The following is a 139,645-nucleotide window of genomic DNA, read 5'->3' as shown; positions in this document are numbered from 1 at the left end:
ATCTTTCTTTGTCCGATGAAATTTCAATTCAACATTCGGTTCACTGTTGTGTAACTGAAAAGGAACATGGCTTCCAACAATTCCTTTTCTTTCTCAAGTGAATATAATCAAAAGCTACAAATATATGCAGAAAATTAAAGATCAATGACACCCAAATTTTTACGTGGAAAATCTCCATGATGTGAGGAGTAAAAACCACGGGACCGTAGTCCGATTAAAGTCTTTCACTATCACCAAAAATGGGAATACAAAGTCTTCTCTAGTGCAACCTAGAGGCATACAAACATCAGAAACTTCACAAATCCAACACCAACAATCTCAGCAAAAACAGGAACGAAATATCACAATATATGGAGAGAATAATCCCAAAAGACACAAAAATTGCAGTTTCGGGTTTACCCACAATTAACTGCCTTACAGTGCTTGGATTGCAATCTCCACTGTTCAGAATGTAGAGTTGTTTCTCATGAACACCATATCCAAAAATCAGAACGATCGGACGGCAAACAAGCTCCATATCAGGATTTGATGATATCCATCTGCATGCTTTACCACCACTCTCTGGATTTAAATCATTGCAAGACCAGGTTCCTGTCTATGTAGTAGATGCTGTTTGAGAAGTTCCCAGTAAACAGAGTGATGAAAATTTAATAAAATAAAGGGGTTGGCATTGCTAAAGTAACTCACCGAAAAATAAACATTCAATTTGACAGGGCACATCCTGTTGTCATATGGTATATATCTCCTTCAGAAGATACTTTGTGTTCATGAGATAACATGACATAATTTTAGAAGGAGATTAACAATTATCATGACAGAAGAATAATTTAATATTGGATTTTAAGCAAAACAGTTTTTGCTACTTTGGAAACATGATCTGAAATATATCTACAGAAATGCAGACATGAAATGGATTTCCACTTAAAAACAAAGGACTTGAAAGCTTCATTCTTTACAGGAAACTAATAAAACTTATAGAGCAAGTTTCATATATAACAGTTACTTCTCATAAAAGGAAGATTCAGGATCATTATTCATCAATATGTAGTACAGCATTGAAAATGAAGTACCTATGCAAAAGGATTCTGCCAAATAATCATTCATAGAACTCTTCATACTGGCAACCCTTGTTGATGATAGTTAGGCTGAAATTCTGGGCTGAGATGCTTAATTGGATAACACCTTAGTTGCATCCACAAAAGGCTGAACATATATAATCAATGAAAAACTAGAAAGAAGATGATAGAATCCAAAAAGATTAAAATATGTTTCTATTTCCAATGAGCAAAATGAAATTTCATTCAAAAATTTCTCTATTAGTGAATTAAAATAACAACTAGCTGCTTTAACTACTTCTCTTACCTGCTTGCAATTCTCCTATCTCATTCATGCTTTTGGACTCCATGGTCTGTTAGACTGTAACATTATGACCACAATTCTCATAAATAACAAAATATGTATGAATATCTAAAGCATAGGTATTCTTAAAACAAAATTGACTGTCCCTGACTATGAGCAAAACAATTGAAAGGTGAAATACCTAAACATGGTCAGGAAAGGAAATTAATAAAACCCACAAATAAAAATAACTTATTATTAATCGACGGTCAGGATTTTACCACGTCATTCGGTGTGTAATTTTCAGTAACTCTATCATTTTTCAAAATTAGCTAAAGCTACTACAGTCCTCGTCAGATCACCATGGGCGGAGCTATGAGTGGGATAATGAATCAACGGTCAGGATTGTGTCATGTCATTCGGTGCACATCCTTCGATAACTGTAGCATTACTCAGCTAATTTTATCGGAACAAAGGCGCTTACTCTTTAACTGGAAAGACTTGCTTCTTCATTCATGTATTGAATATCAAAACGACACCATTGAACTTATTATCACTGACGGACTTAAAATGAAGTCTATATTCCATTAATAACTTAAATAACTCTTAACGGCTTCGATGTCTTCTTCTGTTAATATAACCATTGGTTATTTTAACCAATATTAGAAAATATAGGCTGTGTTTTTGTTTTCTATATTTTCTTTTAGAATATTGAAAATAATTGAAAAATGTGAAAAACTAAAACTCAATTATCATGTTTGTTTGAAAATATATCTGAAAGAATAATACTATACTTACAAAGTCCTCATACAACGATATATATAAACATGATATGTCATACTATGATCGGAATAGTAAATTTGTAAAGTTAATTAATTAACTAAAGTCATATTCATTTTCTCAATCATGGTATGACACATCACTTTATACATATACCTTTATATGAGGACTTTGTAAGTGTAGTATTACTCTATCTGAAAATATGAGATATGAAAACATATTCGATATATTTGTCTAAATTTTTTTTTTTTTTTTTTTTAAGTTAGAGCGAGAGATAAAATAAATGGAAAAGATAAAAACAATAATATGCAGAAAGTAAAGGTAAAAGAAAAGTGAAAGAAAATTATAGGGCTATATTGTGATGTTTAGAATATGTTGGGTTACATTGTCATTGAGTATAATCTTTAGGGTATTTTGGATACCACTGAAAAAATTGTAAAAGCAGCCCGGCCTGGCATTTCTCTTCATTTGTTGAGTTTGGAAAGACCACGTGGAGTTTCTCACATGCAGCAGGTGCATGGACATCATTTAATACAAATACATTTTTTTAAGGAAACGAGACATAATAGGTGAAAACATAAAACTTACCTTAAATATATATTATACAAATCATAATCATAATCATAATAATGGACATAAGATTTACTTATCGCATCCAAATCACTTTAAAAATCGTTTTGTTTTTGTTTTTTATGCTTTTCTGTCATGTTCCATATTGATCTAGCATCAAAATATTGGCTTCCTTCAAGCCCTTGCATAGATTTCATCAAGAAATCTATCGTACTTCTCGTTGGTGCAAAATCCCGCATCTACATGTCATTCTCATGATCATGATGAGGAGTAGAAAAATACTGGGAAAACAAAGATTCAAAAATTACAAGTAAGCCTTTCAAGTCATTGCTGCCTACCACCAAACAGTCCATTAATAAACCTCCCTCCACCACTTCTATCTGCACTGTTTCCACCACTTCTCTTAATGCCTCCTGCATTTAACAAATAAACCCACCTATCTTTTAACCATCCAGTTAATCCATTACAAATTAAATAAAATATATATATATAAAAACAAAAGAAAAGGGAAAGGGGACTTACCGATTGACGAAACACGCCCAGCAGTCTAACAAAGAGCCGTTTCGAAACCTCCAGGATATCCCCATAATTTTGGCGAATCCAACTGGCCTTGTCCGGGTCCGAGTCAAATCTCATCTTCAGATCGTTCATATCTGAAACGGAACCGTATATCTCCCGGTAATCCAATTCTCTCACCTCGTAATTTTTGGCGTAGTGCCATCCCACTGACCAGGCGAACCTCAGGAAGCGGAACTCGAGCCCTGGCTCCAGCTTTTGAGCTATGAGTTTGGCCCGGTTCGCCCCAGATATGTCGCCGCGTTCGGCGCGTAGATTGGCGACGCGCGTGAAGAGCGAACGGGAGAGGAAGAGGAGGGAACGGTATTGGGAGATGGAGACGGAGATGGAGACAGAGTGGATGCGCTGTGGTGCGGTGGTGGTGAGGAGGATGAGAAGAAATAGGGTTTTGAAATATGGTGTCATCTTGTACATTGATTCCGTAAAATCAAAACAAGTAGTTCACTTACTTGGAAGAAGAAGTAGCAGCCAAAGGATTTGATGTTGCTGTTGTCGTCCAAACCGAACCAGTAAGTGAATTACAATTCAGTTGTTTTATATATGATCTAACCTTTGAGGCCATCTTATTCATATGGAAAAGAACCAGAGAAACTTACAACAGAAGTTAGCAAAAAGTGTAGCTGGTGCTGGACGGTAAAAGAGAAAAAGGAGATCAAACATGATCTCTTAATATCAAGTCCTTTTTTTTTTTTTTTTATTTGAAATAGCAGAATTCAAATTCCTCCCATAATCTTCAAATTGTGCAATTAGGCCATGATACGCCATTAAAAGGCTAACATGAGTGAGCAGCTCTCCGCCTTTAGCTAGTTGATGACAATGCTCTTTCCATCCACGATGATTCGCAGCATATCAGAGCATTTCTACCCACACCTCGCATATCACCTCCCATAGTGATGGCAATAGTCTAGGCCAGGATCGGGTACCCCTTGACACAGGCTCAAGCCCGATCTCATAACAAAGGCCCAAGCCCGATCTCATGGCCCGTCATGGGTATGATAGGTAAAGCCTAAGCCCGACCTGATAGGTTTTTTGTAACCTCAGGCTCGGCTCAAGTCTACCCATTTTTATAATGTGAATTTTTAAATATTAACAAATTTCAATTTTTTTTTATATTTTTAATTCTAAAAATAGTTTTTAAATATTTATTTATTTTTTAATACTCACCAAATGGGATGAGATTAAGGTTTGAGAAAAATGGGTATATATATGTAGGATAATCTTGTAATTAAATATATAATATAAAGATAATTTAGTAAAATTAATACTAAAATTGTCGGGCCGGGCCGGGCTTGAAGATATACCCAGGCCCGACCCGTACCTGAGGTTGAGCCTTAAAATCAGGTTCAAGCCCAAGCCCAAGCCCGTGAACACCGGATAAAGCCCGTCCTTTTCGGGTCGGGCTGGGTCAGGTACCCGAAAATATCAGGTCCATTGCCATCTCTTGCCTCCCATTTGTTATTGGCATTCCCAAAATTCCTCAAGTCCCAACCATTGCCCGATCGAACTGATCCAAGTTGCTTTCATCTTCCACAAATTGCAATTTATTAAAAAGATCAACACTTCAAAACTTCACTTTCTGTGTTTTCACGACATTCTCAGGCCGATCCATCAGCTCATCACATGCATCTCTAAATCTCTAATTTTTCAATCGCAGAAGCCAATGGCATTGATATTTTTTTCCACTCGAGGAATTTCCTCAAAACCAATCAAACCAACCTTCAACAAGCAAACAAAGTAGAATATCATACATTAGTAATAAAAATCCTTTCTTCTTCTCCCCAACGTAAAAGTCCTTTGAAGTTCCGAGGACGAAGATCCATAGAGAGCCTTTGGGCGTATCCACAAGAACCCTAGATTGTTTGTAAACAAGCTTCCCTCTCTTTCTGCATCGATTCATCAATATGAGAAAGTTTAGCTGAGATTTTATTTTTTAAACGTTAACAAATTATAAATTAATTCATGAGGTTTTGATGAACTCCACTGATTCTTAAAAGAGAGAGTATATATATATATATATGAATGTGTTTACAGGTCCAAGATATTTAATGCATTGATGCTGTAAATTAGTCCTTGAGCACTTCTCCGTGCTGAAGTCTTTGCCATCTCCAATATCCAACCTTCATTTTCACAATGTAATTAATATTAAAAAAAAAAAAAAATTAACTAGTTGACTCGGCATCAATCCTTCACCAAAGGAATCTTTCACTTGGTGAGAGCAATAATTTGGTTTGATAATAATCAACTAAGGGAGGAGCATAATGGATCCTCCACTTCAGAAAAAATTATGCAAGTTTTTTTCTTTAGTGTACTAGTCGACAAAAGCAGAGGTTAATAGGGACTCCACTATTGAAATTTTGCTTTTAACTTTTTTATTTTATTTTATTTTTAATCAACTCATGAATTTTAAACATAGATTTTTGATATATGGACTAAAAATCCCAGAAACTAATGGTTATGATACTTTATTCCAGAATTTTTTGCATTAATGGGAATTAATTAGAGGATTAATTTATAGTATCAAGGCAAAACTAGTCAACAAAGGCAGGATTAATTTATGAAAATTAACTAATTGATTTATATTATACTTGTACTAACTTTCGTATTAGAAGAAACTAATTAATATTATAAAAGAATGTGATTTCTTGTATGTAAACTTTGTTATATACATTATTGCTGGCATTTAAAAGGTTTTGCTAAAGCTATGTACTGATTATGTCTTTTATTATTTAATTTATTTAATAATATTAAATCACCTCAACTCTATATCTATTCTTCAAAATCATAAAAAAGGGTATATCACTTAGGACGAAATTTTTAATAATTTCTTGTAACTTATAGGCAATTTGGTGAATGCGAAATTGATTGGTAACAGGGAGCTCCTTGTGATGTGAAGTCAAATTACAAGAAAAATATCTCTATGTGTTAGCTTTTTCAAAAATAATTGAACGGTGATGATGCATTCATTTGTTGACTTCAACTGTTTTTTTCTTAAACTTTCTTTTGAATTGCTTTCCCAAATGCATCATACTTGTTTGGAATTTAGTTATTATGATCATTAAAGAAAATGACATAGTCAGCCCCTAGATTAAGTCGCTTGATAAACAACAACTATATATAAGAAAAGAAAATAAAGAAAACGGATAAAAGTAAATGAGGCACAACGATTTACGTGGTCCACCCATTTGGGCTACATCCACGGTAATAGTATGACAGAAATTTTTGGTTATAAAATCAAGAGAGTGAAATGATACAATCTCTCTGACAAAGTTATTTGAAAATCAATCTCTTACAAAGTTAAGCATATAATAATGTGAAAAAAAAAACTGTTGACTGAGATAAGTAGTAGAAGCTCGAGAGATTATTGTTTCAACTGAGAGATGAAATGTAACAAAGACAGTGATGGTATCATACACCTCAATCCATTTTCAGCATTGTCCACAAGGGATGATTAATTTGCTTAAGTGACACCAGATTCTTGGAATGTTCTTCCATAAGCAACCAATTTTTCTAAGAAACAAAGTTGGAACTCATGATTATTGAAAAATATTCAATGAAAAAGGATTCATAAAACTGTGTTACATATATATTCACTAAATTATCAAGCTTAAACATGACTTTAGATCTAAATGTGAGAAATAATATTAGAACTCAAGTCCAAGGGAGAGCCCAACCCAAAAGATCGGTCTGATAGGTGAAAGAGCCCCTAAGTTTAAGTACCACATTTGGTGGGTGTGAGATCCTAATGTGAGATCCTAACATTATACCTCCCTTTAAGAGCCGATGTCTATGGCCGCTTTCACTCTATCGACACTGACTTGACGGTAGCCCTTTCCCCCTTTAGGCGGCTTCACTCATCTATCAGTCATTCGATGCATATTGCACCTTAATCTAGCGTATAGATAGCCCTTTCTGTAGTCCAACTCTCAAGAAAAAGCATCAATGTTAGAACTCAAGCCCAAGAGAGAGCCCAACCCGAAAGACCGGTCTGATAGATGGAAGAGCCCCTAGGTTTAAGTACCACACTTGGTGGGTGTGAGATCTCGATGTGAGATCCTAATAAATAAAATCTCTTTAATTTTCATTATGAAACTACGAATTAGTTTTGATTATAGTAGAGGTGTCAAAATTATGTTCTTCACCTTAATTGAGACCCTGCAATGTTTCAAAACTAATGCAGAATTCAAATCCAACAACAAAACATAACAAATGCTTAAAACTGCAAAGATCAAATCGCCTGTTGTGGCCTGAGAATGGTCTGTTGCGGGCTACCATTCGTATCATGGTGCCTGATATTCAGCACTTCTTTGAGAAGATGTCTCCAGTACAGGATTTGTTGATTGCTGCAGCTTGAAAAGAAAAGAAAAGAAAAAAATTAGCATGAGATAACATTAAATTAACAAAAATGGAGTAAAAATGATCAAAAATCTCTTAAAAACAGGATGTAAGACCAGATTATGTTAAAAATCCAGCAGTAAGTGCAGAGGATGTTATAATTGATTTTTGAGTAACATTTTGACTTTATGGTGGTTTTCATTATTTATTCAAAAAGTTATTAAAATGTTGTCTATTCACAAGCATTAACACTAAATAATCTCATCCAAAATTTCTTCATCATAAAAATATCTTCCCTGTAATATAATATATAGAGAATAATTAGATTTAGACAGATTATTAAAATGTACGAAAACATAATTATCAAATTCTTGGTTTGTTTACATTTAAAAGACGTGATTTTATTCTAAAAATTTTAAAAAAAATGTAATAAAATAACTAAATAAAAAGGAAAGCAGAGGAAATTACCTGAGGGGTTAAGTTGATGGCATTCTTGGTTTGTTTTCCTCTTCAACGTTCTCATCTGATGAAAGTAGTTTGGTAAAGACTTTAATTTGAGGCAGAATTATCCCTGCTCTAGCTTTTGTCTTCGGACTAAAAAAAAAAAAGGGTAAGCTATCATCGCTAATGAAGGTAGCTAAAAAAAAGACCAATATAAATATGCAATGATGTTAAATTAGAAATTCAGAACTCAATTAATGGAATATTATTCAAAGTTTTGATTATACTGGAAATTTCATGAAGCATAATTAATTAAATTAAACTTAAAACTAAAAGCAAAACCTGTTGAGTATGCATTAATTCCACTACAAGGAGCTGGAGAGAATTGCTAAATTGAGAGATATAAAGAAACCTGGTTCTCTGGTAGAAAAGTAATACTAGCACAGAGAACAAGAGGTGGTATTAGCGACATAGTACCTGATTCAATAGTCTGCATTTATCCATAGATTCCTGCAACCTTCTCTCAGAAGGCAGCCAGTCTTCTGAAAAGATGGAGTTGAAAATGAATGATTATTTACATAAAACTTTGGTTCTTTACTAAAAATTATATATTTGTAAATTACAAACCTGAGAAAGACAATTCTTGAAACAGGACATTGCTTCATGCCCTAGAGCATCTGGTGTATTATCTTCATGCCAGTTGGTGGAAGAGTCAGAGTTTTATCAACAGCACCACGTCACTGAGTTCTTCATCTAGAAAAAGATATTGAACTTATTAGATTATGTATGCGAGCTTCTTTTCTTCATAGGAATATTATGCTTTGAAACTTTGAACCTGAGAAAAAGTATAGCTTCTCAATCAGTTCAGTTCCTTCAAGTCAATGAACATCTAGCACAGTATCTGATGAAGATTTGTAATATCTTCTTCTCCCCTCTCTGTAATCTCCCAATCCCACTCTTCAAAGGGAGCCAGTTGTTCAAAGAGACAGAGCTGGTTGCATCTTGATATTCTCTTTTGTATGCCAAGAACACTAATTCTGCTGAAAAATCAAATATCGTCTCCTGTAACATTATAACATGGTAAAATCGATAATTAGCAAAAATGATGGAAACATACAAAGTCAGGATACAAGATGATATAAGATGTGCCATGGCCAATTACCTTGCCCAAGCATTTCGTATGCATCAACATAAAAAAGAAAAAGTTCTTGCAAAAGCGGATATGGCAAATTGATGGAGCCTTATAAAATTGCAATGGTGCTTGATATTAAACATTTCATTCGCAAGATGTCATAAGTAGTCATGGCTGTTTCCTGCAGCTTGAACAGAAAAGAAATAAAAAATAATTTGTCAGTAATGATTTGTTACAAAATCACAAAACAAGATTATATAAGGATCCCTATGGCCACATTACCTAGTCCATTTCACATCCAACAATTGCTTAAATAAAACCATGGAAAGCTGATGCAGCCTTGTCAGTTTTAAATTTGCAATGGTGACTGATATTCAACATTTTTTTCACAAGATGTAGTGCATGATTGTCTGGTTGCTGTGGCCTGAAAAGAAAACAAAACAAAACTTTAGCATAAGATAACTTTAAATGAACAAACAAAGTCACCTTAACAAAAATGAATAAAGAATATCAAAATTCTCTTGAAAATAGGATGTAAGACCAGATATGAAGTTATAAATTCCACAGCAAGTGCACAGGATGTTGAAACTGATTTTTGCATAATATTTTTTACTTTTTGTTGCAAAATTATTTGTATCAAAATACACAAACAGATTCTGCAATCCAAATTTTGCATAAACCAGCTTTTAGAACCGTTAGAGACTTCTTTGAATTTAGCTTAATCATATTCTAAGACATAAACTGAATGAATGCATTATAGTAATAATATTATAATCTCCATTGAATCAAGATAAAATTTGTGTGGCACAACATGATTTGAAGTTTAACAAATTGATCCAGATAGAAGGGCAATTATTTTCTGTCTTATGCAAGTTCATGAATTCTGATTGTCTTTTTATATAAGCAGAAATTCCATATTCCTGGTTTCTATTATCTTTGAAAACCGATCCTTAATTACATGTTTTTGTATAATTGTTAATCAGAAACTTATTATTGATGAATTTAATCATTCATTTTGACTAAGCTAAGCCATCTTATTAAAGAGTAATAAAACAAATACTATCACCCAATGTTAATTATATACCTTCAGTGAACTTTCACAATCTGGTCACTTCTTGATATTCTCTCAGAACACTAAATCCCCAGGAAATAAAATATCTTCCCCTGCACTATTATAGAGTATGATTAGGTTTAGGAACATGATTTAAAAGTAGGAAAATGGTGCTTGATAATTAAGGGATTTAACATTAAAAGATGCAAGTTTATTCCAAAACAAAATAATAATAATAAATAAATAATAATTACATGATATAATGTAACAACTAATAAAAGATGGAAAAGAGAGTAAACTACCTGTGGGTTGATGGCACATGTTTGATGTTTGAGAGTTTGAAGTTGGTGTGGTGTCTTTGCACATATGCAGAATCAATGTTGAAGTTGATGATCTGAGACAACTTCATCAGCCTTTGGTGAAGATGATGATCAGCTATGGGTTCTCTGTTGTACGAGAAGAGGACATCCATCAATTTCTACCTTCAACGTTGTCATCTGACAAAGATGGTTTGGTAGAGACTTCAATTTGGGGCATACTAAAAGTTGCAAGGTCTTAAGAGATGGCATTACTATAATATCTTCTCCTCCTCTATTTGTAATCTCGAAATCCCACTCTTCCCATTTTTTCATCATCGTAAACGATAAAAATTTCAGTTTGGGAAAAGCAATTACCGATGAAGATGACAATGCGACTTCACTTTCTATTCCCAAAAACTCAATACCAACTCTTACTACATCATTCATATCCTCTATTTGAAGAATTTCAAGGGATGATAGCTTACCCAAAGGAGGCAGATGCTCACACTTTATACATTCCCCAAGAAGTAACTTTCTCAAATTGGTTAATGACATCATCCAATTAGGGAACATATTGTTGCCTCTGTAATCTCGTAGCCATAAACTCTCTAAATTTGGATGTGGTTGCAATGTTTCAAGAAGTTCTTCATGATCCTCATTCATCGTTTCGAAAAAGCCTAGACCCAACTCTCGTAAGTTTTTTTTATTGTTAAGCTCTATTCCCTTAACCTTATCCACACCTCTCAAATTTCCCAACCCTGTTATAGCAATTTTTCGAAGGTGTTTGAAGTTTTTCAGACATTCAACAGAACATGTTTTCCTATTAAAACGGTCTTTACTTATATAAAACTCCCCCAACGATAGTAGACCAGTTAATCGCTGCAAACTTTTTGGCATGTAAGTTATTTTAAAAACCCTCCAATTCAAAAAATGTCTCAAGTTGATCAAATTTCCTAACCCATGAGGTAGTTTTTTCAAATTCATACAGGCTGTGATATCTAAGGTTTGTAGATTACATAACTCACACAATGCTTCAGGCAATTCTTCTAAGTCAAAATTACACGACAAATTAAGATACCTCAAATGTATACATTTTCTTATTTCTATAGGAACTTCTTTAATTGAACAAAAACCCAAATTTAATGACCTTAGACAGGGAAATTTGGACAAAGCTATCTTAGGGTCATGGAAATAACTTTCAATCACAAGGGTACGCAGAAATGTACTTTTAGTATAAAAAGAACTAGGACATGAGAACTTATTTCCAATATTTTTTATCATTGAGTGTCGAACTTTACTGTAGGAAGATTCCAATTGGAACTCACCGGGACCAACAACCTCAATTGTGAAACATTCACTTTGGGAAAGAAATTTTGCAAAAGCATGCACTATATCATGCATCTTACAAGATTTTATATGGATATCATCATCATTCTGTTGAAAATCTTGAAAGAAAGAACGCATTGCTAAAGTTTCAAAACACTCTTCACCAACTAACTCTATTTCCTTATTTGGTTCTGATATTAAATAATCTTGAGCCATCCATAACTTGATCAACTCGTCTTTCATTATTTTATAATCCTTAGGAAAAATAGCACAATATGAGAAACACTTTTTCAATGTTGAGGGCAAGTCATAGTAGCTTAATAATAGAGGTGGAAAAATCCCTCGTTCTACCTCTTTTAGTTCCCAAATTTCACTATTTAAGATATTTTCCCAATCTTCAATTTTTATTTTGAAGCGTAAAAGACTTCCTAAAGTCTTCACAGCAAGAGGCAAGCCTTTACACTTTTGAACAATCTTTTTTCCAATTTCTTCAAACTCTTTATTAGCTTTTCCAGAAAATGCAAGTTGACAAAACAACGACCAACATTCCTCCTTGGGTAGTATCCCTAGTGAGATTATGTTGGTGGTTCCAATGAAATTTGCAACATTCTCCTTACGTGTGGTAACCAAAATTCTACTTTCTAAAGAGCCACACCTAAGAGAAAGTTTCAAGTTTTCCCAATTTTCGGGATTTTCTGTCCATACATCGTCTAGGACAAGAAGAAACTTCTTTCCTTCAATATGTCGACGTATGTTTTGCATTACAGTTTCTAGTTCAACTAATTGTGAGGCATTATTTGTAATGGACTCTAGGATTGCTTTGGCAACCCTAAGCTCATTGAAAGGCTCGGACACACACACCCATACTTTTTTATCAAAATGAGTATTCACCTCATTATTGTTAAAAGCTAATCGAGCAAGAGTTGTCTTGCCGATGCCTCCCATCCCTACTATAGAGATAATTGGAAGGACTTGTTGACTACTTTGACTCAACAACAGATCTATTATTCTATTCTTTTCATCGTCTCTTCCATAAACCTTTGTTACATCAATAGTAGAGGTGGTCATTTTCCGCTCTACTTCTTTGCTACCCTCAGTGATTGATCTAAAGTGGAACTTGTCTTTCTCTACAGCAATAACATCTAGTTTTCTATCTAGATCTTTTATCTTGACAGCAATGTCATAACGCAGAACAAATGGTCTACAACTGAGATAGTGNTTTGCTCAAGCTATGTACTGATTATGTCTTTTATTTATTTAATTTATTTAATAATATTAAATCACCTCAACTCTATATCTATTCTTCAAAATCATAAAAAAGGGTATATCACTTCGGATGAAATTTTTAATAATTTCTTGTAACTTATAGGCAATTTGGTGAATGCGAAATTGATTGGTAACAGGTAGCTCCTTGTGATGTGAAGTCAAATTACAAGAAAAATATCTCTATGTGTTAGCTTTTTCAAAAATAATTGAACGGCGATGATACATTCATTTGTTGACTTCAACTATTTTTTTCTTGAACTTTCTTTTGAATTGCTTTCCCAAATGCATCATACTTGTTTGGAATTGAATTATTATGATCATTAAAGGAAATGACATAGTCAGCCCCTAGATTAAGTCGCTTGATAAACAACAACTATGTATAAGCAAAGAAAATAAAGAAAACGGATAAAAGTAAATGAGGCACAACAATTTACGTGGTCCACCCATTTGGGCTACATCCACGGTAATAGTATGACATAAATTTTTGGTTATAAAATCAAGAGAGTAAAATGATACAATCTCTTTGACAAAGTTATTAGAAAATCAATCTCTTACAAAGTTAAAGCATATAATAATGTGAAAAAAAAACTGTTGACTGAGATAAGTGGTAGAAGCTCGAGAGATTATTGTTTCAACAGAGAGATGAAATGTAACAAAGACAGTGATGGTATCATACACCTCAATCCATTTTCAGCATTGTCCACAAGGGATGATTAATTTGCTTAAGTGACACAGATTCTTGGAATGTTCTTCCATAAGCAGCCAATTTTTCTAAGAAACAAAGTTGGAACTCATGATTATTGAAAAATATTCAATGAAAAAGGATTCATAAAACTGTGTTACATATATATTCACTAAATTATCAAGCTTAAACATGACTTTAGTTCTAAATGTGAGAAATAATGTTAGAACTCAAGTCCAAGGGAAAACCCAACCTAAAAGACCGGTCTGATAGGTGGAAGAGCCCCTAAGTTTAAGTACCACATTTGGTGGGTGTGAGATCCCAATGTGGGATCCTAACATTGTACCCCCCCTTTAAGAGCCGACGTACATGGCTGCTTTCACTCCATCGACATTGACCTGACGGTAGCCCTTTCCCCCTTTGGGCGGCTTCACTCACCTATCAGTCATTCGATGCATATTGCACCTTAATCTAGCATATAGATAGCCTTTTCTGTAGCCCAACTCTCAAGAAAAAGCATCAATGTTAGAACTCAAGCCCAAGAGAGAGCCCAACCCGAAAGACCGGTCTGATAGATGAAAGAGCCCCTAGGTTTAAGTATCACACTTGGTGGGTGTGAGATCCCGATGTGAGATCCTAACAAATAAAATCTCTTTAATTTTCATTATGAAACTACGAATTAGTTTTGATTATAGTAGAGGTGTCAAAATTATGTTCTTCACCTTAATTGAGACCCTGCAATGTTTCAAAACTAATGCAGAATTCAAATCCAACAACAAAACATAACAAATGCTTAAAACTGCAAAGATCAAATCGCCTGTTGTGCCCTGAGAATGGTCTGTTGCGGGCTACCATTCGTATCATGGTGCCTGATATTCAGCACTTCTTTGAGAAGATGTCTCCAGTGCAGGATTTGTTGATTGCTGCAGCTTGAAAAGAAAAGAAAAGAAAAAAATTAGCATGAGATAACATTAAATTAACAAAAATGGAGTAAAAATGATCAAAAATCTCTTAAAAACAGGATGTAAGACCAGATTATGTTAAAAATCCAGCAGTAAGTGCAGAGGATGTTATAATTGATTTTTGAGTAACAATTTGACTTTATGGTGGTTTTCATTATTTATTCAAAAAGTTATTAAAATGTTGCTATTCACAAGCATTAACACTAAATAATCTCATCCAAATTTCTTCATCATAAAATATCTTCCCTGTAATATATATATGAGAATAATTAGATTTAGACAGATGATTAAAATGTACGAAAACATAATTATCAAATTCTGTGTTTTTTACATTTAAAAGACGTGATTTTATTCTAAATTTTAAAAAAAATGTATAAAAATAACTAAATAAAAAGGAAAGCAGAGGAATTACCTGGAGGGGTTAAGTTGATGGCATTCTTGGTTTGTTTTCCTCTTCAACGTTCTCATCTGATGAAAGTAGTTTGGTAAAGACTTTAATTTGAGCAGAGATTATCCCTGCTCTAGCTTTTGTCTTCGGACTAAAAAAAAAAAAGGGTAAGCTATCATCGCTAATGGGTAGCTAAAAAAAAGACCAATATATATGCAATGATGTTAATTAGAAATTCAGAACTCAATTAATGGAATATTATTCAAAGTTTTGATTATACTGGAAATTTCATGAAGCATAATATAATTAAACTTAAAACTAAAAGCAAAACCTGTTGAGTATGCTTAATTCCACTCAAGGAGCTGGAGAGAATTGCTAAATTGAGAGATATAAAGAAACCTGGTTCTCTGGTAGAAAAGTAATCTAGCACAGAGAACAAGGGTGGTATTAGCGACATAGTACCTGATTCATAGTTGGCATTTATCCATAGATTCCTGCAACCTTCTCTCAGAGGCAGCCAGTCTTCTGAAAAGATGGAGTTGAAAATGAATGATTATTTACATAAAAATTTGGTTCTTTACTAAAAATTATATATTTGTAAATTACAACCTGAGAAAGACAATTCTTGAAACAGGACATTGCTCATGCCCTAGAGCATCTGGTGTATTATTTCATGCCAGTTGGTGGAAGAGTCAGAGTTTTATCAACAGCACCACGTCACTGAGTTCTTCATCTAGAAAAAGATATTGAACTTATTAGTTATGTATGCGAGCTTCTTTTCTTCATAGGAATATTATGCTTTGAAACTTTGAACCTGAGAAAAATATATCTTCTCAATCAGTTCAGTTCTTCAAGTCAATGAACATCTAGCACAGTATCTGATGAAGATTGTAATATCTTCTCTCCCCTCTCTGTAATCTCCCATCCCACTCTTCAAAGGGAGCCAGTTGTTCAAAGGACAGAGCTGGTTGCATCTTGATATTCTCTTTGTATGCCAGAGAACACTAATTCTGCTGAAAATCAAATATCGTCTCCTGTAACATTATAACATGGTAAAATCGATATTAGCAAAAATGATGGAAACATACAAAGTCAGGATACAATGATATAGATGTGCCATGGCCAATTACCTTGCCCAGCATTTCGTATGCATCAACATAAAAAAGAAAAGTTATTGCAAAAGCAGATATGGCAAATTGATGGGCCTTATAAAATTGCAATGGTCTTGATATTAACATTTCATTCGCAAGATGTCATAAGTAGTCATGGCTGTTTCCTGCAGCTTGAACAGAAAAGAAATAATAATTTGTCAGTAATGATTGTTACAAATCACAAAACAAGATTATATAAGGATCCCTATGGCCACATTACCTATCCATTTCACATCCAACATTGCTTAAATAAAACCATAAAACTGATGCAGCCTTGTCAGTTTTAATTTGCAATGGTGACTGATATTCAACATTTTTTTCACAAGATGTAGTGCATGATTGTCTGGTTGCTGTGGCTAAAAGAAAACAAAACAAAACTTTGCATAAGAAACTTTAAATGAACAACAAGTCACCTTAACAAAATGAATAAAGAATATCAAAATTCTCTTAAATAGGATGAGACCAGATATGAAGTTATAAATTCCACAGCAGTGCACAGATGTTGAAACTGATTTTTGCATAATATTTTTACTTTTTGTTGCAAAATTATTTGTATCAAAATACACAAACAGATTCTGCAATCCAAATTTTGCATAAACCAGCTTTTAGAACCGTTAGAGACTTCTTTGAATTTAGCTTAATCATATTCTGAGACATAACTGAATGATGCATTATAGTAATAATATTATAATCTCCATTGAATCAAGATAAAATTGTGTGGCACAACATGATTTGAAGTTTAACAAATTGATCAGATAGAAGGGCAATTATTTTCTGTCTTATGCAAGTTCCTGAATTCTGATTGTCTCATTATGTAAGCAGCAATTCCATATTCCTGGTTTCATTATCTTTGAAAACCATCCTAATTCATGTTTTTGTATAATTGTTACTCAGAAACTTATTATTGATGAATTTATCATTCATTTAACTAACTAAGCCATCTTATTAAAGAGTAATAAAAATACTATCACCCAATGTTAATTATATACCTTCAGTGAACTTTCACAATCTGGTCACTTCTTGATATTCTCTCAACACTAAATCCCCAGGAAATAAAATATCTTCCCCTGCACTATTATAGAGTATGATTAGTTTAGGAACATGATTTAAAATAGGAAAATGGTGCTTGATAATTAAGGGATTTAACATTAAAGATGCAAGTTTATTCCAAAACAAAATAATAATAATATAAATAATAATTACATGATATAATGTAACAACTAATAAAAATGAAAAGAGAGTAAACTACCTGTGGTTGATGGCACATGTTTGATGTTTGAGATTTGAAGTTGGGGTGGTGTCTTTGCACATATGCAGAATCAATGTTGAAGTTGATGATCTGAGACAACTTCATCAGTCTTTGGTGAAGATGATGATCAGCTATGGGTTCTCTGTTGTACGAGAAGAGGACTCCATCAATTTCTACCTTCAACTTGTCATCTGACAAAGATGGTTTGGTAGAGACTTCAATTTGGGGCATATAGAATGCAAGGTCTTAAGAGATGGCATTACTATAATATCTTCTCCTCCCTATTTGTAATCTCGAAATCCCACTCTTCCCATTTTTTCATCATCTAAACGATAAAAATTTCAGTTTGGGAAAAGCAATTACCGATGAAGATGACAATGCGACTTCACTTTCTATTCCCAAAAACTCATAACCAACTCTTACTACATCATTCATATCCTCTATTTGAAGAATTTCAAGGGATGATAGCTTACCCAAAGGAGCAGATGCTCACACTTTATACATTCCCCAAGAAGTAACTTTCTCAAATTGGTTAATGACTCATCCAATTAGGGAACATATTGTTGCCTCTGTAATCTCTAGCCTAAACTCTCATTGGATGTGTTGCATGTTTCAAGAAGTTCTTCATGATCCTCATTCATCGTTCCGAAAAAGCCTAGACCCAACTCTCGTAAGTTTTTTTTATTGTTAGCTCTATTCCCTTAACCTTATCCACCCCTCTCAAATTTCCCAACCCTGTATAGCAATTTTTCGAAGGTGTTTGAAGTTTTCAGACATCACTGAACATGTTTTCCTATTAAACGGTCTTTACTTAATAAAACTCCCCCAGTGATAGTAGACCAGTTAATCGCTGCAAACTTTTTGGCATGTAAGTTATTTTAAAAACCCTCCAATTCAAAATGTCTCAAGTTGATCAAATTTCCTAACCCATGAGGTAGTTTTTTCAAATTCATACAGGCTGTGATATCTAAGGTTTGTAGATTACATAACTCCACACTGCTTCAGGCAATTCTTCTAAGTCAAAATTACATGACAAATTAAGATACCTCAATGTATACATTTTCTTATTGCTATAGGAACTTCTTTAATTGAACAAAAACCCAAATTTAATGACCTTAGACAGGGAAATTTGGACAAAGCTATCTTAGGGTCATGGAAATAACTTTCAATCACAAGGGTACGCAGAAATGTACTTTTAGTATAAAAGAACTAGGACATGAGAACTTATTTCCAATGTTTTTTATCATCGGTGTCGAACTTTACTATAGGAAGATTCCAATTGGAACTCACCGGGACCAACAACCTCAATTGTGAAACATTCACTTTGGGAAAGAAATTTTGCAAAAGCTGCACATATCATGCATCTTACAAGATTTTATATGGATATCATCATTCTGTTGAAAATCTTGAAAGAAAGAACGCATTGCTAAAGTTTCAAAATACTCTTCACCAACAACTCTATTTCCTTATTTGGTTCTGATATTAAATAATCTTGAGCATCCATAACTTGATCAACTCGTCTTTCATTATTTTTAATCCTTAGGAAAAATAGCACATATGAGAAACACTTTTTCAATGTTGAGGGCAAGTCATAGTGCTTAATATAGAGTGGAAAAATCCCTCGTTCACCTCTTTTAGTTCCCAAATTTCACTATTTAAGATATTTTCCCAATCTTCAATTTTTATTTTGAAGCGTAAAAGACTTCCTAAAGTCTTCACAGCAAGAGGCAAGCCTTTACACTTTTGAACAATCTTTTTTCCAATTTCTTCAACTCTTTACTAGCTTTTCCAGAAAATCAAGTTGAACAAACAACGACCAACATTCCTCCTTGGGTAGTATCCCTAGTGAGATTATGTTGGTGGTTCCATGAAATTTGCAACATTCTCCTTACGTTGGTCACCAAAATTCTACTTTCTACAGAGCCACACCTAAGAGAAAGTTTCAAGTTTTCCCAATTTTCGGGATTTTCTCGCATAACTCGTCTAGGACAAGAAGAAACTCTTTCCTTCAATGTGTCGACGTATGTTTTGCATTACAGTTTCTAGTTCAACTAATTGTGGGCATTATTGTAATGGACTCTAGGATTGCTTTGGCAACCCTAAGCTCATTGAAAGGCTCGGACACACACACCCATACTTTTTTATCAAAATGAGTATTCACCTCATTATTGTTAAAAGCTAATCGAGCAAGAGTTGTCTTGCCGATGCCTCCCATCCCTACATAGAGATAATTGGAGACTTGTTGACTACTTTGACTCAACAACAGATCTATTATTCTATTCTTTTCATCGTCTCTTCCATAAACCTTTGTTACATCAATAGTAGAGGTGGTCATTTTCCGCTCTACTTCTTTGCTACCCTCAGTGATTGATCTAAAGAACTTTATTTCTCTACAGCAATAACATCTAGTTTTCTATCTAGATCTTTTATCTTGACAGCAATGTCATAACGCAGAACAAATGGTCTACAACTGAGATAATGAAGAATGATGGAACAACCTTTTTCAAAGGCTTAGAAGCATGTTGAGCTTTCTAATTTGTATTTTTTGAAGCTTTGTGTTCCACTCATCTAACAGATCGTCTATGTCATAGGACAAGTCTTTGAGCTTGTCTAACCAAACTCTAACATCATTCTTCTTCAGTTGTTGGTCCTCAGCATCAGCGAGCCAGCTTGAATGGCCAGGAAATTGCTCTGAAGCTTCTCAACTTCTGGTTCAGCTCCTGAAATCAGCCTTACCCTTCTTCAGCCTGCTGACGATGATTGAAGCTAGTTGTTTCAAGACAATGGAAACAAGCGCTTCGCCATATTGAATTATGGTAAGTTATCAAAAGATTGGAAAATAAAATATTTTGATTGCTTATGGTGCATATGTAATAATCTGGAACGTCCATTCAGTCATTTTATAGTGCAAGGAAAGAACGAAGGAATAATTTTGAGTTGATAGCTCAAGCCAAAGTTTTGCTTTGATAGGACGTAAGGTATAGGTGGTGTCCAAGCAATTCCTTCAAAATCTCCAAAGATAACTAATAATCAGGAATACTTCGATTGATTTATGTTGGGAGAAGATCTTTAATCAAAGAATAAGTTTTACTTCTTTTGCACCTTTACGGTTTTAGCATTACATAACTTGATATGGAAGTAATCAGAAAAGTTTGCAGTTTAAGCTAAACAAATTAAATTAGCCAGACCTGTAAAAGCTAATAGCCAAAAGCTCCGCAGAATTCCTATTTTGAGACACTGAAAGGATTTGCGCTGGTGGTAAAATGAATAATTCTGTTTTGAATTAAATTTATTTATGATTATGATTCTTAAAAGTGCTCAACATTTCTGAAAGTTTGCTTGTTATTTATTTTGGAGTACACAAGGCCAATTGTCAACATTTTTCTCCAATCTTTTGCAGTTTCACTAATAGTAACATAAGTTGCAGATATATTTCAGGAGTGGCGATGATAAACTATAGTTTTTCCAGAGCAGAGCATGAAACAAGACAAAAAAATAACGTTATAGAAGATTAACTTTTTCTATTTGAAAAACAATAAACATATGCTTTGAAAGGATCTGTTGTAAATAAGTGATGAACTAATCAACCCCAAGAAAAAAGAATATAATCTTTTATTAACTATGAAGCCAATGAAAGATCCATTTAAAGTAAAGAGTTTGATTGATTTCTGTTGGGATAAGATCCCTTTTACTCAAAGAATAATTTTCCTTTACACTTTTAGCTTTACTCTTAACTTGAGATGGAACTAGCTTATGTTGGAAATTTTGCTGATAGAAGTTGACAAATTAAATTATGTGTATCTTTAAAGCAAAAGATCTGATAAATCCCATATTTTTCCTCTGTTCTGACACTGAAAAGATAATTATGGATTAAAATTATTAACCATGATTTACAAAAACAATGAAGGAACACTATGATTTACCCATTTGGGCTACATCCACGGCAATAGTATGACTGAAATTTTTCACTGTGGATCAAAAGAGTACAATGATACAATCTCTTCGATAATGGTATGAGAAAGGCATGTATTTATGGAGTTAAAATGTCTCTAAACTACTACTAGATGAATTGGATGATAACATGGGGTTTTCAGGTCATTCCTAATCTCTCACAGTCACAGCAACTTCTGCGCATTCCAGAAAGTAATGCTAATATGGAGAAAAAGAGATGATAAAATTGGCTCATTACCTGAGTTAATTTTCAGCATTATCCAAAGGCAGCCAGAAGTTGGTGACAAGAGATTCCGGGAAAGTCCTCTCAAAGGCAACCAATTGTTCAAAGAGACTGAGTTTGATGAACACTGAAAATGAATCACAGTTCATAGAACGAGTCCATTCAACCAAGTTTCGCATCATCAGATTTAAAAAAACTGTCAGATTATATACATAAACTTATGTCCTTCCCTGGGCTTAAGTTTTTTGGGCCTTTATGGAGCAGCTCTTTGATTTGGGTCAGCCTTGGACTCTCAGCTGGACCAAGTTGTGGGACTGGGCTTTGAATGACCGTGCTTTCCCTTCTCCTTGACCAAGGGGTACATGAAACTTCCTTTTTTTTTTTTTTTTTTTTCTTTTTTAGTTACCAGGGTGTTCAGGTTAGCTTACGTACACCTCGAGTAGTCTCCCAACCCTGAACAAAGCTTTCAAAACAGGACAAGTCCTACGATCCATAGCCAACAATATTAACAACAGTTCTTATGATTCGAACCTGAAACCACAGGAGAACAAACACCTTGGCTAGTTTGAAAGAATAACTTTTGTCCATCGGTTCATACAACAAGTGCAAGAAATTCCTTTTGGAATCAAAGTTTGAAAGAATGGATATATCAGAAATGTTACCTTCTTCATATGGCAAGTTGAGCTCATTGAAGGAAAAGAATCAAGAAAAATGTGATGAAAATTTATGGATCAAAGTTAAAGTTCAGCAGAGTGGCTTCTACAGAATTAAATGAAATATGATGATGAACTTACCGCTCGAATGATGAAAGCAATAGAGAATAACTGCTTGTCAGCAACTGACAAACTCGATATGTACTACCTTCTGTGCCTCCTTTCTGTGATGGATAAAAGCAATTTGCGCAATGGGCATGACTGCAATATCTTCATCTCCTATCTTTGTAATCTCGTAATTCTACTCTTCCAATTCGTTCATCCCCCAGAAGTAAAGAAATTTCAGTTTCGGAAATGCAATAATTGATGTAGATGATGGTGTGGCATCACTCTCTATTCCCAAAAACTCCCATTATTTCAAGAATTTCAAGGGATAATAACTTACTCAAAGGAGACAGATGCTTACAGTTCATACATTCCCAAAGACATAATTTTGTCAAATTGGTTAATGACATCATCCAACCAGGGAAAATAGTGTTGCCAGTGTAATTTTCTAGCATTATATAATATCTCTAAATTTGGATGTGGTCGCAATTCCTCAAGAAGTTGTTGATTTTGCTCCACATTCATCCTCCCCTTAAAGTCTACAACCAAATCATGCAAGTTTTCCTTATTGTTTAATTCTATTCTCTTAACCTCATCCACATCTCTCAAATTTCCCAATCCTTCTATAAAAATTTCTCGAAGGTGTTTGAAGTTTTTTAGACATTCAACGAAACATGCTTCGCTACCATAATGGCCTTCACTTGTAACAAATCTTTGTGATGTTAACAGACCAATTAATCTCTCCAAACTTTTTGGCATGTAACTTATACTATCAGTTGGCCGATTTAACAAATGTCTCAAGTTGATTAAGTTTCCAATCTCTTGTGGTAGTTCCTTGATATTTTCACACCAAGTGAATTCCAAGGTTTATAGATTATATAATCTACACAATGTCTTAGAAAATTCTTTTATTTTTCCATTGAAGGACAAACTAAGGTACCTCAAATGTATTAATTTTTTTAATATCTACAAGAATTTCTTTAATTGAGCAGTGAGTCAAAGATAATGACCTTAGACATGTAAATTGATCAACTAATTTGGACAAAACTATCTAAGGTCACCATAATTACAATCAATCACAAGGTTACGAAAAAAAGTACTTCTAGTGTACCTAGAGCTAGGAAATGAGGCCCCTCCTACAATGTTTATCTTTTAATGTCTAACTTTATCATAAGAAGATTCTAATTCGATTTCTCCTGTACCATCAACCTTTATTGTATAACATTCATTTCGGGTAAGAAATTGAGCAAAATCATGCACTATATCATGCATCTTGCAATAATGTGTATCATATTTTTTAAAATCTTTGAAGAAAGATTGCATTGCCAAAGTTTCAAAATACTCTTGACCAACTAACTCCATGTCCTTAACACTAAATAATCCACAAGTTCAATTCGGAGTTGGAAAATGTGAGGTTTTTATTTTTCTCGCAATCTATGCCACGATGTGATTTTTTGGAGCCGCGACGCAGAATTCTTCTACAACCCTAAAGTTTTATCATGCCACGGCGCAAAAAAACCATGTCGCGGCACCATCCAGAAATTTCACATTATTTCTTTTGCTTGACGATCCGATTTCTCTCTTTAGCACTTCCAAAGCCTTCAACCATTGTACGAGTATAAAGTCACCATTTTTCCACCTAAAAACTTGAAACTCACACACATACCCGTGATTCTTGAATATAAATAAATATATATATATATTTCGCCACTCATCAATGAGAGCTGATGTGATAGTGCCAACTCAACTGACACATTAGGGTTGTAAAAAAAGTTTGTGAGATTTGATTATAAGTATAGTATTACTCAATGACATCTTTTCATAAACACGTTATTAAATATATATTCTGCTATCATTTTTAAATAAAGAGTTCTCAATGTCATTAAAAAACATGGAATCAAGATTATTTATTTTTTATTTTTTTATTTTTTTATTTTTGTGTTTTTTTCTAAATTAAAGAAATTTGTACATATATCTTTTCAAACCTTAGGGGAATTTTTATTTAAAAAAAAAAAAAAAAAAAAAACTCCCGTTAAAGAACGGAAATAGTTGAGTGATTCTCATTAAGAAATAGTTGTCCTTAACAAAATAATCCACAAGTTACTGTATAGCTGTAGTTAACCAAATCAACTTGGTTGCAGGTTGCTTACTCCAACTGGAAACAGCCTTCTGATTACTTGAAAGGCAATTAGGATAATGATATTAATTAATTAATTAATTAATTAAAAAAACTTTTACTTCTGGAGGGCATCTTCCTCTTTCATGCCACTTACTTAGACAAGTGGGATTCTTTCTTTATGCCATTTTTTTATTATTAAACTGATCATTATTGGCTCTAAACATCCTTAGATTACTCTAAAATTGCATCCTAAAACAACAAGACATTGCTTTAATGACATTATTCCCTTGTTTTGAACCATAAAGTTTGATTCATTATGCAGTTCTGCTGCAATCAAAAGGCTGATGAGATTGAAACATTCTTTCAAGTCATGTGAATCCTGGAGGAGTTGACAAGATCTTGAAGCAAAGCATCAAACAAATCCGAATCAAGGCGAGATGGATCGAAAGCATCAAGCAAGAACAATTACAATTACAATCTCTTCCTCACTTGATCAAGCAATTAGTTCACTAGAAAAACTAGTTTATATTTGTTATGTCTAAAAAATCAGGCTGATGTCAGCTTGACAAGTGCTTAAAAGACAAAGTGTACTAGCTGTCAAACTCATATTGCCTCAAAGATATTTATATCAACCCTATCTCATTTTAAGAGATGGACGGATGAGAGCTCTCCATGTGTCAAGAAAACTTACAAAACACTTATTACATTGACCTTAAAGGTATATAAATAGGCACCACTCTTTATGAAAAATGGGAGGTTGGACATATGAGAGCTAGACATAAATTTGAGTTTTATTATCTTTCTCTATAAACAAAGTTTTCCTCCATATTTGTATGTCTTACGGGCAATATCATAGAAATAATCAGAAAATAGAAAAATAACAGTAGATGTATGATTCGCTTTAAGTATCCGAACTACTTTAAAAACCTCTCTTACCAATCTTTTATTTATATTTTCTTCAAACATATATAATCTCAACACCATATTCAAATCTCATGAATCTATTACGTGTAATTTCTAAGATTCTCTTAGTATTTTCCAGGTGCTTAGTCATTGGTACCAAAATCAAACATCAACAATATTACGGTTGGAGTAAACGTTATGTGATTCGGTATTGTAATAAAAGTCATAATGCTAGAAGACTATGAACAGGAGACAACCTGGAGTCTTTGTGTTAAAGACAAAATAGTTGGGTAGGCCAACAAATCAAACCCAACAAAGATTCTTGCAATGAAATATCTATCATCTGTCAATGGTCTGCCCTTTGTAAGACAGCTAATTTATGTTACTGAAAATGATAGAATTGGCACTAACTTTGCAGCCAAGATCAACAATGTGGGCAGTCACTAACTCATTATCTGTGAAGCAACATTCCTCCCACATTCATTTTAATAATCTTCTGTCACATGGCGTATGTATAAAATCTCTCATCTTATTTGGAAATACATACAATATAATATCCATCAAATCTCTCATCTTACTCTGTGAAATAAATAATGAAAAGCATATACTTAGATAGAACTTCCCTGTAATGTTTCTATTTACCATTAGACTTTGAAAAATAAATAAATGAATTACAAAATTCAACTCTGACTTGGGCCAAGATTTGACTTGCCTCTCTCCTTGATAGAATTCATCTTCTCAAGATGCAAACCAGCTCTGAATCTGGCAATGAAGTTATCAGCTTTAGTATCAACATCAGGACTTGGGCAAAACAATGGTGATGAGGTGGCAAAATCTGCAGCCTCTGGTGGACTAGAGGATTCCTCAGCATTAGCCTCATCAAAATCACTGTCATTGATGCTCTTTAGTCTCACAAAGTCCCCTTCCACCTCCTCAAACTTCCACACTGGCATGTTGAAGGGCGGAAGTGGTGGTGGTGGAGGAATTGAGCTCATCAACGGTGATTCAGTGCCACTGCTCACAGTCTCCTCCACATTGTTTTGACTCCTTATCTTGACTGGCAATGGAGGCTGGTGGGTTGTTAAAGGTGCATTTGTGGACACGTTTTGGGACAAAAGTTTTGGTTTTGAAGCTGAAGAAGAGTAAAGTTGAGTTTTTTGTGGGGGGGGAGGTGGTGGGGGAGGTGGGACTGAGTGGATTTTCTTGGTTTTTCTTTTCTTTGGAGAGAAAAGATTTTGGAAGAAATGTGGCGGCGGAGGCGGCGGCGGAGGAGGTGGAGGTGGCTGTGACGGTGGTGGTGGTAAAGGGTAGGATGATTCATAGTTGAAGAAAAAATCAAGATTCTCAACACTCTTTTGCCTTTGTTTCTTCTTCTTCTTGTTTCTTGTCAACGAAGTCAAGAACTCTTTAGTTGCACTTGTTGTACCTCTCTTTTTCTCATTCCTGCTCTCAATCTCCTCCACCTGCGGCGGCGGAGGCGGCGGCAGCCGTGGAGGTGGTGGCGGTGAAGAAGTACTACTTTTGATCCTACCCAAATCCTCATCAACCTTTCTTTTCCCTTTACCACTCCTTGCAACATCTTGATAAGTTGTTGCTCTTCTCCTCACCACTTTCCTCCCCACCACCATAGGCAATGGCGGAGCAGAAGGAGACGGCGGTGGAAGCGGCGGCGACTCCACCGGAGGCGGCTGCGTATACACAACTTCCTTTTGTGTTTCAACAACAAAAGGAGCAGTAGTAGTATCATCATCATCAACTCTCTTCACAACTTCTTCAACAACTTGCTCTTCTTTTTCTTCCTCTTCATCCTGAAACTTTTGTCGAGGCTTAAACTGATAAAAAGGCTGATCCTCCAAACTCGAAGAACGATAATTATACAAATGGGTATCATCATAAAACCGCCATGGATAATCACTTTCACTTCTCATCCATGAAGCCTCTTCAGCTCTGAGATCCGGGTAAGAACTAAAGCTCCTCAGCCTATTCAAACTGCCATTGTTATTACTATTACTGAACCATCCTCTACGTGGGGTGGTGCTTTCAAAGCTTGGTTTTTCAACATAAGAAGGAGAAGCACTTGGGGAAGAAGCGCTTCTGGGAGTTTCATTAGTCATGGTGTTTCGGCTGAGGAAGCCACAAACGATGGCGAAAAGCACCAGGACGAGATTGAGAGTATCCCAGCTTTTCTTCACCGAATGAGGTCTGAAGATTTGGGAGGTAAAGGAGAGGAAGGAGGGGATGACAATGAAGAGGAGAGCAGCTGCAATGACCAGCAGGATGATGAGGAGGACGCCGGAGTTGAGAAGGAGGGAGGAGGATCGGCGGCGGAGTCGGCTGGAGGTGTTGGAATTGAGCCAAAAGGGTGTTATGTCTTCTTCTTCTTCCATTCTTGGGAGTGTTTTGTGTTTTTGCTTTTGAGAGAAAGTGCTTTTTGAAAAACAACTTTTATATTTTTGCGCTTTGGTCTTGCTTTTGCTTGTGGGATTCCTACCTTTGGTACTACTTTGCTTAATATATATATATATAATATGATATAATATGATGGGAAAATGATGAACATGGTGAGTGATGGTGATGAATGATGAAATTGTGATGTGGGGTCATGATTTACTTTAAAAATTAAAAATTGAAATTAAAGTTTGAGGATATGAATCACATGTTGGCTGTCACCATAAGAATGACAGCTAGCTTAACAAAAAAGACAATGAATTTGCATGAAACATTAGTCAATTAGCCACACCTTTAATCTAGCTTTTTATTTTTCTTTTAACCTAAAGTATTACACCTCAAAAATGTGTCGTCTATCTATATGTATAGGATCCCTTAATAAAGAACAATAGGCATGTGCTAGTCTATGGGCAGGAGTGGACATAATAATAATACCAATATTGGCTGATTTGATTAATAGATGCAAAGGAGAATTTGGATTGCTATAGTTCATCAGTACATACTTGTATTCTTATATTAATAACATTATTTCGTGTGAATTCCTCGAATTATAAGATAGTTTGGATGGTGTTTAGTATTGTTTTTGTGTTTCTGTTTTCGGAAATGAAGATAAGAAGTTTGACTCCTTTTGTTAATGAGTAATACTACACCAACAACCATTTCTCACAAATTTTCTCTCACAACTCTAACATGACAGCTCGCAATTAGTTAGCTTGCAATTAATTAGTGGGACTCATGAGGAACCCATGTGGGACCTTGTTGTGAACTGACCAATTACGAACTGTCACGTCAGGATTGTGAAAGAAAGTTTGTGAGAAGGGGTTGTTGATGTAGTATTATTCTTTGTTAATAGTACAATACATCATTATTCTGAAAGAAGTATCCAAAAATGCAAGAAAGATTGCATTCTTATCGTTTTTGTGTAGTTATTGACATGAAGGAGATAAAATGAAGAAAACAACAAACAATGAGATATCTAACCTCTGGGTGGCTGAATAGAGACTCTTGAGTGTATTACTCAAAAAGTTATGAGTTTGATTCTCCTTAGTTGCTAATAGGAATGATCACTAGAAGATTACCTGGTCGTTAACTTAGGATTAGTTGAGATCCGAGCAAGTTAGCCCGGACACCTCCGATCACCAAAAAGAAAAAACAAACAATGAGTTATTTTCCTTGTTTTTTATTTTTTGTCTTGTATACAGACTAAGAAATTTATCTATTTTAGAATCTCGAAAACGGAACGTAATATCTCATATTCGCTCCATTGAGTGGATTTTAGGGAATTACGATCATCATATATTGTTCTACCTTTCTCATTTAATGAAGCTCGAATTTACATCCACCTTAGGATAGTGAAGTTCTCATTTCTCTAACTTGAACTTGGAATTCATCTTTTTACTTCAGATAAAACATTTACACTATTTTATCAATAATACTATAATATTTATCCAATCAAAGTAGATCATTATGTCGATTTGAATTGGTATTTCTATATTTTATTAACAAAACAAGCCGCTAGAATTATTTTACTCTATAGTTGGAAGCAACTACATATGTTGAGTTATTTTAATATTTATATTATGGGTCAATTTTTTCTTATTTTATATAAAATACCCAGATGAAATCTTGATATTTTATATCAAATAATATTAATGTTAATTAATCTTTCTCCAATAAATGAAAATTAAAATTTTAACACGTTTTAATTTTAAAATAAGATTTATTAATTAAAAAAAAATTGGTCAAAGTCATCCAATGCGCGTATGACAACTAGATCTTACTAAACCCACAAGTGTATGAATATTTGAAGTGTCGTATTGGGTCAAGTTTGTCATAAAAACGACACCGAAACAGTGGTTAATTGTTGACTTGTCTTTATCAAGAGAAAAGGACTTTTTTTTTTGGCTTTTGCTTTTGGTACAAGAAATTCAAGCCTCAAAGAGACTTTGAAATTGGACACACTTTTGGCTTTTAAAATGAAGTAATTGAGTTAGTTTTGTATTACTTGAAATTCATGCCAAGTTTTAACTACAATTTGGATATTAGATTTTCGGATAAGTCATCTAGATATTTGTGTTCACAACTTGTTTTCGAATATCTTTTACGTGTTAGTTTTGGAGAATCGTTGAATGACGTTAAAACTATTATAAACATGACAATATGTTGTAATTGTTGAACGAAATAGAGACAACAACAGGAACAAAATATAATAGTAAAACAAATCAAACAGTAAACAAAGAAAATAACACACGCGATTTACCCTGGTTCATCCAAAGTGGGTTACGTCCAGCTGAGTCAATATTATTACAATATGCCTCAACTCTCTCGTCTACAATGAATGAATTACCCTATGATCTGCTATCACATACATAACAAGAGAAAAGTATGATTATATACTAGGTTTAAGAGACTAAACCTAGTTTTACAAAGATTTCTATTTCTAAGTCTAACCCAATAAGGAATTAGTAACTTAAAAGAAATCTTATAGCGGGACCCTCGAGTGCGTCTCTATTACCCAGCTGAAGTAGTCGACAACTCTAACAATTGTGAGGTTGTATTTTATGTTATTAAAACGATTTTATGATGACATTTTAGAATTTAGCTTCAAATCTCTTCATCTTTTACATGATTGGTAAATGCAAAAAGTCCATTTAAGTGGGAGGGTCGTGATGGTGTATTGTTCCATCTCCCTCGAAGATTAGTCAAGAATTGACTCAAAAAGTTTGATTAAAAAAAAAAAAATCTTTTTGAATTTATATTCATTTATGGGTTTTATCTCGTGTTCTAATAGAAAATTAATGTTATAGAAAGTTATAATTTTAATTATATCGATGTATTAAAAAATAATATATTTTTTAAGTAATATATTCTTTTCATTAGTAGTTGGCCCAAAATTCAGAAGCCATTGAAACCTTGGAGTAGCTTCAGTTCAGAGCTTTCTTGTCACATAGAAATATGTTATACCAGACAAGGATTCCATGTTCTGTTCCCCACATAAGAATTCAATTTCCCAAGAAACATATCCATAAATTTCGAGCATCTCAATTTAGATCTTGTTTGACTTAGCTTACGAAAATTAATTTATAAATACTCAATGCTTATAAGTTATAACGTTTAAATTTTTAAGTAATTACGTACGAAAATTAATTTATAAATAGTCAATGCTTATAAGCTATAATCATTTGAAATTTAAGTAATACGTATTTGGTTAAAGTATTTATAAGTAACTATAAAGTAGTTGAAGCGTTTGGTAAAATATGATTTTTAAGTTAATTTATATTAAAATAACTAAAAAAGTATATATTATTTATTAAATAAAAAATATACGATGAAATTTTAAAATTAAATAGGGATAATGTGATATATACTTGATCAAACAGCTTATAAACAGGAAAAAAAAAAAAAAAAAAAAAGTACCTAACCTCCAACTTATTTTTTTGAGCGTATAAGCTCAACTATAAATCCAAAAAAGTATAAACAAACGTATCAGTTTAATTTTAAAGCTTATAAGTTAGTTTGACCAGCTTATAAGCTTAGACAAACACCCTTTACTCAACTCAGAAAGATTCTCGATCAAATGAGAGAATCATGTCATTAACTTGAAACTATCACATTAACCTATCATAAAAATTGCAATCTGTGTGACTGTTTATTTTTACTACATTTGTGTGGATTGTTAAGTGGTAGTTGTGGTGGTGGTAAGGGTTGAAGCGTAGAATTGGAGAGGTTTGCAGCTCAATATTGCTGATAAATTTGGTTAGGGTACAAGTCTTTGTTTTAAAACCTGGATCGAACCGACAGTTGGACCGGTCCGACCGAGACTCAACAGTCTTCAGTCCAATTCAGGTTCTAGAGGGGATTTTTGTAATATACTAATATTTAAGGGATTACTTTGTAATTTTTAAAAATAAAATCATTGCTTATAATACCGATCCAACCGGTTTTTTTAGGGTATTTTTGAAATAAATAAAAATTTTAGGGACTAATGTAATTTTTTTAAGGATATTTTGTAATATACTAATATTTAAGGGATTACTTTGTAATTTTTAAAAATAAAATCATTGCTTATAATACCGATCCAACCAGTTGAATCGATTGACCCACCCAATCACCTTACTGGGTCTCATAACGGTCGGGTTTTAAAACATTGGTACAAGTACAACTTCATTACGAGCGAATTTTATAGAATACAGAATATTTCAAAGCAATATCGTCATCGTCTGAAACTTATTTAACAAGCTTTTACAAGTAACACGTTCTATGTTATGAAATTACGACGATTTGTATGCCAGTAACATAGCAGTTTCAAACAAGTCATAGAATGAGTATATGAGCCAAGAAAGTCATGGTGATAGACTTATATTTTTCATATGCATTGTCTACCATACAATCTTCCTACCAAGAGGTATCCCACAGTTGCAACATCGAAACTTTTTATAATACACAACATGTATATGTACAAGACTAAAAAGAGGAACCAAACACAACTTCTTCAGATTTTCACACAGCTGAAACCTACTAAAAGTAGAGCTCTTTCTTGAATCCATTATGGTTTTATAGGGAGTAAAGTTTTACCAGTTTCCAGCTTTGTTGCCAAGGAAGCAGCGAGGTGTGAGACGAGAGAGAGAGAGAGAGAGAGGGGTGTTGCCGGGAGGTTTATAATATAACTATTCCTATAATGATCACCACAACTATTGTACATATCAAAGCCTGCAACAATCAGGACAATTAGGATTGGAAGATATGGAGCTGTGTAATTGCAAAGAATATGTGCTATAGATTAAAGACATGAATTGAAGATCATCGAGTCACACTCTTATTTTAAAAGGAAGTTAAGGATTATATCTACATTCTGCTTTTGAAAGTACATCATTATGATATGTTAAAACCGAATATGACCGAAGAAATTATAGATCATAGTGGCCAGTTAGTGTAAGACTTACAGCTATTGCAGAAGCGGCAAGTCCTGATCGCTCCCTTGGGTCCTTATGATAATAGTTCCCAAAGTAAAGGATTGTCGCATAGTACCACATAAAAGGAAATACAAATCCAAGAAGAAGACTGCAAGAAGAACAAAAACGTATAAGAAAAAGTCAGAGAGATAAAAAAGTGGAGGAGGAAGAGGGGAAGGGGTAAGTAAACTTACGAAAACCATCCAATTCCACAACCAAAGCAAGGAAGGGGTTTGTCATAAATGTCCAACTGGCCGTCTTCTGCATCTCTGATAAGAAGATACTCACCTTTTTTCTGGTCCACTAAATCGGTTGAGGCCTCTGGATATAGTTCAAGACAATTTTTCAAAGTTCCCAATATAACAAATGAGTAATGCTACACTTACAAAGAAATTTTACAAAAATCTCCATACAAAGTGATGTGACAAAAAATGAATGGAATAGTGAATTTAATGAGTTTGACTTTTTATTTCTCTCTTCCATTTATTTTTTGCCAACTCACTTTGTATATAAATCTTTGTAAAATTTCTTTGTAAATATAGTATTATTGATAACAAATATAAGCAATAGGCATTCCCATTATCATCTACCAGTCACAACAAAGATCAATATTGAATCATTCTCAAGACAATAATCAGCCTTTGACCCATAAACCTTAAAAGCAGGATGCAAAATTCAGAGATCAGATACCAAAATCTTTCGAATTGTAGCATCTAAAACAAATTTGGGGCAAAATAAGTATAAGATGTAGTATCATCACTGGGCTAAAAGACCTTCAAGAGGTTATTTCACTCAATAAACCAATCCACGAAATCCACCACAACTTCCTAGTTATACTTATCCACTCAGCAACAGCTGATAAGGAGCCTGAGACCATGGACAAGTCAAACATCTCTAAATTCTACATGGCCACACAACAAATAAACATAACAGCTACTGACTCATGCAGCGTCAAGCTACTAAAAAGAACACTAGATATAAGATTTCCAAAAGCCTGAGGAAGAGTGAATTTTTTTTTTTTTTTTTTTAGCCTGAGGAAGAGTGAATTTTTTTTTTTTTTTTTGGGGTTTTTTTTTTTTTTTTTTTGGGGAAATCAGGGGCATAATTTAAAAACTAAAGAGAGCGTTTAAGACAAGATCCCAAACTGCAATAGAGAATTAAGGAGTAAAAAGAAGACAATTACTTTGATCCACTTCTCCCATTGCTAGTATGTCAATGTCCTCAGCTGTGCTCTCTGCTTTATGAGTGCCTGCACATCAAACACACATGCTGCTAAAAAATTTATAAATTTCGAGACAATGATGACGTTGCTGTAAAGATTACACACAAGAAATTACATGGGTAAATTTAAAGAAAATCTCAAGCCCAATCTGAACTCCATCTGGGGCAGTTTATAGCAAAATGCACGTAACATGGTACACTCAAAGTTTTCTCAATGGATGTGAATGAATACTTGTCGTATGGTACACATACCATCCTTATAATAGGAGCCATTCAGTGCCCATACATTAACATGGATTGAGCAACATTTTTCGACTCCCTAATAGGTATCATTTTCGATGAAAATGAACCTTATTTATGTTAAGAATTTCGAAACCCACAAAACCACAGAAAAGTAGCACAACTACGCATAGGATCATAAACACAGTCATCGAATACAAAATCAAATTTTCGTTTAACCATTAAGCATTGACCTATACAAGCTCCACAACCAATTCAATCAATCTCCAGTACCACTCCCTTCTATACCACTAAAACCAAAAAAAACCATTGGAAACGAAAACTATACCTAAACGCAACCGTGAATTAGAGATTAGGATTTAAGTTCAACTAAGACAATCATATTCAACTCCTTCAGAAACTACAATAGAAAAAAAAATCAGAAAAATTGAACCGACCCACTTCAAGATAAGCATCTATTAACATGTATATCCAAAAACAAGCAGGAATAGGAACAAAATCACATTCTTTTACATGTAAAGAGAGCAAAACCCTCCAAAATCATCACAATATTTACCAGAAAACTCAAAGCAAAGTTACGAAAGCCTTAAACTTTCAAGACACCCAGATCAAAGAATACAACTTTCGTCAAATTTTATGAACAAACAAGAGAAATAAACATAACCATCCAATAAAAACACAATAAAATCTCCAAGATTATACAAACTCCAACATATCCCATAAAAAATTACTCAAGAAAAGTTCATTTCTTTTAGCCTCAATACAAGAACAGAGAGAGAAGGAGTGAACTTGCCTGTAGAGAAATAGAGTTAGAGCAGCTTTCTGCTGCTCTTCTTCGTTCCTCTTCTCTCTGTCTGTTGGCTTGAAGGAAAACGAGGAGTCACCTTCCCACTACCAGCACATTTGTTTGTTTATTATTTTATGGCAAAAATAGTCATACTTGGAATGGTTGTTAAGAATGCTATTTAAAAAAATAAAAAATAAAAAAATAAAAATCTTGTGAATATTATCCAAATATTGAAATCAACAAATCTCATCAAAAACTTTTTGGAGAAAAAAGAAAAAGAAAAGGACAAGTTATCTTTATAATGCTCAATGAATGATACTTAGACCATGCTTGAAAGCATTCTTTTAATAAATTTAATCTCAATAAACCACATTATTTTATATCTCGACTCTCGACCTTTATTTGAATGTATTGATAGTTTCATTTATATACGTTTAATCTTAATATAAAACAATATCTTGTACGTATAAATTGTTGAGCTATATATGAATGACGCTCAACCTACATTTGAATTGCATGTATTCATTTATATAGTGGATAACAATATCATTTAATATATTCAACCATATGCAATTTAATACCGATAAAAATTATAATAAAGAATAAATTATACATCTAAAATCAATACCGTTCTATTATTCAATCGTTTATCGATAAAGATTATAATAAAGGATAATTTATCATCCAACCCAATATTTTAATAATTTGAATGATTTTACAAACATTATAGTGGGAAGTTTTTTTAAGAAACATTGTGGTCCATAGCATATTCTCCATAATCCCTATATTCCACTATTCACAATAAAGCACTCAACCTAATGGTCTTATCAGCCCAGCCCATAAAATAGCCCACATTCCGGCCCATGGCCCGGCCCATAACCCAAAGTAGGGTCTATTTTCTTTGCTATTTTCTCACAAACGCTTAATCAAAGAGTATGTTCTCTTGTGTTAGTTGTATGTCTCGACTCCTTACTTAAATTTGAACGTACTAATCAATAAATTGAACAAACAAATATCATTTAATATATTCAACCATTTAACGATAAAGATTGTAATAAAGAATAACTTATCGTCCAACCTGTTATTTATATTATTCAAATAACTTTACAAAGATTATTTAGAAAGTTTACATTTCTTTTTTCCTAATAATCATTGCTCCGTAGCATATTCTCCACTATACATCATATTACATTCACACTCAACCTAATGGTCTCATCAGCCCAGCCCAACCCATTCCGGCCCATAAATTGGCCCAAGTATGCCCAAGACTTGGCCCATGAACCGGCCCATAACCCGAATTGGAGTTATTTTCTCTGTTATTTTCTCACAAACCCCTAACCAGAGGAAGAGCGGGTTTTTGTGTTGGAGCAAGAAGCCTCTTTCTCTCTCTCTCACAAACTCAATTCTCAACATGAAGCCGAAGCCAGAGCAAGACCCTGTAACTCATCTAGAAGACGATGACGAACCAGCTACAACAGCCAAGAAGAAGAACAAGAAAAGAAAGAGAGACAAACCATCCAGCTTAACAACAATGGCGCAGGAGGCAGAGAGGGTCACCGCTAAAGTTGAGCTCATTCCTGACCAACCGAACAAAACCCCACCTCTAGTTGGCTATTTCCCATCTGGGTTCAACCCTCAGAGCGGGGACCAAGGAGAGGAGGAGACGACAACAAGGGTTAGAGTGTATAGAAACATGAATGAGAGGAAACACAAGACGGGGAGGTTGGAGTTGGTGGTGAGTCCTGCTGAGTCAAGTGTGGAGTTTGTGGGGACTAGCTATGCTGGTGAAGCTATGGCGCCACAGTTTTGTCAGTATGCTCTTGGGGTTCTTGATAAGGAAAGCCAGACTTTGAAGATAGTGCCTGTTGCTTCTAATAAGGTAAAAAAATTGAAACTTTGATATAAGTTGAAAATTTCATGGAAAAGGTTCAATTTTCATGTAAAATAATTGAGTTCTCTGTTAGCTTCTGTAGAATTCTTTAAGCTCTGAATTGGTTCTCTTTTTTTATGCCGTAAGTACTTAAAATTTGGTTAAAGTTTGAGACTTTGATTATCGAGCTGAATAAGAAGTGGAAGTTCTTCTGAAACTATATGGAAAAGGTTATAATTTTTAGTGAAATATTGAGTTCTTTATTGGCTGCTGTAAAGGTTAGAAAATTTGATATCTAGTAGGTGTTTGAAGTTCCTCTCCAGTTACATTCGAAAAAGATTAAAAGATTTTCTGTGAAATACGGAGTTGTCTATCAGATGGAGAGTTCTGCAACTTGAAATTTTAAGCTCTAAATTGATTTTTTTCTTGTGTGTTCGCTACAAATTTGTGTTAAGAGTAAATTCACATGCTTCCAAAATTATGTCCAAAAGGGGATAACAAGTTAGGATTGAGGAATGTAAGTAACGAAGGTTAAAACTTCAAGTCTTGTTTAACAATTTAGGATTGAGGAACGCAGATTCATAATTGGCTAATTACTAAGATTACTTTATGCATATATGCTAGTATTAAGTAACATCTAAGCATAAATTGACTAAAGCCATTCTATTACAGTGTTCTGACATGAAAGTTTTTTTTTTTTTTTTTGTTTTTGTCTTCTATTGTATATGCAAGCAATGGAGAGTTTGTATTGTTTGTTTGGTGTTTGGTTGATGATAAAATGTGAGAAATGAAAAGAAGCAATGTTCTTCATGTGTGAATACAATTGCACCTTTTGCCAGGTTAATGTACATAGGTTGCTATTTTTTTTTTTAGTAGCTTATTCATTGGGTGAGTGTGGTTTGTATTTTATCAATATCATTGACCTTTCTGTTCCAGTTAAAGATTTTGATCTAGATGTTGCTTTTAGATTGACGATATGTGTGTTATATAAATTATCAGTTTTTTTTCCCTTTCTCTATAGCTGTTACTGTGTAATTTACTGTGTTCTACTTATTAATGTGGCTCTGTTATGGTTGTAGATATTTAGATTGGAACCAAGAGTTGGAACGTCGGACATTGCTGAGAAGGAAGAGGCAAATGTTACCGAGGAACAGCAAGCTGATATGAAGGCTATGCTTCATACTCGTTATGGAACTAAGAAGTTTTTAAGAAAGGTATGCTTGCTCTTGTCTTTGAGTTTTTTGAAGTCAATTTATGGCTATACCAATACTCATATGGCTGCTAAGGTATTTGTTAAGCGTTTTGTTGAATCTATGGCCTAGAATTAAGACTGTGATGGAAGTTCTGACTTCTGAGAAGCTAAGCTTAAGTAGCTGCATAAGATAGAGCTCTTGTTGGGTTGAATGAGGTTGAGATTACTTGGAAGTGTGCTTATAACTCTAAAATTTTTATCTTATTGCAGTCCAAAAAACTTCATGATCTGCAGAAGGAAAATGATCTTGAATCTCAGAAGGATCTTGCGAAGAAAATTAAGTCGGTCAAGATTAACAAGGGGGCTCTTGAAAGTGCCATTGTTGATACTGTTCTTAATATCCCACCATATGACTCCTCTGCCACTATACCTGAGCTGGCTTATCCTCTAGATAAGATTATCCTAAAAGGAGAGTGGGATTTCCTATATGATATTTATGAGCTTTTGCAAGTCGGGCAAGAGGTGGAAAGCAGTGCTTATCCATCATTTGTTTGCAACAGAATACAGAAATTGCGAGAATTGGAGGTGAGGACATAATAAAGCATTAGCTCTCGTTTGCAAACATCTTGATAGAAATTTTATTTGTTATGACTATCTAGTAGTCTATTTAAGGTTTAATGATGAGTTACGTACATTTTTACGTGATACTCTTACAAAACCACAACACTGATGACTTGCTTGATTATCCAAGGATAAAATCTTGAGGAACTTACTGAGAATTAGAAAAAAAAGTTGAATGATTACTTGTACACTAGCATTTCCTGCAGTCTGCAGAAAGAGCTTGTACTCTGCAATTATAAGAACCAAATGCAGTCATGCGAACCGAATGTGACATAAAAACCATTTAAATTTTCAGGATAATGTAGGAAACACGAGTATCATAGCTTCCAGACTTCTCACCTAATTGCTGGCATTGTGATAATGTCTTTAGATTCCTTTCATCCATGTCACTGGTGTGCAATGGCAGAAAATTATGTTTTATATTGTGATTGGACCTTGACATTTTATCTTTCTGTCTTTGTACTATCAGAATTACTTACAGTTTTTGTTGTGCCTCTATTTATAGAAGGATGCGGAGAAACGGGTACGCGCATGTATTTTCTCATACATCACTCATCTGGTGAAGTTCAAAGATCAGCATTCCATGGATGCCTCAGCATCAGCAAAGAACCATAGAATTCCTAGTATTTTACGCCAGAAGTTCTTGTCAAGTTTTTCTAATCCGGAATCAAAGAGGTTACCTGAAGACAAAATCCATCTTCTTATTAGTTATGTCCTAGTGCTTACTCTCCATGCTGATAACTTCCAAACTAACCCGGCAGATATAGCCAAGGACCTAAGAATGAGTGAAGTCAGTTTGAGATATCATTATGAGAAGTTGGGTTGCAAGCTCAAGCGCGAGAAGAATGAATTGTTAGCCACCCTTTCCGTTCCTCTCCAATTCCCCAAGCCAAGGCGAAGGCGGTAGATTGATAGAAAAATGTGCACCGTTTGTTTCATAAATTTGTTTTACGGGAAGTGAGATGATTTGGGATTTTCTTTTTATGATGTCTCTTAAAGAGTAGAATTTTTATGTAGTTTTACACCCCAAAAGGGAAATGTCAATATCCCTTTTAAGTTTTGAAGTTTTCTCTGCTTTATGTACTTCCATTTTTATTTATTGAAGGCTTGAAGACACGGCCATGCTTTCATTGAATCAGTTTTGTGAGACTTGAAATCTAATGACAGGAAGATCTATACCATCACATATGACATTCCAATGCATGCATGTCCAGTAACAATTAGAATCACATCACCGATACAAACAACTTTCGATTCAGCAATCACCAATAGCATTAGTTATAAATTATAAAAAGTAATGTTAAATTCATAACTCAATCTCACTTACCCTTAGTGTGACAGTTCATAAATATAATTAGTCAATTTGTAAAATGAGTCTCGCATATTTGTATGAATCTCGCATGTCTATTTACAAGCTAACCAATAACGAATTATCACGTCGAAAATTGTGAGAAAAAATTATGAATCTAACATTATTAAATTGAGTAATGCTAAATTGAGTAATGCTAGGTCCACAGAGATAAGAGAAAATTCATTCATGATATGAAGACATTGATTTGTAGTAAAGGATACACAGATTTTCTTCATACATAACACCAGAGCCTGAAATTCATGAAGGTGAAAATGGATAAAATTGCCAAGTATCTTCTCTTAAGCAGGAGACCATAAAATTCTCTTAGTAATCAACTAACAACTGCAAAAGAGCTCAAATTTACATAAAGATAATAAGCAGCAGGCAATGGCATGGTGGCATACCAAGGTCACCAAAGTACTATGTCATTCAGATGATACACTTGCTACAGTACAGACTAGATTCTATTGTTGTACACACATTAAGCCCATGAGAAAAAGGAATGGACCAAACTATGTATTTCATTAGACGTACTATTTTCTAATATATAAGTATATAGACTTCAGCTAGATGATGACTTGTGAACGGTGAAACCTAATTCAAGATTTGCTCTTGAACTTCCTTTGAGCTTTCAGGTCCACCACAATCACAGAAACGTTGTCTTTGCTTCCCTTTTGAAGAGCAAGCATCGAAAGGTAATCCGCTGCTGCTTGTGCTGCAGGGTCAACTCCTTTGCCCCTTTCGGCAAGAGGCGGAACCCCATTTTTCTTGTGCCAGAACAGAATCCGCCTTCGAGCAACTTCACAAGCTTCCTCATTTGACAAAACATCCCACAACCCATCACTTGCTAGAATAAGGCATTCATCCTCTCTAGCTCGTGGTATACATATGACTTCCGGCTCTGGAATAATCCATGGTTTCAAGTATCGATCACCTATGAGATGAGAAACAAAAGTGAGTTAAATTCTAAGATTGATTAGAATTGCAACATAAGAATATTTTCAACATGTTTTAGTATTGGGTAAACCTACCGATGGACCTTGACATTGCAAGAACTCCAAAAACACGGTGTCCATTCCATTGTATGACCTTGCCTCCAGATGCTTCAATCCTTGCATACTCATCTTCTCTGTTTGGCTGCAAAAAATTCAAACAAATACAAGAATTGGTTTCAATGAGACACGGCACAGATTCTTAATAAAACAAAAACAAAAATGGAAGACCAAAAAATAAAAAATGCTTTACTTTATGATCTACTGATAAAGCCATGGATTCTTTGCCACGACATAGGACAGCTCTTGAATCACCACAGTTTGCAACTATGATATGGGATGAACAGACTAAGGCCACTACAGCTGTAGAGCCAACAGTTTCTGGGGCGACAGCTGCAAAACTGACATCAGAAGCATCTCCATCATCACATCCACCAGTATTTCCCCCAATCTCGTCATCAACTTTAAGAAAACAACTAGTGAAGGTCTTTTCCCATTGCACCTGCCGACTTTCCTTAGTACTTACATCAGCCAAATCATTCTTAACCATTTCAATCTCCTCAGCCAAGGCCAAATGGATTCGGTCATGACAATAGTTAGCAACCTGCATGAGATCCCTCCAAATCATGCCATCAAAAGAGGAAATTCCGGAATCATTCACCAAAGGGAACAACTATACAACTGGAAATTAAATAAGTACTGTTGTGTTTAATGTTATATCAAACCAAACAAATCTTAGTCCCACACACTCAATCAATTATAAAGTATAACTCACTAACTTTTTAATGTTCAAACAGTTAAGTAAAAACAAGCTAAAAGACTTGAGTTGCAAGTACAAACAATACATCTAAACCACACTAAGAAAAAGAAAGAAAAAGAAACAGAGTTGTCAACAGACATCTGGGAGGAAAGTTATACCTGAGAGCCCCCATGGCCATCATAAACCCCAAAAAAGTGACTGGTCAGGCCGTTCAAACTTTGGCTCACTCCATCACGATCGCCAATAAGCATTTTCATAGGAATTTTCATAAAGCAAGGGGCTGCAGCAACAGTATCCTCCATTTCTGGTCTTCTTCCACGAATAGACACAGAACCCCAAAGGGGAATACAATCCACCTCAAAAATACTCCTGCTAGCCTCTCTAGCAAGATTTTTCTTGGTAGGCAACTGAATAACCACTGCAGAGGACTTTAAACAATCATAACTTTTTGCATCTGGGTTCACGGGAGTAATAAGGACTTCAGCTGTGGGAACCTGTTCAACGCTTGAATCTCCCAAAATAATTGCCTTAGCAAGTACTCGACCATTATCAATTTCCATTGATTTTGGCAGGTTTATTTCAGAACCTGGGTCCAAAACGACCAAACCCTCATTGATAACACCATTTGGATCTTCCACGACTGATAAAATTTCATCTTCCTCACTTTCCTGAAGCCCTTCTGGTTCTGACGGTATTACTTTGGTAACTTCACAAATAGCATCACTACAACTTCCATTGGCACCAGAAACAGAATCTTCAGACACCAACTTATTAGAATCTGACAATAAGTTTGCAGCATCTTTTACAAGCTTCAGTCGTGTGATTTCCATGTGGGTAGCAAGTCCTGAGGTATCACTCATAGAACTACCAAAACTAAGCGTCAATGCAACAGCTGGAGACATCTCTTCCATCAATACCCTCACTTCTACTTAAAAACAATCACTACTAAATCTCCCCAATCTCACACGATCTACCAATTTTCATCTTCCTCATCGCCTTCCAGCCATGAATATGAAATAAAGCCAGCAGGTTCTAACACCAACTCTTCCCTCACAACAAACCTCATTGATTCACCAATCTCTTCTCAGCTCTACATAGACTAAGCACAAACTACACTAACAAGATCAAATTAAAGGTGCAAATGAGTTAAAATAAGTTAGGTGCAAAAGGGTCACCAGATCTAGTGTCAAATAATGGATCTAATCCTTCAATAATCTAAATTTCAAAACTTAACTAGCAGCTTGAGTTTCAGAAAGACAACACAAACTAATCAAATTCTTAAACTTTTTTTTGTTTTGTTTTTTTAGACTACTCAAATCGTATCCAAATCACCTACCCTTAAATAGAAAATCAAAATCAAAACTTTTTATCTGCAAACCCAAGAAGTTAAAGCTAAAGAAGCAATGAGAAGAACCTAGGAAAAAGCAAAACCACACCTACAAACAATCACAAGAAAAAACCTAAAAAGGTGAACCTTTTATCATATATAAAAACTTAAGTTGTCTTGCATCTAAGGCAACCCATCTCAACCTCTCTTGAAAGATGAGTCCTTTTCACCTTTTCTCTCCTTCTTTCAATAAATACACCAACCCCAGATGATCACCAACAAGAATAACAATTATCCATTACCAAACCAAAAGAAAAAAAAAAAAAAATCAAATTTTGACCATCTGGGTATGTTAAAATTACGATCTTGAACCCAAAAAACAACTAAAAATAAAAAAATGAAGGGGGAAAAAAAAAAGTCAACCAAAATTAGTTTCAAGGCACTTACCTGTTGAAACTGAAGAGACCATGAAGCTCTGAAAAAAAAAAAAAAAAGGTCCTAGTGAAGCCTCTCTAGCTAGATTTTTTTGTAGCTATTGGTTCCTTCCCCAGATTAGAGTTAGAGGCTTGTAGAGAGAGAATAGTTGTGGAAGTGCTTTTTAACCAAGCACTGCTTGAGGTGACACGTATACGTGTAATTATCTTACATCACTCATTGAGACAGAGAAATTTAATTGAATTTTCTTTAGAGAAAAAAAGAAAAAAAGAAAAATAAAGGACAAGCGCTCAGGTTAAGGATACTGTGGTGAGGTTTGGCTACATGAAGACAACTACCCATGGATTTTTCATGAGGCAAACTTTGAGGACAGACACGTGGCTTGAACTATGAAAAAGTCACACCACATCAATAATGGCTTTGTTTTGTACCCACATGCTCTACCAGTACTTGTAGCTTTTGTCTGGGGGTAAAAGTGCTTCTGCTTCACCACTGTCATCATCATCAGAGCGGTTAAAACTCTTTACATGGGTGAAATTATTGCATGAATATCTTCTTACAGGTAATGTTACTGTGTGTCTGTGTCTTCATGACTGGTGAGAAAGAATCCAAGATATGGACATAGATGTATGTGTATGTGTTTTGATGTTAGATACATTACCCATGTGATAGTTGTCATTGGTCCATTCATAAAATGGGTTATACCCATTTGTATGGATCTCATCTTCTCATTTGTGAGTTAACCAATGACGAACTATCACGACGAAAGTTGTGAGAAAAGGTTGTGAACTTAACATTATTATTCGGTCAAATTATTCGGTCATTTATATCGTATAAATGTATATGTATTTGATTAATCAGTTGATCATTTATAAGATTTTAAATATATGTTAGTGTGATAGATTTAGTTATTATATTACATGTTGAGAGGAGACCAATCATCCAACCATTTATATGATACAAATGTCTGTGTATCTGACCAATCATTTGATCACTTATAAGATTTTCGATACATATAATTGGTTGATCGATTATGGGTTACATGACATGACATGACATGAACCAATATACATAAGTGTTGATATAAGATGGTCTACCCTTGTCTTCTTAAAGGTAGTAGTACAGTTTATTTCAACGATGAGGGATGGGAAAGAACCGAAGATGTATGGTAATATATGATGTATTGACCAATTACAAGATATACGATGTCATGTAAGTGCATTCAACCATTTATAAGATTTATGACACATATTAGTGTTCGATCGATTATACGGTGTATGACATGTATTAGTATATATAAGTATTTATACTATAGGTTTAGTATAAACTAGAATATATATGTCATAGATGCATGTGTATTCGATTAATAACTAGATGTATGACACAAATGTATGTGCATCTGATCACTTATAAAATTTATGACATGGATGAGCATCCGATCAATTATAAGATATATGAATTGTATCAACATACATGTATCATTGTCTTTTGATTACAAGGGATAAGTAAAAAATGGATGATGTATGACGCAAATAGATGTTCATGACCAAGATGACACATATTACAATAAGTATAGATGTAATAGCTAGGTATTGTATGGAGAGGATAACGTTATCTCAATGTGAACTATTAAGATGATTCAAAGGTATACCTCTAACGATAAATTACCCTAAAATTAGAAATATACCCTCTTTTATTAGTCAATCTATATATATATTGAAATTTTATTAAACAAGTATAAAAGTCAAATTCTTATATATTTTATATACATATATTTTATAATTTTTATGTTCCTGTGTTGTCAATAATAGAAATATATATATATACTTTTTGTAATTTTGAATAGTGCCTAGGATATAATACAAAAACATGACACACTTTTATGCTTGAAGGTCAAAGAATAAATTATTAAAATTGGACCTTTTCAAGAATCTATTCTTGTAAATTTTTGTGGTGGATATTTATCCAAAATAAAATAAAATAAAATAAATAAAAAATGTTCATGGGCTGGGGAGAGCTTGAAGGCCCAAGAAGTGTAACATATTGGGCTTCTCTCTTGGTTCAAAATTGGGCCCAAAAGAAGACAGAGGGATCTTCCCTAATGAAGTAGGATATTGCCTTATCCTTCGGATCATGATCCAATGATTGATACGTCAAATGTTGGCTTTTTTTATTTTTATGAGAAAATGCTAAATAAAATCCACGATATTGTTCATTATAGTTATTTTTAAGTTATAAGACAACTCGCAACTAACAAATTCAACTTCTTTATAACAAATTCATTAACTTTAGTTAAAATAACATCACGTAACCGTTTAATAATATTACTTTGATATGTTTATGTTACACAACACAACATAAAACAAATTACAACTAAAAATTTAACTTCTTTATAGCGAATACGCTAACTTTAGTTAAAATAACACTACGTTACCCTCCAATAATGTTATTATATTATGTTTATATATGTTAAACGACACAACATAAAACAAACTCGTAACTAGCTCATTCAACTTCTTTATAGCGAACACACTAACCCTAGTTAAGATAACACTATGTTACTCTTCGGTCATGTTACTAGATATTATATCATGATTTGAGAAACGCGTCGTTGATAATTTTATTTTTATTTTTATTTTTATGAGAAATGAGTAAATAAAACCAACAAAATTATCCACTATTAGTTATTTTATGTTACTCGCAACCAACAAATATAACTCCTTTATGGTTTCAAAAAAACTTAAATTTCAATTCTAACCATCAACACTAAAGAAAGATTAATGGTTTACATTCTATCAGCTCAACTTCCTCAAGCCCTATAAGGAGAAAAGAGAGGAGAAGGGGTGTGAAGGAGCTGCATTGCTTGGTTTATCTTTGATTTGATATCACAGTAAATCATAGCAATAGGCCTGCCAAATTTAGTGATGTTCCTTCAACAAACTTGAAGACTAATAGGAGAGTGGTTAAGTTTAACGCTTCATCATTAATTCATATGAGACTTTAAGGTTCAAAGACAGGAGAGAATAATTTGGTATTATGACTTTGATAAACTCATTTACAGTAAACAGAAATAATGAGGTCACCCTCATTGTGATTGATAAAGAAAAGAACAGCCAGTGTGCAGTTAAATGGGCAATGGATAATCTTCTATACAAGGGAGATTCAATATGCATTTTTCTTTATGTTCAAAGTCATAACTTGAATAGCAGTAAGTATTTCTCCCTTTTGTTGCATCATTAGTGTAAAAAGAGGCTAATCAGTTCGATAATATTACTGGAAATAATCCCCAGCTTTACAGTATTATCCATGACCATTCTTCATTTTCCAATGTGTTTGATTTGTGTCATTTGAATCCTGCAGAGGATGTTGCTACTGCTGCTAAAGGAGGTCGCCCGCCAGACAATGATGAATTGGAGCATTTGTTCCTTCCCTATAGAGCGTTTTGTGCTCGAAAAGGGGTGAGTAATCAGCCGTTTGATTGGTATAATGTTGATGTTTCACTTGAACAAGTTGAATTGATTCTATCCCCAGCCTGCATATTTTTTCTTGTTTTCACCTTGGTTTAGTCCTCAAAGGCAAAGACTTATTGTTCATGTCTCTTGGAATTTCAGATTACGGCGAAGGAGGTGGTCCTCCATGACACTGATGCTTCAAATGCAGTAATTCATTATGCAACTAGCAACTTCGTTGACAATATTGTTGTTGGTTCTTCCAGCCGGCATGGTCTAATGAGGTCATTATCAATTTATCTGTGTTCCTCAATATTCAAAAGCACCTGCACAAATAGAAACATATTAGCCATGAGCACATTTTCAATGTTGTATCAAATTTCTGAATTTCCCAATATTGGCCATGAGCATAACATCTAGATACAAAATTGCATCTGCAACTTCAAGAAAAGGCAAGAAATCATGCTGTTTTGGCGGCATTGTTCTGTATAACTAGTAGACATAAATGCACTGCCAGCCAGAAATTTGAATCTCAAGAGTTCAGAGTTTACACATCTAACATATAGAATTTGTATCCACACAGGAAATTTAGATATCCGGATGTGGCATCCAGCTTACTCAAATCTGCTCCAGAAACTTGTACAGTATATGTTGTATCATCCAAAGGAAAAGCACAAACGACCAGATATCCAAGTCAGCCTCAGTCACCAGTCAATGACGACAAGAAGCATCAGCCACAGTCACCAAATGGTGATGGCACTATTTTGAAGAAACAATGTCATAGGGACCTTCGCTCTTACCTTGAATCTGATACTGCAACCCTTGTTGAGATAAACAGGTAACCTAGGAACAAAGAGCTTATTTATTTCCTGGGGGCTGATATAACAAACATTTCAATTGCCAAAACCTCAACCCTCTTCGTGTTTCCTCGGTTAATATTTATTTTTACCTGAAAGTTCATCCATTCTCTGCACTTAGATGTCCCTCATGTTTCTTTTTGACTCAATGTTGTGTGATCATGCAGAAGTGAGCTTAGCTGTGACAGTCTGACAACAGAAGTAACTGACGAAAACTCCACCAGCATTGAAACTGTGCAGACAACTGCACATGGAAAGTTCAGTTCAAATGTATCATCGATTCTCACAAGAGAAAGTCATATGCCAGATTCGTTCAATATGAAATCAGTCTCAGATAGAAGTGAGTTATCATTGTCACTTAGCTTTCAATCAGCAGACATATCCGAGAATTTAGATGATGCAGTTGCTTTTAAGAGTCCCGGAAAGTTTTTATCCCCTCAACCACCAGCAACCACTGTAAGTATAACATACGGAAATTCATAGGGGAATTGTAAATAATCAATACAGCTTTTATAGTAAGACAGTTATCCAAATCTATGTGCTCCTTGACACAAGTGACGTGACAGGAAAGCTTGGATGCCGAGATACAGAGGTTAAGGATGGAACTGAAGCAATCCATGGACATGTACAACACAGTTTGTAAGAAAGCTAGGGAAGCAAAAGGGAGGGTAAGACAGAACATAAATTTGACCAGATAAATGGTTATGAAGATTTTTTGTCTGGAACTTTTCCTACAATAAGTTCTTTGCAATTCAAACCTAGAAGTCTTCTTTATGTTACTAGGCAATAAAGCTTAAACAATTGCAGATAGAAGAAGCAAAAAAGTTAGAGAGAACCAGGCTTGTGGAAGTGGCTGCAGTGAAGCTTCAACAAATGAAGCTGGAGGAATCAAGAAAGTTAGAGGAAGCCAGACTTGCAGAACAGGCTACATTTGATATGGTCGAGATAGGGGAACAGAATAGCAGAGCCGCCAGGAAAGCAGTACAGACAACACAGTATCTAACAGACTTGAAGACTCAGAAAAGAAAGATAACAGAAATGAATGACATGTATGAAGCAGAAGAAAAGAGGAGAGCAAGGGAAGCATTGCCTCAGAAAAATATTCAGTATAAAAAATACACTATTGAACAGATTGAAACTGCAACAAATTACTTTTCACCGTCGCAGAAGATTGGTGAAGGGGCATATGGACCTGTTTATAGAGCCATAATTGATCACAAAGCTGTCGCCATAAAGGTCCTGAGACCAGACATATCACAGGGACTGAAACAATTCCAACAAGAGGTATTTTCTATTTCTTGTTATTGCAGAAAGTAGATGAGTTGAAGAATGAACTATAAACAGTAGATTTTACTAATACAGGCTACTTTGTTAGGCATGCCAAACTACTTAAACAATCTCCAATCTCGCAAGCCAACTACTCATAATAACCTGCCTTGATACCAGTTTCCTTGCCAAATATGTCACAGAAGAAATAACATAACAACTTGAAAAAAATCAAGGATCAAAGAAGTCACAAACATTGCATTTGTAATCATGTATTGTGTAATTGTCTCAGAACCTAATCTCTTTTTCTTTCTCTTGTACTCATAATGATTGTTTCATGTAGATTGAGGTTCTAGGCAGCATGACACATCCAAATATAATTATCCTCCTAGGTGCCTGCCATGAGTATGGTTGTCTTGTGTATGAGCATATGGAAAACGGAAGCTTAGAAGATCGGCTCTTCCAGAAAGGTGACACTCCCTCAATCCCATGGAGCACACGTTTCAATATAGCTGTTGAGATTGCCACTGGCCTTCTTTTCCTTCACCAAAACAAACCAGAACCCCTCGTTCATCGTGATCTCAAGCCTGCAAATATTCTTTTAGACCGAAACTATACAAGCAAGATATGTGATGTAGGCTTGGCTCGGCTAGTTCCACAATCTACAGCTGATAGTTTCACTCAATATTACATGACAGAAGCAGCTGGTACATTTTGTTACATAGATCCAGAGTATCAACAAACAGGAATGCTGGGTGTGAAATCAGATTTATATTCATTAGGTGTGATGCTGTTACAAATTATTACAGCAAAGCCTCCAATGGGTCTGACCCACCAGGTCGAGAAGGCCATTGAGAACAAAACAATCTCAAGGATCCTTGATCCGACAGTGAGTGATTGGCCTGTTGAGGGGGCATTATCTTTCGCCAAATTGGCTTTGCAGTGCTGTGAGCTGAGAAAAAGGGACAGACCAGATCTCGCCACAGTCGTGCTGCCAGAGCTGATCCGGCTAAGAGATCTTGAATTGGAAACTGAAGCCAGTTACGGTGACTTAACTGTTCCATCAAGTCCTATCTATTCTGTGCTTCCAGAAATAGCAAAAGCAAATCAGGTTAGTTGTTACTGAAATTAATGCCATAACTTGCAAATCTACACATATACTCATTTGAATCCTATTAAATTTTTTCAAAATAACAAAGGAGAACTGAACTGAAAATGTATAACAATAACCATTCTGAATCTTGACCCCAAATGAGCCAATCACAATAAAATTCTTCAATTTTTGCCCCAGTCCCACCTCTCTCTTTCGTTTCCTTTTTTTTTTTTTTTTTTGGGCAGTGCTATCAGAGAAGAAAACTGAGCCACAGGTTTTTGAAATTTTGCTCTAGATATGATCTTACTGTGGTAAGCATCTCTCGGTGGATAGTGATAGAGACTTAGATAGAGTTGATTAATCTTTTATTCCCTAAGTGATTCACCAAATGTTTTCTACTAGGTAGAGTAAATAAAACCAACTACATTATCCACTATTAGTCATTTTATGTTACACAGAACAACTGGCAACCAACAAATATAACTCCTTTATGGTTTCAAAAAAACTTAAATTTCAATTCTAACCATCAACACTAAAGAAAGATTAATGGTTTACATTCTATCAGCTCAACTTCCTCAAGCCCTATAAGGAGAAAAGAGAGGAGAAGGGGTGTGAAGGAGCTGCATTGCTTGGTTTATCTTTGATTTGATATCACAGTAAATCATAGCAATAGGCCTGCCAAATTTAGTGATGTTCCTTCAACAAACTTGAAGACTAATAGGAGAGTGGTTAAGTTTAACGCTTCATCATTAATTCATATGAGACTTTAAGGTTCAAAGACAGGAGAGAATAATTTGGTATTATGACTTTGATAAACTCATTTACAGTAAACAGAAATAATGAGGTCACCCTCATTGTGATTGATAAAGAAAAGAACAGCCAGTGTGCAGTTAAATGGGCAATGGATAATCTTCTATACAAGGGAGATTCAATATGCATTTTTCTTTATGTTCAAAGTCATAACTTGAATAGCAGTAAGTATTTCTCCCTTTTGTTGCATCATTAGTGTAAAAAGAGGCTAATCAGTTCGATAATATTACTGGAAATAATCCCCAGCTTTACAGTATTATCCATGACCATTCTTCATTTTCCAATGTGTTTGATTTGTGTCATTTGAATCCTGCAGAGGATGTTGCTACTGCTGCTAAAGGAGGTCGCCCGCCAGACAATGATGAATTGGAGCATTTGTTCCTTCCCTATAGAGCGTTTTGTGCTCGAAAAGGGGTGAGTAATCAGCCGTTTGATTGGTATAATGTTGATGTTTCACTTGAACAAGTTGAATTGATTCTATCCCCAGCCTGCATATTTTTTCTTGTTTTCACCTTGGTTTAGTCCTCAAAGGCAAAGACTTATTGTTCATGTCTCTTGGAATTTCAGATTACGGCGAAGGAGGTGGTCCTCCATGACACTGATGCTTCAAATGCAGTAATTCATTATGCAACTAGCAACTTCGTTGACAATATTGTTGTTGGTTCTTCCAGCCGGCATGGTCTAATGAGGTCATTATCAATTTATCTGTGTTCCTCAATATTCAAAAGCACCTGCACAAATAGAAACATATTAGCCATGAGCACATTTTCAATGTTGTATCAAATTTCTGAATTTCCCAATATTGGCCATGAGCATAACATCTAGATACAAAATTGCATCTGCAACTTCAAGAAAAGGCAAGAAATCATGCTGTTTTGGCGGCATTGTTCTGTATAACTAGTAGACATAAATGCACTGCCAGCCAGAAATTTGAATCTCAAGAGTTCAGAGTTTACACATCTAACATATAGAATTTGTATCCACACAGGAAATTTAGATATCCGGATGTGGCATCCAGCTTACTCAAATCTGCTCCAGAAACTTGTACAGTATATGTTGTATCATCCAAAGGAAAAGCACAAACAACCAGATATCCAAGTCAGCCTCAGTCACCAGTCAATGACGACAAGAAGCATCAGCCACAGTCACCAAATGGTGATGGCAATAATTTGAAGAAACAATGTCATAGGGACCTTCGCTCTTACCTTGAATCTGATACTGCAACCCCTGTTGAGATAAACAGGTAACCTAGGAACAAAGAGCTTATTTATTTCCAGGGGGCTGATATAACAAACATTTCAATTGCCAAAACCTCAACCCTCTTCATGTTTCCTCGGTTAATATTTATTTTTACCTGAAAGTTCATCCATTCTCTGCACTTAGATGTCCCTCATGTTTCTTTTTGACTCAATGTTGTGTGATCATGCAGAAGTGAGCTTAGCTGTGACAGTCTGACAACAGAAGTAACTGACGAAAACTCCACCAGCATTGAAACTGTGCAGACAACTGCACATGGAAAGTTCAGTTCAAATGTATCATCGATTCTCACAGGAGAAAGTCATATGCCAGATTCGTTCAATATGAAATCAGTCTCAGATAGAAGTGAGTTATCATTGTCACTTAGCTTTCAATCAGCAGACATATCCGAGAATTTAGATAATGCAATTGCTTTTAAGAGTCCCGGAAAGTTTTTATCCCCTCAACCACCAGCAACCACTGTAACCACTGTAAGTATAACATACGGAAATTCATAGGGGAATTGTAAATAATCAATACAGCTTTTATAGTAAGACAGTTATCCAAATCTATGTGCTCCTTGACACAAGTGACGTGACAGGAAAGCTTGGATGCCGAGATACAGAGGTTAAGGATGGAATTGAAGCAATCCATGGACATGTACAACACAGTTTGTAAGAAAGCTAGGGAAGCAAAAGGGAGGGTAAGACAGAACATAAATTTGACCAGATAAATGGTTATGAAGATTTTTTGTCTGGAACTTTTCCTACAATAAGTTCTTTGCAATTCAAACCTAGAAGTCTTCTTTATGTTACTAGGCAATAAAGCTTAAACAATTGCAGATAGAAGAAGCAAAAAAGTTAGAGAGAACCAGGCTTGTGGAAGTGGCTGCAGTGAAGCTTCAACAAATGAAGCTGGAGGAATCAAGAAAGTTAGAGGAAGCCAGACTTGCAGAACAGGCTACATTTGATATGGTCGAGATAGGGGAACAGAATAGCAGAGCCGCCAGGAAAGCAGTACAGACAACACAGTATCTAACAGACTTGAAGACTCAGAAAAGAAAGATAACAGAAATGAATGACATGTATGAAGCAGAAGAAAAGAGGAGAGCAAGGGAAGCATTGCCTCAGAAAAATATTCAGTATAAAAAATACACTATTGAACAGATTGAAACTGCAACAAATTACTTTTCACCGTCGCAGAAGATTGGTGAAGGGGCATATGGACCTGTTTATAGAGCCATAATTGATCACAAAGCTGTCGCCATAAAGGTCCTGAGACCAGACATATCACAGGGACTGAAACAATTCCAACAAGAGGTATTTTCTATTTCTTGTTATTGCAGAAAGTAGATGAGTTGAAGAATGAACTATAAACAGTAGATTTTACTAATACAGGCTACTTTGTTAGGCATGCCAAACTACTTAAACAATCTCCAATCTCGCAAGCCAACTACTCATAATAACCTGCCTTGATACCAGTTTCCTTGCCAAATATGTCACAGAAGAAATAACATAACAACTTGAAAAAAATCAAGGATCAAAGAAGTCACAAACATTGCATTTGTAATCATGTATTGTGTAATTGTCTCAGAACCTAATCTCTTTTTCTTTCTCTTGTACTCATAATGATTGTTTCATGTAGATTGAGGTTCTAGGCAGCATGACACATCCAAATATAATTATCCTCCTAGGTGCCTGCCATGAGTATGGTTGTCTTGTGTATGAGCATATGGAAAACGGAAGCTTAGAAGATCGGCTCTTCCAGAAAGGTGACACTCCCTCAATCCCATGGAGCACACGTTTCAATATAGCTGTTGAGATTGCCACTGGCCTTCTTTTCCTTCACCAAAACAAACCAGAACCCCTCGTTCATCGTGATCTCAAGCCTGCAAATATTCTTTTAGACCGAAACTATACAAGCAAGATATGTGATGTAGGCTTGGCTCGGCTAGTTCCACAATCTACAGCTGATAGTTTCACTCAATATTACATGACAGAAGCAGCTGGTACATTTTGTTACATAGATCCAGAGTATCAACAAACAGGAATGCTGGGTGTGAAATCAGATTTATATTCATTAGGTGTGATGCTGTTACAAATTATTACAGCAAAGCCTCCAATGGGTCTGACCCACCAGGTCGAGAAGGCCATTGAGAACAAAACAATCTCAAGGATCCTTGATCCGACAGTGAGTGATTGGCCTGTTGAGGGGGCATTATCTTTCGCCAAATTGGCTTTGCAGTGCTGTGAGCTGAGAAAAAGGGACAGACCAGATCTCGCCACAGTCGTGCTGCCAGAGCTGATCCGGCTAAGAGATCTTGAATTGGAAACTGAAGCCAGTTACGGTGACTTAACTGTTCCATCAAGTCCTATCTATTCTGTGCTTCCAGAAATAGCAAAAGCAAATCAGGTTAGTTGTTACTGAAATTAATGCCATAACTTGCAAATCTACACATATACTCATTTGAATCCTATTAAATTTTTTCAAAATAACAAAGGAGAACTGAACTGAAAATGTATAACAATAACCATTCTGAATCTTGACCCCAAATGAGCCAATCACAATAAAATTCTTCAATTTTTGCCCCAGTCCCACCTCTCTCTTTCGTTTCCTTTTTTTTTTTTTTTTTTGGGCAGTGCTATCAGAGAAGAAAACTGAGCCACAGGTTTTTGAAATTTTGCTCTAGATATGATCTTACTGTGGTAAGCATCTCTCGGTGGATAGTGATAGAGACTTAGATAGAGTTGATTAATCTTTTATTCCCTAAGTGATTCACCAAATGTTTTCTACTAGACCTTCCAAAATTCCTCAAAAATTTCCTGATGTATGCTCTTAATTATACGTATTAACATCAGGAAGGAATGAGAAACAATCCTAATGTGGAAATCGAAATTCAACGTAGATCAATAAGCGAAAGGGATGGAAACTGCTGAGATCCATGACCAGAATAATGGGATGCGGTACAGGTACCAGAAAAGCCAGAACTCTTCCACCTCATCAGAACCCAGTTGGAAACCAAGACAACCTGCAACCGCAAGGTTGTTGGACAATCATAAGTTGTTCACCTCATTCCTCGAATCAAATAGTAAAATTCAAGTCATTTTCATAAAGAAAATAATATTCTTACAGTGAGCACCCTGTTTGATGACCTGAACACATGATTGATATCCTGGACATTTTTCTGTTGAAGAAACTAGAAACAATATACGCTCATGTTCAAAGACCTTTAACTGATAGTAGATACCTGAAAGAGCTATTCTGAGCATGCAAATCGTGTTCTATGATGCAATTCATCCTTTCCAAGTGTACCATTGATTGTTCTTCATCCCTCTTTAGGTTGTTACGTATGGTTTGTGCACTGATTGGACCTTGCTATTATGTAAATTTTTGTTTGTAAAAGTCAGAATCTTGTATCAATGATCTGATATATTCAACCAGTTAAACAAACAGTTTACCCAAGTAACACTTAAAGAAGAGGATTATAATACTTTTAAATGCCCTTTTTTTTTTTTTTTTTTTTAATGCAATCATTCATGATGTGCAGTAACTTTTCATCAAGAACGAAAAAATTAAATGAACAAATAAACATGTGAACTTTAAGGAAGATGGAGAAATTTCAGAATTATTTACTAAATAATGATCCCCAATGTTTAATGCTAAGACAAGCTTAAGGTAGATACTGCTAATAGACAAGAGAGGATCCACCCTCAACAGACTGAATTCATATTAACACGATGGCAAGCAAAGCAAGATTGCAGAAAACATCAGAACTTGCATTTTATGTGACCTGGATAATAACAAGAACCTTGAATTTGATGATAATCAAATAAAAAACATATATGTTACAATTGTTAAGTAGTTTTAAGGTGTTCATGGATTGCAGCTTTCTTGAATATCCAATATGTTCCTATTCCCTTATAGATCAGTGATCAAAATATAGCTACCTATTGACAGATGCAGGTAAAAATAGAAGATTTTGGTATTCTCATAATTGAGCCAATCAATGCTGCTTGAAAATATAAGATACATTTGATATCAGTCATTCATACTACCTAAAGATATATTTTGCACTGGACAAAATATACAGCTTTTTTCCATGAATTTCTCAGGTTCTCAAATCTCAAGCATTTGTTTGCACTTGAGTTTGATTGTCGGAACTTGTTTGAATTTAACACTAGCGTAAGAGTCCTCTGCCCATGGTAGAAAATCAAATTTGAGAATAGCTAGGCCAATAATGTACCTATAAGTTTCACGTCCAAAAATAGGGAAGAAACAAATTTGCAGCGCATGAAGTGTTCATGTCTAACCCCAAAACAGATCTCTTGTATCTAAACCAGGAAAGCACAGTTCTTGAATTGGAGGATTACTGGATCAATTGACATACGAATCAGTACATCATCATCTAGCTTCTTAACAAAGAGCAGAATCTGGAGCATTGCTGTTGAACTTGTTAAATATGGCTCTTATCCAACGCCTGATAATAGAGTCAAATCAAAACAGAAGCAAATGGGAAGACAAAAGATAAAAATAACAGATAAAATGCTGGAAAGATCTCTTTTCCATAGCATAACCACTTCTTTATGGTTCCTAAACAGATTTGAAAGAGTTTCTGTACATAATCCTAAGAATGTTTTTTTGTGTGCATATCTTTTTACCGCTGTTTTATCATTCTATTCTTGTCTTGCTCTCACACTTTCCTTCTGCTTCTTCAATGAAGTTCATCAAATTAACAGAATTAAGGTAGAAAATCTATCAACTGTAAGTTCCAGGTAAGCATCAACCAAATAAATACGTCTTTTTGCCAAATTATTTGTTGTAACTCATGACCAGGCCATAGTTTATACACCATATTTGCAAATTGTTTTAATCTTCCATGTAGCGTGTGGATTTGAACAATTATAAGGGAACCCAAGTAAATCATAGAACTAGCATGATGGGCTTTTGAAAACTTAGAGCGCCATGCCCTCAGCTACTCTTTAGGAAAGACCATCCTGATTGCTAATCAAAAGCAAGCTTAGACATATCAACTCATGATTTAAGAGAAAAAGTTTATAAACAATTGCTTACAAATTGTGAACTCGACATACCGATCCATTGTTATATCCCGAGAACGATTCTTAATTTGTTTGCAGTATACACTGATATCTATGGTGTTGAAGCCAGCTTCAAGAAACAGGGTTGACAGGAAATCCTCAGAGAAGTAAAATGAGCACTGGAATATATATTGAATTATCAGAAACTATAAAATGAATGTTGTTTTTCAGAAATGAACAAATATTATAATATTATATTACACATGGCACACAGCATACTTACAGTACCATCACCTCGGACATAGAAATCGTCACCAATCATCTGATTTCTGTCTTGAAGCTTTACCTAATAAGTTGACCAGCATTTAACAAGTAAGGGTATAAACAATCACTTATAAACATGTACTGGCAAGAGAAAAGTTCAATTAAAAGATAAAAAAAATAANCAATAATGTACCTATAAGTTTCACGTCCAAAAATAGGGAAGAAACAAATTTGCAGCGCATGAAGTGTTCATGTCTAACCCCAAAACAGATCTCTTGTATCTAAACCAGGAAAGCACAGTTCTTGAATTGGAGGATTACTGGATCAATTGACATACGAATCATTACATCATCATCTAGCTTCTTAACTAAGAGCAGAATCTGGAGCATTGCTGTTGAACTTGTTAAATATGGCTCTTATCCAACGCCTGATAATAGAGTCAAATCAAAACAGAAGCAAATGGGAAGAAGAAAGATAAAAATAACAGATAAAATGCTGGAAAGATCTCTTTTCCATAGCATAACCACTTCTTTATGGTTCCTAAACAGATTTGAAAGAGTTTCTGTACATAATCCTAAGAATGTGTTTTTGTGTGCATATCTTTTTACCGCTGTTTTATCATTCTATTCTTGTCTTGCTCTCACACTTTCCTCCTGCTTCTTCAATGAAGTTCATCAAATTAACAGAATTAAGGTAGAAAATCTATCAACTGTAAGTTCCAGGTAAGCATCAACCAAATAAATACGTCTTTTTGCCAAATTATTTGTTGTAACTCATGACCAGGCCATAGTTTATACACCATATTTGCAAATTGTTTTAATCTTCCATGTAGCGTGTGGATTTGAACAATTATAAGGGAACCCAAGTAAATCATAGAACTAGCATGATGGGCTTTTGAAAACTTAGAGCGCCATGCCCTCAGCTACTCTTTAGGAAAGACCCTCCTGATTGCTAATCAAAAGAAAGCTTAGACATATCAACTCATGATTTAAGAGAAAAAGTTTATAAACAATTGCTTACAAATTGTGAACTCGACATACCGATCCATTGCTATATCCCGAGAACGATTCTTAATTTGTTTGCAGTATACACTGATATCTATGGTGTTGAAGCCAGCTTCAAGAAACAGGGTTGACAGGAAATCCTCAGAGAAGTAAAATGAGCACTGGAATATATATTGAATTATCAGAAACTATAAAATGAATGTTGTTTTTCAGAAATGAACAAATATTATAATATTATATTACACATGGCACACAGCATACTTACAGTACCATCACCTCGGACATAGAAATCGTCACCAATCATCTGATTTCTGTCTTGAAGCTTTACCTAATAAGTTGACCAGCATTTAACAAGTAAGGGTATAAACAATCACTTATAAACATGTACTGGCAAGAGAAAAGTTCAATTAAAAGATAAAAAAAATAAAATAAAATATTTATATAAGAAAAATCTAAATAAATAAAAACAGGTAAAGCATGAAAAGAGACTGATACAATTATAAACTCCTTTCTATTTGGGCTATGAATCACAATTGCCCGCTCATATACCATGGATTGTGGATTTCTTTTTTTTTTTTCTTTGTAAGAATCCAAATATGGAAAGGAAAATTTGCTCTGGTGAGAAATTTTTCTCATAGCAAATAAGCATACAAACCTTAATTGTTAAAAGCAAGAAAATGTTACTTAATAAAGGCAGGCAAGGAAGTACAGAAGGTGCTCAAGCACCAATGACAAGCACAAATAAGACCAATGGAGAATACTATTGAATAACAATTAAACAACTCACTTGAGCAAAATCTCCAACAGCATAATCTCGTAAGAGAACATAACCATTTGGCTACAAGTAGATAAAAGAAAGACATGTTATTTTGAGATAATAGATATAATGAAACTGTCTCAACCAATAACATGTTACATTTTAACATTTACCTTTAATACTGATTTAATATTCTGTAATATTAAAGACATCTTCTTGGGAGAAACTGCAGACAACATAAAAATCTGTTCAACATGTTAGATATTAACACAAAAGACAAATTAGAGCCACTATTTTCGAATAATTGCCAGCTCTTACCAAAGTAACAACATCAACTGAAGAAGGATTAATATTTTCAGATAGATTGTCATCTATTACATTGCAGACAAAGGCATTTACCCGATCTTGTCTGAACTCTGCATGTGACTGCATCCAGTAAAGTTGTGAAAGTTATGTATAATCATCATGCTCAGAGTTAAAACGGCATGGCTCTTCACGAAGTGTGATGATGCAAGTACGAAACACACACACCCGTGGATTGATTAGAAAACGAGCTTTATAAGCATCCAAATGAAACACAAAAATCCTCAAAAGTTGTATGAACCTAGATAGAGGGGTATATTAATGATTATTACAGTAATCATAGTCGATGCCACTGCTAAGTTTACTAAGCCTTCAAACTAACACAAGTGTACTTAGATGAGAGAATGCATCTTAAATATGTACAAGGCATAATTCATAATGCGAAATCTAAAAAACAAAATGTATATTCAGTATGCATTGTACACAAAGTGGTAAACCTTAACAAGCTCAATGGCTTGAGGTGAGATATCACAAGCATGAAAATAAAGCTTGGGATATGCAGTAACAAGAGGAAAGATTGTATTCCCAGCTCCACAACCAACCTGCCAGTATATAACATGTCAAAAAACCATTTTACACATATCTACACAAGTTTTACAACCGCTAAAAACGAAATGCCAACATGTTATTACATTTGAGCATACAATACTTTCAACAAACAGATATTGAGTCACGAAATATCAGTTATGTGACCATTTCAAATGTCAACATATAACCATATTTAGTTTAAGTTACAAGTAGATGGGTGATAATAACAATCACTAATTCACTTGGCTTCTTTAATGCTCTTATATTTACATTATCGCACACGTTAAGATCACAAAAATACAAAATTTTGATAACATTAATCATTAAAAGAATCTTATCTTTTTGCCTTCTTGATCATAAAATGCATTCATGTAATCATAAATTTTTTTACTTTAATTTCCTATCCTATCAAATAAAACATTAAACATTAGAAACTTTACCATAGAAGTCAATAATAATCTGTTGCGACACTCGAAAGAGTAACGATGAATGATGTGACAATAAAACAATAATAACAGGTTACATTTTAAGCTGTAAAGTTGAAAATGAATACCTCCAAAACAACCTTAGGTTCATCAGAGAAGTAATGGCCCCAGTCTTTCTCCAAGTAATGTCTATCCTTGAAGAACTACAAACCCACCAACACACTTTACTCAAATATCCAAACGACTTATCCTTTTTGACGTCAAACCAAAGGGAAAAAACATAAAAGTGAAGAGAAAGACCTTGTTTTGGTGGCGTTTGTAGAAGCTGTCCCAGTATTTTTTGGCTTTCCTCTGGTAGTGTTCTTCTAAGGATTGACATTTATGCAGCTGAGAGTGGACGACCGTTGGACGAAATCGGCGGTGCAGACGACTGACAGTGGTGATGAATGAGGAGCTGTGAGAGTAACTGAGAGTGGGGGGGACTCCTCTCATCTCATCACTCTTCCACCTCTTTGGTTTTGGGGACAGAAATAAAAATCATAATAGGGGATCATTTGGAAAAATAAAAAGTTTTGGTACTTCTTAAAAATATCATACAAGGGTCCGAACTTACAAAAAGACCCCTCTTTATTTACCCTTGAGCTTAGAGAACGAAGAAATAAGATAATTGTACGAAGAATGTGATCAGAAATCCATAGTAGAGTCCGAAGACGGAGATATAAAAGGATTGAATGAAAAAATATGATCAAACATTAATAATAGAGTTCGACAATGAAATAAGAAAAAATAGGATTGTACAAAGACTGCGACCAAAAATTCATAATAAAGTCCAAATGTGAAGGAAAAAATACGTGGATTGTAAGAATAATATGATCATAAATCTATAACAAATTCAAAATCGACTGTTTAACGAGTATTAATGATACGATAGACTAATAAATAAAAACAGCGTTTTCGATTAACAATATAAGAAGATAGAACATTTTGTTAATAAAGTGAGGACATTTTTGTCAGTTTTATGTATTAAATAAATAAAAACCCTAGAATTTAGTTATTTATGCTAAATATTCTTCTCATATAAGACAACTATAAACTATGAGGGCTAAAGGAAAATTTTTTCTCAAATTTTGACTACGTGAAACATGAGGGGTGTTCTTGTTATTAACCGTAAACATGAAAACATTAAACGCCGTCGTTTTCAGTCGGTGAGTATCTTCTTCGTCTGTTAACCCTAAACTTTATGCTTGGCTGCAATGTTGTTTTGGCGGAAACTAGCGGGAAAAATTGCCATCCTTTGAAGGTTGAAACCTTTAATTTGTATAGAAGTAGAGAGATTGAACTAATCAGATTCGAAAACAAAAGAAATATATGGGGAGAAGAACAGGAGGCCGAAGTTTCAACGCTGGCATTCTCCTCCGCCGTGTCGAATCATGCAAGAAGACTTACTCAACAACCAAACAACTCGTCGATGATCTCCGTTCAAATTACCCCGATTATAGACGACTAAAGGAACACGATTTCACTAAATACGTAGAAAAAACTCTAGATTCATCTCGCCGAAACATGAACAAACATTCAACTTCAAACGGCGCTGTTTCGGCTTCAGCTTCACCGAAAAAGAATCAAAGGAGAAGAATTGACGGTGACGAAGAGAGACTACAGAGGTTGGAGAATCAGCATGTTAAACGAAGGAAAATGAGTGATACGACGTCGTCCGAGTCGAGTTCGGAGTCCGATTCGGAGTCGGATGATGAGGAAGAAGAAGAAGAAGATGGAGCGGTTTCGACTTCGGAAGATGCTATTTATGGAGAGAAAGTTGAGCCGGAGTTTGATTTAATGAAGTCTATGTTACGACATACATATTCGAGTAATTCGAAGTTGAAGAATGAAGAGAAGAATGTAGAGATTGAAGATAGTGAGAGGAAGGTTGAGTTAATTAATGGAAGTAATAAAGTGTCAGAGGCTGAGATGAAGAGAGAAGTGGGCTCAGGTTCGGGTATTGGGGATGTGAAGGGGAAGGAGGGGCCAAGGTTTAGGGACTTGGGAGGGATGGAGAGTGTGCTGGAGGAGTTGAAGATGGAGGTGATTGTGCCATTGTATCATCCACAGTTGCCGCGGTGGCTGGGAGTGAGACCAATGGCAGGGATTTTGTTGCACGGTCCACCTGGGTGTGGAAAGACCAAGTTGGCTCATGCCATTGCCAATGAGACTGGTGTTCCTTTTTATAAGATTTCGGCTACTGAAGTTGTGTCCGGTGTATCTGGTATCGGTTTAGTTTTCTCATACTTGTTGATGTTATCTTGCTGTTTTGATTGGGATTGTGATGATTTTGTGTGTAGCTTAAATAGGTAGTAGATGATGAGCTTAGTTATTATCAAAGAAAATATGGGAAAACAATTGTGGTTCATATGAAGTGTTTATTCTGGTAATCATTTTCTGTTTGAAGAATTTGGTCTCATATGAAATTTGCTTCTTTATAATGGTCTATCATTCTGCTTGGGAACTTCTTAGCATTTCGTTGAAACATGACCTATATATTTTCAGCTGAAAAGTGATATTTATCTAGAATGTTACTTGATGGAACCTTTTATTGCTTAATATATCTCCTTTAGCTATGTGTTTTACCATGTGTTGGTACTTTATCAGAAGTTTTTGGTATTCGTACTGTATGGTACTGCCACATGTTTATGATCCCTTTTTAATATACTGAAAATCTCAGGTGCTTCTGAAGAAAACATCCGAGATCTTTTCTCTAAAGCATACAGGACTGCACCGTCTATTGTATTTATTGACGAGATTGATGCAATTGCTTCTAAAAGAGAGAATCTTCAGAGGGAGATGGAGAGACGGATTGTGACTCAACTAATGACTTGCATGGATGAATCTCATAGACTTGTACAACCAAGCGATGAGAATTCTAACTCGGATAACTCTGATTCAAGACCTGGTTATGTTCTTGTAATTGGAGCTACTAACAGACCTGATGCTGTTGATCCTGCACTGAGGAGGCCTGGAAGATTTGATCGTGAGATTGTTCTAGGTGTTCCAGATGAGACTGCAAGGATACATATTCTTTCTGTGCTTACCAAAAATCTGAGAGTCGAGGGGTCTTTTGATCTTGTCAAAATAGCCAGGTCTACCCCAGGGTTTGTTGGAGCTGATCTGGCAGCCCTTGCTAACAAGGCTGGAAACCTTGCCATGAAAAGAATCATAGACCAAAGAAAGTCTGAGCTCTCTAAAGATTCTATATCTGAGGAACATACTGATGAGTGGTGGAGGCAACCATGGTTGCCTGAAGAGATGGATAGGCTTACAATAACTATGGCTGATTTTGAGGTACGTAGAGCTACATCTTTTTAATTATTGTTTTATCCCTTAAAAATAGCAGTATCTGATTAGCATGTTAGTTTATTCATTTCAGTCTTATGATCTAACGTCTTGCATATCTGCTTAGATTTACCCTCAATTTGCAGCTTTGTTTCTGTTTCTAATATTACTTGACTAAGACAAACTGTTGTTCTTTTACATTATTTGTATTGAGCTGCTGCTGTTTTTCTAGGAACTATATTGGAAGTTAAATTGTGCATCCATTTTCAGTGCTATTTCCACTACTAATTCATAAGTTTCTTTCTTCTAGTGTTTACCATACTGTTGCCATTCTTTGTCTTGTCTGCCTTCTGCTGCAGCACGTAGTTAAGCACACAAATGAATTATAAGGATATGCTTGAATCTAAGTATACAAATGTCTTATCTAGAAAGTCGTTATATGCAATGCGTTATGTGGTCATGTTTGATATATTTGTCAGGACTTGGTGGTATACTAATTTATGTTACTGACTTTCAGATTTTATTGTTAATTATTATTATTTTGGTGGGGTGGTAAAAATTACTTTAACTGCATTTGCTGATTGGACTGTTTAAGATGACAGAGCCAATTTCTTTTTGTCATATCCGTCAGGAAGCAGCTAAAATGGTTCAACCCTCATCAAGAAGAGAAGGATTCTCTAGCATTCCAAATGTTAAATGGGAAGATGTGGGCGGGCTTGATTTCTTACGACATGAGTTTGACCGCTACATAGTTAGGCGTGTAAAATTTCCAGAGGAGTATGAGGTTATTATAAATGATTGCCATTTTACTTATCTCTTTTTTTCTTTGCTCAAAATGTATAATTATTGAAAGGGACAAAAGATGAAAATATAAGATTAGGATGAGTCATCCCAAAAAGAAAAGAAGAAAAAATTGAAGAATTTAGGAATGAAATAATACTAAAAGGGTTAGACACATCATTACTGATTAAAACATCCATATGGAAGAATTTTGGATTAATTCTCTGACTCTTGAATTTATTTGCTTATTCAGGGATTTGGGGTTGATCTGGAGACAGGATTTCTGCTTTATGGGCCACCAGGCTGTGGTAAAACACTTATTGCCAAGGCTGTTGCCAATGAGGCAGGAGCCAATTTCATTCACATCAAGGTCAATTCCCTTGACCTTAATTCTTTTCTTAGTTCTCAAAGAAGCTCCTTTTGGTGCTTTAGTGCTAGATTTTTTATTTATGCATTTTTATGGTTAATTTTATCATAAAAGATTTGGCTATTTTAGGGCCCTGAGCTCCTAAATAAATATGTTGGAGAAAGTGAGTTGGCAGTTCGTACATTATTCAGTCGTGCAAGAACTTGTTCACCATGCGTACTTTTCTTTGATGAGGTTAGTGGCTCCTCTCCTTGAAAGTTGGGAGTTCTGGTTAGAGTTTCTTTTTAATTTACATTTCCAAGTGTTGGTTATTGCTTTACATTGTTGTGTAATGGTTTTTATTCATTTCATTATCTTTAGGTGGATGCTCTGACAACAAAGCGTGGGAAAGAAGGGGGTTGGGTGGTTGAGCGACTTTTGAACCAGGTTAATATGATCTGCAGTGACTATCTATAAACAGAATCATGGTGTGCTGACAATCTATTATCCAATACAGACGAAATAAATCCATTTTTTTTTTACAATTGTAGTTACTTATAGAGTTAGATGGAGCAGAGACGCGGCGGGGTGTTTTTGTCATTGGTGCCACCAATAGGTACAGCATATTATTTGCCTTCTTTCAATTTGCTTTGGTAAGGACCACTCTTTATCTTTTTCCTTCAATCTGGTGTTTCTGTTGGCAGGCCTGATGTGATGGATCGTGCAGTCTTAAGGCCTGGTAGGTTTGGTAAGCTTCTTTACGTCCCTCTGCCCACTCCGGATGAGCGTGCATTGATCTTAAAAGCTCTTGCGAGGAAGAAGCCTATAGATGCCAGTGTGGATTTGTCTGCCATTGCACATATGAAGGCCTGTGAAAATTTAAGTGGAGCTGATCTTGCTGCACTGGTTAGTCTTCCTTTTATCACTCTTTTTTTACCCTGTATTCGCTTGAATATAATCTTGTAGAACATTTATACTGAAATTTATTTTCACCCTTTCTTAACTTCTGTATTTATTTAACTGTCGCCAGATGAATGAAGCTGCAATGGCTGCTTTGGAAGAGAAAGTAATGTTAAGCAAAAGCTCCTCAGATCCAACTCCATTCACAATCAAGATAACTCATTTTGAACAAGCTCTAAGTAAAATCACACCATCTGTCTCCAACCAGGTATGATTCTTTCCGTTAACCCTTAACCATTCAATAAACTCCTGTTTCGCTCCTCACATTTTACCATCTGAAATACAGCAAAAGCAGAGATATCAGGCTTTGTCGGAGAGCTTAAAAGCAGCATGAAAAGAAAATGTTAATGACAGATATCTCAAGCTAGTTCCAGATGCGCGAATTCTTCTCGTTGACTGAATTGCGCAACAAAGAATCCATCAATGTTGCCATGTTTCTATAGTATGTTTTGGTGTCGAGAAAGAAACTCGGACACTTCCATCATCATGGGAAAAATTTTTGTAGTGATTTAGGTCCAAGATTCATGTTTTTTTTTGGCTTATTTTGCACTTCTTTTTTGATTGGAAACTTGGGAGTTTTTGAGTCCTTGGAAAAGCTTGGATTGATAGAAGAAGAGGTCATGTAATTAGCCATTTACTAAGCTATTGAATACAATATATTTTCATCGAGTAATACTACAGTCACCGAAATAGTGTACCGAATTCACACACTGAATGATGTGGCAAAATCATGACTATTGATTAATTTTAACTGAATATTAATAGACGGTCAGGATTTTGTCACGTCATTCGGTGTATAAAATCGGTGCACAACTTTCAGTGACTTTATCATTTTCGATTTTCATCATCTTTATTCTTCGTTGACTACATCTTTCTTGTCTATTTTTCTCAGTCTAGTATAATATATACTGATAAAATGTAGTTAATTTTTTATGTCGACAGCAAACATCATGAATCCCCATCTTTCCTTCTATATTCTATCTTAAGAAATTCAATCAAAAGAGTATTACTCTTTAAACCCATCCCTGTGTAGTCTCAATGGTCAGCGCGTATTGGAGAGAGAGTATAAATAGGTATACGGTTTCAAATTTGATTCTCCATCTGAGTATTTACGATTTAAATAAAAGGCTGTGGCAATGGGTTGTTATACTAGTCTTTCTTGAAGATTAGTTGAAATGTCCGATTTAAGTGAAAGGTTGTGCCAGTATGTTGTTACGTTAATCTCCTAAAGATTAATTGAGGGATGTAATATACCTTTTTATTTAAGGGATTTTTCATATTTTAGAGGTTTTAACTGTTTTAGATAATCACTGAAGAATAAGAAAAGAAGGAAATTTACATTTTTACCCATTATAATAAAGTTACATTTAGGCCCACTAGTTTCCTAGACCTAACAATAAGAGTATCGCTAACAGTATTTTTATTTTAAACTTTAAAGAACATTTTTCTTATAAATAAAAAATAGTTTCGTTAATTTTTAAATAAAAAATAATGAAAATACTTTTTAAATTTAATAAAAATACCCTTTATTTTTATTTTCAATAAAGAGACCTAATAGGTCAGCCAACGTGTGACGTGTCTCGAAAAAACCAGAGGAAACCTTCACACCTTCTCGGCATTTTCTTTAATTTCCAATCAGTTCTGCTTTCTCTTTCTCTCAACTCAACGGCCTCTTTCTCTTTCTAAGCCAAACCCTAACCCTAAAATCCCAACAATACATGGCTTACCACCACACACCCGGATCGGACGACAAGCGCGACCCCAACGCGCGCTTCTACAACCCCTACGCCGACCTCAACATCCCCAGCCAAAATCTTTACAAACTCCCCACCTCCCCGGAGTTCCTCTTCCCTGAGGAGAGCCTCCGCCAGCGCCGTTCGTGGGGGGAGAATCTCACCTTTTATACCGGGACGGCTTACTTGGGGGGGTCTATTACCGGCGCAGGCATCGGGTTGTTCTCCGCTTTTAAATCGATGGAGCCTGGGGACACGTTGAAGTTGCAGGTTAATAGGGTTTTGAATTCTTCCGGGCATTCGGGTCGGTCATGGGGAAACCGGGTCGGTGTGATCGGGTTGATTTACGCGGGGATGGAGAGTGGGGTGGTGGCGCTTACGGATAGGGATGATGTTTGGAGTAGTGTGGCGGCGGGGCTCGGGACTGGGGCGGTCTGTCGGGCGGCGAGAGGTGTGAGGTCGGCGGCGGTGGCGGGTGCGCTTGGTGGACTGGCGGCGGGTGCGGCAGTGGCGGCGAAGCAGGTGATGAAGAGATATGTTCCGATTTGAGAGGGATTTGTATGGTTTCTTTGAGAAAGTTTCAATTTTGACCTGATAGAGATTAAAAAAATTCCATTGATGAGTGAATGTTCTGATTGAATTATGAATTATGAGCCATGAAATTGATTAATTTATAGATATATATAGTTTTAGTGTTATGATGTAATAAATAATTACTTCGGTGATGAAAGACACTGATGACTGAATCGAAAGTTTCCAAGTTTCTATTAGGAGTTATTTGAGTGGGAATTTATTTCTGTGTTGTTTTGTAATTTTTTTTTTTTTTTTTCCTGTTAGCTGTGGCTTTAGAACTAAAAGCTGATTTGCAGTTAGTGATTTTGGCATGTTCTAATGTAATTAATAATGATGTGGTGGTTAAGAACACGAATGATGATTTTTGATGGGAATGGAAAGTATTAAGTTCATTTATTATGCTTGGATACCTGTTTTTTATTTTGATTTGTTATTTGTTGAATTGGCCGTTTCTTCAAAATTTAAGGCAAAGTCACTGTTAAAATAATGAGTCTCAGATGGGGATGTATATAGATTTTCTTGTTTAATTTCTCAGTTGTGTTGAAAAGAGAATAACGTGGCTGTTAGTAAAGTTGAACTTGATTTAAAGGGAACATCACTTGGATTGCTGTTTTTGTGGTTGACTGATGATAGAGCTGTGTGGAATAAGGATGTTTATGCTTGGTTGAGACTAGTTGTTAAATGGATGTTTAGCATGTAATCAGAATGGTTCATGTTTGTCTAATTGTGTGGTGTTGTTATTTTTCATGACTTTGTGACTCGATGTCAATGTGTTTGTTGATTGATGTTCAGCGTTTGTATTATAATATGTATGAACTTGGTTGGTTATATCTATAATTCGGTAGAACAAAGATCAGCCAGACAGGTTGACAGACTAAATGGAGAAATTGTTTTTTTTTTTTTTTTTTTTTTGGGGGGGGGGGGGGGGGGGGGGGGGGGGGGTGGGGGGGGGGGGGGGGTGGCGTGGGAGGGCCGTGGAGATTGAAAGGGTTATGGTATTCATCCCACTTATAAATGTGTTTCAGATTGTTGTGCATTGTTGGAATGCATTGTTGAGTCTCTCATTAGTTTATAAATGCGTTTCAGATTGTTGTGCATTGTTGCAATGCATTGTTGAGTCTCTCACTAGTTTAAATGCACACATTGAAGTAAAAATGTGTACAAAAGTTTTGGGCATATTCCTTGTGTAAAGATACCGTTAAATATTCAGAATCACTAAAATCAAGCTTTGTTGATTCAAGGCTTTTTGTCAAGTCCCCACAATTTGGTTCTCATTTCACATACAAATGTGTTTCAAATCATAGTGCTTCACCCCTAAGGATATATTGTGTATGTCAAATTCATTGTGCTATGAGACTTGTTTGTGTAGAAATATGAATGTATGCTTACTAGTTACTATATTCTCTTCTATGACATACTCATGAATTTCTTCCAATATGTGATTTCATCATGTTTAGAGGATAGGATTTCACCAATAGATTCAGCTCAGGAAAATATTTTCAAGGATATGCAAGGCCAAAGACTTTGGCATCTGAACTAATATTTGGCAACCCGTTATCTTGCCTATTATTGTTGGTCTCATATTGCTTTTTGTGCGTGCAACCTTTTTCATGATCTGTCTAAATTTATTTTGAGTATATTGTTGTATCCAACGCAGAGAGGTTGTTAATCTTTCTAATAGGCTTATGATTTGTTGATGAACCATTACTAGCACACTCGCAATTTGTGATTATAAATTTGGTTCATTATTTGCATTGTTTTAAAACCCTGGACCAGAGGGTAACCCGTTTTGCTGTTCAGGTCACGGGTCAATTGGTTGGACCGGTGACGTCAGCAATAATTTTTTTTTTAATTATTATTAATCCCTTAAATTTTAGTATATTACAAAAATATCCTTCGAAATTTTCAAATTAGTCTCTAAAATTTTTATTTATTTCAAAAATGCTCCAAAAAATAACTAATTGATCTGTAAACTTTTGATATATCTCTAAAACACCCTTAAAAATAACAAAAGTAGTCCCTATAAATTTGAAATATTATAATACCCCCCTAAACCCTGAACCAGACCGAAGAAGCTATCGGGTGCGGGTCGAATTGGTCTAATTAGTCGGTTCGGTCTGGGTTTTAATACAGAAATTATTTGATGATTTTTAGAATAGTATTTTGGGAAAAAAAAAATTGGGTTACCTTTAAGAGAAAAATAATTATTAATACTTTGTGAGACGAATAGAGTAGAATAGGATTTTGAGAATATTGAAATAAATGCATTTATGAGTTTTTAGGATATAATAGTAGAATATAATAGGAATATAATATTGAAACAAAAGAGTCACAAATTATTTTTACCTCTCATGGTTCATGTTATCATGACTATGAAGATCCAAAGTACAAATTCCAAAACATGATTGCACTCTAGAAGAGATTTCAGTCGGTTAATAGTATAGTGAAATCAGCCAATTAATGGCACATCATCTTTTATGTAAGAGATTTAATTCGGTTAATGCAGTGTAATGAAAACAATTGGTCTCTATTTTGTTCTTGCAGAAAACTAGACAAGTAATGTTCATTGAAATTGGTGGCACATCCCAATATTCCTTCCATTTACTTGTCAGAAATTTGGGATATATTACTGCTATGGAGATGGAATATAAATGNCAGTTAGTGATTTTGGCATGTTCTAATGTAATTAATAATGATGTGGTGATTAAGAACACGAATGATGATTTTTGATGGGAATGGAAAGTATTAAGTTCATTTATTATGCTTGGATACCTGTTTTTTATTTTGATTTGTTATTTGTTGAATTGGCCGTTTCTTCAAAATTTAAGGCAAAGTAACTGTTAAAATAATGAGTCTCAGATGGGGATGTATATAGATTTTCTTGTTTAATTTCTCAGTTGTGTTCAAAAGAGAATAACGTGGCTGTTAGTAAAGTTGAACTTGATTTAAAGGGAACATCACTTGGATTGCTGTTTTTGTGGTTGACTGATGATAGAGCTGTGTGGAATAAGGATGTTTATGCTTGGTTGAGACTAGTTGTTAAATGGATGTTTAGCATGTAATATGAATGGTTCATGGTTTGTCTAATTGTGTGGTGTTGTTATTTTTCATGACTTTGTGACTCTGATGTCAATGGTAGGTTGTTGATTGATGTTCAGAGTTTGTATTATAATATGTATGAACTTTGGTTGGTTAATATCATATTAATTCGGTAGAACAAAGATCAGCCAGGCAAAGTTGACAGACTCAGTGGAGATTGAAAGGGTTATGGTATTCATCCCACTTATAAATGTGATTCAGATTGTTTTGCATTGTTGATTCTCTCATTAGTTTAAATGCACACATTGAAGTAAAAATGTGTACAAAAGTTTTGGGCGTAATCCTTGTGTAAAGATACTGTCAAATATTCAGAATCACTAAAATCAAGCTTTGTTGATGCAAGGCTTTTTGTCAAGTCCCCAGAATTTGGTTCTCATTTCACATACAAATGTGTTTCAAATCATAGTGCTTCATCCCTAAGGATATATTGTGTATGTCAAATTCATTGTGCTATGAGACTTGTTTGTGTAGAAGTATGAATGTACGTTTACTATATTCTCTTCTATGACATACTCATGAATTTCTTCCAATATGTGATTTCATCATGTTTAGAGGATAGGATTTCAGTAATAGATTCAGTTCAGGAAAATATTTTCAAGGATATGCAAAGCCAAAGACTTTGGCATCTGAACTAAATATTTGGCAACCCGTTATCTTGCCTATTATTGTTGGTCTCGTATTGCTTTTTGTGCCTGCAACCTTTATCATGATCTGTCTAAATTTATTTTTAGTATATTGTCGTATCCAAAGCAGAGAGGTTGTTAATCTTTCTATAGGCTTATGATTTGTTGATGAACCATCACTAGCACACTCGCAATTTGTGATTATAAATTTGGTTCATTATTTGATGATCTTTAGAATAGTATTTTAAAAAGAAAAAAAATTGGGTTATCTTTTACGAGGAAGGTAATTATTAATGTTTTGTGAGATGAATAAAATAGAATAAGATTTTGAGAATATTAAAACAAATACATTTATAATAATAGAATAAGATAGAGATATAATATTGAAACAAAGGGGTCCCAAATTATTTTTACCTCTAATGGTTCACGTTATTGTAACTAGAAGATCCAAACTATAAATTCCAAAAGATGATTGCACTCTAGAAGAGATTTCAGTCGGTTAATAGTATAGTGAAATCAGCCAATTAATGGCACATCATCTTTTATGTAAGAGATTTAATTCGGTTAATGCAGTGTAATGAAAACAATTGGTCTCTATTTTGTTCTTGCAGAAAACTAGACAAGTAATGTTCATTGAAATTGGTGGCCCATCTCAATATTCCTTCCACTTACTTGGTCAGAAATTTGGGATATATTACTGCTATGGAGATGGAATATAAACGAACACAAAATAACTTCACACAAACATTTAGAAGAGAATGGACTAGCTCTTGAGGCACAAAGAAAGAATTTCCAGTGATTTTTGAGACCATTCAAATGGTAAAAGAAATATGAAAAGCCATGACAAAAAAACACCTAGATTTATTTAGAAGTACTATCCACATAAAAGGGGAAAATTACACTCTGCAAAATCATGTTTGGAGTTTCATGCCTCAGTCCCCTGTGCATTTTTATTCTGGAAAAAAATCATTTCAACTTTGATTAAGTGAGAAAACACTATGCCTTGCACTGAAATCATGTCAACTGAACCTCCTCCCAACTTCTGGGATTGAACTAAAAAGTATTCTCATCTAAACTGATGCAGAGAGGGAAGAGCATTTGAATTTATCAAATGGGGGAAAAACATGAACAGGAGAGTTCGATTTAGAGCAACATGGACTCTGGATTCTCAATGTATCCTTTGAATGCTTTTAGCCATTCTGCACCAACTGCACCTGTAAACGAAGCACAATCAACAGGTTCACAACATCATCACAAAAGGGTATTGAGTAAAACAATAAAGCTCGACTCGAATTAATTCCTACCCGAAAAGACGTTAACTGAGCTATTACTTACCGTCTATTACACGATGATCACAGCTTAGTGTTACAGACATGAATGAAGCAAATTTGTATTCATCTGGGCCCGCACCGGGGATAACTCTCTTCTCAGCTGCTCAAGATTACGACCCAAAAATCAAAACTGGCTATAATAAAGTTGACAAGAATGATGAATATAGCTTTAAGAAATTAGGTGCTGATCTTACCAGATCCCACTGCGAGAATGCCAGATTGAGGAGGATTAATAATGGCACAAAATTGTTTGATGCCAAAGGGTCCTCCCAAATTGGTTACTGTGAATGTGCCTCCCTGCAAAAAAGAAAACACCAGAATTACGATAACAATGACAAAACATGATCGCACACCGACAGACAATCATTAAATGTTACCCTGACCTCATAATCTTCTGGTTTTAAGCTGTTTTCTTTGGCTTTTTGGGCCAATTGTTTGACCTCTTCAGAAATTGTGGATAAGCCTTTCTTGTCCGCATCCTAAGAGCCATGCAAATTCTTGTCAGTGGAACCACTAATAGAACCAAAGCAAAAAATTGTTTAACTGCCATACAAGACAGCCACTCACCCTGACAACAGGGACATAGAGTCCATTATCTGTCTGCACTGCTACATTGATATTCACATTGTTGTACCTGGACCAGAAGTCAAAAGAAAAATCTCAGATTGAGTCCATACCATAAGTCAACCACAATTTATATTACAGTTTACTTACTGGCGGATATAATCGTCAGTCCATGAACTGTTGCACCGAGGAACCTTCCGAAGAGCCAAGGCTGCAGCCTGCAGTTATGTACAAATTAAAAACTCTATAAAAAAAAATTCTGAACAGCCAAATCAACAACAAAAGTATATCAAATGGGGGACACAGCATCACTACTTATGTTAGTCCAACAACTAACTTCAATAATCAATTTTGTATGAATAGTAATTCTAAGATTGTGACAGAAGCACCCTGCCAGAAAACAGACTTCTTTAAAAAATTCTAAAGGCTTATATGAAATTTTTAGGTCAGATTCAAATTTGATATTCCAAAGAAATAATAATATAGGCATGAGAAAAAAGTCAGAAGGACCATTTTCAAGATAATTTGAGGCGAGAGGTTCCCAAGCAATACACATTTATTCGTTTTTTAAACCTAAAATGTCATGTAGGCTTAATGAATTTGTATCCCACAAACCTCCAGCCTTAGAAATTCGCAAATGTAAAACCATAAGCTTAAAATAACCAAAAAATGAACCAATTTTCACATCTTAATGCTCAATAATTATGTACAATAACAGCAGTATACCTTAATCACAAGATCATTGACAGATATACGTTTCCCACCAGAAGCCTCTTGTATGGAATTCAGTTGACTCCGCAAACTGCAAACATAGCTATCAGAAAACGTGCAATAAAGGCTATAATTCAAAGATGGTAGAAACAAATACTTACCCCATAAGTTTGTCAACGCATGTATCTACTGTTAAGTAATAATGTGGGATAGTTTGTTTTGAGAGTAATAAGCGTGAAGCCGTAACCTGTCAAAATTACACCAGATATTAGCTTCAGAGTAGGTCTTGGTTTGGCAAAGAATAAAGAAAAAAGTAAAAGATAGCGAAAGGTGTATTTCTAAGAAGTTGGGGATACCACCAAGTTAGAAGAAGATACCGGCTTGTGCAGAGTCAAACCATAGAATAAATTTTTTACACCAAAATTAGTTAAAATAAGACTAATATATGATATGTCACCTTTCTTATTTGAGAATGAGGAATGTCCACATAGTCCAAAGCTGCAGCTGCTGCATCCTTAGCCTTAGCTGAAACTTCTTTCCCACGAGAAGCTACAAGATAGGAAAACTCTTTAGAAATCAGCTTTAATGTGATATTCAAGGATAAAGGAAAGAAAATACATAAATAATACTTGTACCACATATTATTAACCAGCAGGTATAATATTTATATTAAGGGATATAAACAAAATATTAAAATTATCAGATTTATCAGATTCTCAGCAAAGAAACAATAAATACGATACCCAAATAATCTTCAATATCAGCCTTTACAATGTGTCCATCAGGACCAGTGCCCTTGATGCTTGAAAGGGGAACCTAATTTCATCAAGGAAGAAAAGGTGAAAAAAACACATGTTAGCTAGAAATGACTAGAAATTAATAACCATCTCCATTATTGCCCTAAAAAATTGCATTTAATATGACTAACATTGTTATCTTCAGCTAATTTTCTTGCAAGAGGACTGGCAAAAATACGATCTCCGGCAGGAGCTTCACTAGGTTTTGAGATCTTAGGCTCAGGCAAACTGACTGGTTTTTCAACTGTTTCTTGCTTTGGTGGGGGTGGAGGAGAAGGCTCTTTAGGTGCAGCAGCACCAGCATCTGATGGTGAGGGACTGTAATCTTTAAACTTGCCGATGTCGTCCTCATCCTCAACGGTAATAGCAATTACCTATATGATAGCACAAAATCCATTTCATTTGCCTACTTAAACAACCCCATCCCACCTCTCCAAGGAGAAGAAAAATTGAACATATCTAAACACAAGATCAATACCTCACCAACTTGAATTTCTTTGGCCCCATCTCCCTTTAAAATCTTGGCAAGATAACCTTCCTCCATGCATTCCATCTCAACTGTTGCTTTATCCTGTTAATATAAATAAAAGGTTTAATGTCAAATTTCCAAGATGATCAATGTAGATAAACCTCAGATTCCATCAAGTACTGAAATTCAAACAATAAACAAAACAGGGAACCCACAGTTTCAACTTCACATAGAACTTCACCAGGAGAAATTTTGTCACCTTCTTTCTTCAACCACCTAGCAATATTCCCCTGCATTGCAGTAAAGAATTTGTCGGCAGCAAAAAAAACCTAGCATGTTATAATTTTAGTTGCGGGATCGAGAAAGGTACACACCTCTGTCATTGTAGGTGAAAGAGAGGGCATTCCAATCTCTTGGTGTGGAGGAAGACCTGGAAGATAGTTTTCAACACTAGTTAACAAATTTGAATGAGTAACCCTCCAATTTTATTGTGATTAACCCATTTGAACCAAAAATTAGAAAGGAGAACTCCTGGAATCAACAAAATAATTGTCAAGTCTGCAGAAGAGAAATAGTAAAACGTAGTGATTTTTGGTGTAACCACTGAACTCAATTTTCAAGAATAAAATGTGCACTACTGCAAAGCGGATAGTGCTGCACAACACAGTTGACAATGAGAAAGATCTAGGAAAGGCAAAAGCAAAACGTGAAGGAAATCAGTCGTCGGAGTCACATAAAATACAGATGACAGTAACATACAGTCAGATGACCTCTAACTTAGGGGATGATATTGTTCAAGTTGTATAAAAAGTTGGCGATGAGTCCACATGAAATGCAATTTAGAACCTTAAAACGAGGAAAAAAGTCTGAAAAGTGTGTTTTCCTTTGAAACTAAGTTTAGACTAAATTAAAAAGATTTTAAAGAGCTATAGAAACATGTATAGAAGAGTCTTCAAGACAAACTACAATGTACCTGTATCAGATGCAAACCCTCTCCTTGAGTGTACCTGTGAACTGATAATGAATAATGCAAACGTCAGGTCCTTAAAATCATGAACAAGATTTTGACCCAAAGAGGAGAAGAAGACAACTGGCAATATGTTGGGCAACATACCATGTAAATCCCTTATTTGATAACGATCCAACCACTGTATTTCCTGCTATTCTTGTTGTACTTGAAAGATTTTTATTCAATACACCAAATGATGATACCTATATAACAAGATTTGAAACAGTTGGCATTTGCAAACTGGACCTTACTTATTTGACTAATGGAAAGTAATAAATAAAGTAGACAAGCCCAGAGAAGAATATAGAAAGAACTATATAGAGGCTCCAATCACAGTCAATATTTACTGCTCCATTACTAAAAAAAGAGATGACTGCACTTACGGTGCTATTGATGGTTGAATTAAAGACCCTTTCCTTCTCCACAGGCGCATAGCCATGACGGCGAAGCTTTAAAAGATCTGAAAAAAACTAACTTAGCTTAAAATGATAGAAATGAAATTTTACAAACATAACATTACTGTACTTCCCAAAGTAGTATGTACATTCAACATTGAAATACCATATACCTTAGGTTTCCATCCAGTAAAATCACCAGAAAATTATCATTCAGATATATCACTACATGCCAGAAATTCTTCCCCAACATTGATGCCATAAATCCATGTAAAAGGTTAAGATAATGTTGATACTGGAAACTCCTTATCACAATGATAAGTACCAGAAAGGAAAATAAGAGCCCACCCCCACACTATCCATTGGTGTACTTTTTTAAGTTTCAAGAAATAAGGGGTGTCGGTATACTGATTGGGCAAGTTGCATTTTTTATTTTTCTTAATACTTGTGCTAATACTCCGAAGAAATTCATATCAGTACAAAATATCAAGCATTCTAAAGAACATGAGTGCCAACTTATCAACATGTTTAAGATACACGCTGCGTAAACCTGAGATACTACCTTCTATGCATGTCAATCTCTCTTAATTCTCACATTCATATGGATATAATCATCATCATATCCAAAATACTCTTCAACTTAGATCTTAGATGGGTAGAATTCATTGAAAAAACTAGCAAACACCTAAGCAATAATTATGAAAGTAAACCCTGAAACATCAATATTAGCTACATACCATCTCTTTTACTGAAAGCATCGTCTGAAAACCAACGGGCCAGAACAGCATGCTCATGCCGCAGTATACTGGTAACATTCCTTAACTGCAAACAGAAACACAAAAGGCAATGAGTTAATTCACAGCATTGATATCCATATTCATATCCAATGTACACAACATCTACACAAACTATATAATTAAACCGATAAAACTTAGTCTATGATCGTAAAATCAGTGTGACCAAAGCTTAATACAGCATGGACGGTATTTTCTGAAATTCCCAGTAATCTAATAAGCCTCTGATGTCAGAATCCGAATCAAACACCAATAAACAGCCAAAAACTAAAGCTAACTCACTAAATTCAACAACCAAAATTTAATTACCAAGATTAAAAAATAAATCAGTGAATGAGACCATCAACTCCCAAAACACAAACATCAAATATCAATACCATCAAATAAATTATTTCGATCACCAAAGTCTCAGTAAAGAAATAAAAATAATAATTAATACACACGCACACATTGAATTTGAGCTGAAAACAACTCAAACACAGAATTTAACAATAACCCATCAGTATAATTAAGCTTCAAATTGATATTTTTATTCTCTAAATATACATATAACACTCATTCATTAAAATTAAAAATCAAACCTAAACACCCCCTAGGAAAGAATAAATAAATTATTTCAACTACACCAAAAATAATAATCATAACAATAATAATGATGATAATGACAAGAATTATATCAGAACTAAGAGAAGGGTACCTTCTTAGAGTGGTTGATGATGTGAGATGAATAAGCCATCACTAGTAACTCCAAACAAAATTTTTGGAAAAAGAAACTAAGAAAAACCCTTAAAAATCGAAACTTCAACTCAAAAGCTGGGTCTTTTTTCTTGTTTCTTCAATCAGAGATGAAGAACAGAGATGAAATCGAAATGGGTTCACTTTAGTTTGGTGGAAAACGTGAAAATTCGTAGGGTTTGGTAGCCTGATGGTGAGGGACTGTAATCTTTAAACTTGCCGATGTCATCCTCATCCTCGACAGTAATAGCAATTACCTATATGATAGTACAAAATCCGTTTCATTTGCCTACTTAAACAACCCCATCCCACCTCTCCAAGGAGAAGAAAAATTGAACATATCTAAACACATGATCAATACCTCACCAACTTGAATTTCTTTGGCCCCATCTCCCTTTAAAATCTTGGCAAGATAACCTTCCTCCATGCATTCCATCTCAACTGTTGCTTTATCCTGTTAATATAAATAAAAGGTTTAATGTCAAATTTCCAAGATGATCAATGTAGATAAACCTCAGATTCCATCAAGTACTGAAATTCAAACAATAAACAAAACAGGGAACCCACAGTTTCAACTTCACATAGAACTTCACCAGGAGAAATTTTGTCACCTTCTTTCTTCAACCACCTAGCAATATTCCCCTGCATTGCAGTAAAGAATTTGTCAGCAGCAAAAAAAACCTAGCATGTTATAATTTTAGTTGCGGGATCGAGAAAGGTACACACCTCTGTCATTGTAGGTGAAAGAGAGGGCATTCCAATCTCTTGGTGTGGAGGAAGACCTGGAAGATAGTTTTCAACACTAGTTAACAAATTTGAATGAGTAACCCTCCAATTTTATTGTGATTAACCCATTTGAACCAAAAATTAGAAAGGAGAACTCCTGGAATCAACAAAATAATTGTCAAGTCTGCAGAAGAGAAATAGTAAAACGTAGTGATTTTTGGTGTAACCACTGAACTCAATTTTCAAGAATAAAATGTGCACTACTGCAAAGCGGATAGTGCTGCACAACACAGTTGACAATGAGAAAGATCTAGGAAAGGCAAAAGCAAAACGTGAAGGAAATCAGTCGTCGGAGTCACATAAAATACAGATGACAGTAACATACAGTCAGATGACCTCTAACTTAGGGGATGATATTGTTCAAGTTGTATAAAAAGTTGGCGAAGAGTCCACATGAAATGCAATTTAGAACCTTAAAACGAGGAAAAAAGTCCAAAAAGTGTGTTTTCCTTTGAAACTAAGTTTAGACTAAATTAAAAAGATTTTAAAGAGCTATAGAAACATGTATAGAAGAGTCTTCAAGACAAACTACAATGTACCTGTATCAGATGCAAACCCTCTCCTTGAGTGTACCTGTGAACTGATAATGAATAATGCAAACGTCAGGTCCTTAAAATCATGAACAAGATTTTGACCCAAAGAGGAGAAGAAGACAACTGGCAATATGTTGGGCAACATACCATGTAAATCCCTTATTTGATAACGATCCAACCACTGTATTTCCTGCTATTCTTGTTGTACTTGAAAGATTTTTCTTCAATACACCAAATGATGATACCTATATAACAAGATTTGAAACAGTTGGCATTTGCAAACTGGACCTTACTTATTTGACTAATGGAAAGTAATAAATAAAGTAGACAAGCCCAGAGAAGAATATAGAAAGAACTATATAGAGGCTCCAATCACAGTCAATATTTACTGCTCCATTACTAAAAAAAGAGATGACTGCACTTACGGTGCTATTGATGGTTGAATTAAAGACCCTTTCCTTCTCCACAGGCGCATAGCCATGACGGCGAAGCTTTAAAAGATCTGAAAAAAACTAACTTAGCTTAAAATGATAGAAATGAAATTTTACAAACATAACATTACTGTACTTCCCAAAGTAGTATGTACATTCAACATTGAAATACCATATAACTTAGGTTTCCATCAAGTAAAATCACCAGAAAATTATCATTCAGATATATCACTACATGCCAGAAATTCTTCCCCAACATTAATGCCATAAATCCATGTAAAAGGTTAAGATAATGTTGATACTGGAAACTCCTTATCACAATGATAAGTACTAGAAAGGAAAATAAGAGCCCGCCCCCACACTATCCATTGGTGTACTTATTTAAGTTTCAAGAAATAAGGGATGTCGGTATACTGATTGGACAAGTTGCATTTTTTATTTTTCTTAATACTTGTGCTAATACTCCAAAGAAATTCATATCAGTACAAAATATCAAGCATTCTAAGGAACATGAGTGCCAACTTATCAACATGTTTAAGATACACGCTGCGTAAACCTGAGATACTACCTTCTATGCATGTCAAGCTCTCTTAATTCTCACATTCATATGGATATAATCGTCATCATATCCAAAATACCCTTCAACTTAGATCTTAGATGGGTAGAATTCATTGAAAAAACTAGCAAACACCTAAGCAATAATTATGAAAGTAAACCCTGAAACATCAATATTAGCTACATACCATCTCTTTTACTGAAAGCATCGTCTGAAAACCAACGGGCCAGAACAGCATGCTCATGCCGCAGTATACTGGTAACATTCCTTAACTGCAAACAGAAACACAAAAGGCAATGAGTTAATTCACAGCATTGATATCCATATTCATATCCAATGCACACAACATCTACACAAACTATATAATTAAACCGATAAAACTTAGTCTATGATCGTAAAATTAGTGTGACCAAAGCTTAATAGAGCATGGACGGTATTTTCTGAAATTCCCAGTAATCTAATAAGCCTCTGATGTCAGAATCCGAATCAAACACCAATAAACAGCCAAAAACTAAAGCTAACTCACTAAATTCAACAACCAAAATTTAATTACCAAGATTAAAAAATAAATCAGTGAATGAGACCATCAACTCCCAAAACACAAACATCAAATATCAATACCATCAAATAAATTATTTCGATCACCAAAGTCTCAGTAAAGAAATAAAAATAATAATTAATACACACGCACACATTGAATTTGAGCTGAAAACAACTCAAACACAGAATTTAACAATAACCCATCAGTATAATTAAGCTTCAAATTGATATTTTTATTCTCTAAATATACATATAACACTCATTCATTAAAATTAAAAATCAAACCTAAACACCCCCTAGGAAAGAATAAATAAATTATTTCAACTACACCAAAAATAATAATCATAACAATAATAATGATGATAATGACAAGAATTATATCAGAACTAAGAGAAGGGTACCTTCTTAGAGTGGTTGATGATGTGAGATGCATAAGCCATCACTAGTAACTCCAAACAAAATTTTTGGAAAAAGAAACTAAGAAAAACCCTTAAAAATCGAAACTTCAACTCAAAAGCTGGGTCTTTTTTCTTGTTTCTTCAATCAGAGATGAAGAACAGAGATGAAATCGAAATGGGTTCACTTTAGTTTGGTGGAAAACGTGAAAATTCGTAGGGTTTGGTAGCCAAATAGATCTCTCACTTGACTATTCTTATTTTATTTTTTCGTTTTTATTTCCTTAATTTTTAATTTACTGTATTTAGTTGTATGTCAGTAACAATATATTATTTTTTTATTTAATTATTTTCTACAATTTGTTGTAGATTTTGAGTGAATGTGGGCCGTTGATTTGGTGGGTTTTGTGGTTTAATAGATGGTGATGATTTGTTATTTTTGGGAAGTTGGGGATCTATTATTGGACTATAACTTGTTTTCAACAAGTATTTTCATTGTTTTTATTGTTTTCATTTTATTTTTATGTACTTATCAAAAACCACATGAAAATGGACACCCTTTATTTTTTTCTTGTTAATGCCTAGCACATTGCTTCTTATTGTATAGATGAATGAAAATGCATTTATGTAATTTGTTATTAACATGGGATCAGACGACAAGTACAAACGTCTTTAAATTTTTAACGTGCAGATCAAAGTCAATTATCAATGTTTACCTTTAATTATACTATTTTTGAAGGCAATAGACGATTACTAGATTTTGGTTTACACTTAGACAATGTCAAATAGTTCATATTTAAGATTGAATACATGTATATACACTTTTTAGGTGCGGACATCTTAAAACTTTTAACTTGTGGATCAATGATGAATGCACGATCATTGCCTTTAATTTTAGGGTTTGTGAAGTTAACAATCAGGTGTTCACCTTTGGTTTGTATGTTAAAAAATTATAAAGATCAACTATTTATATACTCCCTCCGTTTCAATATAAATGACGTTTTAAGTTTCTATATAATTTTTAATGAAACAATTTCATTTCTCTCCAATTTGATTTGTTCCTCTGATTTTATAGGTGGGAAAAACTTTGTTTTTCCTACTGCGCACATAAGTGAATTATTTAATTAATTTAATATAAGAGAGAGAGAGGAGATGTGGGCCCTTGGAAAAAAAGAGGAGAATGGAGATATGGTCACAGACAAGACAACGTCATTTAATTTGAAAAAAAATTACACCCTCAAAACGATATTTATAAACGGAGGGAGTATCATAGTATTTGTGTGGGAGAAGAAATGATACTTAATATAGTGGGAATGCATACAAAAAATCAAGTATAAATAAGTACATAGAATCTTGACCCATGCAATGCCCAATGGGCAAATCCAAGTTGCAATAGCCTATTAGACCTTTGAAAAAACTCTAAATATCAAAAGGGTAATAACGCTCATAAACCCTTCTCATTAACTTATCTCACAAACGCGACATGACAGCTTGTAATGGGTTTCGTCTGACTATTACGAGTTTTCATGTCATATTTATGAGAAAAGTTAGTTGAAGAGGTTTGTCATCTATCTTTATTATATTAATATTTGCCCATTGCCTTTCCGAGATTGTTGATTGGATGATGTTTTTGCAATAATATCTCAAACCTTCGTTAGGCCTTTTTCATCGATATCTTAGGCTACCTTACCTTTTGTGAACCATTAGTACATTTTTTGTATAGTTATATCTTAAAACTTTTAACGTGTATAGATTAATCTCAGAATGATCGATTATTAGCATTTAATATATATTAAAAATTATTAAAGAATCCATACCTAAAAGCCATTTGACAATCATACCGAATTCTTTATTGTGTTCTAACATATATATAGTACGTTCATGTTTTTGCATTGCTTGGTAGGTTTTTCTCACTTTAGGGTTTTGTCATCGGTTAGATGGGTCACACGTTAGGGTTTATTTTATTGCTACACCAACCATGTTGTACAAAGTGGAAATTATATTTTGTCTTTTAATGCTTTCCTATTTGTACTATTTTGACATTTTTTCGGATTCTGGGGGAAAGTTAAATTATTCGTGCGTTGAATACATTTAAAATTTTGAGTCCTTGAAGTTTATCTAGTTACCATAAGGTCCACTAAAATCTAAAAGTAACACTTAAATTCTTATTAGTTAACAACTGTTCGAAGAATTTTGTTAAAAGTCTGGCTTCGTTTGGCTCAAGTTTGGGAATACTACTTTTAGTATTCCCAATAAAATTAAACAGTAAAATGCCCAAAAACTCACAATATTATCCAATATTATTTAACTTTTTTTAAATCCCCTAAATTTATTAATTTAATTAAATACCCCTAAATATTTTTTCAAAATTGCAAAAACACCCCTAAACCCACATTATACCAGATTCTGACCACCACTGCCGAAAGTTGGTCGGAATCTAGTAGGATGGCACACTACCGGCTGGATCTTACCGGTAGTGCGTCGATCTAGCATTTTTCGGCCAGATCCATGGTGAATCTGGTCAGAAAAGGCCAGCGGCCAGATCTTTGGCCGTAACTAGTCGTCAACGACGGCCAACATATGGTCGTCGTTAACGAAGATCTACAGCCAGATCTGGCCTTCAATGGCCAGATCTAGCCGTAGATCTGGCCTTTGCCGACCAGATCCACAGTGGATTTAGTAGGAAAAGGCCATATCGGCGCACGACCAGCAAGTTTCAGCCGGTCATGCGTCGATACAACGACTCCAGCCACCCTCCGACGGTGGTGGCCAGTTGTTCGTATTTGATGGGTGGGTTGGGGGTATTTTTGTTAACTTTTAATGTTTTATTATAAGAGTGTTTTGTAAAAAAACAAACATAAGGGGTATTTTATTAATTTATAAATCCTACATCGTAATACCCACCCAATTTAACTTTTTTTTTAACTTTTTTTCCCAAAAACGTAAAAATGTGAACCAAACGGAGCCTAAAATACCTCTAGTATTTTTTTTTTTTTAATAATACTACACTAACAACCATTTTTTACAACTTTCTCTCATAATCCTAATGTGGTAGCTCGTAATTAGTCAGTTTACAGTTAATTAGTAGGACTCATGTTGGACCCATGTGAACCTGTTGTGAACTGACCAATTGCGAGCTGTCATATCAGGATTGTAAGAGAAAGTCTATAAGAGAGGTTGTTGGTATAATATTATTATTATTATTTTAAGAATAATAATACACCAATAATCATCTTTTACAAACTTTCTTTCACAATCCTGATGTGACAGTTTATAATTGGTCAGTTTACAACAAATCTTATGAATTAATTGTAAGCAGTCACGTCAAGGTTGTGAGAGAAAGTTTGTAGGAAAGGGTTGTGGGTGTAGTATTACTCTTTTTTTAGTTGACGATATTAGGGGCATTTTAGACTTTTAAAAAACATTTAAACACAATTTGTCATTTTTGTCCTTGGAACCAAACGACAATACAGACAGCAGAAAACGACATAGTCCGAAACCAACGATTATACTTCACTCCCTCTTCTCTGTCACGGTCTCACGGAGACGACGACGAACAAATACACCGGAGAGGAAGAACAACGTGGAGATAGTTGAGAGGGAAAAATGGGAAATCAGAAGCAGAAATGGACGGCGGAGGAGGAGGAGGCGCTGTTGGCCGGAGTGGCGAAGCACGGCCCGGGGAAGTGGAAGAACATTTTGAAAGATCCCGAATTTGCCCCTTTTCTCACTCACCGTTCCAATATTGACCTCAAGGTTTGTTGGATTTTGTTATTTAATTTTCCTTCTAAAATGAAATTAAAACCCTAGCTCTATTTTTTTTGGTGGGAATTGAAATGGGTTGGTGTTTGAATTTGGTTTGTGTGTAGAGTTTTTGTTGCGTTGAGAAATTATAAATTGAAAACCCTGATGTTCGTTGAGCTAAAGGTCTGATTTTTAGGGGTTATTTTGTTGATTTTTGGAGTTACATTGTAAAATTTTATGGTATTAATACAATGTGGTTTGCTGGGTTGAGTTTAAGTGGCATTTTATGGTAGTAAAGTGATTATTTTAGCATTTTGAAGTAGATTTTCAGCTTAAGAGGGGTTTGGATTGTTATGGAAGCTAGAAGCTGGGATTTTATGAAAAAAATAAAAAATTTGGTGGTATAGTAGTATTTGCTATTGTGATGAAATCGTTTTCTGGAGTGTAACTATGGATGGACATAGTTGTTGAAATCGGTGGGTTATTTCTGGCATTGCGCTGTAATAAAAGTTGAGGCTTATTGTAGTGTTATGTGTATATTCTTTTTTTTAATGATTTTGTAAATCTGAGCACATGGTTATTGGCATTCTCTCTGCAAGCTTCGGCAGCTATTGTGTCTTTCTTCGGAAAATTAGAGGTGAATGCTTTGTCTCACCTTGCTCATTTACCCAGGACAAATGGCGGAATTTGAGTGTTAGTACTACTCAGCAAGGCTCAAAAGACAAATCAAGAGCTCTTAAGCTAAAAACTATCACTCCTGCTCCACTCTCAAACACTTTAAATTCTGCTCCTGCTGCTTCACTTCCTCGTAATGCATCTTCTGGAACTGTCATTGATGATCTTCCCAATAGTGCCTCGGATGGGAAGAATGGTCCACGGTATGTTTTTGTTTTCCTTCTACTCTCACTTTTGCATAAATGATGTATAGAGTAGTTAAACTTCTGTTGGTTAAATCTTTTTCTTTTTATACATATGTTTTGAGTAGGACAAAAAGATTTTGGGTGGAGAAATATCTCTAGCATATTGGTTCAATTTTGTGTTTCTGATTATTTCTTTTGTTATTCTTTCTTCAAAATTTTATACTCATTATTTATTATTAGAGAAAGCATGTGATCTTTTCTTCATCCTCATGGTCTTCTATGTGTGAGAGTAGTTTTATAGTTATTTTATTTTATTATCTAGGGGTACTTGATACTATTGTTTATTTCTCAGGTTCAATGGAATGATATTTGAAGCTCTTTCAACCATAAAAGATACAAATGGATCTGACATTGGCACTATTGTCAACTTTATTGAGGTCAGATGGAAATCTCCATGTTCCCTGCAACATCGTAGCTTTTATTTCATTTGAAATGGCTGCATCAGACAATAAAATATCTTTAGCTGGAAATCCTTGTCAGAGAACTTAGATTTTTAGGATGAGAGGAAAACCAGATACTAACAAACCTAGACTTAAGCATATTTCAAAACTCTCTGAAACATAAACCTGGGATGTCCACTGCCTTTTCTTGATATCTAAACCAATTGCATTGGCTAGCTATCGTTTTCTACTACAGCTGAGTTCAGAACATACTGCAGGAAAGGCATAAGGTGCCAAATAATTTTAGAAGACTATTGGGCTCAAGATTGAGAAGACTTGTTTCACAAGGCAAACTTGAAAAGGTGAATCATTTTTTATTGATGCTTAAATAGAATGTCTGATGTGAATTTTAATTTTCTTGCAAGCTGAATGGTATTTTTTTTTTTTTTTTTTTGTTAATCTGCTTTTTCCAGTTTAGAGGCGTGGTTTAGATGTCCTTGGATTTATTTCTAAATGAACTCAAATTGGTATTATAAAATGATTTTATTATCGTGCCAACCCCAAAAAATTTAATTGCTCACATTTTGATTATTTATTTTATTCCTGTCTACTTTACTACCTTGATATGATAGGATACCAGCAAAGGTTATAATCTATTTATTTTTTGTCTTATTTTGTTGGAGGAAGACACAGTTATAGAACTTCACCACAAGGGCGGGTGCGAAAGTTAGCAATTTAGCATGGAGGAAAAGGATAAAAAAGTATAACTTTAGGTTTAAAACATAAAGAAATATTTAATATAATTTTTTAAAATGTGAGACCTGGCTATGGAGTAATCAATCTACCCCTGCTAACAACCAAGCTAGAGGTCTGCATTAATCATTGCTAACATTTCCTCATTCCAATTTTAGCATCATTTACCTAATTGTTATTTCGCCCATTGCTTATGAATCCATTATAATCTTTGTTTAGAAAGTTTATCTACCAACTTATTTTAGGATCTGAAGGTCAAACAATTATTGATTTTATACCCAATATTTATTCCTATATTGCTGTTCAGTTTCTCACAATCTAAATTAAGCAAAGCCCAAATGAAAAACCATGGTATTGGCTCTTGATAGCATATTTAAGATTATGTCCAATGTTTTCTTTGTTACCAGTCATGTTGGCTACTTTTGTCATGACAATCTGAATGGTAATGCTGTCCAAAAATTTATCATTTTCGATGTAGTGTCCATGACACTTTTTAGCTAGGAAACTTAATTGTTTGTATTTTTCAGACTGGAGAAGTAACGTATCTTTGCAAGGCTACATACTACCATGCATTTGCATTGCATGATTTTGAAATTGATATCACATAGATGAATTTTCTTGAGGATAATCTTACATGATTTCTTTGATAACGTCCAATGTAGGTTCAAAATTGCTACAAGATCAGAAAAGATACCCCATTGGGAATGAAAACACCTACTCCAAAGCAAAAAGATGTGAGGCTACGGCCGCCTCAGAATTCTGCATCAATCACCTCAGGTGAGACTGTTGAGGAAGCGTCAATTACTGCAGCATATAGAATTGCTGAAGCAGAAAACAAATCGTTTTTGGCTGCTGAAGCGGTTAAGGAGGCTGAAAGAGTCTCAAAGATGGCAGAAGATACTGATGCAATGTTACAGCTAGTGAAAGAGATCTATGAACAATGTAATTTTGTTCACACATGCCTACCAACTTAACATTCAGTTATGGTATTCTGAAATGTAATCTCTATTGACTTCTTCCCTTGTTTTTTGGGGTTTTCTGCTGCAGGTTCGCACGGTGAGATTGTTGTCTTGGCTTGACAGTCAATTGTAAGTGATAAGAGAAGTAGAGATTTAGTGTGTTATCAGGTTTTGTATGTAAATTCATTGATCCAGTGGAACGCTCGTCGTTTTGTAACTCGAGACGCATCAAGATCCTGTCCATGTGAGATCAGTGACACCTGAGATTGATGTACAAATTTTGGTTTTATCTATAAAGAATACTGAATTCAGTGCTTGAAAAAAGGTGCATTTAAGTGTCATGGTACCAACAATTTTACCTTAATATTTTTCCCAATGCAGCTTCAAGGGATAACAATATCAATTCTAATATATCAATATCTTTGTTATCTCATGTGTTCCTTTAATTGCTTGTGGAGTTTGTATGCTTTGATAGTTTGCCCAAGCAGCTTCTATAGGAACTGAAGTTTGAAACTTCGCGGGTGCTTTTCCTTATTACTTGGTAAGTCCTGGCAAAAGACCCTTTGGTCAAAAGATGACAAATTTGGCTAGATTAAAACTAAAACCCAGTTTAATGACTTTAAATTGAAAAATAACAAGGACTCTCAGTAAGGGTGTGACCCATGAGGGCATAGTTGGATGATCATGCTTGCGGTTTACTCCCCCAAGATTTGAGTTTCGAGTCCTCTCATGGACACCTATATAGCCAGAGGTCATTGTTTTCTGTTTTAAAAAATATTGCAGGGTTCAAGTTCAACGTGAACTTTAGTTTCGGCTTTCAACTTAGGCTTGTGTTTGTGAAGCAAGAGAGCATTCCAAGGAGTCAAGGATCAACTTGAGGGAAGATTCAACTACACATATTAATTATAAATTGAAAGTGTGTTATGGTTTTAGAATGTGGAAGATTTAACATCCAAAACTTTTCTAGATGCTGAAATCTCAGCAAGAGCCATAACTACTATGCAGAAAAACAAAAACAAGGACCGAAAAAGGACACAGGATGAAACAGTAATGACCAGACTAGAAGCTACTTTTGGAGATTACAATCCTCATGGATTCCTCAATAAGTAACAAAGTCAATATTAGATAAATGCCTATAAATCCCAGTCCAGGAAAGTTACACAAGATTAGCTTAATTAATTAGTACATTAAAACCTAGCATCTAACCTTTGATAGTCACAACTAACTAAGGCAATATCACTAAGAGTGCTTCCATTAGCTTCATACTACAAACTAAAAGTTTCAGAACTCAGACTACAAGAGTATGAGCCCCAGATCTGATGGATTCAATTCATCTTTTATCCGATAGTTGTAGAGATAATACTGCAATTTACCGTCACCTGCTCCAAATTTCAGTTCCTTCAAGAAAGATTCATTTTCCATAATATTCAATACATTAAAAACATCATAGTCCAACTGTTTGGCCATGATAAGAGCATCATTAATCAAATCAATCAAGGGGGTGTTTACGGAAACATTGTAATACGAGTAAGCTGCCCTCAGCGTTGAATAGTTCTGGTTGCCAAGAATTGAAGAGGGAAGAGAGTAAAAGCTGCAGAAATCAGTGATCTCATGAGTTTCAGGACTTTCAACCAGAAAACTGTAGACAACATCTACTTTTGGAAGAAGCCAATGCTCGACATCATTTTCGTTAAACTCAGGTGCAATGGCAAACTGTCTTAAATATTTTCTAAGTAGCCGTGTAACTGCAGGAACATCATGAGGCAGCATTTTCCTGAACCCTGGAGTCATAGGTGATTCCGGTAGCTTGTGAAGTTTAATTGTTCGGCTCATTGTCATTCTTGCTCCCAGTTTAGAAAACCCAACATCAATAAGCTTCTTAGGATTCAAAGAGCGATGCCAATATTGGGCAGTGGTCACTGGTGTCGGAATAGTTACTCCAGCAGTAAAAGCTGCTTGCCAGATATTCTCCAAATGAACCCTCCTAGTCACTTCTTTGATCAGAACAGGAGCAAGCCTTTTTGATCTCAACTTCTTATGAACACACAGGAAATTAATCTCTGCCATGGGAACAATTTTGTCGCGGACCCAGATTTTTGCAGGGATACCAGTGATGAATGCAACCAACTTCTTTGAACTTTTGACACGGACACCAATATGCCAGTTCTTGAAATAACCAGGCGGATGAAGAGCCCAGCGAAGAAATTCCTTTGAATAATTAAATCTGAACATGTTCTCCTCATCCTCAACATAGTTGTTGGCAAGAAGGTTGTACACCTCTGCGCAGATTTCTTCAGAGTCCATATCACAAGTGGTCCATTCATAAAAGTTTGGGAGATTGTAAGGCTCTTTTTTAACTTCAAACAAAGGTCTCGGGGGTTCAATGGGGCCTTCAGGCAAATTGACGTCTCCTATATCCTTGAATTGACAAATAGGTTGTGTTTCCCAAAATTTATGTCTTACTTCAACAGAAAGTGAATCTTGAACTTGTTCAGTTTGCATATCTTTAAGTTTTCCAGCAAGCATACCTTCAATTTGTCCAGTGAGTACATCAATTTTTCTACCAGCATCAGCAAGCCTCTTCAGGGGATTAGGGTTTTGAGTCTCTTCAGCTGTACCAGAAGATCCATAGCTACCAGCCATTTGGAAAGAATATCAAAGAACAGTCTGTAAGAAAACAACTAGTTACAAATCTCACCAAAAAAACAGAATTGCAACAATAAAATTCCATTTTATTGTTTTACAAGGGCAGCAGAAGAAAAGAAACTAATTTTTTTTTAAGTCTCAGGTCTTTCATTGTAGCAAAAAATGCAACATAATGGAGCCTACTGAATCTACATTTGCCATAGTTTTGTTGATCCTTTTCGACAAGCAAAACTAGACTTCAGAATTTGTTATCTTTTCTTTTTCTCACAAACCAAACGGAAAATAACAAATCAGTAATTCCAACTAAAGCATGTAGAAATAAATTATGTAAGCTTGAGCCAATTAAGTGAGCCTAGTAAAGGACATTCATATACAGCACTATAGAGAACAACAAATCCTAAAATCCACATCAAAAGCACCATGAGCACTCGAAAACGTACAAATCCATAATACTCAATTAGCTTGCCTACAATAATTAAGAAAAATAAACAATCAATGAAGCCAATGTAATGTACATTAATCTGTAGCAACAAGAACACAAAGAAAGCTAATATCAGTACAAATTAGGGCTCAAAAGGTTACAACGCTGAAACAGCAAACAACTTTACAAACACAAACACAAAACCTCAACATCCACATACAAATGATTAAACCCTTTTACTTCCTTTTCCATGTTCTTCTCATTTTCCAGGACTTTATTAGTATCCAAACACACAGAAAACACAATGCAAGTACAACAACCTATGTAACCCACAAACAAAAAACATAAATTTCCAAGATCTACAAAGTCAAAAAGTCATTAAAACAGATAAAAAAAGCAACTAAAGTTCCATTAAATCACTTCTACAACTATTGTTACACAATGGGTCCAGAAAGTTTTCATTTTTCATTCTTTTAAAAGGAAAAAACAAACACAAAATCAAAGCTCACACTCTTTTCTTTTTTTATTTGAACTTTGCTTTAAAAACTACGAAGCAATACAAGTTAAGTGTTACCTGCAGTGTTTGTAGAGTGAAGCAGAAGCAAAGATCTAAGCTTTCATGGAGAGGAGTGAAGTGGGGTTTGACTGTTTGAGTACGAAGACATAAGAAACAGACTCGATGGGTATTATTGAAAACAGTGAAAATAGCTCTACCCTTTTGGTCATTTTATATTGACACTGTGGGCATACATGGAATTATGTAATTAAAAATAATTTAATAAAAAATATCATTTTTCAAATATTACTATGGTAAATTTTTGAGGCCGTAAATTTAAAAAAAACTTAATATTGAAAATTTAAGATGCCAAATCTTGAGTTCATTCGTGCTAACTCAAATAATCTCATTTGTATAACGGTTTATGTTAATGTATTTCCGATGTGTTTTTATTTTCTGAAATTATATTTAAATGATCTTAACATGATTTATTATTTATGTCAAAATTTAGTTAATCGCGATATATTAATCTTTTTTTTTTTTTTCGTAATCAAGATGTTTTGACTAATCCTTAAGGGAAATAGCGCAACAACCTGCCATCACGACCTTCACTTAAATTGAGGATGCTCATATATGTAATCAAACCTGAGACAATACGTTTATCTATACTATTTTTAATTTGCCTTAACTATCTGGGTTACCCACGAATATGTAACTTTGGTTTATTTGGTGTTACTTGTAATATGAAATACTTCCTTTGTTTCAAAATAAAAGTCGTTTTGAGGGTAATAATTTTTTCAAAATAAATGACGTTCTATTCTTTCAATGTTTTCTGACCCACGTCTTTATTCTCCACCATGCCCCTCATCTCCTCTCTCCACCTTTTTCTCTACCCTGCCCTACACTCCTCTCTCTCTCTTTCATAATTTGTCTCTCTTTATTTTAATATTTCACGCACGTGTTGTAGCAGGAAAAACAAAATTTTCCCACATGTAATATGAGGAAAAAGTCAATTCTCTACATAGTTTTTGATTCATTAAAAACTGTGTAAAAACTTAAAATGACACTTATATAGAAACGAAGGGAGTATTATGTAAAATCTATTTTTTATTTTTTAAATAATTTGTATTAAAAACCATTTTCAGAAATTCCTACTTTATGACTTTTTGAAAAAAATAGCAAATGGGACAAATTAATATAAAGAAATAATTGTCAAAAGTAATAGAATACACATAGATTAGTAACTTTTTTTTTTCTTTTTTCTTTTATTTATTTTTGTAGTCATAGTCCATTGCATTTGGACAATGGGCCACTTACCAAAGTAATGAAATGTCTAATCAAAAGCTAACCTTCATAAAAGTGATTAATTGATAATATTATTATAAATAAATAATTGAGATTATATAGAAAGGAATGGCTACGTAAAGTTCTTTGTGCTCCACTAATTAATTAATTAATTTTTTTTTAAAGAATATTTTACCTTTTCTTTATTTTCTAAGTTGACCATGATCCACCTTGCTTGTTTTTACTATTATAATAATAAAACACCGATCCTCGTAAAAAATCTAATAAAGATTTATATATAAAGTGATGTGATAGAAAATGAATGAAATAGTGAATACAAAAAGTTAAATTCATTATATTAATTCTTTTATTCATTTTTCTGTCATATCACTTTGTATAAAGATTTCTTTATATATGTAGTATTACTCATAAAACATAAAACACTATTAGGGTTCAGTTTAGTACCAGTAATTTGTAGTTGTTTGGAGTTTGGACATCAGATTTGTCTACTATCAATACTTACATAGACACGCATAAACAGGGACATAGTCAAGATTTTGAGTCAGTGGGTTCAAAACATCAAAATTTATAAATTTATAATAAAATATATACTGAAGTAATGAGTATAAAAAATGTACTTTTAAAAGTTATATATACCAAATTATCAATGCTACAATTATTTTCGACGTTTTTTCATATTCTGAAAACGTTGCATAATCCCCAAATCTCTATAACTTAGGGTTTTATTAATTCTTTAAACTATTCAAAATTAACTCAATAAGTAGCCAAAATTTATCAAACTCAACTCAAAACAATAACTAATTAACTCATACATCAATATAAACAAGATTAAATCAAAACTCACATTAAAATCTCGTAATTTAATCTTCCTACTTCAAACTCGTTTATTAAACTCAGCAAAAACGCATAGCTCATGATCTTTCATCAATTAAGAAAACTAAAAGAAAAGAAGTTTAAGTTAAAGAAAAAAAAAAAAAAAATCCTCTTACCTTGTAATCCAAAAGAGTGACTTATCTTGAGTATTTAACTAAAGGAAAAATATAATATAAGAGAAAAAAAAAAAAAAAGAGGAAATGAAGAAGAGAGAAGAGATAAAAAAACAGTTAATTAATAATTTATGAGGTAAATATGAAATTAAATTGGGTTAAAATTATAAAATTTATAAAATATTAATATTTTTTTAAAATTTTTAAAAAATTGAATAAGTTCAATTGAACCTATAACTCTCTATGTGGCTACGTGCCTGCGGTATATAAAAATATATTCATTTTGAGTGTAAGTTTATAATGACAACTTGGTTTACTAAATTGACAATTAAAGGAAGAGATGTTATTCTAAACCTAAAAATGTTTTTTTTTTTCACCTTTTTCTTCTTTCTATACCTTCAATCAAATCTATGGAAACATGGAATAAACTTTACACTTTTTCTTATTTAAGATAATATATTTAAAGTTAGGTGGATATTATAGTTTAAAACGAAGTGTTATTATATTATTAATGATATGATTTTATAGTTCTGTTTCGTTTTAAAATACAATTATTATAGTTTTCTTAATATGATAGTTTTTATTTTTTGGAAAATATTTTTAACTCTATTCTATTATTTTCAACACTCGATTACACGACTATCAAATGCAATTGAGTTATTACTTAAGAGTAATGCTATAGTTACCGAAAAGAGAACACCGAATTCATACACCGAATGACGTGGCATAATCTTGACTGTCGATTAATATTAATCGACGGTTATGATTGTGTTACGTCGTTCGGTGCGCTTCTTTCGGTAACTATATTATTTTCCTATTACTTAATAGCGAAGAAGGTGATACAAAAACGTTTTGATCCCCGAAGAATATTTCTAGGGTTATATTTAAAAACCCCTTAAATATGATAAATTTTCACTCAACTCCCAAAACGAGCTTGACAAAAAAAAAAGAAGAAAATGAGAAACGGCTCACAAAATAAAAGTATAGTCCATTGTTCAACTTTAGTGTTCTTGAATTAAGTCATTATTATTTTCGACACACTCGATGATATAACTATTGAAGCGAATTTGAGTTATTACTTAATAGCGATGATGTTGATAGAAAAGTATTTGGGTCCATGTGGCAAGATGGGGGAAAATATTTTAAGTGTGTTTGTTTTATTATTTTTCCTTATCCTATTTCTATTATATTCAAAATACATATTTGTTTCCTTATTCTTAAAATCTATCATATTATATTCAACTCAAAATATTTAGATTTTTTTAACCCTTTAGGTTTGTTAATTTAACTAAACACACCAAATCGGTCACATCCAGTAGGTCGTGCGTCATTCCGATGACTTCTAGCCACCGTCCAACGGTGGTGACTGACTGCCGACATTTAATGGGTGGATGGGGGTGTCTTTGTTAATTTTAAATTTTTTATTGTATGGGGTGTTTAACTAAATTAACAAATGTAGGGGATTAAGCATAATTTTATCAAACACATTTTCAAATTCAAATCCTATCTTCGTAATAATAACCCAACTCAACTTTTTCAAAAATACTACTCAAAAGTTAAAATAATAAAAAAAACACAGTCTTAGTTTTAGGGTATATTTTCTAAAAAGCCCTACAAATATGAATATTTTCTACTTTAGTCCCGAAAACAAGGCCTAAAAGGTAAAAAGCAAGAAAAGCAAGGACAATTAGGGAAAAACACAGGAAAATTGAACTCAAACATTAACCTAGAAAAAAAAACATAACAGAACACTTTGGGCTTGGTATATAAATCTTACACACTACTCTTAGCCTCCTTCCCTTTAACTCCACGGCGCAGATCCGAGGAGTTTGGAAGAAACCCTAACAAAAGGCTCTCTCTTTTGCTCTCAAAACGCACCTAAAACTCTCAAAGTTTTTCTCTTTATTGATCATCAACACTAGCAGGTCACTATTTCTTTGTGTAAATCTCTTAAAGCTGCCTGATTTATGGTTTTTTTAATATGTTTTATGTGTGTTGATGTGTAAACGATTTTTTTTTTTTTTTGGTGGGTTTGGTGTATTTTGTTTGTGGATTGATTTGATTTTGATGGGTTTGTGTGTTTGGGATCTGGGTTTGATCTGACTTTTTCTGGGTTTGTTTCAGTTTTTGGTTTTGGGGGTCGGATTAGTTCGTTGTTTGTATTGTTTGGGACTAATCAAAGCTTGTATTATTGTTTGGTTTTGATATATTTTCTTTTATATATATTTTGGGAGACATGATACAAGATTAGACAGGTGTTCTTATTTATGTATTTGTTTTGGTAGGAGGCGATATATAAGCTGATATCTCGATAATTAAATAAATTTAATTTCCTTAGTGAAGTGGGAATCCTAGTTAATGTTCTATTTCAATCGTCTTGTTTTAGTAGGATTCATATTATAAAGTATACTTCCTTTCTCATTAAGTTTTCTATCCTTTCTCATTAAGTTTTCTATAGATATTAGGATTTTGTCATTAGTATAAATATAAGGGGTCTGTTCGCACTATTCTTATATCGGTTACAAAAATCTAGTCTACATATTCAAAGAATTTATTTTCTTAAAGTTTAGTTTGTATTTTCAAATCAGTTCAGCTACTTCAGTTACAATCGGTAAGTTTATGAGTGTTCATCATGGTTCAATGACCGGCATGTCTCTATTGCTGTGTTTTTTGCTTGTTTGCCTGAAATATATGATTGTTTATGTTGGGTTGGTTTCCATGTGCTTTATGTACTAAGGATGTTCTTATGTAGTTCAATAGGTGAATTTTAGATTCTAGTTTCCTCGGATATTTGTAAATGGGTAAGCTTAAGTGATGTATTTACTTGTTTTGTTTCTGAAATTCTGTGTATGCTGGTTATAAGTGCTTGAAACTTTGGAGGAGTGGGTAAAGCAGTGTCTGGTGATTATATCAGATGGCTGTCTGCCTCTTAGCACATCTTCTCCAGATACTAAAACAGAAGTTTAATGCTTGTACTCCTGTTTGTTTGGCTTGCAAGTTTGGCTCTTCTGTTACATTGTCGTCCGCAACGAAGTGCTTTAATCATATTTGAGTTTTGATTTAGGTTTCTTGTGACTTGGTGAGGAAGTGTGAGAACTGAATGCTTAAAACTATCCACTTCACTTCTTTTTCTCTAGCTTATATTAGAATTTATGAATTCTTTGGCATCAATTTTGATAATATAAGTTCTTGCTTGATGTTTGTCTTGAATGTTTTTATTTATTTATTTTCATGTACATCAACTTGCAGAGGCGTTTATTTTTCTTATTCTCATATTTGCTATTGTTTTCTATGTACAGTTATGGCAGGATTGGCACCAGAAGGAGCTCAATTTGATGCTCGTCAGTATGACACCAAGATGAGTGAGTTGTAAGATTCTTATTTTTTATCCTTTGGCTTTATGGTTGTTTTTCATATTATATCTATGAAGAGTGGCACTTGACGTTCACCAACACTTATCGGTCGTAATTTGTTCTCAGGTGTAACATATGTTTTATTGATTTTATTATTTTAGGCTCCAGTCTGATGGACCAGAGTTCTTCACCACTTCTGATGAGTCATATGACAGTTTTGATGCAATGGGATTGCAGGAAAACCTTTTGAGGGGTATCTATGCTTATGGTAGGTATAAAGGAGCTTAACTACTTTCAGATCTCTCTCTTTTTTTCCTAAATTAGTCGTGTTCCCCTATGTAATTGCACATCATTAAGTATTACAATAGGTTGTAAATAATGAGTTATTTTACAAGTTATTATGAATCAGAAACTAAATTTTGATCATATTTTTGTTTGAAGGTTTTGAGAAGCCTTCTGCAATTCAGCAGAGGGGAATTGTTCCATTCTGCAAAGGGCTTGATGTGATTCAGCAGGCTCAGTCTGGAACTGGAAAGACAGCTACTTTCTGCTCTGGCATTTTGCAGCAACTTGATTATGGTCTCGTCCAATGTCAGGCTTTGGTTTTGGCACCTACTAGGGAACTTGCTCAACAGATTGAAAAGGTCATGCGAGCCCTGGGTGATTATCTTGGTGTTAAGGTTCATGCTTGTGTTGGTGGGACAAGTGTCCGTGAGGATCAACGCATTCTTCAAGCTGGTGTACATGTTGTTGTTGGAACTCCGGGTCGTGTGTTTGATATGCTGCGTAGGCAGTCTCTTCGCCCAGATTATATTAAGATGTTTGTACTTGATGAGGCTGATGAGATGCTTTCCCGTGGTTTTAAAGATCAGGTTTATACTTGTATATTTTGCTTCATGTTGGTTATTTAGTATTTAAAACCTTAATGTGGTTTGATGACATGTTTTCTAATTATGGCGTTTTGCTTTTCAGATCTACGATATCTTCCAGTTGCTACCCTCAAAAGTTCAGGTTGGGGTTTTTTCCGCCACAATGCCTCCAGAAGCACTCGAAATTACAAGGAAGTTCATGAACAAGCCTGTGAGAATCTTGGTTAAACGTGATGAGCTCACCCTTGAGGGTATCAAGCAGTTTTATGTCAATGTTGAGAAGGAAGAGTGGAAACTTGAGACACTCTGTGATCTGTATGAGACTTTGGCCATCACTCAGAGTGTCATCTTTGTGAATACCCGGCGCAAGGTCGACTGGCTTACTGACAAGATGAGAAGCCGTGACCACACAGTTTCTGCTACCCATGGAGACATGGAACAGAACACTCGTGATATCATTATGCGGGAATTCCGCTCTGGCTCTTCTCGTGTTCTCATCACCACTGATCTCTTGGCTCGTGGTATCGATGTGCAGCAAGTCTCCCTTGTCATAAACTATGATCTGCCGACTCAACCAGAGAACTACCTTCATCGTATTGGACGAAGTGGTCGTTTTGGAAGAAAAGGTGTTGCCATTAACTTTGTGACAAAGGATGACGATAGAATGCTTTTTGATATCCAGAAATTCTATAATGTGGTCATTGAGGAGCTGCCATCAAATGTTGCTGATCTCCTTTGATGAGGTTCTTTTTTTTGTAAGTTTGTTGAGGCCGAGGAGGAGTTTCTCTGATTTTGCAAGTACTGTTTAACTTCTTGTTTTTCTTTTTTGCTTCCTTTTTCCGTCTAGTGTCTCAAGTTAATGTTGTTCTCAAATATATCTGACCATTTAATCAGATGGGGTGATGCACATTTGCAAGATGAAGATTGCCAAGTTGCACTCTGGTCGGTTTATATTATTCCAAGTTTTGTTGCAGTAGGTCTTTGTATTTTATGCCCTTATTAATTATATTTCTATTCTTAGTCATCTAAGCTCGTTTTCTGATTTGGTTTGGTCTCAAAATATTTGCTGGTTAAGTTTCAGGCTCCCTCAAGGAGGTACCAAAAAATTGACTGGAAAATATAATGTGGATTATTTGATATTTTGATTATGTATGTTCGAAGTGTACTGCTAATATGATATTACATTATTAGTATTTGGGAAACTTGAGATATATATTCTACTACGTTTGACAATAAGATGCTCAAGGATTTCTTTTTGTAAATTGAAAAAACACCCTGGATTGGAAAGCTGCACAGTTTGCTTTTAGTTGTTTAGTTGTAGAAGCCTATCATGTTATCTTTTCTTTGGATCTAATGGGCATTGTGGTTGATGGCATTAGTGCTTTCAAATCTTCAAATGAGAACCATTTATGCCCTTTCTCTTTCCTGTTTTTGTTTCATTTCATCTGTTCAAATGGGGTGTCATGGTGGCAGCCTGGCAGGTAAATAGTTGCTTAATCTTAGCATGTTCCCATTAATGGATAGCACAACCCTCAAAAACTTCAATATGTTTTTGAATACTGGAAACTGAGGATCGTATATTCAAACCCCATGTGGGAGCTTGTGTATTTTATGCTTTTCTGGTCAATTCATAGATCAATGACTAGTCATATTAGTTGATCCCAACTGGGGTGGGGCAGTTTAGTTATGCTGGCTGATGCTTGTAAACTTTGTGAAACATGCCATGAGCTTGAGAGGTCCATTAGGAATATCTTTAAGCATAAACCATTTGAACAACGATAACCTTATGTCCTTTAACTACCATTGGGTGGTTTGATGATAAAAGAGCAAAGGGGTTTAACATGGGTTTCTGAGTTTGAGTTTTCATAAGCACTAATAAGTGTGGTTACTTGGGGGATTTGGCCGAAACGAACTAAAGACTTCTGAAGTGTCGGGTTTGGTAACATTACCTATTATTGAGAGTCATCGGATTGAGACCGTATAGTCAATCCGATGCTTGCTATTGCTTCAAGACTGGAAAACGACTTGCGTATTAGATGATGATAATAAAACCAACCTAAGTTTTGTAATTGATGGTCGCGTGCTCGGCTCTGCAAAGGTTGTGATCCAGCCATGTCTCCATGTTTCACCTGTAATAAATGGGCAAGCTGTAGCCAAACCTTGAACAAGGTCAAAGCATCTTCATGGGGAAGTCGTAAAGTTAGAATAGATGAAAGAGAAAAAAATATAGACATAAATAAGTACATTTATTTGTATACAAAATGAATGATATGGACTTACGGACTTTTTCCATTTGATAATGCAGGACTTTATGAGTTTTATTGATTTATTTTTTATAATTGAGAGAAGAAAGAAAAAGAAAGGTGAAAAGTATTTACAATGTGAACCATATCTTTTAATTTTCTTCTATTTTTCTTGTTTTTCTCAAGTTTTGGATATGTTTGAAATGGTAAAATGTCCTTTGAAAATAACATTTGAGATTGTCAACCACGTTTAACCTTGAATGTTGGTCGAAGGGTTAACCTCGATAATCTTTTTCCACATGATAATAAAACTCCTAACAAGAATATATTATCTTACAACAAGATGATATTATCCCTCTAATTATAATCCTCAAGATTAAGGCAGAATCAACCTCTGAAATCTTGATCCAAAAGTTATCATAAGAGTTTGATGTTAGTTTTCTATAACGTAATATAATTTTTCTTTTTCTTTTTTAACAGAGGGTGTCCTAGCCAGTTTACGTATATATTAAGTAATCCCACGAAATCCTAAAGTTGACGGTCAGATAATTCTCTATTGACCATCCATATTATGGATTAGGGACTGAGAGAAATCAAACTTAAGAGTCAGAATCTCTTGAATAATACAAACAAAAATTCCTATTCGATTACTCGATCACTCTAGAGTTGTTGGATGTAATGAAAAATAACTATGTGTAACTAACTATAGGACCATAAATTGTCAAATCGCATAATGTTATACTTGAGCATGGTAGATTGGACCCACCATTATAAACTCATAGTCAAAGATCATCCCCCCACAACTTGAGCAAAAAACTCATACTACCTTCTATATGAATTGAACCCAAAGTCCACAAAGGCAACATACTACAGTATATGAAAGTGGCTTAGAACAAGACAAGAAGTTTTCTATTATTGTAAGAAAGGTAATGTTACTTCCGATATGAAATATTGGATAAGGTTGTCGAATTAATCCTAGGATTTTAACAAATAATTGTGGTTTAGAATAATCCAATTTTTTTTTTCATACCCTAAAAACACACTCAGGTCAAGGCTAAACCTATTTGTTTGGTTATGAGTTGCAACTGTCAAATGTACCAATGCCACGTGGCAAGAGCCCACATGAGACTATTGAAAGATTGCAGGAAAGCCTCATGCATTGCAAACTGTTCCACACAGAGTGAAGTTGAAAATGTCAAAATCTCCATTAAAGAAGAAGAAAAAGTAGGCTTAGAATAGTTAAAAAGACTTAAAGACACCTTCTTTTACATCAACTTGTATACCAAATAAAATTTAGAAGAAAACAAAAAGAAAAGGGTTCATTTTTTTTTTTACAATAATAAATAACACAACAACACCACAATACAAAGCAAAAGCAAATCCAAATTCCTCATCAAAATTTCATCTTTCTTCTTCCTCTAGACTCCATCTTTCATACTTGAAGCTTTTCCATCATCTTTTTTTTTTTTTTTGTGGGAATCAATGGAGGATTTTAGATCCAAATCATGCAAGATGGGAGGCTTCTATGGAGGAGGCAAAACAGTACCAGCAAGCATGCAAGACTTGAGAAGTTACAGTGCCAATTATACTTCTAACAATAATTATGATAACAACAATAAGGAGATTAAGATCAAGAAAAGCAAAAGCACTTTTGGATCTTCTTCTTCTTCAAAAAGCTGGAGCTTTAATGATCCTGAGCTTCAAAGGAAGAAAAGGGTTGCCACCTATAAGGTCTATACAGTTGAAGGCAAAATGAAAGGGTCTTTCAGGAAGAGCTTGAAGTGGATCAAGAACACTTATAGCCAAGTTGTCCATGGCTTGCAATGACCTAACTCAAAAGGGTATTTTTTATTTTTTTCATTTCGATTTTTTATTTTGTCTGAATTATGTTCAATCTCAATGTTAAGGTTTATAGTTGTGAGATTGTGTTTGTTCTTTTAAGATCTGAAGAGATAATTAAATGTAATGAAATTTGCCTAATTAATATATGTTATGCTTGAAGATCTATAGTAAATTTATGTGCTATGGTTTGTTTATATCCAGAATCTGGTTATGGTGATTAAGTGGCTACATTGATCCCCAAAATGGAAAGAATATTTGTGAAGGAGAAGATGATTTGACTCTTTGAGTATCTTGAAGGTTTCAGAGCTGTTTCTTTGACTTTCTAACCATGGATATGTGATTGATTGATTTTAGAGTTTTTTATTGGGATTGCAGCCAGTTGAAATCAAAAGAATCAGCTTCACAAACTAGCAGTAGAAGTAAAGTAACCTATCAGTTTCTGGACTCAGAATAAGAATATTTTGGTTGTCAAATTTAACAGTAACCAGAAAATGGCAAATCTCAGTTCATTTTTCCAGTCATTACCTGAATTTCTGAAACATGGAAACCAAAATGGATTTTATGCAAACAATGGGCACCAAAGTGAGATCAATGCATTGGTTTGTCAATCTTGCCAGAATACAGAAGCAACAGGGCTTGTTAACTTCTGTTTTGCTTTCTGAAAGTACACAATTTGCTGGTTATCTTTGACAAATCCCAGTTTTAAACTAGAAACAATAGTCTTTGATCATATTCAAACTAAGGGTATTCAAAACCGGCTAACCGATTTTTCCCTTAACCGGTTCGGTTTTAGTTCAGGAAAATCGGTTAATCGATTTTGTGAACCGAACTGGTTTTTCGGATAATCGATTTTCTTGAACTAAAACCGAACCGGTTAAGAGAAAAATCGGTTAACCAGTTTTGAACCGGTTTTAATTTAATATTTTATCTATTTTTTTAGTTTAATATTTTTATAATAAATCAATTTTTTTTTAATTTTATATTATTTTTATAATAAACCAGTTTTGGTTAACTGATTCTCATATTCTCGTAAACCGGTAACTTAATCGGAAAATTTATTTTTTTATTTCTTTGAACTAAAACCGAACCAATTTTTCGGATAGCTAGAGAACTGGTTCGGTTCGGTTTTTGTATTTTTTTGAACACCCCTAATTTAAACCCCAACCCTTGTGGGGACAAACCACAAGCCTCGCCATTTAGGCAAGCCCTAGTGTGTAACTGCTAGTCTCCTATTGAAATCTCAAGTTTAGAAGATTGATTATAATAAACTTAACCACAGGTGGTACATCTGTCATTTGTAAAGATTTTGTACTAAATGGGCATAATTTTGACAATTACCTTTATAACCTCTTGTGATGTCTTGAATCTTGATCAATCAGCAGTGTATAGTGGAGTACTCATGTAGTCATGTAGTGTGGCTCAATACCAATCTTTAATGGCATTTAAGAGAAATAGCTTTGAGGCAGTCAGACTGAACAAGATGCCAAATTTGCTTGACTGGTAGCTTATGCAAATGTCACCACATTTGACATTTAACTCAATTTATATAAAACAGCAACAACCACTTTCTGACAGGAAATCTCCAGGTTTTGTCATCTTGAACAAAGCAAAAATTAAAAATATAATATATACACCGAAACAATTACAAACATAAGGTTCGAGCCTTTCCCCAACAGAAAATTTCCACAAATATTGTTTTTGTGATTTGACACATGCATAATGAAATTTAACACAAGAATAAGTAGTGATAACATGTCATACAACTCAAACTGTAATTTGATGGAAGCCTTTAAACTGGGTACTTAGACGAGCATTTTGCCCAGGGATTCCACTTGGATGATCTTGTTCTTTATTGAGTACTTAAAACAGTGCCAATTCCCATCCTGCACATTTCAACTTTTGACTTCCTTAAACAAATTCCACAAGCAACACATATGCCACGCCATATTTCGTGACAAACTATACCGTTTTAAAATTTACAATGGGTAAGATTTTGTGAGTGTATCTGCTAATAGTGTACCCTCTCATCCTTATTGAAATTCAGGCTCTCGATGCCTCTAAGAGTGGACTCAAAGTTCCGTATGTTTGAAGTGTTTCTGCCGGAACTTGTGTGACGGTTTTCTGATGATACAACAGGTGAGCTTCTTTGCCCACTAGAAATCTTTTGAAATGCTCCTGGGTTGGCATCTGTGATGCGAGGGTCAGCTTCATTTACAAATGCAGTTGCATCACGACTAATTGCATCACGACTAGAGAATGCAGCCCTCCTTGATGATCCACCTGACCTCAAGAAACTATAACTGGATGCCTGAACCAGTCCAAGCACGAAAATAGTCAAGCAACTTAAATAGAATAAGAATGAAAAACCATTGTATAAGCATACGCAACATAAACTATTCATAATTCTAGCACTGAAACAAGCCAACAAGAGTTAGAAGTATGGGAAAAGAAGTTTTAGTATCAGAATTACTTACCATAGCATCTTTAGAATGAGCAGGATCATTTGTAACTGGACCTTTTTGTTTTGATAAGTTTGCAGAATTCACTAGTGGTCCAGAGTTCCTCCTGCGAGCGGGATCTGATACAGACCAACCAGTATGTCTAATTTCTTCCCCACCTGTAATATAGATTTATTGGTATATAAGGGGGCTCAATTGTGTTAAACACTTCCATATACAATGTCATATTGCCACCTCAACATTATCATACATAGAAAACACAGATGGTTCAAGGGAAAGTGACAAGCATGTATGGAACAAGTTACTCCATAATCCAATAAGAAAATACATGATATCATTCAAAATAGAAAATAACACGCAGGTTGAAGGTAGACAGGTAATTTGCACTGCATTGTCCAAGGGAAGACACTATGAAGGTTGATGTGCAAAAGATACAGAGAAAGTATTATCTAAAAATATACTTCTGATCAATGTAGTAGGCAAAAATTAGAAGGAAGAAAGGAAGAAATAGCACTACCTGCTTGCCTATCAACGTTGCCAGCACCAAGAGGCATGCCAGAGCTTGGTCCAGCCCCAGGTCCCTTAAAAAATTTAATAAAAAATAATAAGTTAATTGATTATCAATCAAGGGGCTAGAAGTTCAAGAAAAAATATAAACCTTGCCCTACGCCAACTTACAACAGCACGAGCAGGAGGATTGGCAATCTGTGATTGTTGATACTTCAAAATCGTCCAATCAAATACATAATCAAACTGGAAACCTGAAGAAAACCATACACAGTGGAAAGGTAAAACCATTTATTTATCAGAGAGATTCTAACAACAAAGCAAATAGTGAAATTCAAACCTTCACGAATAAAAAGGTCACGAAAGATTCTCTTCAAATAAGGATAGTCTGGTTTATCATCAAATCGCAGTGACCGGCAGTAGTGGAAGTAGGATGCGAATTCTGTAGGATAACCTCGACATAAGGCCTAAAGAGGAAGCAGTGAGCTTTCTAATCAGCTTTGAAAGCTAAAAATATAAACTTGGAATCAAAATGGGATCCTGAGACACAAAATTACCTCAATAGAAGTTGATACTTTCTTCTCACTGATCTTCTCATACTTCTGCTTCTTAGTGCCAGCTTTCAATCCCTGCCATGGAAGACTACAAGGAGATGGGTTCATAACCAATCAAAATACTACGGAAAAGATGAAAATTTTGAGATGATTAATATGTGAAGAATATTCACCTTCCTCTTAAAAAATACATCAGAACATATCCAAGTGATTCTAAATCATCCCTGCGACTTTGCTCTGTGAACACACAGACCTGATAATTAATTGATTTGACATAAAAAACAAAGGTGGAAAGGAAAATGGGATTCTATAGGCATACCAATGCCAAGGTGAGTGTTCATGCTTGCATATCTTGCAGTTCCCGTCAAATTCTTATTTTCTCTGTAATTCACACAAGATGTCAGGTTTAGAAAAGAAACATAATTTAAACCGCTGTTTAAATAATAAACACACAGAAGATTGAATTATAGTAACTTGGAGCTTAACCACCAGGGTACATCCCATTGCTTTTTCTAAATACTTTCAATTCATATAAAATTCCAAGTGTCCCTTTGACATCCTTTCAACAAGGTTAGACTTATGTTAAACCAAAGTCCAGAATAACTTAGATTGCACCAACAACATTTACAAATATTACATCAAATTAAGAAGCCTAAAAAGGAACTATGACCATCACTTACAGAAAACAGCGGCAGAAACCATACCATCAAAGTAAAAGAAAAATAAATCAGAGATGGGAAATGTAAAATCAAAGTATAAAATAGGTGCATAAATCTAAATGTTTAACTCTGATTGAAACCAGTAAAAAGGAAACCCTTTAACCATAAAAATAAAAAGAGGTATTCTGCTAATTGGTTTGAAGACTAACCTGTAAGGAATATGCTGATGCGTTGCAGTGTCTCTATACCTCTTAGCCAGACCAAAGTCAATGATATAAACCTATATGAAAGTAAAAATCAAATAAGGGATCGAAATAGGACATGAAAGCGCACATAATTATGAAAACTAGTTTTATAGCAAAACCTGATTTGCACGTCTCCCCAAACCCATGAGGAAATTGTCAGGCTTAATATCTCGATGCAGAAATGATTTGGAATGAACAAATTCAACCCGATTGATCTGACACAAATACAATAATTGTCAGACCATATGAAATTGGAAGGTAAATATACCAGAATAATATGAATACTAAATAAATGCATCATACCATTTGATCTGCAAGCATGAGAACAGTTTTGAGAGACAGCTTCCTACTGCAGAAGTTAAATAAATCTTCGAGGCTTGGCCCCAATAAATCCATCACAAGGACATTATAGTCTCCTTCAACACCAAACCATTTCACATTTGGAATTCCAGCTACCAATTATGGAAAGAGCACACAACAAAACAAATTCAAATAAATTATCAGTAAAGGATGCAACTTTAACATAAATAAAAGGAAATATAATCAACATAAAAGACAAGGCCATTACTTCCTCCTTGTAGTATTTTATACAACTTTGATTCATACTGTAGCTGAGGATGCTTTGTCTTGATATTTTCCTAGTAATGGAAACATTGTCAGAAATTTTGTGCTAAGTACTGGTAGTACCATCAAAGAAAGAAACAATACAAACCACAATAATTAATAAATTCTGAAAGACAACAAGATACAATGGAGAGAACTACTAACATATTGACAAAATTTCATGCACTAAAAATTTGCAAGAAGCAAATTGCATCAATCCATTCCTTTGATGAGCAAAATCTTCAACATTTAAACCCAAAGATAAAAGATAATAAAACCAATCGAGTCACCATGACATTCAGGAATTCCAGAAACATTAGAAATATCCATGCTAAAGCAAGAAAAATGAGAATCAAAAGGAGACAGCCAAGGTCCTCTCATTTACACACCTTCAAAGCTGTATAAACACACAAAAACTTATATACTTTGCCTTCAAAGAACATTTTATCCACAATTTCTAAAAAGGGTTGAATTTTCTCAATGCAATCATTCATCAAAACTCTCTCATTCTCTCGCTCTCTTCCTCTCTCTCACTCACTCACTCAATTACACATACCAAGTCCGAAAATCAGTAACAATCAATATTCCACACAAAAAACTAATACCCATAAAATTAAAAACCACAATAATCATAAACACAAAATGGAACTTTAGCCAAAACTAAAGCCAACCAATCAATATCAAATAAAATTTTAACAAAACACACAATTTAAACACACTCACAAGCTTAATTGCAACTTCTTCATTAGTCTGACTATTAGTACCTGCCCAAAAAAAAAAAAAAAAAAAAAAACGAAAAAACCCAGATCACAAAAAAGAAACCAATTAAAAGATTAAAACAAAGTGCAGGTAATCAGAAAACGAACCCAGATAGATCTCCCAAAAGAACCGCTACCGATCTTTCTCCCAACCGAAACTTATTCCCAACTCGTGGCTCCATAATCAGAACTCAGAACCTAATTTTAAACCCGCCAAAAGAGAACCTAAACCGTGAGAATTAAAACTCACCCAGATACAAAAATATCACAAAAGCGCTCCCTGTAAAAACAAACCGTCGAAAAAAACAAGCCTGATTGTGATCAATTTGGTCGCCAACTTTGAAACTCCTCCGCTCATGACGGGGGTTAGCAACTTCGTGGACATGGGTGGAAATAAAGTTGGAACTTTCTCTCTCTAGATCTTAGAGAGAGAGAAAGAGGAATGGGAAGCATGGTTGTTGATTGGTTTGATGCATTTTGTAGGTATTTGATTTGTGGGCTTTCGCTTTGATCCATCGAAGCCCGAGGGTCTCTGTTTGTCTTTGTTTCAAAACGACGCAGTTTTGATATATTCTATGGGGTTTTTATCCAACTCTTGCATTAAGACCATTATTAAATGTAATTATATTGTTATCAACTATATAAATACTGTGTTACGGGTTGCGGTAATATCATTCTATTCATCTGAGTAAGTTTCGAAACATGTCCAAAATATGTTACATTATATGTTATAAAAGGTTTCCATATTTCTATTGAACTTGAATGAGCATCATAGAGGAGAGAGTGTATTGACAAGATAGATGGAATTGAAATATGCTCGAGGGATAGAAGTAATTAAATAGCATATGGTCTAACAATTTGACATTATCAAGATCTGTTTATAGAGAATTAATTTTTTTTTTTAAACAAACACATGAGATTCTCATAACCAAAAGTATTCTCTCAATTAGGGGTGTAAACAAGCTAAGTCGAGCTGAGTATCACCCTAAATGAGCCTAGCATGGTTAAGCATTAGACGAGTTCGAGTCGAGTCACGAGACAACCAAGTCGGGAAAATTCGGCTCGCGACTCGGCTCGTTTATAAACGAGCCGGCTGGTGACTCGGCTCGTTTAACGCAAGCTCGAATTGGCTCGATTACGGCTCGTTTGGCCATTTTTTAATATAAGCTGTAGATCTTGTTTACACAATCAGATCAAATTTTAGATAAATTTGCTAAATCAACATAAATCACATCCAAATCAACATAAACAACTATTACACAAAAAATTTACAACCAAGATAAAAAAAAAAAAAAAAAAAAGTACACAAATGTCTATCAAAATTATCATCAAAACGGCATAGAACTCAAACTTCTGGAAGTTGAATCTCCAATGGTTCCTGTGTTTGTGGGTGGCTTGGTGTGATAATTAGGAAATTATTTTTGGGGTTTTTGTTTTAGGGTTCTTGATTTGGGGGATAATGAATTTACGCAATTTGATTTTGGGTTAATTGGGATTATTTGGTTAAGGGTTAATTTTTGATTTTTTAAACCTTTTAGTCTTTATATGTCAAATTAAAAAAAACCCAAAAACTTGTATTATGCACAGAAAAAACCCTAAACGAGCACTATTGGCTCGAGAGCCGAATCGAGCCGAGTCGGGGTAGACTCGAACTCGGCTCGGTTACTTCGAATAAATTCGAGCCGGCTCGGCTCGATTATAATCTAGCCGAGTTCGAGTATTAACGAGTCGAGCCAAGCCGAGTCGCAAACCTACTCTCAATATTGATTTGTTAGTTGGTGTCATTAAATAATGTCTTTATGAATCACCACTTGTGACGGGATGGATAGAGGGGCGCATACTTGAAGTGCCTCTGGTTTGAGTTCAAGTTGACTAAAAGGTGACCAATTACTATACCCAAAAAAAGAAAAAAAAAAAGTCTTTATGCCACTTTGGGAACTTGATGGTGGTGGTGGTACCAGTTTAGTGGTCATATGGGGTCACTATAAGCATACTTTGATTTCTACCCCTTGTCAAGGCATTTTATGTAACCCACTACATTAAACTTTGTGATATAAAGATTTAATTAATTAATAATAAATTGATTGTTTGATTTGTACTTGTTGAAGGCTTAAAAATCAAGGTTGTTTTGAGAAATTTCTTCATAATTCACTAGTCTTGGCTCTATATTCTTTGATAAGGATAAAGGTAACTTCAAATTTGTGTCCCACAAATCACAAACTTTTGAGTATGTGTGAAAGAGCTTCAAATGGAAATATAAGTTATTGACAATGATCATACATGTGAAAGTAAGAGGTAAATTCTAGTTGTTTCCTAAAGTTTAGAATGCGTTTGGTGTACTTTTGGATTTGTAAAATCCTATTATGATTACATATTAGGATAAGTTTTGAGAATGTTTGGTACATTATTGAAAACTTTTTTGAAAATATTTAGATTACTTTAACCCCCACATTTTTAATTTAGCTAAAGCCCAAAAAAAAAAAAAAAGTTTATAAATTAAAAAAAACATCCCCACTCACCCAATCGACTTTCGTAACCGACCACCACCGCGAATGGTGGCCGTCACATCAGAATGGCAATGAACAGCCATATCTGGCTAGTGTGCGTCGATCTTACCTTTTCGACTAGATTCATCGTGGATCTCCAGAAAACTGGTCTCGTCAACGGTCGAAAAAGGTAAGATCGCCGATGATCAGCCAAATCTAACCAGCTGTGCGTTGTTCTAACGCCAACGATGGCAACAGTGGTTGCTGGTGGGTGATAGTGGCTTGGGTGGGTGATAATGTTTTTGTAATTTATAAAGTTTTTTGTGAAAAGTAATTATTTAATGTTTTAAGTTGAATACAATAGGATTGAATTTTGAAGAATATTAAAACAAAAACATTTTTCATTTTAAGGATAGAATAGTGGAATAAGATATGGTGAGAAAGTTAAACAAACTGAGCCTTTTGTCCACTTTCTCTTCTAGGGCAAAAACAAGAGGAATCCTTTAAAGTTTGAAAAATACTTTCATTCAAATGATGGACATACATATGACTTAGTTAGAATCATTTTAAACGTTAGTATTTGTGGATGTATGTACATATAACTAAGGGTGAGCAAGAAAACCGATTATAACCAGAACTGGCAGGTACTCAGGTTTTGGTTCCAGTTCCTACTTGAAATCGGCATGGAAAGGGTCGGCTCCGGTTCCAAAATTGGTGGAACGGCATTGTGCGGTTTCGGTTTTGGTTCCACCACTTAGGTACTAGAATTGAAATTGGGAAATGGAACCATAATTGAGGTCTAGGTACCGGGTGGAACACGGTTACTCGGGTGTTATTTATAATTTTTATAAACTATTGGAGTGGTATTTGTAAATTTTAAAGGGTATATTTGCATTTTTGTAATAATAAGGGGTATCTCGAGTACCAAAACCGGAACTTTTTGTCAAGTTTCGGTTTCAACTGTGATGAAACGAAATCGGCAAGTTCCAGTTCCAAATTCCAAGAACGACCATTCTATTTGGTTTCTTGGAAAAGGGCGGGTACCGACCCGATCACCCAAGATAGAATCATTTAGATACATGAGTATCATTAATGCACACACTCGTAATGTGGATAATTCTGTCTTGAAAAACTCACCAAAGTTTGAAGAATATTTTATTATGGGCATACAACCAAGACAATCATTTTTATACCTAAGTATTCATGGTATGCAGGCCCCTTCGTGATTGATCAGATAAACATGCATCCCTTATCTAGCAAATGGTTTAGTGTAATCCAAATCTTGATCTAAATACAAGCAAATGGTTTCATTGGTTGGCTGTGGACCAGAGGAGCATATAATCAGCTTTAAGTGGTTGGGTTACACACTATTAGAATCGTCTGTTTATATGACCAAAACCAAAGAAAAACAACAAGCAAACAACAAAAACCATTCAAAATTGGACTGAAAGTGACTTAAATTAGTTTGAAATGTGTGGTTGGAAGGGTTTCTGCTGCTTAACATTCGGTAGATGAGAACTTTCAATTCAAAACGTCGTTTGGTTGGATTTTGGGAATACTACTTTTAGTATTCCAAAAAAAGTTAAACAGTAAAATACCAAAAAACTCACAATATTATTCAACTTTATTCAACATTTTTTAAATCCCCTAAATTTGTTAATTCAATTAAATACCCCTAAATATTTTTAATATTTTTGTTACGGCGACTCCGGCCACCCTCCGACGGTGGTGACCGGCTGTTCGTATTTGAGGGTGGATTGGGAGTGTTTTTGTTAACTTTTAATATTTTATTATAAGGGGTGTTTTATAAAAAAACAAACATAAGGGGTATCTTATCAATTTGTAAATCTTACATCGTAATACCCGCCCAATTCAACTTTTTTTTTTAACTTTTTTCAAAAAACTTTTCCCAAAACCACAAAATTGTGAACCAAACGGAGCCCAAGTCATAGATGATGATTGAAGCAAAAATTATACATGGGTTGTTTTGACCTTTCACAGGATATTTAATAGAATGTAGATTTTCAACTATCTTCTTCTTCACAAATCTGTAAACTATCTCATCAGACATTAGCAATAGTGTACATACAAATACAAGAGAGACCCAAGGCTGTTTTGTGTAATGAATGATTGAATGGATGATCTTCAACAAACCAACCCCATCTAAGCGGATAAAAAAGGGAAAAAAAAAATTATATCAAGAAATGAATCGGAGAAGGGCCAAGGGGGCAAAACTGTAGATGGCCGGAAACCTAAAAAATTTTCCAAAAGAAAACTGAGAAAAATCATGGACTTTCATTTAATGGGGTTGCTACAGGTTTTTCAGCCAAAGTTGAGGTCTTCCTATGCAACTTCACTCTTAAGTGCCTCATCTTAGCCTCTACTCTTGCTGTGAAACCGATCTTGGTTTCTTGTCTTGCCTTGGACCGTTCTCTGGTCCACATGTGTCGATCCTCCACGTCCTTCTTATAGTACTTGATTTCTTGGATAACATGATGATCCATGGGTTTAATACATCTTTGGAAAGATACGTGGGTGAAGTAAACGATATTACATGTGACAGTTACCAGTAAGGTGGTTGTCCAGAAGATTGGCGCGGGAGCAAGAGCTTCAACTAGAATTTGGTAAGAATTCCCAGAAATGGTGGGAGATGCCATGCCATAAAGTAAGAGAAACAAATACCAAGTAGCTATGCTGCCCCAGATAAACAAGTGTTGAATCCATGTGAAGTGGCTGATAGTAAGTGCAATCTGAACATTGACGACCCAGATTATACAAGTGAACATTGTTGCACCAACAACAGCCATGTCAGCAGTCTGGCCTTCCGGACAGAAAGCTTGGTCGTAGAAAATGATAATATTGAGGATGAAAATGATGAGAGAGGCATAGACACCATTGCCAATCCAACCAAATATCCTAACCCAGTCGAAAAACAAATTTTTGGGTCCTTGCTGATACAATGCAGGGAACTGCAGAACAAGTAAATATTATAAAATAGCTACTACAGAAAAGGATTTGCTAGCAAAATCTTATAAGTGCCACAAACCTGTAAACAGATCTCAGAAGAAACATCTTGTTCAAAAACTCCCAATGAAATGACTGGCAGTGCAGTAAGAACGACATTGAAGGATAGCATATACCAGTCATCGTACACTGATTGCCCAGAAAAGCCAGCAAATGCCTCAAAGTAGAAGAGAGTGAGACCAAATGCTATATTTTTGTAGAAGAAATAGCAAATCTGACGGAAAAACATCACAGTTAAAATGAGGTTGAATCACAGATAAATAACATTCATGTATATAAAAACATCTAATTGTGCATGCAGCCAGTATGCGGAAAAAATGCGTGAAAAGAAGATATTAAGTTGGGAAATGTTGATTATTACCATCTGAGCTATCCTCTTGTAGCACCAGTGTCCATGGACAACCAGAAGTCTTTCCAAAAATCGAAATTGGGCAATAGAGAAGTCACTAGCCATCACAGCCTGCAAATAGTTACAAGTTCAAAGGCTTCATATCGTAATTCAGATATAAGATATGTCATAAGAGCCCTATTGTCATCATAAGATAAAATAGAAACAATCAAGTACATCATTCAAATGGGAAGAAATAATCAGGTTTGATATTCCTTTCCAAAATGTAACACATCCAGACACAAAAATAGCTAGAACAAAGCAAGAGAAGCATGATGTATTCCAGCCACCCAACAATAAATTTCCGCCGGTCCCAAACTGTGGACATTACTGATAATAAACATACTTGGAAAGATATTCTGCACTAGAAACAGACGGTATTCCCATTCTATGAAAGGCTGAGTTCAAAAATAAAATGAGAAAATTTACACTGTTTTATAAATCTGTCATACTTAAAAGAGCCAGATGGATGTGTTGCCTACCTGCATACCTTCCACCCCACTGATGCCAACACCAATGTCAGCTTCTTGAATCATTCCAACGTCATTGGCACCATCACCAACTGCTAAGGTCGTTTTTCCAGTTCCTTCTTTAACTAACCTTGTTACCTGGATTCAAAAATTGAAAAAAAATGGTACATGACCTAACAAAAGAATGCATATTGGTATGGATCATTTGTAGGAATGCCACGGAATGATACTTGAAATGCAGAAAGGAAAATGTTGCAAGAGTGAAGTAACTGCTGAGAAAATAGTACCAGTGCCTTCTGCTTGGGAGAGACACGACAGCATATAACAGATGCACAATCAACTGCTAGTCCCAAGAAATGAAGCTTCAAGTCATCCTCCAAAGCATAGGTTAGTGTTTTTCCATCAATTATTAACGCAAACGCAGCATGTGGGTCTTTTTCTAGCTTGATCATTTGCGAGGCATTAGTGATTTGATTCAAAATGTTCTCTTTAATAACCTGATTGGAAGCAAAAGACAAGAGAGTCTAACATGAAATGGAATAAATTTTTTCTGGAAAATAAAACCCATACTCATTTCAAAGTTATACATATATATACCTGTTTGGCATCTTGGGCTATTGCATCAGAGTTCAGTGCTGTTATACAGATCTGCTTCATGCCTTGTCGAAGCAAACTGCAGGCAAATCTGCATCATGCAAGAAAATTTTCAGGATGTTGGTTTGACAAGCAAAAATAATTCTTGTTTGGGGTTACAACTTTTAAGTAATATGTGTTAAGAAGAGCCTTCTAATTTAATATAGATACAAACCCTATGTTGATTGCAGTTTCCATCTTGTCTCCTGTCAAAACCCAGATCTTGAGACCAGCTTGTGCAAGTTTATCTATGCACTGGGGCACCTAAAGAAAGCACAGACAAATCAAGCTGAAGTAGATCAAGAGAAAAATATATAAATATAGCTCTACGACAATGATTATGTTTACCCCTTTTTGCAATTTGTCCTCCACAGCAGTAGCACCAACAAGGATCAGATCCTTTTCCATCATATCTGAAATCCGCTCAAGCATAATTTCTCTGTCAGCCGCAATAGAAGTTTTGGCTTTTAGAAACTCATTGTTCCAAGAAGTATACTCAGACTCATCAAGCTTTCTGTAAGCAAGTGCCAATGTACGCAACCCAGCTTCTCCATATTCATTCAAGTGCCTAGTAGTAACTTCCTCATACATTCTTCCATTCTTTGATAGCCGATCAAAAATAATGCTGCATATTCCAAGCAAAGAACTCATGCATGGTGGGATACAACGAGACGATTGCAAAAGTTCGAAAATTATAGCTAATATTGACCATTTGCCATTTATAAAACTCAAATGAAACCAGTAACAGCCCCCAAACAGTAGATGGAAGTCATATCGACATTCAAGGCCTCTAACAGGAAGCCAAATCTAAAAAAAGTTGTGAGGATAACCTGTCAGCGCCTTTGCAGAAGAGAATAATCTGCCCATCCTCATCCCGAACAATTACACTCATCCGCTTTCTTTTGCTAGTGAAATCCAACAAATTGAGAATTTTGTACTCTCTGCAAGATTCCCAAAAGACAATTAAGATGCTACGGCACTAAAAATTCAAATGAAATAAAAAATTGGAAAAAGAGCTACACATGGAAAATTATTCATTTATATCCTCACCTTTGAGTTGGCTGTCCTGAAGAATGATATATTTCACGGATAAACACACTGGATTGAGTTCTTTTACAAAACTCAAAACCAAACTCCCTAGCAGCAACAAGAAAAGCCCCTTCGTCGGGTGACTCTGCTTCGTATGTGACATCGCCAGTCTCTTCATTCAGCTCAGGAATAGCAGTGTGACAAACCGCTAAAATACGGAAAAACAACGAAATGACACCTACATTAGGTTCTCGTAACCAGTTTCCTTCCATGAGGCGGCTGTCCTCAAAGCTAAAGCCCTTTATGACACGTTTACGTTCTTTTTCATCTTTAGAAGTGATGACGGTCTCCAGTTCAATTTCTGATGTAATATTTTTATGCTTTGGAACACTTAAGATGTCTTCATTCTCATCCTCAAGGTCCATAGCCATCTGTTTTGCGCAAGCAAGTTCAACTTCACTAGAACGCACACCATATGCAGTACCAGCAATGGAACACTTAAGAAAATCCATCTGGTTGCAGGTCAAAGTCCCAGTTTTATCAGAGAGGATAGTATCTACCTGACCCAATTCCTCATTAAGATTTGATGTCCGTGCTTGAGAAGGAATCCCACTTTCTTCATCATACATATGTATATCTTGGTTAATGAAAATTGCTTGCAAAAACTTCACAACCTCAATTGAAAGATAGAGCGAGATTGGTATTAAATACCCATAAAGAATGAGAGCAGTGACCAGATGAGCAAGCCCAGGCAGGAGGGGCTTGCTAGGATTAAAGTAAGCATCAGTATCATTGGGTTTTAAGTACCACCAGTCTGGTACTTGGAACTTCATCTTCACAGCAAAGCCTATCGAACTCATCACTGATATTGTCAGAAGAATAGCAAAAAGGATAAATATTATCTTGTCCATCTGTTTCTCTATTCTGCTCCTTTTTGAAGGAGAGGTTGTTGAATTCTGCATGACTTTACTATCATGACCCGTGAATACCACCACCCCATAAACAAAAGTTGTATTCCTGAGTTTGGAGTCTCTAAGGAGGATCTGACTAGGATCAATAGCATAAACCTGGCGATCATATTCAATATTACCAACAAAGGTGTAAAGACTGGGGTTTGGGTCTTCACATCTTATGGTTCCGGAAAAATTCTTGAAACTATCATCATCATCCAAAGATGAAGTAGCCTCCAAAGATCTCTTGACCTTCAAGTTTGTCTCACCATCTAAGTTCATAGTCTCCACATAGCAAATCCCATCCTCATAACTTGAAGACAAGAAGAGCAAATCAGCTGGAAAAAATTGATTCTTCTCCACTTTCACCACATCCCCAACTCGAATCTTCTCCCAGGGCCTATAGCCAAAAACACCATCCCCTTTATGAATACATACTTTCCGAGCATTAACCTCTTTATCTTGCATAAACCTACGCCAATCTTCTAAAGCTTCTTTTGCCATGCTAACCCCAACAACAATGGCCAACGGAAGAAGCATACTTACAGGGGTGAATGGGGAGAGTGGTGTCAGGGAAAGAAGTGCAGCAATAAGGAAGTAAATATTGGCAACTCGATTAAATTGCTCAAAGAGTGCTTTAGGAAAGAATGAGAAAAAATTATACTTTGTGGTTGATATATAATTAGCCCGATAGTTCAAAGGTTTTTTCCGGTGCATACGAGGTTGGTTGCAATATACAAGTCGCGTATGCCCTGGAGCTACTGACCCCTCAACTTCATCCAGTGCAGGCCTGAGGCATGCGAATGTATAGAGCTGGCTCAGCCTGAGCCTTGCCCTTATCCTACCTCGTGCCATGTCTCAGAGAATTTAAGCTCAAAATGAAAGGAAAAATTACAACAGTCACACAACCATTAAAAAAAAAAAACTCCAAATCTTGCCTTCTGTATTAATTCTAAAGGTGCCCCAGGACCACAATTCCTTCTTCTCAGGCCTGAACAATAACCATATCACAAACATCATTGACTTTGAAAAATTGCAGCCCACAATAATATAACATAACAAGAAAACATATCAATATCATAACCTCACATAAAGCACCCACCATAGCTAAATTGAATGAAAATTTATACCAACAAGATTTGAGAATTTTAAAAGAAAGCAAGATTTAACAAACCCACATTGATAATACCATCCAAAGAACCATTAAACCAAAACTTAAGAGCTGAAATCACAAACCCAATTGCCCATTCTTCATAAACATAAAAAAATCAACAAAATGAAACAATGTGCAGCTCAAAATGAACAAAAAATCACCATTACAGCTCCAGATTATTCATCCTACAAGCCTCAAATTCATAAAAACTCATACCCACCTCAACATTCAACACAAAAACATTGAAAAAGAAAGGCCAAAAGGGGTACCTGAAGAAATTTGCAGGGGTGGTTCTATCGCCAAACCACAAAAGAAAAAATACGCATTTGGCGAAAAGTGACAGAATTGAAACTGGTGAATTGTAGATCAAGAAAAGTTACGAAATTTCAACCAAAGATAGTTTCTTTTTTAATTAGTTTCTTTCTTAATTGTTTTTGTTTTGGAAAGGGACAGAGAGAAAGGACAGGGGTTTTACACAATTTCTCTCTCCTACTGGAAAACAAAACCAAACCAAACCAGGAATTTCCGGGGATCCTTCTCTTCCTATATTTATGTTTTTTATTTTTACATTTAATTGCTAAATTAGTTTAAATAAATTAAAAAAAAAAAGACAAAGTAGAGAGGAGTGGGATCCACTCGTCCCACGTGGCATGAGCTTAAACTTTTAATTATCTAGCTCATATTTTATGGGGTTTAACTCAACGGTCCCCAAGTTTAATTACAAAATAAAAAATGGTTACGAGATTTCAAAAATAACATAAATCCTCGTATTGTTTATGAGCTGTTTGTCGTTTGTATCAAAAGAGTAGTATACGAATACAAAACTTTGTTTTATTCGAGAGTAGTGTTATAGTATGCAGATAAATTATTCTTCTTCTCCATTCCTGAATTATGGTTTAACAATTTATCGGAATATAATTCAAGGGTTAGAAAAGAGGTAACAATTGTTATTTACTCACTATGTATAAATTAACCCTCTTATCGATCCTTGAATTATGGCCTAATGGCTTAAAATTTTATGACTCAAAGGTTAAAAAAGATGTATTAATAGTTAAACAAGGGTTAAATCGCAGCGTAAACGAGAAACAGTAACACTACGTACACAAGCAGCAACTAAATTTATGTTCAAATTTTAGTCTAAAGACCCATCCGTGGGTAACTTAGATGGTTAGAGTGTATTGAGGATAATGTGGATAGGTGCATAGTCCCAGGTTCGATTCCCCATCTGAACATCTTTGATTTAAGTGGAGGGTTATGACGGTAGATTGCTATACTAGTCTCCCTTAAAGATTAGTCAAAGTATGCGTAAGTTGATTCGGATACCTTCAGACACTTTGATTAAAAATATAATAGATTAGAGATGTAATGAATGCTTTATTCACACCCATGTACAAGAACTAGTCAAATATGAATTACTAATGAAATTTTCAACCAAAAAACTGTTTTAAGCAAGATAAACAATAATATTACGCTTACAACAAGTAATCAATATTCTTGATTGACAACACAACCATCAACAAAAACTGATCAAATCAAACGGTTGACGGCTGATGATAGAATTTTTTTTTTTTTTTTAAACAAAAAATAAAAAAATAAAAGTGGGTGAGGTCTCCCACTACCATCCATATGAAATGAAAACATAAAAAAAATAGGAATTGTTGAATGTTGATTCATTCATGGAAGTGCATCTTTGTAAGGTCAATGAAATCTTGTTTTTGTCTTCAAGTCTTTAGGAAATTAGGCAGCCGCAACTCCATCTCCATGTGCTCTTAAGATTGAGTCCACAATGGATGGTGTTAATGTATGATGAAAATGAATTATCAAAGACTAAAAAGTAAAAACTATATATTTAAATAAAAACTCATTGAAAAGGATAGTCATTCATTTTTAGTTGAAATAATACTTGTATTTGGAAAAAGGGTTCTTATCGTTTTACGAATAACTTTATCGAGAACTCATTGAAAACGGAAACAAGTTCGAAAACAAAACTGAAAACTGCTAATAACCCTTCTGATTAATAATCTCGAGTTTTTTATTTGAGAAATTAAGTCTCTCATCAGTATGATTTAAGGGTTTAAAACACTTTTTTTTTTTTTTTAATAACTAAGGTGTCTGGATTAGTTTACGTGTATTTTAACTAATTCTCAAGAGAATCTATTTCACAATAACATTTTGCTGTAGCGGTAAATTATGAGCAAATGTATTACTTTTACACCCAATGGGAATCGAACCTAGGACAATTTAAAACACTTTCCATTTAGTAAAATGAGGAGAAGTTCCAAGAAAATACCCAATTTCTACTTTTTTTTTTTTTGGAATTTGAGGTTTTAAATTTAAAATTGGGTGCTTTTAGAAATAATAATAATAATAATAATAAAGCATCAAAATAATTTCTTTTACAAAGTTGAACACTTTTTCCAATGGAAAATTTATAACCCTTGATAATTTCAAAATTTATTAATATAAGAATAAATTAATTATAAAATAGAAAATGTAAATAATTCTTTAACTATTATGTCTTGATATAAATTTATTAAAATCATGTATATAGATAGTTAGATTTGTGTTATAAAATATCATTTTAATCCAATATAATAAATCTAATTTAATTTTTCATTTTAATAATAAATCATTACCACCCGTTCAATACAATTTAATACTTTAAAACGTTTGAATTGACTAAAATAAATATATTTTAATATAAAATTATTTATAATATAAAACTATTTCAAAGCGTGTTGAAAGTCATTTTGGTTGTAAATTAAATATAAATTTGATAAACCCATATGATAGATAAATAATTTGAAGGAATTTTAATATTAAATTAATTAAATTGATAGATTAAATAATAAAAAATTATAAACCATGTGCTAGTAAATTGACCCAAATTTAAATAGTTGAAGGGGGAGATTAAAATAAAATAAATAAATTTATTTTTGTATATTCGAACGCGTGGGACAGGCCCATCAATCAGAAATGGGATAACGACTGGTGGTCGTCCATCAAACGTCTTTGAATTTACTAGGAATCTTCTGATTGAAACAACACGTCTCCTGCACCGTCAGATTTATTGACTTTTTCCTCATTTGTACTCTTTTGAATTTGTCCAGACGCCCACGTTGGTTTTTCGCCTTCTGGATGTACACGAAGAAAGATATTCTGACTCTGTACGACCGACACAAATGTCGTTAGCAGGGTATTTTAGTCATTTAAATTTTACAGGATATTTATAGTACAGGTGGACAAAAAAATACGCTAGAACTGGAACGATCGGGTACCTGGACATCGATTCCGGTTCTTACCCAGAATCGATTGCCACAAGATCATAGGTAAACGTTTCTGGTTTTTCATAGTAATCTTGTTATTTACCATGAGATCTTCTCCATGTGAGCCTAATAGAGTTGATCTTTACCCAGTTTTATATAACTCACTCTTAAAAGCAAGGTCAAGTTACGAGAGAGTCCAACCACATATATATACACCATAACAATTTACCAAATTGATGATGTGCGACAAATATAACTTCTAATTATATCAAAATATTTTGTCAGACCTAGAATGATAATGGTATAATTTTTTTTTTTTAAACAGCGTGTCCGGATTGGCTTACACACACCACGACTAATTATTTTAGGAGACTAACACAACATCCCACCGTCAATCATTATGATCACCCACTTAAATTCTGGGAGCTAGAATAGTGATATAGTTTTGTTTCTTGATTGATTCATAATAATATCGAATTTAGGGTGAGACTCTATTGGGTATTTTCAAATGTTTGATATTATTTCAGGGTAAACACTAGAATTTTTTAGAGATTTTTTAACAAAAGTTGTGGCTTTTGACAGGCCACAAAGAGATTAAAAAAAAAAAAAAAAATAAGAGATGAGCTAGATGCATGCATCTATCAAATGGCACTAGAAATGTTACCTAAATCCAACATTATTTTAAGGTCAATAAATAAAAAAAGAGCAAAAGAATGCTGAGTCAGTGCCCACATCATCTCAGAAGTGTTCTTGTTATGTGTTCTCTTGCTGTAGCCAATGCCTGAGATAGAGTCTGCAAAAGGTACAACACGAAACACGTCAGCATCCACATCAGTTGACCGATCGAGTCCACAATACAACATACGTATAAATATTACACGTACACTTATGAAATGTCATAGAAGACGTGATAATTCAAGTGAAGGAGTTACAAAGTGAAAGATATTAGCAACCATATCAGTTGGCCGAGTCTAGAATACTGCAAACGTATCATGTTATTCTTACAATAAGACGATAAAACAAAGAAATGAAAATACAAACGTATCATGAATATACAAATAATATGATATGTCGCATAAGACTTGACGGAACTAGTGGAACTTGTGAGTTAAGTAAGTTAAAAGGTGTTAAAAAAGGAATGGTGGAGAGATGGTATTAGTGGGGTTAGTGTTGTTGCTTGTCTGTCTCACACCAATGGTCAATTTCAAGAATTTGATTATTTGATTTGATTTAGGCCAGATGGTGACTAAAATTTATTTATAATTAAACTTATTAAGCTGCAAATTGGGAGAAAATTGCATCACCTGTTCAGCCAAGGGTGCTCCACCACCATCCATGCTGTGTATTGCTACCTTCCCTGCAATCACACTTGCGTCTGTTTCAAGTATAATTCTGCAAAAATCAAAGGAAACTCATGAATATTTTCTGGGTCACGATAGAGAAATTCAAACGGATGGAATCCGATACTTATAGTTCACTTAAATGTGAGATCAAAGTAGGTGATCAAATAACTCGAAGACGTAGGGTGTCCTCCCGTCATTAGTAACTTGATTATGTTTAGATAATAGTTGACAACAATAACAACAGTAAACAATCCTTCAAACCTGGAGGTGCCAAGGCTAATTCATGAATTAGTACATGTTAAGAACTTAATTCGATGATCTATCAATATGGCTCAATGACTTGAAGTAGGATATCTAATCGATCCATTTTCGACGATTTTTCAGCTCCAATATTGGTTTGTATGAAGAGATATTTCTCGAAAATCTTCGAGTTTTACGAGTAATTTTACACGAAAAGCACATGGAATCTACTTATTTAAAACTAAGTTAATTGCAAGAAGATCTCAAGTACACACCCTTGATCAACAATTTCATCAACGCATAAAAAAATGAGATCCAAGTTCTTAAGTGCCTCCCTTTTGTCAACATTGGTCCTACATTACAGAAAAGCGAGAAGAATTTAGTTACAGTTTTTCGTTTTTCAAAAACCAGTTTTCAGATACGATTTTCAAAGTTTATGTAAAAAATTAGAAAATGAAAATAAAAAATTGTTTTCTCAATTTTCTGTAGCTTTAAAATTGTAAATTATTTTTTGAATATTATATCAAACAGAAACTATTAAAAAGCGTAACCAAGAGTACCTTAGAAGAAGCGTGATTGCATCAAAGAAACCCTGGAGCACGCTGGTTAAGAGAAGTTCATTTTCATTTTCACCTCCGGTCACGAAGAAGTGCAAGTCCTGGACAAACTTATAGACAACAATGTTGTTCTGAAACATTGCAATCTCAGCTGCATATGAACACATATACATACATTTTAATTGTCGTGATAAATGTTAAAAGACAAAATTTTCAATAAAACATTATCACATCGAAGATTGCAAAATTTTGTTTTTAGCATTACATAAATACCTTCCATCCGAGCATTTGTTTTGAGAGTCTTTATGAACACATTTTTTTCGAAAGCTAACTTAGTACCATTTGTTGGCCAATCATCGGAGAAATACTTCACAGCGACGCGTTTCCCTTCGGAGTCGAGAAGAAGAATGTTCTTCACGGAAGGGCAGCAATCCTATAGAACATTAAAAGGAATCGTGCCATTAGAATAGAACAATAACCCCAAACTAGGCCTAAGTCAGATTTATGTTTGTAATTGAAGAAAGACGTAAGATTAACCGTTATATTTAACAAAAAAAATTATAACCCACCAAAGAGATTATGGAGTTTAAATCATCCAATAAAGAATCATCCCTTGATGATTCAATTAGAATTTTTTTAAGAATTTCTAGAATTTAATCAAACAAAAATTACATTGTATGACAATAAACCCTAATTTCCCAATTAATCTAAAATCAAATAAATTTCATGTGATTCAAAATACAATAAAGATTTGGTCAATAAAGCTTACAATTTTCTTTTAAAAAAATTGAAATTGTTTTTTTTCCTCTATTATTATTATCATTATTTATTTCAATGAAATAGAGCATCTAAAAACCGAGTAAATAGAACAGAGCTATTTCAGATCAATTCTCAACAACACAAATAAAAAGTCATCCTGTTTAAACAATGTTTGGTTGCCCAGAAAATAATATAGAATCCCATATTTATGTTTTCTTGGTTGTATAAAAAAAATGAGGATTCATGAAACATAAAGCTCCAAATTCTTTGCCTTTCTTATATTTCCTCTTCCACAAAACAGAGTACATAAAAACAGAGCATATACAAACGGAGCCTCTATGAAGAAATTGAATGGATCAAAATAAGAAAGAGAGACTCACATTAGAGGCAGAGAAGTGATCCATTTTTGATGGAGTTTTGAGTGAGGAGATGAAACAGCGTTTGTTGTTAGCCTGCTGGAGCGCTATTTATATGTAATTAGGTAAAGGGTAGTTTTGTCATAAGTGATGAAGGGTAAGAAGGTAAATTATGGATAAATATCGATGTATTAGTTCAGGTAATTATCATGGGAGAAGAGGTAGCCGATATATCTGCAATAGTAAAGAGGATATCTGCTTTGCTAGAACCAGTTTTACAGCACATCATGTCATTCCTTTCATTCAAACAAGTTTCTCAAAGTAGTATTTTTTTTTTTTTTTTTTTTTTGTTCTTACCCAAGGGTGTCCATTAGCTTGTAAGTGCCTCGACAATCTTTAGAGCCCTAAAGTTAACGACAGATAAGCTTTAGTGACCCACCTATTAGTAGAATTAATCCCTCGAACTTTGAAGTTAACGACCGAATAAACCTCTAGTGGCTATCCTATTACAGGGAGGTGAATCAAGAGTCCTAGTTGACTACTCGGCCATCCACTAGTGGTTTGTCAAACTAGTATTGTGTCTACAACATGGGAAAAGTCCTGGCTTACATTCCTGGTTTTGGAGCTTGAACTTACTTCATGTTGTGGAGAAAACACTAATGAACCAGCGCACAATGAGATAAAAATGCTCTCACTTGACTTCTTGTCTATATGCCTGAAGAAATGGATTGTTCATCCACCAAAGAGTTGAATATGCTATAGGATGTCACGTCAAAGAGTTGGAATAGATAGCCCTTTTTTTTGCTGACTTGCAGTACAGTTTGCCTAATGGTTTATGTGTGGAATCAGTAGATGTGTTAAACTTCGCTGGAACTTGAGTGATTTGAGATGGGAGAAGCATTGGGTGTCCATTCAGTTTTTACTGATGGGTGGTGTGCCATACTACGGGAGATGAAGATATCTATGTATAAGGATATTAAATCTTTAGCTTTCTCTAGAGCTCCTATATGGATAACTGGCTCTGCAACCAATCTCTAAATTTCAATGAGGGTTTGGTTGAAGTCAAGTCTGAGACTCCTAATTTGAGTAGTATATTCAACTGTAGCGGTGAAATAATCTCTTTCCCTTTCGGTGGTTCTACTCTACTGGTAGCTGGCCTTTGTTTCTTCTCAAAGAATATTGACACTCAGTGGCATTGTATATCAACTCTAGTTCTCTTCTTCTTTTGATGTATCTTGTCAAGAAGGTGACTTTTCCGGAGGAATTGAGGCAAACCATATCACCTCTATTTTGCTGTGTAGAGCATTTCAAATTTATAATATATAGACAGATTTGCTCTAGTTCTACAAGAATAACTGGATATCGGAGAAAATTTCCTGTTTGAAGAGTTAAAACACATATATAATCAATGACAACTGAGTGTTGGTTAAGCAGAGACGGAGCCAAGATTTTGTTTCAGTGGGGGCAAAGAAAATTAAAATATATTTTAGGTTTCAGAAAAATAAAATAAAGGTAGTGATAATGTTGGGATTTTAGGCTACTTTGCTAAATAAAATAACACATAATAGAAGGGTCAAATATAAATTTTATTGAGAAATATTCTTGTGATCAATCTCATTATGTGTAATATATTTATCTTCCTACTTTAGAATAGGTAGAATATTGTAATATATTTATCTTCCTATTTTAGAACATCAACCTCTGTATATATTTGTGCTATTCCCGTTGAATATAAACACACAAAATATTACACAGCAGATTGCTTATCATTTTTCTCTAGTTTTTACAAATTTTTCCAAGGTCAGTGGGGGTATGAGCCCCGACTCACCCCGTACTGGCTCAATCCTTGAGGTTAAGTGCAGTGATCCTTAACACAAAGTGTTATGAGCGGTGGTTCACATTACAGGCAAAGTCATTGTAATACTACAAGTATAGGTCACCAAAGACTTGAAAGAAGCGCATAATAGACAAGAAATATAATGGTCTTACTATAATTCTTGTGCCTATTTATTTTAATGTCTATAACAGTCTTTTACATGCTTATAACAATATTATTGCAATTTACTTGTGTTTCAATTTGTGTTATTCTTTTAAGGAGCTAATTTATGAGGGAGAGATTGGTGAATGCTGCAAAACCGTTCCCGTATCATGTCAAGATATGGAGACCTTAATATTAATAGAGTAATGTTAATGTACAAACTAATTATACAATCTATTATTTACAAACTGATGTAGCAACTCTGCATGTTTGACATATCATCTACCCTATTTAAAATATCTCTAATTTAAAATCATACTTTCATATTAAAACACGTCAATTTGTATAAGTAAGTTTATATATATAATATTATTCAAATATAACATGTAATTTGACGTGATTTGAGGATTTCCTAATGCAATTGTTGCGTAGCAACAGCCCGAAAATTCTTGTAGTGTATCCAGCTTAAAAACCACCATTGTTACGATAAATGAGAGAAATAATTCTTATATGATGTGAATATATTAGTTTGTTTTGCTATTGACTTGATATTTTGTGCAATATATTGTAGATTGAGTTCACACTAATTAATTGGCAAATGAGAACAGAAGAGTGGATGACTCAACCGCTAAGAAGCATTTTGAACCATTGATTCTCCTCTATATGATTTATGGGCTTAGTTGCTACTGTCTTTCTAACCTTGTTTTATAACTTTCTTTAATGAAACTTTTCTAAACTTGTTATATAAAAGCAGACTTATCAAGGAAAAAAAAATAAATAATGACCTTCTACCTACCAATTTGAACTGTATTTTTTGGTTTAAAAAATAAGGTAGGGTTAAATTGCTAAAAGTGATCGATAGACAACCGATAGACAATAAGGTAAGGTTAAATAAATGTCTATCTGCTGGTTATTGGTCACTCGAACGACAAAGCTAAATTTCTGTTTTTCGGGGTCTATCCGTGTCTATCAGATATAATTTGTTTTGTTTGAGAATATTTTTGAGCAATAACTAATCAATATAGTTCAACACAAAGGTAATCAATAGTCAAATCAATAAACCCTTATTGGACCGACCGATAGCCAAATTTCGTTATCGGTATAAAGAATCCTAAAACATAAAAATTATATCCAAAGGAAACTGATAGACCCTTATTGGTGACCAATTCATTGATGTCTATGGATTGTCTATTGATCATTTTTGTGTTGAATATATATACGTGTACACCATATAACAAATGGGAAAATGCTCGTTTGGCATCTTTAGGGTTTTCTAATTATATTGTCTTATTTTGTTTATTGCTTCTTGCATATCCAGTGCATACATTGTCATATAACAAAAAAGGATTACTATTTCTGCATTGGAGGCTCATTCGTCTTTGTAAATGCATTATTAAATTGAATGACCGAGTTACAATTGGAAGACATCCCTAGAAATTCCTCATGAAGCTCAGGAAGTATGCTAATGGCATAAAGTCTATTTCCCATGTGGCCAACCATTGGCTTTTTTTTTGTTTTGTTTTGTTTTTTTATTTTTTTGTTTTATGACTGGAGGTATCCGAGCCTGTTTACATGTATCTTAACTAATCTTTCGGGACCTTAGAACTACCGGCTGGATAAAAGCTCTAGTGACTATCTATATTAGCACCCGATGCGGCACTTGAATTCAAGATCTTTTGAACAATACATCAAAGAGTCCCTATCAACCCATTGAGTCCCTATCAATCCATTGTTGATGTCTTTCATCTACAGTTTAATTGGTTCTTTGGAATACTTTTTTTTTTTTTTTTTTTTTTTTCAGTATATGTTGTTGTAATACAATTAACCAATAATAAAGTAAGTGAACTCGGTTATCGGCTTCTCACTATGTCGCAGTTGTACTACAACAAGATCTTATTTGCGATTAAGTGACATTACATTCTTTAAAAGGGGAAAAAAAATAAAATTTCAAACAGCTAATTCATTGCCAAGTTGAGTTTTTGTACAATGAGATGACAATAAGAGGGAGATACATTTAGAGCAAAATATAATATGTGATGATGGCAAAGCCTAAGGGCTGTAAAAAGAAGGGCCACGCTTGCATTTCCATCCCTCAGGTTCATAATTTGCATACTGAATGCCCAAATGGCCCTTCTTGTGCTTGCCGATGATGGGAACTTGAATGGCCTCACATGGATTGCACCCATAACACTTGTGTACACAGCTTGGTGGAGTTGACCCCATTTTGGAATATCCTTCTTCATTTATGTTCTTAGTACCCTTCAAATTAAAGAGTTGAATCAGTAAGTATTTATGGTGTTGGCTGCTTGTAATTAATGACACAAGTGGAGAGATGAAGAGAGGGAGATGTAAAACAATAAACCTGTTTTGAGTTCATCTGTGTCTGAGTTGAGTGGATTCTGGCCTGTGATTGATCAAGCATTCAAGTAAGAAACTGAAACTTTTCTTTTCATGAAGAAGTTTTCAAGTTAAAGCCAAACAAAAAATCTTTTGGAGAAGATGACAAGGGTTGTGATCATTGTGTGCAAAGAGTTAATATTGACGCTTCACTTGACAAAAAAACCATTAAAAGTGTTGCAGTTTTGGGTTAAAATAAGCTAGCCTGGTTGATGAGCAGCTGGAGGAAGAGCATCATTTTGTTAGAACCGGTGTTTTTTTTCCTTTGTTTAACCCACTTGGATACCGTTTTAGAGTGAGACTAATTTTGTTATTAAAATGAATTGTGTGCTGTAGTCCAGTAACTCTGTAACACAAACGCAACCTTACCTCTCTGTTTTAAAAACTAGAACCCGGCCGGCCATTTGACTTGACCGTATTGGGTTGCACTTTAAATACATATTTAAAGTGCAACCAATCGCACTATATCTGCATAAAAATGCACACCATATAGCCACTGGAAATGCTCAGATTCTTTTTGTAAATTCATTTAATGATTGATGAATTACATTGGAAGACATCCTAAGAAATTCCTTATGAGCTCAGGATTTAAAGTATGCTAATAGTATAAAAACTAGTTTTACCGTGCCTCTCAACTAATCCTTCAAGACCTTGAAACTATCGGCAAATAAAACTCTAGTGGTTTCCTACATTAACACAGGATGAATTCAGAACCTCGTAAATAATATGGCTTCAGAGTCCCTATCAAAGACCTTTGATATCTCCATCTACGTTTGTCTTTTCATTATTTCCTTTGTTTAGCCTATATATATATCTTTGTATTTAGGTTAAATCATATTTTTTGTATTCAATTGAATTGTGCAATATCAATGAAACCCTAGCCTCCTCTTTTTATTATTTTCTTTGGATTGTTTAACAAGACTCACATTAGAGGCAGAGAAGTGAGCCATTTTTGATAAAGTTTTGAGTGAGAAGATGAAACAGCGTTTGTTGTTAGCTTGCTGGAGCGCTATTTATATGTAATTAGGCAAAGGGTAGTTTTGTCATAAGTGATGAAGGGTAAGAAGGTAAAATCATGTTAGAATTTTGGATAAATATCGATATATTGGTTCAGGTAATTAGCATGGGAGAAGAGGTAGCCGATATATCTGCAATAGTGGAGAGGATATCTGCTTTGCCAGAACCAATTTTACATCACATCCTGTCATTCCTTTCATTCAAACAAGTTTCTCAAACTAGTATTGTGTCTACAACATGGGAAAAATCCTGGCATACATTCCTGGTTTTGGAGTTTGAACTTACTTCAATGTGTGGAGAAAACACTTATGAACCGGCGCACAATGAGAATAAGAAATGGATTGTTCATCCACCAAAGAGTTGAATATGCTATAGGATGTCATGTCAAAGAGTTGGAATATGATATGCCCTCTTGTTTCTGCTGACTTGCAGTACAGTTTGCCTCAAATGGTTTTATGTGCTGAATCAGTAGATGTGTTAAATTTCGCTGCTGATGAAGTCATTGAGAATATACTTGCTGGATGTCCTTTGATAAAGGATCTATGTTTCCAGTATTGTTAAGGTATCGAACGGTGTAACACTGAGGAACTTGAGTGATCTGAGATGGAAGAAGCATTGGGTATCCATTCAGTTTTTACTGATGTGTGGTGTGCCATACCACGGGGGATGATGATATCTATGTGTAAGGATATTATATCTTTAGATTTCTCTAGAGCTCCTATAATGGATAAGTTGCTCTGCAACCGAATGTTTTCAATGAGGATTTGGTTGAAGTCGAGTCTGAGACTATATTCAACTATGGCGGTGATATAATCTCATTCTCTTTCGGTGGTTCTACTCTATTCCAAATAATGTTTGACACGTTATTCTAGAAATATTAACGTATTTTTTAATTATTTTTAGACCTCATAAAGTTATTAATTTCTAAATACCCCATAAAAAAAAGTTTAAAAAGTAACAAAAACACCCCTGTGATCCATGCTTGCCAGATTCTGACAACCACCGTCGGTGGTAATCAGAATCTACCACAACGGTGAATTACCGATCGAAATTAGCCGGTAATTCACCGATCTGGCAGGAAAAGCCCAGATCTGGCCATCGTTGATGGTCAACGACAGCCAAATCTTAGCCATCGTTGATCGACAACGAAGGCCAAATCTTGGTGGTAATGACGGCCATATCTTTAGCCGTCAGCCACGGTCAAAGATGGCCTTCTTTGGCCTTTTTTGGCCGTCGATGGCCACATATAGCCGTAGATCTGACCTTTTTCGGCCAGATCCGTGGTGGATCTGGCTGGAAAAAGCCATAATGATGTCTTATCGGCCAAATCCAGTCGGTATGTGTCGTTATATAATTTTCTGGTCAGATTCCTACGATAGTGGCCAGCATCTGGCAAAGCGGATGGTAGAGGTCTTTTTGTCATTTTACATATTTTCATATACTAGGGTATTTATTAAATTAGCAAACTTAGGGATTTTTTTATAAATTTTTTAATTTTACCTCATAATACTTTCATATTTAATTATCTAATACTATCTCTAAAATCTTATCCAAAATAATAAACCAGTCGCCCTCTAAGCTTTTTCATTAATGAACACTGACGGATTTGCTCTAGTTCTACAAGAGTAACTAAACACTGAGGAAACTGTTTGAAGAGTTAAAAACACATATGCAATCATTGACAATTGAGCGGGGGTTAAGTAGGGACGGAGCCAGGATTTTATTTCAGTGGGGCCACAAGAAAATTAAAATAATGGTGGTGATAATGTTGGGATTTTAGGCTACTTTGGTAAATAAAATAAAGGTAGCGATAACACATAATAGTAGAAGGGTACAAATATAAAATTTTTCCAAGGTCTATGGGGGCATGAGCCCCCACTCACCCCGTAGTGGCCCCATCCTTGAGGTTAANTACAATAAGACGATAAAACAAAGAAATGAAAATATAAACGTATTATGAATATACAAATAATATGATATGTCGCATAAGACTTGACGGAACTAGTAGAACTTGTGAGTTAAGTAAGTTAAAAGGTGTTAAAAAAGGAATGGTGGAGAGATGGTATTAGTGGGGTTAGTGTTGTTGCTTGTGTGTCTTACACCAATGGTCAATTTCAAGAATTTGATTATTAGATTTGATTTAGGCCAGATGGTGACTAAAATTTATTTATAATTAAACTTATTAAGCTGCAAATTGGGAGAAAATTGCATCACCTGTTCAGCCAAGGGTGCTCCACCACCATCCATGCTGTGTATTGCTACCTTCCCTGCAATCACACTTGCGTCTGTTTCAAGTATAATTCTGCAAAAATCAAAGGAAACTCATGAATATTTTCTGGGTCACGATAGAGAAATTTAAACGGATGGAATCCGATACTTATAGTTCACTTAAATGTGAGATCAAAGTAGGTGATCAAATAACTCGAAGACGTAGGGTGTCCTCCCGTCATTAGTAACTTGATTATGTTTAGATAATAATAGACAGCAATAACACTAGTAAACAATCCTTCAAACCTGGAGGTGCTAAGGCTAATTCATGAATTAGTACATGTTAAGAACTTAATTCGATGATCTATCAATATGGCTCAATGACTTGAAGTAGGATATCTAATCGATCCATTTTCGACGATTTTTCAGCTCCAATATTGGTTTGTATGAAGAGATATTTCTCGAAAATCTTCGAGTTTTACGAGTAATTTTACATGAAAAGCGCATGGAATCTACTTATTTAAAACTAAGTTAATTACAAGAACATCTCAAGTACACACCCTTGATCAACAATTTCATCAACACATAAAAAAATGAGATCCAGGTTCTAAAGTGCCTCCCTTTTGTCAACATTGTTCCTACATTACAAAAAAGAAAGAAGAATTTAGTTACAGTTTTTCGTTTTTCGAAAACCAGTTTTCAGATACGATACTCAAAATTTAAGTAAAAAATTAGAAAATGAAAATAAAAAATTGTTTTCTCAATTTTCTGTAGCTTTAAAATTGTAAATTATTTTTTGAATATTATATCAAACAGAAACTATTAAAAAGCGTAACCAAGAGTACCTTAGAAGAAGCGTGATTGTGTCAAAGAAACCTTGGAGCACGCTGGTTAAGAGAAGTTCATTTTCGTTTTCACCTCCGGTCACGAAAAAGTGCAGGTCCTGAACAAACTTATAGACAACAATGTTGTTCTGAAACATTGCAATCTCAGCTGCATATGAGCACATATATATACATTTCAATTGTTGTGATAAATGCTAAAAGATAAAATTTTCAGTAAAACATTATCACATCGAAGACTGTAAAATTTTGTTTTTAGCATTACATAAATACCTTCCATCCGAGCATTTGTTTTGAGAGTCTTTATGAACACATTTTTTTCGAAAGCTAACTTAGCACCATTTGTTGGCCAATCATCGGAGAAATACTTCACAGCGACACGCTTCCCTTTGGAGTCGAGAAGAAGAATGTTCTTCACCGAAGGGCAGCAATCCTATAGAACATTAAAACGAATCGTGCCATAAGAATAGAACAATAACCCCAAACTAGGCCTAAGTCAGATTTATGTTTGTAATCGAAGAAAGATGTACGATTAACTGTTATATTTAACCCAAAAAAAAAAAAAAAAAATTATAACCCACCAAATAGATTATGGAGTTTAAATCATCCAATAAAGAATCATCCCTTGATGATTCAATTAGAATTTTTTTAAGAATTTCTAGAAATTAATCTAACAAAAATTACATTGTATGACAATAAAACCTAATTTACCAATTAATCTAAAATCAAATAAATTTCATGTGATTCAACAATACATAAAGATTTGGTCAATAAAGCTTCAAATTTTCTTTTAAAAAAATTGAAATTGTTTTTTTCCTATATTAGTATCTACATTATTATTTCAATGAAATAGAGCTCTAAAAAACGAGGTAAATAGAACAGAGCTATTCAGATCAATTTCAACAACACAAAATAAAATTCATCCTGTTTAACAATGTTTGGGTTGCCCAGAAAAAAATAAATAGAATCACTATTTATGTTTCTGGTTGTATATAAAAAAAAATGAGGATCATTGAACATAAGCCCAAATTCTTTGGCCTTTTTATATTTCCTCTTCCACAAAACAGATACATAAAAACAGATCATATACAACAGAGCCTCTATGAAGAAATGAATGGATCAAAATAAGAAAGAGAGACTCACATTAGAGGGCAGAGAAGGATCCATTTTTTGATGGAGTTTTGAGTGAGGAGATGAAACAGCGTTGTTGTTTGGTAGCAATGCGGGGTAGCGCTACGTTATGTAATAGGTGAAAAAGGGTAGTTTGGCATAAGTGATGAAGGGTAAGAAGGTAAATTACGATAAAACGATGGATTAGTTCGGTAATGAATCATGGGAGAAGAGGTAGCCGATATATTGCACAGTAGTTAAGAGGATATCTGCTTTGCCAGAAACAGTTTTTACAGCACATCATGTCCTTCCTTCATTCAAACAAGTTTCTCAAGTAGCATTTTTTTTTTTTTTTTTTCTTATCGGGAGTGTTCGGATTAGCTTGTAAGCACCTCGACTAATCTTAGAGGCCCTAAAGTAACGACAGGATAAGCTTCGTGACCACCTATTAGTAGGACTAATCCCTCGAACTTGAAGTTAACGACCGAATAAACCTCTAGTGGCTATCCTATTAACAGGGGAGGTGAATCAAGAGTCCTAGTTGACTACTCGGCCACCACTTAGTTGTTTGTCAAACTAGTATTGTGTTACAACATGGGAAAAGTCCTGGCGTACATTCCTGGTTTGGAGCTTGAACTTACTTCATGTGTGGAGAAAACACTATGAACCAGCCACAATGAGAAAAAAATGTCATTGACACTCAGTGGCATTGTATATCAACTCTAGTTCTCTCTTCTTTAATGTAAGAAGGGTGACTTTTCCGAAGGAATTGAGGCAAACCATTATCACCTCTTTTGCGGTGTAGGCATTTCAAATTTATATAAAGACAGATTTGCTCTAGTTCTACAAGAAACTGGATATTGGGGAAAATTTCCTGTTTGAAGAGTTAAAACACATATATAATCAATGACAACTGAGTGTTGGTTAAGCAGAGACGGACCAAGATTTGTTTCAGTGGAGGCAAAGAAAATTAAAATATTTTAGTTTCAGAAAAATAAAATAAAGGTAGTGATAATGTTGGGATTTTAGGCTACTTTGGTAAAAAAATAACACATAATAGAAGGGTCAAATATAAATTTTATTGAGAAATATTCTTGTGATCAATCTCATTATGTGGAAATATTTATCTCCTACTTTAGATAGGCAGAATATTGAAATATATTATCTTCATTTAGAACATCGACCTCTGTATATATTGTGTTACTCCCGCTGAATATGAGCACAAATATTACACAACAGATTGCATCATTTTCTCTATTTTTACAAATTTTTCCAAGGTCCGTGGGGGTGAGCCCTGACTCACCCCGTACTGGCTCTATCCTTGAGATTAAGTGAGTGATCCTTAACAAAATGTTATGAGCGGTGGTTCACATTACAGGCAAAGTCATTGTAATACTACAGTATAGGTCACCAAAGACTTGAAAGAAGCACATAATACAACCCTGCATGTTTGACAATCATCTATCTATTTAAATTATCTAACTTAAAATTATACTGTCATATTAAAAAACGTCAGTTGTGAAGGTTAGTTTGTATGAAGAGTTTGTATATATAATATTATTCAAATATAACTGTAATCGATGTGATTTGAGGATTTCCTAATGCAATTGTTGCGTAGCAACAGCCCGAAAATTCTTGTAGTATCCAGCTTAAAACCACCATTGTTACGATAAATGAGAGAGAAATAATTCTTATATGATGTGAATATATAGTTTGTTTTGCTATTGATTGATATTTGTGCAATATATTGTAGATTGAGTTCACACTAATTATTGGCAATGAGAACAGAAGAGTGGATGACTCAACCGCTAAGAAGCATTTTGAACCATGATTCCCTCTAATAGGTTTATGTCTTAGTGTACTGTCTTTCTAACCTTGTTTATAACTTCTTTAATGAAACTTTTCTAAACTTGTTATATAAAAGCAGACTTATCAGAAAAAAAAAATAAATAAAGACTTCTACCTACCAATTTGAACTGTATTTTTGGTTTAAAAATAAGGTAGGGTAAATTGCTAAAGTGATCGAATAGACAACCGATAGACAATAGGTAAGGTTAAATAAATGTCTATCTGTTGGTTATGGTCACCCAAACGACACAAAGCTAAATTTCGTTTTTTCGAGGTCTATCCGGTCTATCAGATATTAATTTGTTTGTTTGAGAATATTTTTGTTAGCAATAACTAACAATAGGGTTCAACACAAAGGTAACCACTAGTCAAATCAATAAACCCTTATTCGACTGATAGCAAATTTCGTATCGGTGATAAAGAATCCTAAAACATAAAAATTATATCCAAAGGAAACTGATAGACCCTTGTTGGTGACCAATTCATTGATGTCTATGGATTGTCTATTGATCATTTTTGTGTTGAATATATATACGTGTACACCATATAACAAATGGGAAAATGCTCGTTTGGCATCTTTAGGGTTTTCTAATTATATTGTCTTATTTTGTTTATTGCTTCTTGCATATCCAGTCCATACATTGTCATATAACAAAAAAGGATTACTATTTCTGCATTGGAGGCTCATTCTTTTTGTAAACGCATTTATTAAATTGAATGATTGAGTTACAATTGGAAGACATCCCTAAGAAATTCCTTATGAAGCTCAGGATTTAAAGTATGCTAATGGCATGAAGTCTATTTCCCATGTGGCCAACCATTGCTTTTTTTTGTTTTATGACCAGAGGTGTTCGACCCCGCTTACACGTACCTTAACTAATCTTTCAGGACCCTGAAACTACCGGCCGGATAAGAGCTCCAATGGCTACCTATATTAACACCTGATGAGAGACTCGAATTTATGATCTTTTAAGCAATACATCAAAGAGCCTCTATCAATCCATTGAGTCCCTATCAATCCATTTTTAATGTCTCTCATCTACAGTTTAATTGGTTCTTTGGAATACTTTTTTTTTTTCAGTATATATTGTTGTAATACAATTAACCAATAATAAAGTAAGTGAACTCAGTTCTTGGCTTCTCACTATGTCCCGGTTGTACTTACATCTTTAAAAGGGGAAAAAAAAAAAAAAAAAAAAAAATTTCAAAGAGCTAATTCATTGCCAAGTTGAGTTTTTGTACAATGAGATGACAATAAGAGGGAGATACATTTAGGGCAAAATATTATATGAGATGATGGCAAAGCCTAAGGGCTGTGAAAAGAAGGGCCACACTTGCATTTCCATCCCTCAGGTTCATAATTTGCATACTGAATGCCCAAATGGCTCTTCTTGTGCTTGCCGGTGATGGGAACCTGAATGGCCTCACATGGATGGCACCCATAACACTTGTGTACACAGCTTGGTGGAGTTGACCCTATTTTGGAATATGCTTCTTCATTTATGTTCTTAGTACCCTTCAAATTAAAGAGTTGAATCAGTAAGTATTTATGGTGTTAGCTGCTTGTAATTAATGACACAAGTGGAGAGATGAAGAGAGGGAGATATAAAACAATAAACCTGTTTTGAGTTCATCTTTGTGTCTGAGTTGAGTGGATTCTGGCCTGTGATTGATCAAGCATTCAAGTAAGAAACTGAAACTTTTCTTTTCATGAAGAAGTTTTCAAGTTAAAGCCAAACAAAAAAACTTTTGGAGAAGATGACAAGGGTTGTGATCATTGTGTGCAAAGAGTTAATATTGACGCTTCACTTGACAAAAAAACCATTAAAAGTGTTGCAGTTTTGGGTTAAAATAAGCTAGCCTGGTTGATGAGCAGCTGGAGGAAGAGCATCATTAGGAGCAAAAGGCCTGCTGGCGGCAGACACCCAACTCAACATTTGAAAAGTTACAAATAGAAAACAACACAATCTTCCCTTCATTTCTTTAAAACTTCAAGTGATGATGATGATGGTGGTGGTGGTAATTTAACCAATGATGATGGCAGAGAGAAGGAGAGGAGAGTGAAAGAACTTTGAAGTTGAAGCACACACACAAACACTCATAAAACGCTTGGGGAGTTAATATGCCTGCATGGCTCAAATATAAGAAGTGAAAATGAAAACAAAGCTACCAATCAACTCCCATTTCCAAAAAACTAGCCCAGAACCTCTTAAAAGTTTCTTGGATTTCTCTCCTCTTGCATTAGCATAGAGGTGGTGGTTGCTGGCTAATGGCAAGCGGATACATTTGGGTCATGTCTATTTGTTGCCATGCAGGACTGCTACGACCAATTTTCTTTATTGGGCCCACAAATTTAAAAAAAAAAAAAAAAATTTGCAAATTCAAATAAAACTTTCCCTAAAACAAACCCTATGTCAATTTCAAAATCCCCAAATACAGATCCAACAATTCTCCCCGAATTTCCTTTCACCACATTCTCCAATCACAACCCGTCCAGGTCGCCGCCGTCCACCATCCCAATGGTTCCACTTCATTTCTATGCATCACCACCACGACGAGTGTCAGTCGAGCTGTTCTAGGTCGCCACTTGGACAACTAAAGATTACTGAACTTGCATCACT

The 139,645-nt window shown here is 34.6% G+C and overlaps 18 protein-coding genes, 1 non-coding gene and 2 pseudogenes across 32 annotated transcripts; 9 read left to right on the top strand and 12 right to left on the bottom strand.

Annotated features, from left to right (window-relative positions):
• Positions 1–8,514: 8,514 nt before the first annotated feature.
• On the bottom strand, positions 8,515–11,840 carry LOC116109726 (putative disease resistance protein At3g14460). Of its 4 annotated transcripts, none has more exons than XM_031395956.1 (7): positions 10,523–11,840; positions 10,254–10,338; positions 9,452–9,593; positions 9,200–9,350; positions 8,873–9,099; positions 8,665–8,790; positions 8,515–8,579 (listed from the first exon to the last, which is right to left on the bottom strand). In XM_031395956.1, exon 1 carries the CDS (start codon positions 11,798–11,800, stop codon positions 10,652–10,654), a length of 1,149 nt encoding a protein of 382 aa, XP_031251816.1. In that variant the 5' UTR covers positions 11,801–11,840; the 3' UTR covers positions 8,515–8,579; positions 8,665–8,790; positions 8,873–9,099; positions 9,200–9,350; positions 9,452–9,593; positions 10,254–10,338; positions 10,523–10,651. The 4 variants fall into 4 exon arrangements, with proteins under 4 accessions (XP_031251816.1, XP_031251818.1, XP_031251817.1 ...); XM_031395958.1 differs by having other exon boundaries at positions 8,873–9,074; XM_031395957.1 differs by having other exon boundaries at positions 10,254–10,333.
• A 13,826-nt stretch (positions 11,841–25,666) lies between these two features.
• Positions 25,667–27,884, bottom strand: LOC116109758 (serine/arginine repetitive matrix protein 1). The gene has a single exon (XM_031395984.1). It carries the CDS (start codon positions 27,882–27,884, stop codon positions 26,178–26,180), a length of 1,707 nt encoding a protein of 568 aa, XP_031251844.1. The 3' UTR covers positions 25,667–26,177.
• Positions 27,885–32,267: 4,383 nt separating this feature from the next.
• Positions 32,268–35,296, bottom strand: LOC116109805 (60S ribosomal protein L18a-like protein). 2 transcript variants are annotated; one of them, XM_031396034.1, is made up of 5 exons: positions 35,152–35,296; positions 34,081–34,146; positions 33,092–33,218; positions 32,889–33,006; positions 32,268–32,655 (listed from the first exon to the last, which is right to left on the bottom strand). In XM_031396034.1, the coding sequence occupies exons 2-5, from the start codon at positions 34,097–34,099 to the stop codon at positions 32,602–32,604; spliced, it is 318 nt and encodes a 105-aa protein (XP_031251894.1). In that variant the 5' UTR covers positions 34,100–34,146; positions 35,152–35,296; the 3' UTR covers positions 32,268–32,601. The 2 variants fall into 2 exon arrangements, with proteins under 2 accessions (XP_031251894.1, XP_031251893.1); XM_031396033.1 differs by having other exon boundaries at positions 34,081–34,166; positions 35,152–35,286.
• Positions 35,297–36,496: 1,200 nt separating this feature from the next.
• On the top strand, positions 36,497–39,896 carry LOC116109803 (DNA-directed RNA polymerase I subunit rpa49). Its single transcript, XM_031396031.1, has 4 exons — positions 36,497–37,024; positions 38,095–38,229; positions 38,478–38,792; positions 39,334–39,896. The coding sequence occupies exons 1-4, from the start codon at positions 36,557–36,559 to the stop codon at positions 39,733–39,735; spliced, it is 1,320 nt and encodes a 439-aa protein (XP_031251891.1). The 5' UTR covers positions 36,497–36,556; the 3' UTR covers positions 39,736–39,896.
• A 540-nt stretch (positions 39,897–40,436) lies between these two features.
• Positions 40,437–43,917, bottom strand: LOC116109781 (protein phosphatase 2C 16). Of its 3 annotated transcripts, none has more exons than XM_031396004.1 (5): positions 43,706–43,917; positions 42,090–43,041; positions 41,425–41,775; positions 41,211–41,316; positions 40,437–41,113 (listed from the first exon to the last, which is right to left on the bottom strand). In XM_031396004.1, the coding sequence occupies exons 2-5, from the start codon at positions 42,840–42,842 to the stop codon at positions 40,779–40,781; spliced, it is 1,545 nt and encodes a 514-aa protein (XP_031251864.1). In that variant the 5' UTR covers positions 42,843–43,041; positions 43,706–43,917; the 3' UTR covers positions 40,437–40,778. The 3 variants fall into 3 exon arrangements, with proteins under 3 accessions (XP_031251864.1, XP_031251863.1, XP_031251862.1); XM_031396003.1 differs by having other exon boundaries at positions 42,090–43,046; positions 43,706–43,746; XM_031396002.1 differs by lacking the exon at positions 43,706–43,917 and having other exon boundaries at positions 42,090–43,698.
• Positions 43,918–46,729: 2,812 nt separating this feature from the next.
• Positions 46,730–51,007, top strand: LOC116109757 (U-box domain-containing protein 35-like). Its single transcript, XM_031395983.1, has 9 exons — positions 46,730–46,901; positions 47,054–47,151; positions 47,305–47,426; positions 47,726–47,980; positions 48,167–48,455; positions 48,566–48,667; positions 48,807–49,283; positions 49,609–50,376; positions 50,924–51,007. Exons 1-9 carry the CDS (start codon positions 46,730–46,732, stop codon positions 51,005–51,007), a joined length of 2,367 nt encoding a protein of 788 aa, XP_031251843.1.
• A 153-nt stretch (positions 51,008–51,160) lies between these two features.
• Positions 51,161–55,340, top strand: LOC116109756 (U-box domain-containing protein 35-like). Its single transcript, XM_031395982.1, has 9 exons — positions 51,161–51,332; positions 51,485–51,582; positions 51,736–51,857; positions 52,157–52,411; positions 52,598–52,895; positions 53,006–53,107; positions 53,247–53,723; positions 54,049–54,816; positions 55,263–55,340. Exons 1-9 carry the CDS (start codon positions 51,161–51,163, stop codon positions 55,338–55,340), a joined length of 2,370 nt encoding a protein of 789 aa, XP_031251842.1.
• LOC116109808 (uncharacterized methyltransferase C3H7.11-like) lies at positions 54,791–61,306 on the bottom strand. Of its 4 annotated transcripts, XM_031396037.1 has the most exons (11): positions 61,082–61,306; positions 60,910–60,984; positions 60,266–60,370; positions 59,784–59,891; positions 59,639–59,710; positions 59,496–59,546; positions 58,974–59,036; positions 58,745–58,869; positions 57,898–58,131; positions 56,460–56,647; positions 54,791–55,432 (listed from the first exon to the last, which is right to left on the bottom strand). In XM_031396037.1, exons 1-9 carry the CDS (start codon positions 61,271–61,273, stop codon positions 58,068–58,070), a joined length of 855 nt encoding a protein of 284 aa, XP_031251897.1. In that variant the 5' UTR covers positions 61,274–61,306; the 3' UTR covers positions 54,791–55,432; positions 56,460–56,647; positions 57,898–58,067. The 4 variants fall into 4 exon arrangements, with proteins under 4 accessions (XP_031251897.1, XP_031251898.1, XP_031251896.1 ...); XM_031396038.1 differs by lacking the exon at positions 54,791–55,432 and having other exon boundaries at positions 56,077–56,647; positions 58,725–58,869; XM_031396036.1 differs by lacking the exon at positions 54,791–55,432 and having other exon boundaries at positions 56,078–56,647.
• LOC116109809 (tRNA N(3)-methylcytidine methyltransferase METTL2-like) lies at positions 56,802–57,838 on the bottom strand. The gene is made up of 3 exons (XM_031396041.1): positions 57,724–57,838; positions 57,495–57,619; positions 56,802–56,881 (listed from the first exon to the last, which is right to left on the bottom strand). The coding sequence occupies exons 1-3, from the start codon at positions 57,760–57,762 to the stop codon at positions 56,818–56,820; spliced, it is 228 nt and encodes a 75-aa protein (XP_031251901.1). The 5' UTR covers positions 57,763–57,838; the 3' UTR covers positions 56,802–56,817.
• A 692-nt stretch (positions 61,307–61,998) lies between the features above and the next one.
• Positions 61,999–66,867, top strand: LOC116109825 (cell division control protein 48 homolog C). 2 transcript variants are annotated; one of them, XM_031396058.1, is made up of 10 exons: positions 61,999–63,044; positions 63,501–64,117; positions 64,704–64,892; positions 65,142–65,258; positions 65,385–65,489; positions 65,616–65,681; positions 65,786–65,850; positions 65,939–66,140; positions 66,265–66,402; positions 66,481–66,867. In XM_031396058.1, exons 1-10 carry the CDS (start codon positions 62,150–62,152, stop codon positions 66,526–66,528), a joined length of 2,442 nt encoding a protein of 813 aa, XP_031251918.1. In that variant the 5' UTR covers positions 61,999–62,149; the 3' UTR covers positions 66,529–66,867. The 2 variants fall into 2 exon arrangements, with proteins under 2 accessions (XP_031251918.1, XP_031251919.1); XM_031396059.1 differs by having other exon boundaries at positions 62,000–63,044; positions 64,740–64,892.
• Positions 66,868–67,751: 884 nt separating this feature from the next.
• On the top strand, positions 67,752–68,868 carry LOC116109829 (mitochondrial import inner membrane translocase subunit TIM23-2). Its single transcript, XM_031396065.1, has one exon. The coding sequence runs from the start codon at positions 67,913–67,915 to the stop codon at positions 68,474–68,476; it is 564 nt and encodes a 187-aa protein (XP_031251925.1). The 5' UTR covers positions 67,752–67,912; the 3' UTR covers positions 68,477–68,868.
• Positions 68,869–72,960: 4,092 nt separating this feature from the next.
• LOC116109794 (dihydrolipoyllysine-residue acetyltransferase component 2 of pyruvate dehydrogenase complex, mitochondrial) lies at positions 72,961–82,560 on the bottom strand. 2 transcript variants are annotated; one of them, XM_031396020.1, is made up of 20 exons: positions 82,275–82,560; positions 81,521–81,605; positions 80,772–80,848; positions 80,494–80,591; positions 80,353–80,393; positions 79,754–79,809; positions 79,595–79,669; positions 79,389–79,481; positions 79,215–79,284; positions 75,757–75,929; positions 75,572–75,644; positions 75,286–75,377; positions 74,990–75,075; positions 74,844–74,919; positions 74,268–74,335; positions 74,121–74,187; positions 73,937–74,032; positions 73,748–73,850; positions 73,558–73,653; positions 72,961–73,436 (listed from the first exon to the last, which is right to left on the bottom strand). In XM_031396020.1, exons 1-20 carry the CDS (start codon positions 82,311–82,313, stop codon positions 73,366–73,368), a joined length of 1,635 nt encoding a protein of 544 aa, XP_031251880.1. In that variant the 5' UTR covers positions 82,314–82,560; the 3' UTR covers positions 72,961–73,365. The 2 variants fall into 2 exon arrangements, with proteins under 2 accessions (XP_031251880.1, XP_031251879.1); XM_031396019.1 differs by lacking the exons at positions 79,215–79,284; positions 79,389–79,481; positions 79,595–79,669; ... (4 more) ...; positions 81,521–81,605; positions 82,275–82,560 and adding exons at positions 76,104–76,196; positions 76,310–76,384; positions 76,469–76,524; ... (3 more) ...; positions 78,236–78,320; positions 78,990–79,206 and having other exon boundaries at positions 75,757–75,999.
• A 3,272-nt stretch (positions 82,561–85,832) lies between these two features.
• Positions 85,833–89,410, top strand: LOC116109826 (telomere repeat-binding factor 4-like). Its single transcript, XM_031396060.1, has 6 exons — positions 85,833–86,024; positions 86,685–86,890; positions 87,225–87,309; positions 87,591–87,674; positions 88,728–89,007; positions 89,113–89,410. The coding sequence occupies exons 1-6, from the start codon at positions 85,875–85,877 to the stop codon at positions 89,142–89,144; spliced, it is 837 nt and encodes a 278-aa protein (XP_031251920.1). The 5' UTR covers positions 85,833–85,874; the 3' UTR covers positions 89,145–89,410.
• Positions 89,411–90,148: 738 nt separating this feature from the next.
• LOC116109841 (glycylpeptide N-tetradecanoyltransferase 1-like) lies at positions 90,149–92,781 on the bottom strand. The gene is made up of 2 exons (XM_031396078.1): positions 92,666–92,781; positions 90,149–91,691 (listed from the first exon to the last, which is right to left on the bottom strand). Exon 2 carries the CDS (start codon positions 91,665–91,667, stop codon positions 90,318–90,320), a length of 1,350 nt encoding a protein of 449 aa, XP_031251938.1. The 5' UTR covers positions 91,668–91,691; positions 92,666–92,781; the 3' UTR covers positions 90,149–90,317.
• A 3,863-nt stretch (positions 92,782–96,644) lies between these two features.
• LOC116109786 (eukaryotic initiation factor 4A-8) lies at positions 96,645–100,124 on the top strand. 2 transcript variants are annotated; one of them, XM_031396008.1, is made up of 5 exons: positions 96,645–96,803; positions 98,178–98,247; positions 98,393–98,499; positions 98,673–99,103; positions 99,204–100,124. In XM_031396008.1, the coding sequence occupies exons 2-5, from the start codon at positions 98,180–98,182 to the stop codon at positions 99,837–99,839; spliced, it is 1,242 nt and encodes a 413-aa protein (XP_031251868.1). In that variant the 5' UTR covers positions 96,645–96,803; positions 98,178–98,179; the 3' UTR covers positions 99,840–100,124. The 2 variants fall into 2 exon arrangements, with proteins under 2 accessions (XP_031251868.1, XP_031251869.1); XM_031396009.1 differs by having other exon boundaries at positions 96,673–96,819.
• On the top strand, positions 97,799–97,897 carry LOC116109866. The gene has a single exon (XR_004124810.1). It is a non-coding gene; the product is annotated as a small nucleolar RNA snoR98 (small nucleolar RNA).
• A 4,703-nt stretch (positions 100,125–104,827) lies between the features above and the next one.
• Positions 104,828–109,440, bottom strand: LOC116109780 (casein kinase 1-like protein 2). Its single transcript, XM_031396001.1, is given in 15 exon segments — positions 104,828–105,493; positions 105,660–105,802; positions 106,162–106,225; positions 106,323–106,405; positions 106,492–106,618; positions 106,709–106,793; positions 106,879–106,942; positions 107,025–107,086; positions 107,574–107,644; positions 107,729–107,824; positions 107,913–108,061; positions 108,178–108,247; positions 108,936–108,976; positions 109,075–109,122; positions 109,125–109,440. Coding segments are annotated over 15 exon segments (1,431 nt in total). The 5' UTR covers positions 109,153–109,440; the 3' UTR covers positions 104,828–105,193.
• Positions 109,441–113,492: 4,052 nt separating this feature from the next.
• LOC116109729 (probable phospholipid-transporting ATPase 4) lies at positions 113,493–118,943 on the bottom strand. Of its 2 annotated transcripts, none has more exons than XM_031395964.1 (10): positions 117,022–118,943; positions 116,802–116,912; positions 116,320–116,596; positions 116,147–116,235; positions 115,936–116,023; positions 115,626–115,862; positions 115,351–115,476; positions 114,842–114,940; positions 114,503–114,694; positions 113,493–114,425 (listed from the first exon to the last, which is right to left on the bottom strand). In XM_031395964.1, exons 1-10 carry the CDS (start codon positions 118,803–118,805, stop codon positions 113,742–113,744), a joined length of 3,687 nt encoding a protein of 1,228 aa, XP_031251824.1. In that variant the 5' UTR covers positions 118,806–118,943; the 3' UTR covers positions 113,493–113,741. The 2 variants fall into 2 exon arrangements, with proteins under 2 accessions (XP_031251824.1, XP_031251825.1); XM_031395965.1 differs by having other exon boundaries at positions 115,626–115,835.
• A 4,159-nt stretch (positions 118,944–123,102) lies between these two features.
• LOC116109755 lies at positions 123,103–129,825 on the bottom strand (annotated as a pseudogene).
• Positions 129,826–131,122: 1,297 nt separating this feature from the next.
• LOC116109754 lies at positions 131,123–131,577 on the top strand. The gene is made up of 2 exons (XM_031395981.1): positions 131,123–131,359; positions 131,449–131,577. The coding sequence occupies exons 1-2, from the start codon at positions 131,123–131,125 to the stop codon at positions 131,575–131,577; spliced, it is 366 nt and encodes a 121-aa protein (XP_031251841.1).
• A 985-nt stretch (positions 131,578–132,562) lies between these two features.
• Positions 132,563–135,822, bottom strand: LOC116109753 (annotated as a pseudogene).
• Positions 135,823–139,645: the final 3,823 nt, after the last annotated feature.

The sequence above is a fragment of the Pistacia vera genome, unplaced genomic scaffold (assembly GCF_008641045.1).
Source record: "Pistacia vera cultivar Batoury unplaced genomic scaffold, PisVer_v2 Contig59, whole genome shotgun sequence".
NCBI classification, from domain to species: Eukaryota; Viridiplantae; Streptophyta; class Magnoliopsida; order Sapindales; family Anacardiaceae; genus Pistacia; species Pistacia vera.
The sequence above is the reverse complement of the archived record's forward strand: the minus strand, read 5'-3'. Positions and strand labels throughout refer to the sequence as shown.

Excerpts from the sequence above, each read along its gene's own strand:
- LOC116109805 (XM_031396034.1), bottom strand. Across the intron at positions 33,007-33,091 it reads TGTGGAATTGGATGGTTTTC|TCTTCTTCTTGGATTTGTAT; the intron begins GTAAGTTTACTT and ends TTCTTCTTGCAG. Across the intron at positions 32,656-32,888 it reads TTGCCGCTTCTGCAATAGCT|GCTTTGATATGTACAATAGT; the intron begins GTAAGTCTTACA and ends TGATTGTTGCAG.
- LOC116109758 (XM_031395984.1), bottom strand. The coding sequence starts at position 27,884 with ATGGAAGAAGAAGAAGACATAACACCCTTTTGGCTCAATTCCAACACC.
- LOC116109729 (XM_031395964.1), bottom strand. The coding sequence starts at position 118,805 with ATGGCACGAGGTAGGATAAGGGCAAGGCTCAGGCTGAGCCAGCTCTAT. Across the intron at positions 116,597-116,801 it reads TTCTGCAAAGGCGCTGACAG|CATTATTTTTGATCGGCTAT; the intron begins GTTATCCTCACA and ends TGGAATATGCAG. Across the intron at positions 115,477-115,625 it reads CTCCCAAGCAGAAGGCACTG|GTAACAAGGTTAGTTAAAGA; the intron begins GTACTATTTTCT and ends TTTTGAATCCAG.
- LOC116109841 (XM_031396078.1), bottom strand. The coding sequence starts at position 91,667 with ATGGCTGGTAGCTATGGATCTTCTGGTACAGCTGAAGAGACTCAAAAC.
- LOC116109756 (XM_031395982.1), top strand. The coding sequence starts at position 51,161 with ATGACTTTGATAAACTCATTTACAGTAAACAGAAATAATGAGGTCACC. Across the intron at positions 53,108-53,246 it reads CTAGGGAAGCAAAAGGGAGG|ATAGAAGAAGCAAAAAAGTT; the intron begins GTAAGACAGAAC and ends AAACAATTGCAG. Across the intron at positions 54,817-55,262 it reads AAATAGCAAAAGCAAATCAG|GAAGGAATGAGAAACAATCC; the intron begins GTTAGTTGTTAC and ends TATTAACATCAG.
- LOC116109726 (XM_031395956.1), bottom strand. The coding sequence starts at position 11,800 with ATGATAAAAAATATTGGAAATAAGTTCTCATGTCCTAGTTCTTTTTAT.
- LOC116109786 (XM_031396008.1), top strand. The coding sequence starts at position 98,180 with ATGGCAGGATTGGCACCAGAAGGAGCTCAATTTGATGCTCGTCAGTAT. Across the intron at positions 98,500-98,672 it reads GAGGGGTATCTATGCTTATG|GTTTTGAGAAGCCTTCTGCA; the intron begins GTAGGTATAAAG and ends TTTTGTTTGAAG. Across the intron at positions 99,104-99,203 it reads CCCGTGGTTTTAAAGATCAG|ATCTACGATATCTTCCAGTT; the intron begins GTTTATACTTGT and ends TTTGCTTTTCAG.
- LOC116109781 (XM_031396004.1), bottom strand. The coding sequence starts at position 42,842 with ATGGAAGAGATGTCTCCAGCTGTTGCATTGACGCTTAGTTTTGGTAGT. Across the intron at positions 41,776-42,089 it reads ATGGCCATGGGGGCTCTCAG|GTTGCTAACTATTGTCATGA; the intron begins GTATAACTTTCC and ends GATCTCATGCAG. Across the intron at positions 41,317-41,424 it reads CTTTATCAGTAGATCATAAA|CCAAACAGAGAAGATGAGTA; the intron begins GTAAAGCATTTT and ends AATTTTTTGCAG.
- LOC116109757 (XM_031395983.1), top strand. The coding sequence starts at position 46,730 with ATGACTTTGATAAACTCATTTACAGTAAACAGAAATAATGAGGTCACC. Across the intron at positions 47,427-47,725 it reads AGCCGGCATGGTCTAATGAG|GAAATTTAGATATCCGGATG; the intron begins GTCATTATCAAT and ends GTATCCACACAG. Across the intron at positions 47,981-48,166 it reads ACCCTTGTTGAGATAAACAG|AAGTGAGCTTAGCTGTGACA; the intron begins GTAACCTAGGAA and ends GTGATCATGCAG.
- LOC116109809 (XM_031396041.1), bottom strand. The coding sequence starts at position 57,762 with ATGATTGGTGACGATTTCTATGTCCGAGGTGATGGTACT. Across the intron at positions 57,620-57,723 it reads ATGTCCGAGGTGATGGTACT|TGCTCATTTTACTTCTCTGA; the intron begins GTAAGTATGCTG and ends TATATATTCCAG. Across the intron at positions 56,882-57,494 it reads CGGGATATAACAATGGATCG|GCGTTGGATAAGAGCCATAT; the intron begins GTATGTCGAGTT and ends CTCTATTATCAG.
- LOC116109825 (XM_031396058.1), top strand. The coding sequence starts at position 62,150 with ATGGGGAGAAGAACAGGAGGCCGAAGTTTCAACGCTGGCATTCTCCTC. Across the intron at positions 65,490-65,615 it reads GCGTACTTTTCTTTGATGAG|GTGGATGCTCTGACAACAAA; the intron begins GTTAGTGGCTCC and ends CATTATCTTTAG. Across the intron at positions 66,403-66,480 it reads CACCATCTGTCTCCAACCAG|CAAAAGCAGAGATATCAGGC; the intron begins GTATGATTCTTT and ends TCTGAAATACAG.
- LOC116109754 (XM_031395981.1), top strand. The coding sequence starts at position 131,123 with ATGGGAGAAGAGGTAGCCGATATATCTGCAATAGTGGAGAGGATATCT. Across the intron at positions 131,360-131,448 it reads ATGAGAATAAGAAATGGATT|TACAGTTTGCCTCAAATGGT; the intron begins GTTCATCCACCA and ends GCTGACTTGCAG.
- LOC116109794 (XM_031396020.1), bottom strand. The coding sequence starts at position 82,313 with ATGGCTTATGCATCTCACATCATCAACCACTCTAAGAAG. Across the intron at positions 80,849-81,520 it reads TGCTTTCAGTAAAAGAGATG|ATCTTTTAAAGCTTCGCCGT; the intron begins GTATGTAGCTAA and ends AGTTTTTTTCAG. Across the intron at positions 79,285-79,388 it reads AAGAAATTCAAGTTGGTGAG|GTAATTGCTATTACTGTCGA; the intron begins GTATTGATCATG and ends ACTATCATATAG.
- LOC116109829 (XM_031396065.1), top strand. The coding sequence starts at position 67,913 with ATGGCTTACCACCACACACCCGGATCGGACGACAAGCGCGACCCCAAC.
- LOC116109808 (XM_031396037.1), bottom strand. The coding sequence starts at position 61,273 with ATGAGAGGAGTCCCCCCCACTCTCAGTTACTCTCACAGCTCCTCATTC. Across the intron at positions 59,037-59,495 it reads CTGTTGGAGATTTTGCTCAA|GTAAAGCTTCAAGACAGAAA; the intron begins GTGAGTTGTTTA and ends TCAACTTATTAG. Across the intron at positions 58,132-58,744 it reads CGGGATATAGCAATGGATCG|GCGTTGGATAAGAGCCATAT; the intron begins GTATGTCGAGTT and ends CTCTATTATCAG.
- LOC116109803 (XM_031396031.1), top strand. The coding sequence starts at position 36,557 with ATGAAGCCGAAGCCAGAGCAAGACCCTGTAACTCATCTAGAAGACGAT. Across the intron at positions 38,230-38,477 it reads CTAAGAAGTTTTTAAGAAAG|TCCAAAAAACTTCATGATCT; the intron begins GTATGCTTGCTC and ends ATCTTATTGCAG. Across the intron at positions 38,793-39,333 it reads AGAAATTGCGAGAATTGGAG|AAGGATGCGGAGAAACGGGT; the intron begins GTGAGGACATAA and ends CTCTATTTATAG.
- LOC116109826 (XM_031396060.1), top strand. The coding sequence starts at position 85,875 with ATGGGAAATCAGAAGCAGAAATGGACGGCGGAGGAGGAGGAGGCGCTG. Across the intron at positions 87,310-87,590 it reads CTATTGTCAACTTTATTGAG|GAAAGGCATAAGGTGCCAAA; the intron begins GTCAGATGGAAA and ends AACATACTGCAG. Across the intron at positions 89,008-89,112 it reads GAAAGAGATCTATGAACAAT|GTTCGCACGGTGAGATTGTT; the intron begins GTAATTTTGTTC and ends TTTCTGCTGCAG.